General features: G+C 50.8%; 3 protein-coding genes across 3 annotated transcripts; 2 read left to right on the top strand and 1 right to left on the bottom strand.

Moving 5' to 3' along the window:
- Positions 1-17,609: 17,609 nt before the first annotated feature.
- CHMP7 (charged multivesicular body protein 7) lies at positions 17,610-28,491 on the top strand (the record flags this gene model as incomplete). Its single annotated transcript, XM_080710489.1, has 10 exons — positions 17,610-17,908; positions 19,875-20,046; positions 24,672-24,857; positions 25,373-25,506; positions 26,232-26,280; positions 26,483-26,602; positions 26,870-26,968; positions 27,175-27,235; positions 27,666-27,845; positions 28,439-28,491. The coding sequence occupies 10 exons, from the start codon at positions 17,610-17,612 to the stop codon at positions 28,489-28,491; spliced, it is 1,353 nt and encodes a 450-aa protein (XP_080566615.1).
- Positions 28,492-28,655: 164 nt separating this feature from the next.
- R3HCC1 (R3H domain and coiled-coil containing 1) lies at positions 28,656-43,275 on the top strand (the record flags this gene model as incomplete). The annotated part of the gene is made up of 11 exons (XM_080710212.1): positions 28,656-28,734; positions 30,735-30,890; positions 36,642-36,750; positions 36,806-36,926; positions 37,090-37,217; positions 37,811-37,948; positions 38,598-39,222; positions 40,021-40,193; positions 41,283-41,353; positions 42,539-42,634; positions 43,145-43,275. 11 exons carry the CDS (start codon positions 28,656-28,658, stop codon positions 43,273-43,275), a joined length of 1,827 nt encoding a protein of 608 aa, XP_080566338.1.
- Positions 43,276-46,284: 3,009 nt separating this feature from the next.
- Positions 46,285-104,931, bottom strand: LOXL2 (lysyl oxidase like 2; the record flags this gene model as incomplete). The annotated part of the gene is made up of 13 exons (XM_080710486.1): positions 46,285-46,364; positions 47,701-47,812; positions 50,273-50,409; positions 51,165-51,280; positions 58,676-58,919; positions 60,178-60,340; positions 62,623-62,790; positions 64,662-64,813; positions 71,783-71,966; positions 75,033-75,255; positions 79,010-79,221; positions 97,324-97,499; positions 104,568-104,931. The coding sequence occupies 13 exons, from the start codon at positions 104,929-104,931 to the stop codon at positions 46,285-46,287; spliced, it is 2,331 nt and encodes a 776-aa protein (XP_080566612.1).
- Between the last annotated feature and the right edge of the window lie 28,535 nt (positions 104,932-133,466).

Genomic DNA, 133,466 nt, shown 5'->3' with positions numbered 1-133,466 from the left:
GGGGCTTGGCCTGAGCATCTTGGGTGCCTGGCAGGCGCTCAGTGAACTGGTGCTGGGCCGCCAGAAGAACTCAAGAGGCCAAGATTGGCAGGACTGAACCCAGGGCCACCGGAGGGCTTCCACACAACCTGGGCAAAATGTCATCTCCACCCCACTCAGGCGCCTAAACGTAAAACCTCACCCGGAAGTTCCCTTCTTAATCGTGTCCATCTTGCAAAGACAGATTGCTCAAAATGGTAAAAAGCAAAGAATACAGTTTGAGCTGAGCGTGGCGGTGCACCCCTGTCATCCCGGCACTTGGGAGGCCTCAGCAATTTGGCAAGGTGCTGTTTCAAAAATACAAAATAAAAAGGGCTAGGGGTGTAGCTTGGAGGTAGAATGTCCCTGAGCTCAGTCCCCAGTGCCAAACAAACGGAAGATCAAGTTTGAGGAGACAAAGCCACACCAACGCCAGCATCAGCATATCAGCATCGGATGCAGATTTGGCATCTGATTACTGCGCCTGGAATAAAAAAACACCTATGATTACTGTGATGAGGGCCTAATGGGACCGTGGAGACACACCAGGTGAGTAGAGGAAATGAAAGCAGGTTTACGGAAACTTGGAGACAAAAGCAAAAGAAAAATATTAGAAATCAAAAACACTAACAGAAATTACAAGTGCCTTTGAGAAATCAATAGCCTGGGCACAGCTGAAAAAGGACCTGTGAGGCCGGATGGACCTAGTGGTTCACACCTGTAATCCTGGTGCGTGGGGGGCTGACCCAGGAGGATGGCAGGTAGGAGGCCAGCCTCAACAACTAAGAGACCCTTGGACATTGGCCAGACCCCGTTTAAAAAATCAAAAGGGCTGGCGGTGCTGATCGGAGGTGGAAGGCTCCTAGTTCCAACTCCAATACCACAACAAAAAACAAAGAAAAGTACTATCAGAATGGATAAAAAACAACTATATAGTGTCTCAAAAAAAAAACCAACCAATTTAGACATTTATTAAAAGTAAATGAAGCCGGGTGTGATGGTGCATGCCCCTAATCCCAGTATTCAGGAGACTGAGACAGGAGTATGGCAAGTTTGTGCCAGCCTCAGCTAAGTACTGAGGCTCTCTGCAACTTAGTGAGACTTTGTTTCAAAATAAAGAATAAAAAATAGGGTTGGGGATGTAGCTCTGGAGTAGAATGCCCCTGGGTTCAATCCGGGTAACACAAAAAAAAAAAAAAAAGAAAAGAAAAAGTAAATGGATAGAGAAAGATACACTGTGTTAACATTAACATTATACACACGTGTGTGTGTGTGTGTGTGTGTGTGTGTTTGTGTGTGTGACATAATGTCTATATTTGCCATTATAAAAAGGTAGAATGGCTGTATTAATTACAGAAGTCAGATATTATTTTATTTTATTTTTCGCAGGTCTGGGGATGGAACCCAGGGGCATTTGACCTCCAAGCTACACCCCCTGCCCTATTTTATAGTCTTTGTTTTGAAACAGGGTCTCACTGTGTTGCAAAGGGCCTCACTAAGTAGCTGATGCTGTCTGCGAATCGCGATCCTCCGGTCTCAGCCTCCCAAATGCTGGGATGACAAGCATGCGCCACCACGCCCGGCTTCAGAAGTCATATTTTAGATTAAAGATGTTTATCAAGGCCAAAGAGGGGCATTATGTAATGATTAGATGGTCAATTCTTCAAAAAGGCATCACCTACCTAATGTGTATGCACCTAGCAGTGGAGTCACAAAGTATGTGGAGTGAAATCAAAAGTGCTAGGACTGCAAAGGAAAGGAGAAGAATCTAGAACCAGGCCTGGAGACCTCAGCATCCACCCTTCAATAGTGAACAGATCCAGCTGGCAGCGAATCGGGAAGACACCTCTGAACTTGGCACCATCAGTCAACTGCACGTAACTGAAACCCGTTGAATATTCCATTCAACCACAGAATACACATTACTCCCAAGCTCACGTCGAACATTCACTAAGCAGACCATATATTCTGGGCCATAAAACATATGTTAACAAAATTTAAAGAATAAAAATCATGTAAAGTAGATTTTCAGACCACAACGAAATGAAACTATAAATCTATAAAAAAAGAAAAATAGAGACAGGTGTGGTGGCACATGATTGTTATTCCAGTACTTGGGAGGCTGAGACAGGAGGGTCACAGGGCTGCAGCCAGCCTCAGCGACTTAGTGAGGCCCTCTGCAACTCAGTGAGACCCTGTTTCAAACTTAAAAGATAAAATCAGGCTTGGGTTGTAGCTAAGAGGCAGAATGCCCCTCGCTTCAATCCCCAGTACCACAAAAAAAGGAACACCCCCAAATACCTGGAGATTAAACAATATACTTCTTTTTTTTTTTTTTCCTTTGGTGGTACTGGGGTTCCTGGAAGCCCTTCTACCTCCGGGCTACACTCCCAGACCTATTTCATATTTTTGTAACAGGGTCTCTTAAGCCAGCGCACCTGGCTTCGAACCTGAGCAATCCTCCTGTCTCCGCCTCCCAAGCCCGGGGATTACAAGTGTGCGTGACCACGCCCGGCGAAACAATACACTTCTAAATAGCACATGAATCAGTGAAGAACGCTCAACAATTAAGAGAAAAACCTTAGAATCTATAGCTAATAAGAATATATGGTGAGAAATGAGATACTTTCCCACTAAAGTCAGGAACAATGTAAGGATGTATGCTCACAGCATTCCTGGTCAACATAATATTGGAATTCCTAACTAATGCAGTAAGACAAAGGAAGAAAATAAAAAGTATACAGACTGGGTAAGAAAAAAATTATAATTTTTTTCGAATTGTAAAATCTGTAAAGGTGTCAGTTTACAGATGACAAGATTTCCTTTCTAGAAAACACCAAAGAATCATCATCATCAACAACAAAATCCTAGAACTAATTATCCGTTATAACAAGGTTTCAGGATACGATGTTAATATATAAAATCATATTCACGCAGGGTGTGGGGGGGTACTCTTGTAATGCATGGGAGGCTGAGACAGGATTGCAGGTTCAAGGACAGCCTCAGCAATTTAGTGAGGCTCTCAACAACCTAGTGAGATCCTATTTCCAAATAAATAAAATTGGCCTGGAGGTATAGCTCAGAGGTAGAATGCCTCTTAGTGCCACAATAAATAAATAAATAAACAAATAAATAAATAAATAAAATTATATTCTTATATACCAATAACAAACAAGTAAGGCTCAAAATATAATGCAATTTGTATTTGTGCCAAAACAGAAAATAAAAAATGAACGCTTAGGTATATATTAAAAATAGGCGAGTGGGGGGGTAGTGGCGCACGCTTGGGAGGCTGAGACAGGAGGATCTGGGTTCGCCGCCAGCCTCAGCTACTTAGTGAGGCCCTTTGCAACTCAGTGAGGCCCTTTTTCAAAATAATGAATAAAAAAATGGGGCTGGGGTTTGTAGGGATGGGAATTCCCATCCCCAGAACCAAAAAAAAAAAAAAAAAAAAAAAGACTAGGAAGGAGGAGATGGCCGGAAGGGCCTGTGAGTGGGGTGCGGGGTGCGACGGAATCCACCCCAGCTCCCCTGCCAGGAGCCAGGTGGGGCGATCCCTTAAGAATTCACTACTTGGGGGGCGTGGGGTGGGGTGCGGGGTGCGACGGAATCTCCCTGTGGCTCCCCTGGCAGAACCCGGGTGAGGCGATCCCTTTAGCAGTACTGGGGATGGAACCCAGGTGTATTCTACCTCCGAGCTACACCCCAGCCCTATTTTTAACTCTTTATTTTGAAATAGGGTCTCACTAAGTTGCAGAGGGTCTCACTAAGTAGCTGAGGCTGGCCGCGAACCCGGATCCTCCTGTCACAGCCTCCCAAGTGCCGGGATTAAAGCGTGGGCCACCACGCCGGGCTTGGGCCCTTCATTTTGAAGGGCCCTGGCTGTGCGTTGCCCGGGGCAGGGGGCCGGGACCGAGGGGCGCATCCTTCTTCCCGCCGCCGAGGTCTGTCCGTCCGGCTCGGGGACCCCCCCACTCCTCCCCACATCCCGACCCCACGCGGGGGGCTCGTCCTGCTTGGGAATGCCCGGGGCAGGCTGGCACGCTGCCCGCCCGTGGCTGCCGCCGCAGGTGGCCCTGCCCAAGCGGGCCCGCGGGACTCACCGGCATCAGGGCGAGGACAGACAGAAGGACGCCCATCACGGCGTGGACCCCGAGCCCAGGCCCAGCAGCCGGGGCGCGCCCTGGCATGGCTCTCGGTCTGCTCCGCGGCGTTAGTGCACCGTCCTGGTCGTTGATCCGGTGGACTGAACCCGCACCGGGGACTGGCAATGGGTTCTGTACTTCCGAAAAGCCCGGGCTCTTGGCGGGAATGTGGGCGGAGTTCTTGCCTTCCGCCCCACTAGACTCCAGGTATGGGCAGAGATTGCCCGCCCCTGGGCTGGGCCCCCTCGGAAAAGCAGGTGAGGCACCGCGAAAGGGAGACAGCCCTGCTAAACCACGGCCTGGATTAACCTGGAAACTGGGTTCAAGGCCACTCTGATGCCCCCTCCTCCCCTCTGGCCAGGGCTCCTGCCCTCCCCTTTCAGGACACTTCTCTCAACTCAACTTTATTTCCTCTCCCTCTTCAATGGCCGGAGCTGGAATGTTGAGTTTCTCTCGGCAAGAAAATCCTGCACTGTATACCAGCGCAGGAGCTTGGCCTGAGCATCCCTGGTGCCGGGCAGACAGCAGGCGCTCAGGGAACAGATGGGTGGTTAGAATGAAGGCCACAAGGCCGGGCTGGTGGCGCACACTTGTCATCCAAGCGCTTGGGAGGCTGAGACAGGAGGATCGCACGTGTTCAAGGCCAGCCTCGGCAACTTAGTGAGACCCTGTTTCCAAATAAAGTACAAAAATAGGTCTGGGAGTATAGCCCAGAGGTAGAAAAGCCCCTGGGTTCCACCCCCAGTACCACAAAAAATAAAAAATAAATAAATAAAAATAAAAAAAAGAATGAAGGACACAGAGGCCAAGACTGGCAGGACTGTACCCAAGGTCGGCAGAAGACTTCCACAGGATACACCCTGCCCTCCAGCCCCGCCCCGGCCTGTGAGTCATCTTAGGTCTTAGGTCGAGTTTAAAGACAAGAAACTATTAAAGACAAGAAACTGTTTCAACACTTCCACTTGGTTCTGTTCCCGGAATCCAGAGAATGCCTCCCGCTAGGTTTTCTTTGTGCTTCCAATTGGTGGAAACTGGGCATGGAGGTGCACAGAACTGTGATACTAGTACTTGGGAGGCTGAGGCAGAAGGATTGCAGGTTTGTTTATTTATTTATTTATTTATTTATTTATTTATTTATTTATTATTTTTCAGTACGAGGAATGGAACTCAAGGGCATTCTACCTTCAAGCTACACCCTCAGCCCTATTATTTTTTTCTTTATTTTGAAACCCCGGTCTCACTGATTTGCAGAGGGCCTCACTCAGTAGCTGAGGCTGTCCTTGAACTGTGATCCTCCAGTCTCAGCCTCCCAAATGCTGGTATTACAAGCGTGCCCCACCACACCCGGCTTTATTTTAATTTTAATTTATATATCGCTTTTATTGATGCATTATACTCTCACATAACGTAGATCATGTTGACAGTGGCATATATTCACATACTTGGTGCTCCCCTCCCCATTTCCCTCCCTCCATCCCTCCCAATACCAGTGTCCAGGTTGACAATGTCATATTCACATGTAGACACATAGTCTCAGGTAGCATTTCCATTAATGAACCTCAGCTTTCTTCCCCCCTACCCTTCATCCCTGGCTCCACTGAGGATCTTTTCCGTTATCTGGAGTGCCTCTGGTATCCCTAATGTTGGGGTTTGCTCAACCGCCAGATGACAGGTAGCGCCAAGCGCGTTGGCCGCCTGTCAAAACTTCCGATGAAGTGTAGCGAAAGCAAGTCTGCACAACCGCCAGAACTTCCGAATAGACCTGCAACAAATAGCTCTGAGCGGATACAAGGGGGCGTCTCCTTGCCCCGCTACCTTTAGTTTGATAGGTTAAATAGTTTCCTGACTGCAAAATCCCCCCTTGCCTTTTTTGCTTTAATTTATTCCCTGAAGGAATCAATTAATTAATTTTGCTTTAATTGGGTTGCCTGAAGGAAAATAAACAAGATCTCGCTTGACAAATCTCCCGGCTCCGTATGGTGATCGGGGCCGTCGGTACTCATCATCTCGCCAGCCCCGCTGCTGTCGGGCTGGACCCGTCACCCTAACTCGAGCATATTAGAGAAAACATATGCATGTCCCTTCTCTTTCTTTGCCTGGCTAATCTCACCTGACATAATGTTCTCCAGGTGTTTCCATCTTCAGTGTGGAGATTCCTTAGAAAATTGGGAATGAGCCAGGTGTAGTGGTGCACACTTGTTATCCCCACTCTTGGGAGGCTGAGACAGGAGGATCGCACAGGTTCGAAGCCAGCCTCAGCTACTTAGTGAGGCTCTCAGCAACTTAGTGAGACCCTGTTTCCAAATAAAATATTAAAAAAAATAGGTCTAGGAGTATAGCCTGGAGGTAGAAAGCCCCTGAGTTCCACCCCCAGTACCACCAAAAAGAAAAAAGAAAAAAGAAAATTGGGAATGAATTCACCATATGATCTGGCTATACCACTCCTGGATATCTTTCCAAAGGGGTTGAAACCAGAGAACTACAGTAAGGTATGCATACCCATGTTCATAGCAGCACAATTCACAATAGCAAAACTATGGAACCAACCTAGGTGTCGATCAACAGATGAATGGATTGCAAAATTATGGAAAATATACACAATGGAATTCTACTCAGCAATTAAGAAGAACAAAATTAAGGATTGCAGTTTTAAAACCAGCCTCAGCAACTTACTGAGATTCTCAGCAACCAAGGGATCTTCTTTCCTAAACAAAAACAAACATAAACCTGTCTTGGTGGCATATGCTTGTAAACAAACCCCAACACTCGGGAGGCTGAGGCCTGAGGATCACAGGTTTGCAGCCAGACTCAGCAATACAGTGAGGCCCTCCACAACTTAGTGAGACTGTTTCAAAATAAAAATAAATAAATAAATAAAAGGGGCTGGAGGTGTAGCTCAGAGGTAGAATGCCCTGGGTTCAATCCCCAGCACTAAAAATTAATTAATTAACTAATATAAAAAATAGGGTTTGAAGGTTTAGCTTGGAAGTAGAGTGTCCCTGTGTTCAATCCTCAGTGCCACACACACAAAATAAAATTAAAAATATAAGCTGGGCGTGGAAATCCCAGTATTTGGGAGGCTGAGACAGGAGGATAGCAGGTTCAAGGACAGTCTCAGCTAATTGGTGAGGCCTTGTTTCAAAATAAGGAATAAAAAATAGGGATGAGGATATGAATGCCCCTGGGTCTCATTCCCAGTACCAAAGGGCAAAGGGAATATATATATATATATATATATATATATATATATATATATATATATATATATATATATATGGGGTATAGCTTGAAGGTAGAATGCCCCTAGGTTCATTTTCCCTTAATTCAAAAGATAAAATAGGGCTGCAGGTATAGCTCAGATGTAAAATGCCTTGGGGTTCAACTTCTGGTAACACACACACACACACACACACACGAGTAAATGGATAGAGAAAGGTATATTATGCTAACATTAACACTATATATAGATATGGCATGCTCTCTGGAATAGCCATTATAAAAAGGTGGAATAGTTGCATTAATTTCAGTAAAATCAGATTTTTTTTGTGTGGGTCTGGGGATGGAACCCAGGGGCATTCGGTTTCTGAGCTATATCCCCAGCCCTATGTTTATTCTGAAACAGGTTCTCACAGAGTTGCAAAGGGCCTCACTAAGTAGCTGAGGCTGTCCTCGAACCACGATTCTCCTGTCTCAGCCTCCCAAATGCTGGGATTACAAGCGTGTGTAATCCACACCCAGTTTAAAATCAGATTTTTAAAGGAACTTTATCAGGGCCAAAGAGGGACATTATATAATGATCAATTATTATTAAATGATCGATTCTTCTGAAAGACGTCACTTATCTAATGTGGAATGGCAAAATATGTAAGGCCAAATCTCACATACTGATAACCGCAGAGGGAAGGAGAAGAATCTAGAACCGGGGCTGGAGACCTCAGCATCCACCCACAGACAGTGAACAGATCCAGCTGGCGGTGAATCAGAAAGACACGGCTGAAACCGACACTATCAGTCAACTGCACCTAACTGAAACATGAGAACATTTCATTCGACCACAGAACATACACTACTGTCAAGCTCACCTGGGGAGACCAAGCTAGTCCATATTCTGAGGATAAAATACAAGTTAAGCAGGGCGTGGTGGCACAAGCCTGTAATACCAACACTTGGGAGGCTGAGAAAGAAGGATCACAGGTTCAAGAGTGGCCTCAGCAACTTAGCAAGCCTCATGGCAATCTAGAGTGATTCTGTTTCAAAACAAAAATAATGGCCGGGCGTGGTGGCACACGCTTGTAATCCCAGCATTCGGGAGGCTGAGACCTGGAGGATCGCGGTTCGCGGACAGCCTCAGCTACTTAGTGAGGCCCTCTGCAACTCAGTGAGACCTGGTTTCAAAATAAAGAATAAAAAAAGGGCAGGGAGTGTAGCTCAGAGGTCGAATGCCCCTGGATTCCATCCTCAAACCCGCTAAATAAATAAATAAATAAATAAATAAATAAATAATGAAAGGGCTGGGGATTTTGTTTGAACATTAAAATTCCCAAATCAATCCTCAGTACTTCCCTCCTCCCCAAAAAATACATTAACAAATGTGTGTGTGTGTGTGGTACTGGGGATGGAACCAAGAGGCATTCTACCTTCGAGCTACACCCTCAGCCCTACTTTTTATTTTTTAATTTGAAACAGGTTCTCACTGAGTTGCAAAGGGCCTCACTAAGTAGCTGAGGCTGTCCATGAACCACTATCCTCTGGTCTCAGTCTCCCAAGTGTGCACCACCACACCCGTCACATTAACAAAATTTAAGGAATAAAAACCATAAGAAGTATACACAGACCAAAATGGAATTAAACTATAAATCTACAAAAAGAAAAATAGAAGGAAATCCCTCAAATGCTTGGAGATTAAACAACACACATCTAAACAGCATATAGATCAATGAAGAACACTCAACAATTAAAGGAAAACTTTAGCCAGGCGTGGTGGCACACGCTTGTAATCCCTGCTCTTAGGAGGCGGAGACAGGAGGATCGTACAGGTTCGAAGCCAGCCTGGCTGGCTTAAGAGATCGTGCTTCCAAATAAAAATATAAAATAGGTCTGGGAGTGTAACCTGTAGGTAGAAGGGTTTTCAGGAACACCAGTACCACCAGAATAAATTAATTAATTAATTAATTAATTAAAGAAAAACTTTAGAGTCTACAGCTAACAAGAATATATGGTGAGAAATGAGATACTTTCCTACTAAATCAGGTACCATGTAAGAATGTGCTCTCACACCATTCCTAGCCAACATGATACTGGAATTTCTAGCTAAAGCAGTAAGACAAGGAAAGGTAATAAAAGGTATACAGAATGGGAAAGAAAAAAATAGTTTACAGATGACAGGATTAACTATCTAGAAAACACCAAAGAATCATCATCAACAATAACAAAGTCCTAGAACTAATACTCAGTTATAACAAGGTTTCAGGACACAATGTTAATGTAAAAATCATTTTCTCATATACCAATAACAAATAAGTGGGACTTGAACTAAAATACAAAGCCATTTATATTTGTGCCGAAAATAGGAAATAAAAAACGAATGCTTGAGTATATATTAAAAATAGGACCAGGCGTGGTGGCGCACACTTGTAATCCCAGTACTTGGGAGACTGAGACAGGAGGATCACAGGTTCACAGCCAGCCTTAGTTACTTAGTGAGGCCGTCTGAAACTTAGTGGGACCCTGTTTCAAAATAAAGAATAAAATATAGGACTGGGGGTATAGCTCAGAGGTAAAATGCCCCTGGGTTTGATTCCCAGCATCAAAAAACAAAACAAACAAACAAACAAACAAACAAAAAACAAAACATCACGTCTATTAAGATGGCTAAAATCTAAAATACTGCCAACACCAAACGCTAGTGGGGATGCTGGTCAAATTTAGTTTTTCTTCATTGCCGATGAAAATGCAAAAATAATGCAATGACCTTGGAAGCAGTTTGTCAATTTTAGGCAAAGTTAAATGTGCATCTGTGAGTGTGTGTGTGTGTGTGTGTGTGTGTGTGTGTGTGTGAGAGAGAGAGAGAGAGAGAGAGAGAGAGAGAGAGAGAGAGGGAGAGAGAGAGAGAGAGAGATAGACTGATGATAAAACCCAGGAGCAATGTACCTCTCATCTATACCTCCAGCTATATATATATATATATATATATATATATATATGTGTGTGTGTATGTGTATGTGTATGTGTATATGTATATATGTGTATATATATGTGTATGTATATATATGTGTGTATACATACATATACATATACATATACATATACATATACATATACATATACATATACATATACATATATATATTGCAGTACTGGAAATGGAACCCAGGGGCATTCAAACTCTGAGCTACAGCCCCTGCCCATTTTTTTTTATTCTTTATTTTGAAACAGGGTCTCATTGAGTTGCAAAGGGCCTAAGTAGTAGCTGAAGCTGTCTGCGAACTGTGATCCTCCTGTCTCAGCCTCCCAAATGCTGGGATTACAAGCATGTGCCAACATCCACCATGCCTGGTTGAAAGGTATGTTTTTTTTTTTGTTTTTTGTTTGTTTGTTTGTTATTGGTGGTACTGGGGATGGAAGCCCTTCTACCTCTGGGCAACACTCCCAGACCTATTTTATATTTTCATTTGGAAACGGGGTCTCTTAAGCCAGCGCGGCTGGCTTTGAAACTGCGCGATCCTCCTGTTTCCGCCTCCCAAGCCTGGGGATTACACCACACCCGGCGAAAGGTATGTTTTGACTCACAGTGTTGGAGGTTTCGGTCCATTTCAGGTGTGTGGCAGAGGAAGTCTGTTCACCTCGTGACCCAGAATTAAAGAAAATAAGAGCAGAGGGGACAGAGGTCCTGCAGTCCCCCTGGAGGGTATGACACTGGTGGTTTAACTTACTTCCTAAAAGCCCTACAGCTTAAAGGTTTCACCACCTCTTACGAGTGCCAGGGGTTGGGTGCCAGGCCTTTCAACACATTGACTCTGGGGGAAACTCATGCGAACCACAGCGCAGCCCAAGATGACTCATATAGCCACATTTACTTCACAAACGGCTGCGCTGCGCATTAAGCAAGTTGTGACATTGGACTGCGGGTGGGTTCTTCTGCCCACAATCCTGATAGATTGCTAGAAATAATAATCATCATCATCATTATCATAACAATAATAATAGACGTGTGTGCATGTGTATATGTATACATCGTGTAAAGGTAAATCAGAAATTAAGTATGAGGAAGAACTTCAGGTTTATAAGCAGCCATACCAGAGTGTGTTCCTTAAAAAGACTATGCACAAATCTTTAGAGATTAAAAAAAAATTTTTTTTTGCAGGTCTGGGGATGGAACCCAGGAGCATTCAACCTCTGAGCTACAGCCCCTGCCCTATTTTTTATTCTTTATTTTGAAACTGGGTCTCACTGAGTTGCAGAGGGTCTCACTAAGTAGCTGAGGCTGTCCGCGAACCGCGATCCTCGGGTCTCAGCCTCCCGAATGCTGGGATTACAAGCGTGCGCCACCACGCCTGGTTTCATTAGAGATTTAACTGAGAAACGAGTATGCAGTAATTCAAATTATGGACAAATATTCCCACAGTCATAAAATATGTGATAATACTAGGAGTTATATATACATATATGCATACATATGTATATGTTTATATTTATTTGTACTATATGTATTTTATATAGTTATATATTTTAATATATTATATGTATTTGGTACTGGGGACTAAACCCAAGGGTATTCTATTTGTAGGCTACACCCCCAGCCATTTTTTTTTTTAATGTTTAAACAGGGTCTCACTAAGTGTATGAGGCTGTTCTCAAACCTGTGATCCTCCTGTCTCAGTCTCCTAAGTACTGGGATTACAGGCATGCTCAGCCACCACTGGTTGAGGGTGTGTGTGTGGGGGGGGGCCTAAACCCAGGGGCATTCTACCTCTGAGCTACATCCACAGCCCTTTTAATTCTATTATTTGGAAACTCACTAAATTGCTGACCGCCTCACTAAGTTGCTGACCTCCTCACTAAGTTGCCGACCACCTCACCAAATTGCCGACAGCCTCACTAAGTTGCTGACCGCCTCACTAAATTGCCGAGGCTGGCTGCGAACCTGCGATTCTTTTGTCTCAGCTTTTCAAGTACTGGGATTACAGGCGTGTGCCACCATGCCTGGCTTAGGATTCATTTTCTGTTGACAAACACTGCTATACAACTCGAGGTCGTCCATGCAGATAGATCGGAAGCCGTTATGTTGACATTAGGTAAAACTCTCGGATGTAATCTGCTATAGGAGAAAGATGAGCGTCGGTTTCTTTCTAGCCACTGATATCTGTGTGGTGTTGGGTAAGTTCCTTTACCTCTCTCAGTCTGTTCCCTTCTCTGTACATCTTTTTATAGATAGAGCTAGATTAAAAAAAAATACCTGCTTCAGATGCTGATGTCCTGTCTCTGAGCACCCAGCTTAGTACCAGCACGTAGGAATGTGCCGTAAAGGCAGTGTTCCTTCTCATTTCTCATGCACACACTGTCTCCCATCTCTAAGGATTAACTTGGTCCAACTGGAGAGAGTTCATTGGCAATTTTAGGCTTGAGGCATAAAAGTCCATAGAGATAAGTTTGTGGGATCGCTCTCTCTCTTGCTGGGTGATTGTTTCTGGTAATGTGAGCATAAGGATGTGTGTGTGTGTGTGTGTGTGTGTGTGTGTGTGTGTGTGCGCACGTGCGTGCTACTGGGGACTGAACCAAGGGGCACTCCACCTCTGAGCTACACTCCCAGCCCTGTTTTATTTTTTCCATTTGGAAACAAGGGTCTCACTAAGTTGTGGAGGAACTCACTAAATTGCCGAGGCTGGCTGTGAATCTGTGAGCCTCCTGTTTCAGCCTCCCAAGTACTGAGATTATAAGAGTGGACCACCACGAAGACTGGATTCCTTTCTGTATCACTGCAGATATATCCGTTTTTTATTTTTTTTATTTTACTTTATTTTTTTTATTGGTGCACTGTATTCATACATCATAGTGGGATACAAACTTTTGTAGACATACATGCACACATCGCCCAGTCAGCCCCCACCCGATCCCCACCCCATTCCCTCCCCATCCCTCCCTCCCATGCTTGGCTTAGTGGTTGACATCTAGTATTATAGCAATTTATCCAAAATTAAAAATGATAATCTCACATAACAGTTTCATTTGTCTGATACCAAGCTTTTGATGACTTAAAGATAACATTTCAATATTTCTTTTTACTTTCTTTCTTACCAGAGAATTTTTTTCTATTTTTTTTAGGTGAAACTATCATATATTTATATATTTATTTTTCAGAAAAAAATCTATCCTAATATGGAATATGGACTCTAGATACTCAAAATGATCTTGAAAAAGAACAAAGCTAGAAGATATATATTTTCTGATTTCAAACCATATAAGGCTACAATAATTGAAACAGTGTAGTACTATTCTAAAGGCAGATATATAAACCATTGGAGTTAAATAAAAGCCTAGAGCTAAATTCTTCCCTATATTGTCAAGTTATTTTTGACAAGGTTTCCACGAACATTTGGTGGTGGAAATAATAATCTTTTAACTAAATATTGTTGAAAAATAATAATTACATGGAAAAGAATAAAATTGGACCCTTACCTAATCCCATATACAAATATTAACTCAAAATAGATAAAAGACCTACATATAAATCTTAAGACTATAAACTTTTAGGAGAAAATCTGGGTCATAAAACCTCACAACATTGAAATTGGCAGTGATTTCTTAGATATGATTTCAATGGCACAGGCAACAGAAGAGTATACAAACTCCCTAAAAAATAAAAAAAATATTGTATATCCAAAGACAATGTAAACAGAGTTAAAAGTTACTAATAGAATGGGATAAAATATTTCCAAATGCTATATCTGAAGGTATATTAATATTCCAACTAGAAATCCTAAAAATTAACAACAATAAAGGCAAACAATACCATTTAGAGATAGGTAAAAGACTAACATAAGTAATGAATCTCCACAGATAACCAATCTTAGTTGACTGTTGGACGGAAACTCTTGTTTCTCTGGTTCTGGTGTGTGTTACCTATTTCTTCTTTGTAGTTAATCTCTTTGAGTATTTTCTCTAGTGCTGGTTTTGAAGACATAAATTCCTTCAGTTTCTGTTTGTCATGGAAGCTTCTTATTTCTCCATCTAATTTGATAGAAAGTTTTGCTGGGTAGGAAATTTTTGGCTGGAAGTTGTTTTCTTTCAGAGCTTGGAATATGTTACTCCAAGCCCTTCTGGCTCTCATGACTTGGTTTGGGAAGTCTGGAGTGATTCTAATTGGTTTGCCTCTGAATGTCACTTGGCCCTTTGTTTTTGTTGCCTTTAAGATTCTCTGCTTGGCTTCCACATTGGTCATTTTGACAATTATGTGGCGTGGGGATCCTCTTCTCTGATCCTGTCTAAAGGGAGTTCTATAAGTTTCCTGGACCTGTGTATCAACCTCTTGCTCTATGTTTGGAAAATTTTCTGCTATTACTTCCTTGAAGAGATTGTTGATCCCTTTGGTTTCACTTTCTTTTCCCTCCTCTATTCCAATTATTCTTAGGTTAGCTCTCTTAAAGTGGACCCATATTTCTTCAATATCAGATTCCTGCTGTCGGATATTTTTTTCTAGATTAGAAACTATGCATTCATTTTTGAAATGATCATCTCCTAAGAGCGAGATTCTGTTCTCCATGTGGTCTAATCGGTTGTTCATGCTTTGAATTGAGGCCTTTACTTCATTAATTGCATCCTTTATCTCTTTTTGGCTCTCTCTGAATTCGTTTCGAAGCACTTCTATTATTTCTACAGTTATTTTCCTGATTTGATCTTCTAGAAATCTCTGATTTTCTGTTTTATCGGGTTCTGATGTTGTGGGGTTGTGGGCATTCATTGCTCCAGTGTTATTCCTCTTTCCCATGATTTTGGAAGTTTGTTCCTTCTCTGGGTTCTTCCCTTGAGTCACTACAACTTCACTTAAGGTGCTCTGGATCTCGAGTCTGTAGCATCTCTGACCCCACTACTCCTTTACTGGGTTGTATCACAGAGTCTCCGACCCAGAAAGTCGATAGAGGCTGCTTTAGACTGTGGGGGGTGCCAGGTTGCACGTTCTCCTATGGTGTGATATCTCTGCCACCGCCACTCCCCCACTGGGTCAAGTCCCAGGGAGTACAGTACTGGGATTTCTCCTCTGTGGCCTGCAATTTGACTCACTGTTCTTGAGTACGCAGATGTAGCTGTACTGGACTTGGTGAATTCACTGCTGCTGCCGCCGGTGGCAATATGGCGCCGCTGCCACGCCCTTGGCCGTGAGAATGGCGTATTTTTTCTTCTCTGGTTTTGAGATCCACTCTGAATCCCTGCAGCGTGTGCTGAGCTCAGCCACTGGGAGCTTTAGATGCTCCCTGCGCCGAAAGATCCCACCTAGCTGTTCCGCAGCGGCTCACCTTGGCTTGCTGTAGCCGTCCGGTGAAATCGCCGCTGCCACCGGCAGTATGGCGCTGCTGCCGCGTCCTCGGGCGTGAGGCTGGTGTATCTCCTCTGTGGCTCTGAGCTCTGTTCTCAGTCCGGTTTCTCTCTGGAGCCTGGTGATTTTTTTGTTTCTCTGGTGATGGTGTTTTCTGGCTATGAAAGGCGCTGATTTTGTGGTAATGGAGATTGGTTGTTAGCAGGGCTCTTAAGCCCCGCTTTTCTCGGTCGCCATCTTCCCGGAAGTCCCTTTGATTGAATCTTGAACCTTTGATTCTTCTGTCTCAGCCTCCCAAGTACTGCGACTGCAGGTTATGGACTATCGCGCCTGGCTACTCCCTCGTTCTTTTTTAAATTTATTTTTATTTTTATTTTTTTGCGGGTCTGGGGATGGAACCCAGAGGCGTTTGACCTCCAAGCTACACCCCCTGCCCTATACTTTTTATTCTTTATTTTGAAACAGGTTCTAAGTTGCAGAGGACATCACTAAGTAGCTGAGGCTGTCCGCGAACCGCAATCCTTCTATCTCAGCCTCCAGAATGCTGGGATTATAAGCGTGCGCCACCATGCCCAGCTACCTCCCTCATTCTTATATGGAGTTTCAACTACTATAAAACCCGAAACTATGATGCTATTATACTACATACTACACAATAATATTTCCTTAAAAAAAAAAAAAACTCTACTGGGGAATACTATTTTACATAAGAGTAAATGTTCGAGACCAGCCGCAGCAAGTCAGTGAGGACTGCATCAACTTAGCAAGACCCTGTTTCCAAATAAAAAATAAAATAAGTCTGGAGGTGTGGCTCAGAGGTAGAATGTCCCTGGATTCAATCCCCAGCTAAATAAATAAATAAGTAACATTGTGCTGTACCTTAAAACCATGAAAGGAGGATATGGCTTCTCAGAAAGAAACAAGAGAACAGAGGGGCACTCCAGGACAGACGTGGTAGTAGCTTAAAGATCTCTAAAATTAAGTGTAAGCACTGTCACAGCAACCACCAGTTGTTTATCAGCTAATATTACCGTGAAAGGAAGGTATTGTGGTAGTTTTTTTGAGTGTTATGTGGGTCTGGGATGGAACCCAGGGGCATTGGACCTCCGAGCTACACCCCCTGCCCTATTTTTTATTCTTTATTTTGCAACAGGGTCTCACTAAGTTGCAGAGGGCATCACTAAGTAGCTGAGGCTGTCTGCGAACCGCGATCCTCCGGTCTCAGCCTCCCGAATGCTGGGATGACAAGCGTGCTCTACCACGCCCGGCCCTGTATTGTGGTAGTTTAAAGGTCTAGCGTTTGGGGGAGGCTGAGACAGAATCGTACAGGTTCAAAACCAGCTTCAGCTACTTTAGTGAGGCTCTCAGCAACTTGGTGAGTTTCCAAATAAAGTAATAAATAGGTCTGGAAGTATAGCCCGGAGGTAGAAAAACCCTGGGTTCCACCCCCCAAACCAAAAAAAATTAAAATGGTCTAGCTTTAAGAACTCAGAGCGGTAAAGCGAGATCCAGGGCTTAAGATCCATCAAGGCTATCCCTGCGCCACCTTGCCCACAGCCAGCCTCACTATGCGAAGCCATCATCACTTCAAAAAGGCGTCTAACGTTTGCCTAGGATTGTTCGCCCAACTCTGTCGCCTGAGCAAAACCCTCTTTCCGCACAAAGACCGTGGAGGAGGGGTCGGCGCATGCGCTCTGCGCTTCGAGGGCGATTACGTCACCGCCCCGCCCTCCGGCGCTGGGCGGACAGCGCGACGCCTGCGCCGTGAAGCCCTCCAGGACTTATTTCACGCCGGGGGCGGCAGTGACGTAGGGACAGAGGAGGAGGTAGTCCAGGAACGGAAGCCGGGAGGGAACGGGGCGGAAGGGGACCTGGGCCACGGTTGTGTTCGGATCCTTGGCGGGGCTGGGGTTCCGATGTGGTCCCCGGAGCGGGAGGCCGAGGCCCTGGCCGGGAGAGACCCCGCGGGCCTCCTGCCCCCCGAGTGGGAGGAGGATGAGGAGCGCATGTCCTTCCTGTTCTCCGCCTTCAAGAGGAGTCGCGAGGTGAACAGCACCGACTGGGACAGCAAGATGGGCTTCTGGGCGCCGTTGGTGCTGAGCCACAGCCGCCGCCAGGGGGTGGTGCGCCTGCGTCTGCGGGACTTGCAGGAGGCCTTCCAGCGCAAGGGCAGCGTCCCTCTGGGGCTGGCCACCGTGCTGCAGGACCTGCTGCGGTGAGGGCCGCCGGGGGCCGGGGGCGGGCGGGCGGGGTCCCTGCGCTGCACCGCGCCCAGCTCGGGCTCTGCCGGGGCAGGCGCCCGGGGTGTGCTCAGGGGTGAAGGAGGAGAACGACCAGAGAAGAGGCAGGGCTATGTGTTGGGCAGGCGAGGAAGAGGGGTCTGTGGGGGTGGGAGGATCTTGGGGGGCCTGGGTCAATGAGAAGCCAGCCTGGCAGAGGGGACAGTGACTTGTAGGGACGACTAGAATCCCGTCATGTAGTTATAAGGGCTTCCAAATTAGAGTTACCCCTGGTATAGGAGGTCTGGAGACAGGGTTCATTGAACTTAGAAAGATGACAGCTCAGAAGAATTCTTAGAGCCAAGAAGTATTGGTGGGAAGAGGTGTCGGGATCTTGCCAGCAAACCCTGGCACAGGTTTGGACTTCCCTGGCCTGTCCTTGGCACAGACTGTTTGGAGCAGAGAGCATCTGAAGGAGAATGAGGGCTTCGCCGAGTATCTGGGGGTCCTGAAGAGGTCTGGCCGTGATAGGTGGGCAATAGGCGCAATGTTTTGGAGGCTGTGATGTTGATACCTAATAGATGGATGGACAGCACTTGATAGTATGCACAGACTTTATATATTCAGTTTTTTCTGGCCCTCTCAACAGCCTTATGACCAGATAATGCAATTATTATCCTCAGAAACAGGAGGAAAGTGAGTCTCAGGGGAGATAGTGGGACTTAGAATTGCACAGCTAATTAGAGGTAACCTCAGGACAGAACCCCTGATTCTAAATCACTTCCACCTCGCACTGTGTTTATCATACTGAGACCTGCCCAGCATGGAGCCTCCCTCAGTGAATGGAAACTCTGATACCTGTTTTTTTTTTGTTTGTTTTTTCTTTCTGATTAAACAGTCTCCCTTTTCTACTTCTGTTCTTAGTACCTTGCCAGTAGCTGACCAAGTGTACTATAGAAAACGTACTTCATGCCAAAATGGAAGGCAGGGGAGAGGGTATCTGAAGAAGTCAGTCAGGGGTGAGGCCAGAGTGGTCCTTGTTGCAGAAGGGCAGTCATGTACCACTTCCAACCCAGAGACGTTTAACACCTTGATCCCTCCTCTCCTGGCCGTGGGTTCTCTGTTGGAGCTGCCTGCTGACTGGGTTTGACACCTGAAGAATTTCAGAGAGGGAGAGGGAGGGAGGGAGGGAGGGAGGGAGAGAGAGAGAGCGCGCAGACACTTCTCAATGGAAGAAGCAGAGAATAGTAGTTAACAACTTTGCTTGAGGGCCAGATGGCTGGGCTTACTGCTATTTGCTAAATTATATGGCCCTGGACAAATTATATGCCATCTTTAAACTTTAGTTTGACCAAGTATAAAATGGTGGTGATTAATTGTACCCAGGCTTATTGTGAGAATTGGAAGATCATCTTTATACGGCTTTAACATGATGACTGACCCCAGTAAGCTCTCAGTGCAGTTAGCTGCTATTATGTTACCGGTACCTGGAAATACATCTCTCTACCCTTGCTCAGGGATAGCCGAAAGCCCTCTCTGTACAGCCTCATATTCTTCCTTCTGTCTTGCACCTGACAGTGATGATTATTGTTATTTTCCTTTGATTGTTTTGAGTTTTGTTTGTCAAAGGAACTCTCAACGCAGGTCCAGTAGCCTCCTGTGTCTGCAGAGTCTCAGTGGGGCATTTGTGTTCTGGAGCCAGACCGTCAGGGCTTGCATTTGGCTTCCCTCTGTATCTTCCCAAACCCACGGTGTTCTCATTAGATAAGATGCTGATGGCACCGTCCATCTTGCAGAATGCTGTGCGGCGTAGCCTGGAGGATAAGCAGCGTTGCTCCTGTAGCTGGGGCGAGTCGAGGGGCTGCAAGGATGCTAACATTCCTCCTTGGGGTGGAGAGGCAGGGAGGGCCTGGAACGAGAAGGTCCATCAAGTGCTACAACACCTTTCTTCTTTCCCTGCAGTCGAGGTGAGCTGCAGCGGGAGTCAGACTTCATGGCCAGTGTAGACAGCAGCTGGATCTCCTGGGGGGTCGGAGTCTTCCTGCTGAAGCCCCTCAAGTGGACTCTTTCTAACATGCTGGGGGATAATAAGGTTCCAGCCGAGGAGGTACTTGTGGCCTTGGAGCTGCTTAAGGTGGGTATGCGAGGGGGTGGTCTGGAGTTCTTTGCTGTGGAAACATACTTCTTAGGAAAACAGCATGTCTTTTTTAAGTGGTGACAGAGTTGATACTTGTGTTTCTCTGACCCTTCTGCTACTATACTTTGTAGCATTATGTATTTGTTAGGCTTTTACATTTCAAGGGTGATCTTTTGTTTAGCAATTGAATTGAACATGCCCTCAATTACTTTGTAGTATTTGTAGGCATTGATAAGGTATAGTTTAGAAAATGTTTTGTCTTCTGCAGTTTGTTTGTTTGTTTATTGTGGTACTGGCGATGAAACCCAGGGGCATTCTACCTCCAAGCTACACTCCCAGCCCTATTTTTTAGTGTTTTTATTTTTTTGAAACAGGGTCTCACTGAGTTTCGAAGGGCCTCACTAAGTAGCTGAGGCTGTCCATGATCCACGATCCTCTGGTCTCAGCCTCCCAAATGCTGGGATTACAAGCGTGCACCACCATGCCTGGCTTCTGCAGTTTATTGACAAGAAATTCTCAGAATTTCTGAGGACCCTGTGACTTTCAGCGTTGCCTACCCCTCATTTAGCAAACAGGGCTCTAATTTCCCTTTCAGCTACGGGTGGCCTGCCCTCCACCGTCCTGCTCCTCTGCCTCCTAGAGGCCACCAGAGCCTGGCCCCTCCTGCTCACTCACTTTCCTCCAGGGATGCTCTCTGATCGTCGGACTGATGCCCACTGTGTGCCTGCAGCAACCCTGGGAGAGTGCAGCAGACCCACAGCCTCACATCAGCCCGGCTCTGTGTCACCTAGACTGACGGCCCAGCCCTGTCTGCAGCTGTGGGCGCGGCCCCTGGCCCCTCCACAGCCCAGTTTTCCTGCCTACTCCCACCCCTCATGCTTCCTTCAGTTCTCTGCCCCCTTTCCTCCCTGCAGGCACGTCAAGCAGGTGGGGTCCCCTGCACCAGGCCTTCAGTTGTCTGTCCTTCCACCTCACGTTTAGCCTCCGCTGAGCCTCCGCCTCCCCAGGCTCAGAGGGGACTTACATCCCTCTCTCAGAACTGACTGATTTCTGAGAGCACACGGTCACTTCTTGTATTTTGGTAGAAGAGTAACCTTGAAGCTGTGCAGGGCACAGCACTATTAAATCTGTGCCCTGTCATCCCTAGCAGAGCACGTCACCTCTCACGCGGTGACACCTGCTTGCAGTAGGCGGCACATCCTGCGTTCTGGGGAGGTGGGGACTCGTGACCATCGGTGAAAACAGGGGAGAGAGAAGGGGTAGATTCAGACAGCCTGCAGCTGGGGCTGATCCCCTGCCAGACAGGGGAAAAAACAGTAAGGGGAGGGGCAGAAAATTACCCATGATTTCACTATTTTAACAAAAGTATACAAAGAAACTAAACTTTAGGTTTCTTTTATGGCCATTCTGTTTGTATCTCTTTGCATTCCTTTCCCTTCTATCCCGCTCTCTTTTTTTCTGAATGTGTTTAGAGACAACTTTTTTAATTGATTCTGCCATATGCTATATCATGTTACTTTTCGTTTTCTTGCTAGCATTTAATTCTAACTAAAAAATTTTACTTGTTTATTGTTTGATTCTCCTACCAGAAGGGAGAAGTTCTATTGAGTTTCAAGACTTTGGGTGCAGAGTAGACAGTCAATAAATATTTGTTGAGTGAATACTTATATACTTGTGTGTACATTTCTACTCCTTTTTTCCTGGATGGGAAATGGTCCTTAACCTGCTTTGTTACATTGTCTTTTAATTTATTTATAAGACTTTTAAATGTATTAGATACAGACACATTATTGCCTTGCCTTTTTAAAATTCATTTGTGGGATTTTTTTTTTTATTAGAGATAGATACATATTTGGTATTAGGGTGTAAGTACTGTTTCCCAGTTGGGTGTTTAATTTTTAATTACTTTTTTTGTGTGTATAGGGATTGAACTCAGGGGCAGGCTACCTCTGAGCTACTCCCCCAGCCCTATTTTGCTTTTTATTTTAAAATGGTCTTTCTGAGAGTCTTGCTAAGTTGGCTGAGGCTTGGTCTTCAACTCGTGATCTTCCTGTCTCAGCCTCCCAAGTACTGGGATTATAAGTGCCTGGCTCTCTTATTTACTTTTAATTTATGATGTGTTTTACCCTACAGAAGTGTTGATGTTTCTGTAGTCGGAGCGCCAAAGTCTTCCTTTATGACTGTCTTGGTTAGGAAGCCATCCTTTGCCTCAAGCTTAAGCAGATGTTCTCTTACACTTTCCTTGAAGTCCTTGATGCGTTTACATTTTCAATTTCGGTTGCGTGTTTAGTTTGTGTATTTGGTGAGGGGAAGCCCTGTGGTTTCCTCGTGGCAAGCCAGCTTTCTCAGCACTGTGCATTCGTGCTGTGTGCCAGTGATCTGACTGTGTGCACCACGCTCTCCTCACACAGCACACGGCAGGCGTGGTGCAGGACGGGCAGTCAGCCTGGTGAAGCCCAATGAACGCGGCAGCGGGCTCGGCTCACAGACCTCCCCGCGCCTGCGTTGCCCGTGGCCACTCACTCCTTAGAATTTGCTCCGTAAATCGCTTTGCGGGTCCCAGAAACCGACCTGCTGGACAGGTGGTGGGTCACTCTGCTCGCTACTTTCCTCCCTGGTTTCCTTGGGTGATCTCACACTGAGAGATTAATTACCATTGTGGTCTCGCTGAGGACTCAGAGTTCTCTCTGCTGTCACAGGCGCCCTGAGCGTCAGGTGTGGACGTGCGCCCGTCTGCTGTGCGCATCTTGGATACCCCTCAGGCCTCCCAGAGCAGCCTCTCCAGAACGGCGCGCGGCCTTTGAAACCGCGCTCTCTCCTGTGTCTTTGCCGGCAACAGCAGCACATGTCCCGCCACTCACTCAGGACCTCGGCGTCTCCTCCTTTGTCCTCTGCTCGTGCACTGGGGGCTGCCAGTCTTCTCAGATTCCTTTGAATCCGCCCCTTCTCTCTCCTTATGGCCCAGATATTCTCATTCCCAGCGCCTCCTCTTTCCTTGATTAAATGGCCTCTCTCCTCCAAGCCTAACTCTCCAGCCTGTCCTTCCCAGCTGTCAGCCAGCCCTGTGGGCGTGGCCTTGGCAGCCCTTCCGGACCGCCCACCATCCACACAGGTCCCTGTCAGGTACCTCTGTGTAGCCTAGAGCACGTCTCTGTTCCCCTCCAAGAACGTGCACGCCACATCGATAAACATGTCCCCGGCTCTTCCTGGGGACCCTCTACCCACTTCACCTAGGGATCATCCCCCTTCAGAAGTCTGTTCAACTACTCTGTGTGTGTGTGTGTGTGTGTGTGTGTGTGTGTGTGTGTGTGTGGTTCTGGGGATGGAACCCAGGAACATTACCTCCAAGCTAACTCCCATCCTGATTTTTTATTCTTTATTTTGTTTGTAGGTATGTATGTATGTATGTATGTATTTATTTTTGGTGGTACTGGGGTTCCTGGAAGCTCTTCTATCTCCGGGCTACACTCCCAGACTTACTTTATATTTTTTATTTGGAAACAGGGTCTCTTACGCCAGCAAGGCTGGCTCCGAACCAGCACGATCCTCCTGTCTCCCCCTTCCAAGCACAGGGATTACAAGCGTGCGCCACCATGCCCGGCTTTTATTCTTTATTTTGAAACAGAGTCTCACTAAGTTGCAGAGGGCCTCACTAAGTAGCTGAGGCTGGCTGTGAACCCAGATTCTTCTGTCTGAGCTTCCCAAGTACTGAGACTACAAGTGTGTGCCACCATGCCCGGCTCTCAACCACCTTTTTTATTTTTTTTTTTAAGAAACCTCCATGCTTGGCATGGTGGCACACACCTGTAATCCCAGTACTTAGGAGGCTGAGACAAGCAGGTAGCAGGTTCAAGGCCGGCCTCAGCAACTTAGCAAGACCCTCTTTCAAAAAAAATGGGGGTTTGGGGTATGGTTTGGGCTCTGGGTTCAATCCTTAATACCCCTTCCCCCCAAATAAAGCCAGGCATGGTAGTGCATACTTATAATCCCAATACTTGGGAGACTGAGATAGGAGGATCACAGGTTCAATGTCAGTCTCAGTAACTTAGGGAGATCCTTTCCATTCTGTTTGGTCTCACTAAGTTGGCATGGTGGCGCATGCTTGTAATCCCAGCATTCGGGATGCTGAGACCAAAGGATTGCAGTTCATGGACAGTCTCAGCTACTTAGTGAGGCCCTTCGTAACTTAGTGAGACTCTGTTTCAAAATAAAGAATAAAAAATAGGGCAGAGAGTGTACCTTGGAGGTCAAATGCCCCTGGTTTCCATCTCCAGAACCCCCCCCCCCAAATATCAACCTCATTGGGGAGGGGGCTTGGTGTTCCTGCCTTGCCTCAAACATACCTCTCGAAGTCAATCACTAAGCCAAGCAAGGAAGGGAGGGACGGGGAGGGAATGGGGTGGTATTTGGGTAGGGGTTAAATCAGCGATGAGTACATGTTTGTACACACAAGTTTTTTACCCCAATAAGTTGTATGAATATAATGCACCAATAAAAATAAAATAATTAAAATAAAAATAAAAAAAATAAAAAATAAAAAATAAATAAAAAATAAAAAAACATCATACCTCACCGCCTCTGGTGGGCGACCAGGGTCAGTGAGCCCCTTCACCTTCCTGCAGGAAAAGGCGGAGGAGGTGTACCGCCTCTACCAGAACTCGCCCCTCTCCTCCCACCCCGTGGTGGCCCTGTCGGAGCTGAGCACCCTCTGCGCTAACTCCTGCCCGGACGAGAGGACTTTCTACTTGGTGTTACTGCAGCTGCAGAAGGAGAAGAGAGTCACGGTCCTGGAGCAGAACGGGGAGAAGGTAGGGCAGCCCTTCTATTGTTCGTGGACTTGCAGTGATTTATTGATTCTGAGCTCACACACCCACCTCATGGCTGCCCTGTGTACTCAGCACTTGTGGTAAGGGCATTAGCAATCCCAGGACTTGGGAGGCTTAGACAGGAGGATTGCAAGCTGAAGGACAGCCTCCACAGCTTAGCCAGACTCTCAGCAACATAGTGAGATCCCGTTTCAAAATAAGAAATAAAATAGGGAACCGGGCGGGGTGGCACACACTTGTAATCCCAGCATTTGGGAGGCTGAGACAGGAGGATCCTGGTTCGTGGACAGCCTTAGCTACTTAGGCTTTTGCAACTCAATATAGGGCTGGGGGTGTAGCTCAGAGGTAGAACGCCCTGGGTTCTATCCCCAGTACCGCAAAAAAAACAACAACAAAAAAAAAAGAAGTAAAATAGGGCTGGGGGTGTAGCTTGGAGGTACACTGCCCTTGAGTTCAACCCCAGCACCACACACACACAAGTATTTGCCTTACTCCAGATTGTGAAGTTTGCCCGGGGGCCACACGCCAAGGTCTCTCCCGTCAACGACGTCGACGTCGGGGTCTACCAGCTGATGCAGAGCGAGCAGCTTCTCTCACGCAAGGTGGAGTCCTTATCCCAGGAAGCCGAGAGGTAACTTCCCCGTGCCCAGCCCGCGCAGCCCCAGGCATGGCTCTCTGGAGCTCTTCCAAAAGAAAAAGAAAGTTATTTCCTTACTAACTAATTACAAAAGTATTAACTGCTCAGGGCAGAAATCTTGGAAACACAGACCATTACAAAGGAGAAGGACAGGAGCGAACTCTTCCTGTACGCGCTACAGCTGCTAATGGCTTACTCTGTGCGTGTGTGTGCACGTCCATTCAGCCTGTAGTCACCGGCTCGGTGGGACGCAGCGGGGAGGGAGACGAGCCTGTGCCTTCGCAGGGGCCTTCCTGAAAGACTCCTGCTCTGTCCCTGGAAAGGCCAGATATTGTCGGAAAGGACAGACAGACGTTGAATTAGGACCTGTTCACTCGTCTCTCAGAGAGAAACACAGGCTTGTTAGAAGGCAGAGGGATGTGACTGAGGCCGTGGTCAATGTTGGGCATTGATCCGTCTCCCACCTTGGGAAGGTGCTTGCGGGCTCCGCCTCCCCAGCCTTCAGCTCGCCTTCCCAGGCGCACACGCACCAGCCTGGAGCTCGCCTTGTCAGAGCTGGGCAGTGGGCGCTGGCCGTCACTGTCCTGACCGTGCGGTGATGTGGTGGAGGGCTCCGGTCTTCGGATCTGAGGCTGCCTTCACTGGAGCCGCTCGTGGGGCTCTGCAGGAGCCGCCACCCCTCCGTGGCCCTTCCTCCTCACTTGTCCTTTGTCCCCCAGGTGTAAAGAGGAAGCCCGCCGAGCGTGCCGAGCAGGAAAGAAGCAGCTGGTGAGTTCTGTCTACGCCAGCAGCGTAGCAGCGCCCTGGCCTGGCGGGAGGTGCCCAGCAGCCTGCCTGGGCAGGGGGCAGTGTGCGAGCGGCCAGGCTCACAGTTCATCTTACAAACCAGAGGAGGAGGCGGCCTGGGATGGTCTTCTCCTCCTGCCCTTTGACCTGCCCTGTCAGCCCTGACCTAAGTCTCCACCCCCAGGCACTGAGATCGCTCAAGGCCAAGCAACGGACAGAGAAGCGCATCGAGGCCCTGCATGCCAAGCTGGACACTGTTCAAGGCATCCTGGACCGCATCTACGCCTCCCAGACAGATCAGATGGTAGCCGCGCCCCTCTGTGCCAGGCCGGCTGCCTCGAGCACACGGCTCCTCCCTCCCCTGTGGCGGGGCTGTTGGCCAGGGGCCTGGGCTTTCAGAGTGTGGCTGGGGTTGTCTCTGCCTTTCTTGTTGCTGTTTGGCCTCAGTGGGTGTGAGATGAATCGAATTTGGGCATAAAAAAATCCCCTGCTCTCACTAAGGGGCGGAGCAGTGTTGTCTGTGTCTGCCCGGTGTCTGTCACGTGCACTGACAACGTGGCCTTCTCTTTAGGTCTTCAATGCCTACCAAGCGGGGGTCGGAGCACTGAAGCTCTCCATGAGGGACGTCACGGTGGAGAAGGCAGAGAGCCTTGTGGACCAGATCCAGGAGGTACAGGAGGGGCCAGCAGAAAGGTGATGAGGGCAGGTCTGGCTTTGTCACCGTCCTTTCTCCCGAACTTGCCTCATGACCTTGTGACCTTGAAGAACTTGCCCTTGATTCCCAGATGTGTGGTGGCCGCGAGCATTGCGCCCTAACGACCCTGACACGCTCAGAGCTCCCGCTCCCAGTTTAAGCTTTATGCTTGTCTCTTACAGCTGTGTGACACCCAGGACGAAGTGTCTCAGACGCTGGCTGGTGGGGTAACCAATGGTCTAGGTGAGTGGACCAGCTGCCTCGCCTCCTTTGGACGTGGCGGGTTTAGTCAAGGACTTGCTCCTCCTGGCGCGGGCGGGCCTCTGGGGCTCGTGTGCAGGAGCAGTGAGTGGGAGTCGCTCCTCCCTCCTCCGTCTCTGTGCCTGCAGCAGCCTTAACCTTCTGACTGCCGGGTCCTTCACGGACAAGGGGAACAGGGCAGCCCAGGGGGCTGGCAGAGGGTGCCTCCTTCCTGGCCTGGCTCTCTGTGTGGAGAATGGCTCCCTGCTTGAAGGGGCCTTCTGCCTCCCCACTCTGGCTTCAATCTCTCCTGGAGAGGAGATTCAGGCATCTTTTGTAGAGGGAGCTAGGGTTTGGTAACTCCGATTCAGAACACACTTCCTGCATTTCCTGCCTGGAGTTACTTGCTCCTTACATCGGCTCTTCTTCCCAGATTTTGACAGTGAGGAACTGGAGAAGGAATTGGACATCCTCCTTCAGGACACCACCAAAGATCCTTTGGACCTGCCCGACAACCCCCACGAGACGCTTTATACCAACAGTGTGCCTAACCCTAGGATCTCGGATGCTGAACTTGAAGCGGAACTTGAGAAACTGTCCTTATCCGAGGGAGGTAGGGAGCTGTTCCAGAGTCACTGGTGGGCATGTTCCTCCCGCTGACAGAGGAGCCAGCCGCAAAGTACTTCAGCTCGAGTACTCAATTTGCCCTCTAAGGAGCTGAGCATGGTGGTGCACTCCTGTAATCCCAGAACTTGGGAGGCTGAGCAGGATTATGGGTTCGAGGACAGCCTCAGCAACCTAGCGAGATCCTGTTTCAAAAACAGAAAGGGCTGCCGGGCGTGGTGGCGCACGCTTGTAATCCCCGCGCTTGGGAGGCGGAGACAGGAGAATCGCGCAGGTTCGAAGCCAGCCGCACTGGCTTAAGAGACCCTGTTTCCAAATTTAAAAAAGAATAAAATAGGTCTGGGAGTGTAGCCCGGAGGTAGAAGGGCTTCCAGGAACCCCAGTACCACCAACCCCCCCCCCCAAAAAAACAGAAAGGGTTGGGGATGTATCTCAGAGGTAGAATGCCTGGGTTCAATCCCCACTGTACCCCAACACACACACACACACACACACACACACACACACACACACACACACCACTGGGACGTGTTAGTTGTGAAAACTCTTGTGCTCTAGAGTCCTCATTTCTTCTCTTTGCAGGTTTGGTCCCAAGCAGCAAATCTCCAAAAAGGCACCTGGAGCCGACTCTCTAAAGCCATGGCAGGGCCCTCAGTGAAGGGCCTCATGGAGACAGGCCCGCGCGTGTACATAGTTATTTAAACGAGAAACACTGACAGTTTGTTGGGAGAGGAGGCGGAGAAGCACCTGACCGTCTTGGATGCCACTCCCCGGGACAGGACACGCCGACCCGGAAGCGATGCCGCAGGCCTGCCCCCGCGGATCGGCCGCCTCGCCTCCCAGCGCCACGTTTGTGCAGTTGTGTCTGACCTGTGGTCGTCAGGGCTGCGGTCCTTGGCACGGCTCAGTTAGATTTGTCTTCACCCAGCAGCTTCATTCCAGCCAGTGAAGGCGGAGGAGTCCAGTTGCCAAACCACGCCCGGCCCCGCCCCGCCCAGTTTTTAGAGGGACTCTGTTCTGTCAGCTACACAGCTCATTCCTGTCCTCGCCTGCTGCCGTGGCTAAAGAGAAGAAGGAGAATCGAGCACGAGTTTTATTCAAGAGGACTTAACAGCTGCAGCCTTGTGGAGAAACAGACAGTGTTTACCAATTTTCTCTAGGTGGTCAGAGAAAGGTCAGCCCTGAGCCGCTCAGGCTCACGCGGTGGGTGGGGGCCCGTGTGGCTGGGGATGCAGCCATTTCCACTGTACACGGAGGATCTGCTTGCAGGGGAAAGGGTTTTCCTTGTTCTTTTGAACATGCGTGGGGAGAGGCCCAGGTGACTACAGGGCCCCAGGGTGTCCAAAACCCACAGGTTTTTTAAAGAGGTATAGTTTATGCTTTGGCCCCTTTATGGAATAATTTAAAAATATATGTACATATATATTCTCCATGCCTCCCCTTCTTGAGCCTGGCACCCACCACCAGGCTCCCCATTCACATGTGGAAAGTGGTTTACTTCGCAGCCCACTGCCCAGTGGGGGATCTGAGCCAGGATGTGCAATAGGAGGGGGCGGCGGTGGCTTCTGCCCCGGCTGCCATGCGCTCCCCAGGCCCTGCGTGCACCTGCCCCGCCTTGCGTGGGCCCCTCCTGCGGGGGCAGGTGGGAGAGGGGAGGAAAGCTGACCGCCGCACTGCCACTCTGCCCAGGTACAAGGGTTCTGCCTGGAGCCCTTTGCTCTGCCCCTCCTGCTGGAGGTGGCCCAGAGCAGAGCGGAGGAATTTGCTCCAGGCCAGGAGCACGAATCACCGAATCATCACCGTTCAATGGATTTCTCTCCCACTCGACCTTAGTAAATGGAAATGTTGGGGGTGAAGAGAAACAATCACTATTTTTTCTTTTTTATCTGGTAAATAATTAAAAAAGAAAACCCTAATGCCTGACCTGTGTCTTCTTTAGGTTGTATCAAGTTTCTTGTTCCTTCATGACACCCCTAACCCTCCACAAGGCCACATGTTGCCTTTTCCACCCAAGGCCCCGGGAGTTATGGAGTAGCTTGGTGTGATTCTTGAGCCATGGGGAATGCTGGTACAGCTGATCACACAGGGAAGCTGCCTCGGGTGGGAGTCTTTCTGTAAACAGCCCCCTTGGCTGTAGGAGTGTGCTGTTGGCCAGATTTGTCTTCCATTACCTGATCTCTTTATGATCTTGTGAGTGGCCTCATTTCTTCTGTCCACGTAAGGGTGTCATATTTTACCCTGACACCATTGTTTCTCAATGCTGCCTCAGTGCACGGGGTGTGTGTGCTGCGCTCTGAGGGAGTCTGTTATAACACTCAGAAGTGGGCTAGAAGGCCTGCCACAACATTGACCTACAGCTCCAGATGAGTCAGCTAGGAAAAGGTGTTGGGAGCAGCAGGCCCAAGACGCCTGGGGCAGATTTGAGACCTGGAATCAGACCTGAAAGAGATAGCAGCAGCCTATGCCAAGAATGAGTGGAACCTCTGAGGAAAGTTCAGGGAACTCCTGGAAGGAAGTGGCCTCGGCTTGATGGGCCGCATCTGCTTTCCTATTGCCCTTTTTCTTGCTGGCCTGAGCTGGAAGATCCTCGTTCAGCCCTTTGCACTAGAAGACCTGGATGCTGAAGATGCAGTCCACCCTCATGGGGGTCTTAGCTGCCTGGTCCTGCCCTGCTGCTGAGCCTGGGAGATCACCCAGCTTCTTCATGGACTACTCCGGGGCTCAGCCTCTAATACTGTAATCTGTACATTTAACAGGAAGTACTGCAGACTTTCACCCCATTCCTGGGCTGTGGTGGAGACAGCTCCAGCCATCCATGTCTCACTGCAGGGAAAGGAGGGCCTCTGCACCTCCATTGGTGGCCCCTTTCTGCCCCCAGCTTTCCTCGTCCCAGAGGAGGAGATGCCTTGGGGCCTTGGAGCAGGGGCTCTGGAAGAGGTGCCATGTCCCTGGAGAGCACCTGTCACCCCCGTGTGCGCCGTGTGGCTGAAGCTCCATGTCGGCGTATGGAGGCTGGGGGACCAGAAGCGGAGGGGTCAGACCGCGCACTGATGTCACCTCCGCAGTGGGGTCTACCTTGCGGGCCTGCAGGGCACTTGGATGCTCTGTTTCTGGACTCTAATTCTCAAGACCTGGGTTTTCCTTTTTGTTGCTGTAGCCAGTTCTTCCCACCTGGCATTAGGGTGGTCCTCATCCCAAAGCCAGGTAGGACAGGGCATCTAGCCCTTGACCAGAAATGTCATTCCTCACTCCTTTAATTCTTGAAGGGGGACGAGTATGCACAGCGGAGGCCTCAGCTTTATGTGCAGATATTCTTTGGAGAGGCAACAGACCGTCAAATTCACACTGCAGGAGTGAGGAAAGACAAAGGAGGAGGAAGTGGCAGGCTGACTGAAAGGGGAGAGCGGGGTGGGGGGGGGTAGGAAAGCAGCAGGGTGGAGCATTGGTAGCCGACTTTTGTCATCTAGCCGCCGCGAGCTGGCTCTGCGTAGCAGCCCCTTCAATGCTGCGGGAGGCTGGTATGTAAACCAAGCTTGCCACTGGGGACTGACGGGGATGGGGGATGGTGGCGGGGATGGGGGATGGTGGCGGTGATAGCAGTGATGGTGATGATTATGAGGGTGGGGGGATGGAGAGGATAGACGTAAGGTAGAATCACTTTGTGAAGTTGGAAAAATTAATTAAAATATGGATTCCTATGACCATATTCTGAACCCTTAACACTGAGAACACTCCTGGGATCAGACGAACCATAACTACCAATTCCCCAACACCAGCTGGCTACTCCACAACTCAGTTCAGTCCTGACACTAACCGGAGTTAGTGCAGACCCCATAGGTGAAGAGTTTAGTCCCAGAGCTGGGCGTGGTGACGCATGCCTGTAATCCCAGTACTTGGGAGGCTGAAACAGAAGTATCACCAGTCTGAAGCCAGCCTCAGCAACTTAAGCTCTCAGCAAATTAGTGAGACCCTGTTTCCAAATTAAAAACAAACATCAGTGTGGGGGTATAGCTCAGAGGTGGAATGCTCCTAGGTTCAATCCCCAGCTACACACACACACACACACACACACACACACACACACACACACGTTCAGTCCCGGAGACTGCCCCCACCTAACCTCAGGCACCATAGAAGCAGTAGCTTCCAAGGTTATCCACAACTTCCGTCTGACCTGGCCGCTGATCAGAGGGTCCCACACCCCCTTCCTTGGGTTCTATAGTTCGCTAGGGTGGCCCACAGCTCAGGGAAGCACTTCACTTATATTTACCCATTTATTAAAGGATATTACAAAGGACACAGATCAGCAGCTGGAAGGAGAGGTTCACACAGCAGGGCGGGGGGGAGGGGCGTGGTACTGCATGTCCCCTCTGGGTGCCCCCTGCCCCCCAGCATCTCCGTGGGTTGAACATCCTGGAAGCTCTGGATCCTGTGTTTATAGACACTTCAATACCATTTAACCACTATATTATACTGAGAATGGAATAAGGTAGATTTGTGCGATGGAATGCCTACATTTTTGATTATTTTAATAAATCACTCAGGACCTGCTTCCTTGTTTAATTAATTATGCAGGGATTTCCTTTTTGGTACAAAATACCAACATATGTGTCCCCAGCCTGGCTTTCCTGTTGTTTCATGGACAGGGGCGTATAGTCGCTGTCACTGGTGGGTGAGTGTTTGGACCTACCCGCATTCTTACTTGGGGATGAATATGGCCCTTCCTGTGTGCACGGGGTGGGGGGGTGGGGGTGGGGGGTGGGGGGGTGGGGGGGTGGGGGGGGTTAGCCCGGGTGACGCAGGGGGCAGGAGAGAGGCGAGCCGAATCCTGGCTCCATCAGTGCCGGGAGCTGAGGCCTTTGCCTTTGCAGAACCTGTTTCTGCAGACAGATCCAAGGCAATAATTGTATTTAGCCTACCTCAAAGGGACCCACTGATGTCGGCAAAGACCGGACTTCAACACGGGAGCTTTGGGGGAGAAAACTCCCGTGCAAACCTCAACAGTGACCTTAGCAAAGTTGTTTTTCTCTATACTTTAGCTTCTTCATCTATGAAATGGGATGACACATGATGTTGTTAGGATTTCAAGAGTTGAATTATTTACAGGTGCAGTGGCCTGGTATCAGAGGGTCAGGCCAATCGCTGTGCCCTTAGTTCACTAGCCCTGTTAGCACCAGGCCCACACAGCTTTGTTCACTGGGTGGACTCTGCTGTCCTTCTTTCTTTCTTTCTTTCTTTCTTTCTTTCTTTCTTTCTTCCTTACTTCCTTCCTTCCTTCCTTTCCTTCTTTCTTCCTTCTTTTTTTTTGTGGTACTGGGAATGGAACTTAGGGTCATTCTACCTCTGAGCTACACCCCCATCTTCTACCTAATAGAAGAGTGTGTTGGCTCCCATTATTCTGGCCCTTTAAGAAGGGCCTAGAACTCAGGCGAGGCCGGGCTATGGTCTCCTGGGAACTAAGGAACAACAGAAGCTTCTGAGATTTCGGGGGTGAAGTTGGGACCCCCCTCAGCTGGGAGGCACACGCAGGTACTGCGGGGCCTGGGAGTGGGCTTCTCTTCCCCTCGGGGCCTGTCTCTCCCCATGCACACCTTCCTCTCCCAGCTCTGCCCTTTCTCCACACTTTCTCATCTCTGCCGTTCTCTGCCCTGGTCTTTTTCACTCCTGTCATCTCTGGGAGTGATGCTTAGTTGATTTTCTTAAAGTTTTTTTTATGGTACTGGGGATGGAACCCAGGGTCATTCTACCTCTGAGCTATACCCCCGGCCCTATTTTTTATTCTTTATTTTAAAACAGGGTCTCACTGAGTTACAAAGGGCTTCACTAAGTAGCTGAGGCTGTTGGAAAACAGCGATCCTCCTGTCTCAGCCTCCCAAATGCTGGGATTACAAGCACGTGGCCCCACACCCAGATGATTTTCTTAAATTTTTTAGGTTAAACTCTCAAATATTTTGCAATAGGTGTGTGTGTGTGTGTGTGTGTGTGTGTGTGTGTGTGTGTGTGTGTGTTACTAGAGATTGAACCCAAGGGGATTCTACCTTGGAACTACATCCCCAGCCCTAATTAAAAAAAAAAAATTGAAATAGTCTTTCCCAGCAATTGGGAGGCTAAAACAGAAGAATTGCAGGTTTGCGTCCAGCCTCAGCTACATAGTGAGGCCCTCTGCAACTCAGGGAGACCCTGTTTCAAAATAAAGAATAAAAAATAGGGTAGGGGGTGTGCCTCGGAGGTCGAATGCCCCTGGGTTCCATCCGCAGACCCGCAAAAAAAATTTTTTTAGCTGGGCGTGGTGGCGCACGCTTGTAATCCCCACGCCTGGGAGGCTGAGACAGGAGGATCTCACGGGTTCGAAGCCAGCCTCAGCTACTTAGTGAGGCTCTCAGCAACTTAGTGAGACCCTGATTCCAAATAAAATATAAAAAAGGTCTGGGAGTATAGCCCGGAGGTAGAAAGCCTCTGGGTTCCACCCCCAGTATCACCAAAAAAAAATTGTTTTTAGAATTCAATGTATAAATATTCCAATTGCACAATTGTATATATCTGACATGTTTTATGTGAAATGAGAGTGACTTCACTCAGCAAGGCCCTGTTTCAAAACGTTGGACGCGGTGGTGCACGCCTGTAACCCCAGTGCTTGAGAGCAGAGACAGGAGGATATCAGATTTAAGGACAGCTTCAGCAAGTAGTGAGACGTTCATTGACCAAGGGAGACCCTGTTTCAAAATAGAAATAAAAAATTGGGCTAGGAGCCCGGCCTGGTGGCACATGCTTGTAATCCCAGCATTTGGGAGGCTGAGATGGGAGGATCGCGGTTCGCAGACAGCCTCAGCTACTTAGTGTGGCCCTCTGCAACTCAGTGAGACCCTGTTTCAAAATAAAGAATAAAAAATAGGGCAGGAGGTGTAGGTTGGAGGTCAAATGCCCCTGGGTTCCATCCCCAGACCCGCAAAAAATAAAAAAAAAAAAATTGGGCTAAGGGTGTAGAACATTCCTGAGCTCAACCCCTAGTACCATACATACATACACACACACCAAAAAAAAAAAAAAAAAAAGGAAAAAAAAGAAAAATTACTTGAGTTAATTGTCTTTTGAAAAGTTTATATAAGCCGGGTGTGGTGGCGCACGCTTGTAATCCTAGCATTCAGGAAGCTGAGACTGGAGGATCGCAGTTCGTGGACAGTCTCAGCTATATAGTGAGGCACTCCGTAACTCAGTGAGACCCTGTTTCAAAATAAAGAATAAAAATAGGGCAGGGGGTGTAGCTCAGAGATCGAATGCCCCTGGCTTCCATCCCCCAGACCCACAAAGAAAAGAAAAGAAAAGTTTATATAAATGGAGTAGACTAAATTTTAGGATGTGATTTTTTTCATGGAATTTTCAGGTGTATGTGTGTAAAGTTTATTGTATTTCATATATATATATATATATATATATATATATATATATATATAGTGTGTGTGTGTGTGTGTGTGTGTGTGTGTGTGTGTGTGTGTGTTACTGGGCATTGAATTCAGGGGCATTCAATTCAGGGACATTCTACTTATTTTTCTTAATTTTTAAACAGGATCTCACTAAGTTGCTAAGGGCCTTCCTAAACTGCTGAGGCTGCCCCAAAACTTGTGACCCTCGTTTCTCAGCCTCCCAAATACTGGGGTTACAGGTGTGTGCCACCACGCCTGGCTCCTACTGTATTTTTCATGTCTGTGAGGTTTGTAATGATAACCCAGCTTTATTCCTTATATTAGTAATTTGAGTCTGCCCTCTTTTTTATTTTGTTTATTTATTTAGTAGTACTGGGGGTGGAACCCAGGGGTTTTTCTACCTCCGGGCTATACTCCCAGACCTATTTTATACTTTATTTGGAAACAGGGTCTCACTGAGTTGCTGAGAGCCTCACTCAGTAGCTGAAGCTGGCTTCGAACCTGCGGGATCCTCCTGTCTCAGCCTCCCAAGGGCTGGGATTACAAGCGTGCGCCACCACGCCCGGCTGCCCTCTTTTTTTTAAACCATGTTAATTTCATTAGGGAGTTGTCAGTTTTATTGATCTTTTCAAAGAACCGGCGAATCTTTGTTTTGTTGACTCCCTCTGCGGAGGTCTGTTTTCAGTTCTGCGGTCTCCTTCCTGGCTTCCTGAGGTTCAAGTCTGCTCCCTAGACCTGCACACGCCCCCTGTGGGCGGGGAGAAGCCTCGCCCCTGCTGATCCTGTGGCTCTCACTGGCACCGTGAGGCTGGGGTGGCTCTAGGTCCATGCTGAAAGCCCTACTGTCTGCTGGGCCTCCTCCTACACGCTCCAGAGGGAAGGGAGAGGGTGCCTTGCCCCTGCCGTGTGGGCACGGGGGTCCAGGTTTCCTAGGAGTCTCTAGTGACGTTGCCCGGAGACGAAGACAGCCTCGGTTCCCATCTTGGCTTCTCTGCCACAGTGTTGGTGAGAAGGCGTGGTACTCTTTGCACCGTCAGGTTCCCGGGCTTCTTAGGCAGGGATGCTCTTTGGATGGCACAGAACAATTGTCTCAAACTTTTCGGTCTTGCAAGGCTACACCTTTTCTTGGCCATTTGCCTAAAGGGAAATGGCTTTCATTGGGGTTTTGGTTTTTCTTGTGGCTTTTGGTCTGTGTCTGTTGGTGTTTCTGCCCTTCTGGCTTCCCACTAAGCGCTAGGTCTGGTTATATAACACCGAGTCGCGCCTTTGTGGGAGAAGCGCGTCCTGTTGGTGAGTGGCAGGTGCGCCCCGCCCTCCTGGGTGATAAGACCACGCCCCCGACGCGCCTGCGATACCACCCCCAGGCCGCGCGGCGGCGCTGCGGGCCGGCGGGGGCCCGGGGCTTTGGCGGGCGAGCCGGGGGCACAGGCTCCTGCAGACCCTGAGAGCGGCGGCGACGCGCCAGCGGTCGCGGTGAGTGCAGCGCATCTGGGGGAGGCCGCCCCGGTGCCCTGGCTCCCGGGTGCAGCGGGCGATCGGGCGGCGCGGAGCGGGTCGGGGCGGCCCCCGCGGGCGGCGCCCGAGCGCCGGCGAGCCCGGGCCAGCGAGTGCCGCGCGGAATGCGAGGCCAGCCCTGGCCGCAGGCCCGCGTAGGGTCCAGCACACCCTGTCGGTCCACTGACGGCCTCCTCACCTGCCAGAGGAGAGACCTGGGCTGGAAAGCCACCGAGGCCCTTGGGCATCGACGTTCCGGGGCCCGGAGTGGGCTCAGGATCCGAACTCTGACCCAGGCCCTGCCCACCGCCCCTCCAGGCTCTCTCACCGGTCACCCTGGCCCTTCTCTGCTTGGACGGTGTCTTCCTCTCCTCGACCGAGAATGACTTTGTCCACCGGGTCCAGGAGGAGCTGGACCGCTTCCTGCTGCAAAAGCAGCTGTCCAAGTACGCGGGTGTGCGGGAGCCTCTGGGATGCTAGGAAGGGCAGGGTTGGACACCTCCCCTGGGGCTGCACCCAGGTAACTGGCTGGCAGCTGGCCCTGACCTTGGCCTTTGTGTACTGGCCGTGGGATCTTCCTGTTAGCAATTCTTTTGTAATTCTGAGCATGACCTCAAAATTGGGTGCCAGCCTAGGGATGGGGGTATGACTAGTAATTACCGCTGTTATGTCTTTTTTTTTTTTTTTTTTTTTTTTTTTTGCAGTACTTGGGATGGAACCCAGGGGCATTCTACCTCCAAGCTATACCCCCAGCCCTATTTTTGTATTCTTTATTTTGGTTCAGGGTCTCACTGAGTTGCAAAGGACCTAAGTAATTGAGGCTGTCCACAAACCACGATCCTCCTGTCTCAGCCTCCCAAATGCTGGGATTACAAGCATGGACCACCATGCCCAGTTTCTGTGATGTCTTAATGCTTGGGGCCTTTGTAGCTGGCCTGGGACCCACGGGGCAGAAGGAGAGGGGTGTTAAGTCACCGTTAACCTCCCGGGCGTGGGCCTGGCAGGTCCCTGCTCAGCACTCCTTCTGGTCCTTTCCCAGGGTTCTACTTTTCCCCCCACTCTCCAGTCGCCTGCGGTACCTGATCCACAGGACAGCAGAGAGCTTTGACCTCTTGAGCAGCTTCTCTGTTGGGGAAGGCTGGAGGAGGAGGACAGTGATCTGTCACTTGGACATCAGGTGTGTATCCTACTACCTTGGAGGCCCTCTGCAGGCTTTGTGGTCCAGCCAGCTGGCCTGCCCCAGGAGGGGAGAACTTGGCAGGAGCCAGAGCCGGGAGCCCCCCACTGCCACCTCCATCCCCTGCCCAGTTGTGCCAAGCCGGCAGAAGGCATGCATCGCAGATGGAATTTATCTGGCAAATTCAGCCAGAGGAGAGAAAGAACAATTTAAGTGGTGAGGGTAGGTCTGTCCCACATTCTTCTCTGGGAGTCCCAGAGAGAGTCCCTGGCTCCGGGAAGTACCTGCCAGGCTTAGTCCTCTCCGTTCCCAAGGGCACCTCACAGGATGAGCATCTTATCACTGTGGCTCTGATCCCAGGGTTTGAAGTTACAGGTTCTTCTAATAACATACTTCCTAAGAGCAAGTGTTTACCTTTGGTGGTGTGTCACCACGCTTTCAGCGATGTCTTGGTTTGATTATAGCGCCGGAGGGCAAGCTGGCTGCTTTGGGCTTGTTGGAGGTGGCATTCTGCCACCATGATGCCTTCGCAGGGATTTTTGAGGGTCATTTTTACCCAAAGCTATCTTGAGAGCTTCACACCTGAATGACATGAGGTGCCAGTCAGCCATTTCCCCTTTGACCACCCCAATCCCCGCTCCTGCTCCAGGGTACCAGCTTCAGATGGTCCCTCTGGTCCCTGCCGCCCTCCTGCCTCCCACCCTGGCAAGTACCGTGGTCCTCGGCCCACCTCAAACCGAGGAGCGGCTGCTGGTCCCCGAGGTGCGCGGGCCGGCCGGTGGCATCGAGGACGCAAGCCAGACCAGCCACTGTATGTGCCCCGGGTACTGCGCAAGCAAGAAGAATGGGCGGCGGCCTCTGCCCCGGGGCCCAGGGGAGAGGCCCCCACTGGTGAGGTCGCTGAAGATCCTGGAGATGGTGGTGCTGGGGACCCTGACACCCATCGGGGACTCCTAACACTGACAATTCAGGGAACAGAGGACCTGAAGGGCCCCGGCCAAAGTATAGAGAATGAGCCACTGCCGGAGCCGGCTGGCACCGAGCCCCCGCGGCCCAAGAGCCCCTCAGGGGAGGGCTACGGGGTGGAGGCTGCTGCACAGCTAGAGTCCACTCTGCAGCCAGCCCTGGACGAGGGGATTGGGAATCAGCAGGAGAAGAACCTGGTGAACCAAGAGGAGGAGCAGGAGCAGAAGGGAGAGGAGGAAGAGGAGGAGGAGGAGGATGAAGGCGCTGGCAGCTGCTCTGAGGACGATGGCATTGAACTGCTGCGGGAGGTGATGAGGCTCTTGAGCCCAGAAAAGGGAGGGCGGCAGTGAGGTGGGTGTGGCTGCAGGTGGATGGGGTCCAAGGGTCCTGGGGTGGAGGGAGGGGACGTGCTGGGGTGGGTGGCGCCAGCCTGGATGTTGTGACAGGGGTCTCTTAGATAACACCGGAGAGAAGATACAGATCTGGGTTCCTACTCAACCACTTAGGGGCTGGCAGCCCCCACACAAGTTATTTTGTTTTTCTGAGTCTTAGTTTTCTTATCTGAAAAAATATCAAATAATACTTGATGGAGACACAGGTTATAGAAAAGTCACCTCTCTGCCTTAAGCTTCATCATTAGAACTTTTGTGTCAGCCCCTGAGATGACCTTGGGTCTGATTGGAAAGGTGGGCGGCCGTCTGCGATTGCCATTTTAGACATGAGGAATGGAGACCAAAAAGATTGAGCGTAATATCACGTTGTTAATAAGCGAAGGAAAGATCCCGGAGTTGCCCAGCTCCATCTCTCACAGACTGTACAACTTTGGGCAGAACTCTGCCTCCCCATCTGTCAAATGGACATATAGAATATGCTTTTCAGGTGTATTGGAAATATAATGTGTATGGGTACCAGTCTCCCAGTGGAGACTCCTAAAACTAGGTGGGTCTCCCCTAAAACTCCCAAGTCCTGACTGGTCCACTCTGGGATGCTACTGCCATTCCCAGACCCTGCCTAGTGGGGTTCCCACCTCCCTGCAGAACTGTCACTGTGGTTTGGGGGCCCAGTGTGTCAGATCTCCCCTTGCCAAAAGGTCTGCCTGCTCCCAGATCACAGACAACCTGACCAAGAAGGAGGTCGAGATAGAGAAGGTCCAGCTGGACACGTCCTGCTTCGCAGAGGAGCTGCCTGGAGAGAAGGACCTGGCCCACGTGGTGGAGATCTATGACTTTAAACCAGAGCTCAAGACTGAGGACCTCATGGCCGTGTTTTCTGAGTTCCAGTGAGTACCTGCAGGTGGCAGTAGTGGCACAGCGCTTTGTCCTGAGTGGAGCTGGGATGCCCTTTGTTGTTGGCGTGACAGAGAGCCCCTCTCCTGATACCTCCCGCTCCCAAGGAAAGGCAGAAGGTGTTGCCCGGGCCCTCAGCATGGGAGCTGTTCCTAGGGTAGCTGGCTCGGGCAGCTCAGATGAAGGCCAGAGACAGAAGTCCTGTCCCCGGTATTCCTTCAGATCCAGCCACCTGCCTTTTTTTTTTTTTTTTGCCTTTCTTTTTGGTACTAGGGATTGAACACAAGGGCATTATACCTCCAAGCTCCACCCTCAGTCCTTTTTATTTTTGTTAAGAGATTCTGTAAGTAGCTGAGACTGGTCTTGAAGCTTCACTCCTGTTTCAGCCTCCCAAGTTCTGGGATTACAGGCATGGGTCCACACCCAGCTCTGCCTGGGCTTTTTAGGATCCCTCTCTTCCTGGTCCTCCTTTCTGACTCTGTTTCCCCTGCCATCTTCCCTTGTGCCCTCTGAGCCTGAGCTGGAGGAAGCTGAAGGGCGGCTGGGGGTACCACTTGCTCCCCTGCTCCATCCCTGTGATGTGTCCAGATGGGGCTGCCAGAGGAGCTGGGCTTGCTGCTGCTGGCCGCTCCCAGGCACAGCCAGTGTAGCCTTCATGGGCAGTAAATAGGAAGCGCGGTGTCCTGGACATGCGTATTTCACGCCCTGTCCCTGCTCCACCACAGAAGCCCCTCCGCCTCAGAGTCAAAGCCACAATCAGCCAGCTGTGACCGTGCCTGTGGAAACCTTGGTCACCCTCGGCCTTGGGCTCCACATGTTTCTCAATCCTGGCTCCTGTGGTTTAGACGCTGGGGACTCTGCTGGACCTATTTATAGGGTGACGTTTGTTTTCTGTGGCTGACCATTGAACATCGAGAGAAAGCTTTCCCCAAGCGGTACCGCCTTCCCAGGGAAGACAAGACCTCATCTTGGGGGTCCTGGTGTTGCAGGATTGGAGGAGGGAGGGAACTTGCCTCGGGGGTCCAGTGGCGCGGGGTGCTGGCCGCTGGCTTCCGTGACCCCCGTGTCTGTTCCCCACGCAGGGAGAAGGGCTTCAAGATCCTGTGGGTGGATGACACTCACGCGCTTGGCATCTTTCCCTGCCTGGCCTCAGGTAAGGCGCCCTCGAGGTGGGCTTGGCCTCCATCCCCAGACGGGGGCCGCCCTGAGCCATGGGCCCTGCTCGCGGCCCACCAGAGCCACAGTGCAGGGCGGCTCGGGCCCAGGAGCTCTCTGGAAGCCTCTAGTTCATGTTAGTGGTCTCAGTGCTGAGATTTCAGGTTTGGTGGCATTTGGTGACCACATGGTGTCGCCGGCCCCACCCTCTGCCCGGCCACACAAGGGCTGAATCCTTGAGTGAAATGCTGTCCTTGTGGGTCACAGGCGCCCCGCTACTGCGCCTCACAGGGTTCGAGCAGAGGGTCCTCCTTCCGCTTCACTTCCGCCTCAAGATGCGGTCGGGTCGGGTCGGGTCGCCGCTGTTCTCCAGATGGGAGGCCGAAGTGCCCGGAACACCAGGGTCGGTGCCTCTCGGGGTTGTGTGCCACCTCCTGGGCCTCCAGCGCTCCTGTTCCCTCGGCCACGTTCCTGCGCCGCCCCTGCCACCCCACTACTTACTCCGGGTGTATTTATAAATAGGGCCCCCAGCCCCAAACCAAGACTGGGGAGCCCCCTGTGGTGGGTGGGCTGCTCTGGGGGAGCCTGAGGTGGTGTTCAGGGAGTAGAGGGAATGGGGCGGGGCTCGGAGCCCTAGAGAGGGAGCCCCTGGGGGGGTACGGGGAGTGTAGGCCAAAAGCACCCGGTGTCTTGGGAAGGACGGGCTCTGGCTGGGGGCGGCCCAGGCTGTCTTCTGGGCTCTGTCACCCCCTGCATGCAGGAGCAGGTCATGTCCTGGCCTCAGCTTCCTCATTTCTGAAACAGTGGACACAAGGGTCTGCCGCCCTCTTAAACCCGGTGCTTTGTGGCCCAGCATGCAGGGGCGGGGGACATGGCTCCGTGGGGATCTGAGTGGGGAGAGGACAGTGTCTAGTCTGGGCTCTGGGCTTTCAGAGGCAGAGCCCACCTCTCCCGATGTGAGAGTCTGGGCCTTGCTGCCGTGGCTCCTGCTTGGTTGGCTGGGGAACTCTCAGAGAGCACAGGTGGGCACTCGCCGGCCATCTGCGGGGCTCTGGGGCAGGGCCTTCATCTCGCCTAGGCTGAGCGCTGGGTGGTGGCGCAGCCCTGCCTGAGCTGGGACTGGCCCCAGGGCCTGGGGCAGGCGCAGCGGGAGGGGATGGCTCCAGAGCTGCTCTTTTCCCAGCTGCCGACGCCCTGGCCAAGGAATTCCCTGTGCTCAAGATCCGGCCGCTCACGCAGGGAACCAAGCAGTCCAAGCTCAAAGCCTTGCAGAAGCCAAGTAAGGGCACGCTTGGCCCTCAATGGGGAAGCTGCGTATGTGCGTGGTAGGAAGTTTGGGTGGTGAGTGTGCGTGTGTGTGTTCATGCGTGCCTGTGTTCCCAGTTTCCCTCCTTCAGTTCCCCGCTCCTTAGGAGCCCTGGGCTACAGAAGCCAGTGTGGCTGTGTTTCCCCCCTAGATCTAAGACCCCAGGTATCTTGGTTTCCCTCTCTCCAAGGGCCCCATAAGGCAGGGAGGTGAGGAGGGTTAACCCCTCCCCGCCCCACTGTACAGAGAAGTAAGGTTGTCGAAGGTTGGGAGGTTTGGGGAGGATCCCGCGGGGAGTCGAGGATCGAGGCCTGGGCCCTTGACAGCCCCCTCTCTTGGGCACCTGGCTGCGGTGGGCGCAGCTGGGTCTCGGGCCCCCACCCGTGTGATGTGGGCTCCGTTGCTCCAGGGCTGTGCTGTGGCTGGGAGGAGAAGCAGCCACACCTGAGCCCAGGTCCACCCAGCGTGGGGCCTTCCTTTCAGAGCTCCTGCGTCTGGTAAAGGAGAGGCCACAGACAGATGCTGCCGTGGCTCGGAGGCTGGTGGCTCGGGCCCTGGGGCTCCAGCACAGGAGAAAAGAGCGGCCTGCTGTCCCCAATCCCGTGCCCCCTTGAGGCCCCAGGCCAGCTGCCTGGACTACGCGGGGACCCAACACCACAAGCCTTTACAGACATCGGGCCGGGCCCTGCACCACCTACGGAGATTCACGGGGGGAGGGGGGTGGTAGGCTTTAGTTTGCTCTAGTGTAGGCTTTAGTCCCAGAAATTTAGGAGGAAAAAAGACCAAATAAATAAAATCTTTTAAGTTGTTCTGATTGTTTTGAAATGTGATGGCTTGCATCAGGACACTAGGGGGCGCTGTCTCATCTCCCACCAGGAGCCTCTGGCTACAGGTCACCCTAGGGGCCTGCCCTCCAGGATCCTCTCTGGCCTTGGGGGCATTTGCACAGTCTGTCCCATTTGTAGGGTAAGTTGCTCCGCTCTGTGCCACCTGCTCAGTATCTGGCAGCGCAGGAATCCCAGCCCGCCATCCTCTTGTGGAGCTGGTCTCATAAAAATGGTGCTGAGGGCCCCAAAGCTCTGGGCCGGTCCCGGTGTTACTGTCAGTGTTACAAAAGTGCCCTTGCAGCCAGGCTCAGTGGTGCGTGCCTGTAATCCCTGTACTTGGGAGAGTGAGACAGGAAGATCGCAGGTTCAAGGCCAGCCTCAGCAACCCAGTGAGGCTCTCAATGACTTAGTGAGACCTTATTTCCAAAAAAAAAAAAAAAAAAAAACAGAGCTGGGGTATAGGTAAAAGGTAGAATGTGTCAGGGTTCAATGGCCAGTACCAAACAAAAACAAAGAGGCCCCTTGCAAAGATAAACACGAACAAACCAAGAGGTTAGGACTAAATGCACGCTGGGTTTGGTTCCCTTGCAGGAGCAGGTGCAGGGCATCCTTTTGGACAGGCCCAGTGCCCTCTCTTTTGGCTTGGATGGAGCATTGGTGCCACGGTGGTCTTGCTAGGAGCCTTGGTGTCATTGTGGACCTCAGGTTTGCTGGCCCCAGGTTTCCTTGACAGGAAGGAGCCCCGGGTCTGATGACTGGCTGTCTTGGGTTACCCACCCCGTCACCGCTGGTTTGGCCTGGGGTTCCTGTTCTGCCAGTGCCCTCCGCCCCCTTGCGAGGCTGACTTGGGACTCTTCAACTCGCTGGCCCATCTGGTCACAATTACTGCATTCCCCAAAAGTTTTAGCAAAAAGCAGCAGGAGATCTAAAAGGTCATGGCTGGATCTTTATGGCTTTTTGTGGCCTCCCTAGACAGCCTCTCAGAGAGCAGTGTTCTTTAGTGGTCTGTGCTGAGGCCGCCCTGGATGGTGAGGATTGTGGGAACTGTCTCTGCAAGTGTCGGGCTGTAAACCTATGTGAAGCTCCCTCCTTCTCTACAACTGGACACAGACATCTCCAGACCCAGGTGCAGTGGTTTAGGTGAGACCCAGGTGCACATCCTGAACCTTTTCAGTGTGCAGATCCAAGAAGTGTAAGCAGGTGATGAGACATGGGTTTGGTGGGCATTCCTGTCACCCAGGACCCAGGTTATCCTACCACTGAATCAACAACCCCAGAGTCGGAACAGCAGAGACGAGTCACTTACACAGGTGGCTGGTTTTTCTTTTCAGCTGTATTTTCAAAGGTCCAGATGCCTGATGTTAAAACACCACTAAATCACTTTGTGTTTCAAATGTTGTATACATATAATAATAGTATCGTGTGTGTGTGTGGGGGGGTATTGGGGATGGAACCTCTGAGCTATACCTCCAGCCCTATTTTTTTTATTCTTTATTTTGAAACGGTCTCACTGAGTTGCAAAGGGCCTCACTAGCTAGGCTGTCCATGAGCCCAGATCCTCCTTTCTCAGCCTCCCAAATGCTGGGATTACAAGGGTGTGCCACCACGCCTGGCTAATAATGGTATCTTGAAAATAAGAGGGCGGAGAGAGAAGCACCAACTCTGAGCTCACCTAACCAGAAAACATGACATCCATATGGTAGTCCTCCCTTACTATTTTTTCTTTCTGTGGTTTCAGTTACCTGGAGTCAACTGTGGTATTAGATGTAAAATTTAAAAATTAAACACTTAACGAGTTAAGTTGCACGCTATTCTGAGAAGCGCGATGAGATTTTGCTGAGTCTCACCTGGGACACACATCATCCCTTTGTCCAGTGTGTCCATGCTGTATATACTACCCACCCGTTAGTCACTATTTTAGTTGTCAGATCCACTGTTCAAATACTGCAGTGCCTGTGCTCAAGTGACCTTTATTTTACTTCATAATGCCTGCAATTCTCCACAGTATTGATGCTGGTGACTTGGTTCTGCTAAAGAGAACTCATAAAGTACTTTCTTGAAGTAAAAATATAATAAGGTATTTTGAGAGAGACCACAGTCACATTATTTTTATTACAGCATATTGTTACAATTATTTTATTTTTAGCTATTGCTAACCTCTTACTGTGCCTAAATAAAACTTTATCATAGATATGTATGTATAGGAAAAAAAAACAGTGTATACAGAGGGTTCATGACTATACATGGTTTCAGGCATCCATTGGGGGGTGTCTTGGAACATACCCCCTGCAGATAAGGGACAACTATCATACCTATAAATGTGCCTATAGTCGGCTAGAGTAGAGGCAGTTGGTTTAGTTGGAAGAGAGGCCTAGATATTCAAGTTTGCCGGAAATGACCTAAGAGGAGAAGAAATGGGACTTAGCCTGACCACCTTTGGGTGAAGGAGCTCACACAACCAGAGAAGGAAACAGCCCCATCGATCTGTGCGGAGCCTGGTAGCGTCAGACTCAGGACAGATGGTGGTTTGCTGGGACGAGCTGATTAGGGGCCTGGGGAAGGCTGGTTCCGTGCTGTTTCCCCAGCCCGGCAGACCAGCCTGGCCTGGAGGCCTTCCCAGGCCACAGGAGTCAGACAGCAGCACCTGGGGAGGGGGGGAGCACCTCCCCCTGAGCACCTGGGGGACAAGGGAGCACCTCCTCCTGGGCCGCTTCTGGACCAGGTGGGCCATAGCGTCCAGTGCGCCCCGGGAAGACATGGTGTGGCCCGAAAACAGGAGGTGACCACGAGACTCCTTCACTGTGTGGAGAGCTGGTTATTTAAGAGTCCACTGAACTGTTCGAACTTCTGTTCTGTCTCATCACTGAAGGAACCACCTGCGGAGTGGGAACCAGGGAGAGTGTTGAGCAACTGAACTGCGCAGCCCTCAGAGCTGGGAGCGGGCCTGGGGCTCTGCTGGGGCCGCCTGGAGCCCCCACGGCAGGCTTCTGGGGCCAGGCACAGCGGGTGGCCTGTCAGACTCAAGAGCGTGCGCGCATAAATGTGGTGCCTTTCAATTTTTTACTCTCACCACAACTGAGGTCTGCAGAAAATGCTAGTTTCCCCCCACCCCCCCAAGTCATATAAACCCTGGGAAAAGCCTCTTTAAGCTGGTTTTGGTGCCACGGCTTGTAATCCCAGCATTCAGGAGGCTGAAACAGGAGGATCGCAGTTCACAGACAGACTCGGCTTCTTAATGAGGATCTTTGCAACCCAGTGAGACCCTGTTTCAAAATAAAGAATAAGCTGGGCGTGGTGGCGCACGCTTGTAATCCCAGTGCTTGGGAGGCTGAGACAGGAGGATTGTGCAGGTTCGAAGCCAGCTTCGGCTACTTAGTGAGGCTCTCAGCAACTTAGTGAGACCCTGTTTCCAAATAAAATATAAAATAGGTCTGGGAGTATAGTCCGGAGGTAGAAAGCCTCTGGGTTCCACTCCCAGTACCACCAAAATAATAAATAATAATAATAATAATAATAATAATAATAAATAAATAAATAAATAAATAAAATAAAAAGAAAAAATAGGGCTGATGGGTGTAGCTCAGAGGTAGAATGCCCCTGGGTTCCATCCCCAGTACCATACACACACAAAGCCTCTTTATTTATTAGGTACTGGGGACTGAACCCAGGGGTATTCTACCTCTGAGCTACACCCCCAGCTTTATTTTATTTTTCTATTTGGAATCAGGGTCTCACTAAGTTGCTGAGGGCCTCACTGGGTTGCTGAGGCTGGCTTTGAATCTACAATTCGCCCGTTTCAGCTGCCCAAGAACTAGCATTTCAGACGTGTGCCACTGCACCCCGCTGAAAAGAAGCCTCTTGACTGAAGACTAGGAGTTACCAGCGGCTCACTTGCTTCTAATTCCTGAAAGAAGAAAACCTGATTCTCAGCCCACAAATTGCTGACGCCCACATTTTTGAGGTCCTACGCATAATGAGCTGGTGACCTCCTCCGCTCCAGCCCTTAAATGGCCATGGGACCTGCCCGCGCCAGGCTGGCCAGTTCATGCCACTCTCTCTCTGTGGCCAGAGCTGGCTGTGAAGCCAGGGCCCTGCTCAGGCCTCTGTGCCTGAGGCTTTCTTCCTGGGCTGGGGATGCGGTGCTGACTCTCTGCACAGATGTGGACGCCGCATCTGGGCTAGGGCCGGGTGGACGGGCAGCCGGGGCCTTACCTATGTGGCAGTTGTACATCCAGATGCGGTACCCATCATAGCGACACCTACACTTCATGATGTTGTTGGAGAAATCGGATTCCGGGACCTCGTAGTTGGGGTTAATGACGACCTAGGAGGAATGGGGTCAGAAGAAGCTGCTGAGTCCCTCCTTGGCGGACCTCCACCCTGGCCCTGGGCTCTGCTTCCAGAGCTGGGACCTCGGGACAGAGGCAGGTGCCAAAGAGCCTCTGAAGGCAGGGCTGGCCAGAGGGAAACCTGGGTCCTGCCAGTGTCCTTGAGGCAGAGAGGAGGGTGGCCCAGAGGACTGAGCCTCTGTGTCCGTCTATCTGGGTGTCACATGCAAGCCCTACGAAGGGTAGGCCTTCAGCCAGCCTCACCCTCTCCCAGGGACCTGGGGCAAGCTGCTGGGCTTTCCCTGGAAGGAGAGGGAGCAGCTGCTGAGATGGGCTGGGAAGAAGAGCTGGGTGGTGCAGGACACAGGAGAACGGAAACCACAGGGGCACTGGGGACCGGACGCAGTTCCCAGCCGGGTGACTTTGGCTACAGCGCTTTCCCTCTCTGGGCCTCGGGCTGTTCTGTAAGATCCTTGGGTGTCCTGAGTCCTTCCTCTGCTGGCGCAGGGCCTGGGCCTGGCTTGGGGCTGCTGGTGGAGACTGCAGCCCCTCTTCTGTGGGAAACCAAGGCCAGCCTGCCCTGGCCCTGTGTCCTGGCTGGGGATTAAGAGTGAAAACTTGAGCCGGGCGTGGTGGCATTTGGGAGGCTGAGACAGGAGGATCGCGGTTCATAGACAGCCTCAGCTACTTAGTGAGGCCCTCTGCGACTCAGTGAGACCCTGTTTCAAAATAAAGAATAAAAAATTGGGCTGGGGGTGTAGCTCGGAGATAGGGTGCCCCTGGGTTCCATCCCCAGTACCGCAAAAAAAAAAAAAAAAAAAAAAAAAGAGTGAAGACTCGTGGGCTCCACAATCCCATCCCTATCTCTAGGGTTCTAACTCCCTGAGCACCTGCCAACATGGACCTTAGTTTCCTGCATTTCTGTGCACCTAGGCAATGACAAGAAATAGGATAACGAAAGGCCACCAGAAACCTGGCAGCCCGGTGCCACCGGGTCCCCAGCCTGAAGCGCCCCCTCCCTGTCCTTGCAGCAGACAGTGGTGCCCACAGTGAAGATGGCACTGTGTCCAGAAACTGCCAGCCCAGGGCTGATGGGCAGCTACAGCTGTGTCCACACCAAGGGAAATATTTCTTCCAACTCATCAGAGGCATTAACATACCCTGAATAAGTCCGTCTGCTAAGTGCACAGGTTAGAGCTCACGCACACAAAGTAAAGAGCGCATGCGCCCCCGGCTGTGGACCGAGGCTGATCATAACCCCGCTTCACTGGAGAGTCGATGAGACAGTGTGATCATGGGGCTAAGGCAGGGCCCGCCCGGCCCGTCATACATCTTCAATAATCATAGTTATTGCATAGACAGTAACTTGTCAGAACACACGAGGACACGTGCTCCCCGGCACAGTGACAGTAGGCTGCCAGCGCCACCCTCCAGGATCTGTGTACGTGCACAGAGCCACCGATGTGCGGTTTTTAAAAGAAAGAGCACACTGCAATTTGCCGGGGTCTCTCCAAGTGTGTGGTTCTGGGCTCGTGGGTGGAAAAGGGCTTGACTGTCTGATGTCCAGCCTCCGATGCTGTCCAAGAGACCCCGCAAAGCCCCCTGTGGTCACTTCTCTGGGGGTGTTGGTTCTCCAGGGGAGCATGTGGAGGTGGGGGCCCTGGGCTGGCTGAATGTCCCCCCAGGGAAAGCTTTCTAGGCAGCATGACACATTTCTGGTCACCCACTTTGCCATCCAACAGAGCGAGCTGGAAAGCCAGATGGATGGGAATGTTTCTGGATGAAGTCCCTGCAGACAGGAGTACTGCCGTGTGCCAGAAGGGGAGCCAGGGGGACACGCGTTCCCGACCTTCCTGCCAAACGCCACTGTGTGCAGGAGGGTGGGAGGCCATGGCTCTTCCTTGGGGCTGGCCATTTCCCCAGGGTATGTGGAAGCCCAGAAACGTCCTCACAAAAGTTGCCCAGTGAGCTTGACATCGTACCATTAGAGATTCATTTCTTTGCACGGAAAATGACCCCTCTGCAGATGCTCTGAGAGAGGGAAGTCATGAATCCTGGGGAGTTTATGAGAGTGCTTTCAGCCTCAAACTCTCAGCAGGGGGAGGCCACTGGGGGAGTCAGGTGGAGGGGGGAGCAGCGCAAAATGAAGCCAGGGGTGCCTCAGAGGCCTTGGAGGGATTCCTGGCTCAAGGACTCAATTGCCTTGCAGATACATTTGCGTTTGCAAGTTTCAGGGTAACTGAAGTGCGTGCGAATGCCCCGGGCATCTTGGGTCCCTACAAGCCCCTGTTTCTCAGGCCCACCCGCCTCTCCTACCTAGGTCACCTGATAGACCAGGGTGGTCTCAGGTGTGGCGCCTGCGTTGGGACAGCTTGGCCTCCAGGCTGCGGTTTCTGGGTACCAACTGGAGGGAGGCTCCTCCCGTCCTCCCATCATCAGGGCCCTGGGACCCTCACCTGGAACAGGTAGTCTCCGGGGGGCACGTCGGTGATGTCCACCCACTGGCAGTCGATGTCGTGGCGGTACACGTCCCAGCAGCCCATGGTGATGCCCTGCTCCCCAAAATTGGCGCATTCGTAACTCTTCTGGATGTCTGCGGGCGGCAGAGGGGAGTCCATCACCACGTTCCCGTGGCCCCCAGCCTCACCCGGGCCTGGGTCCATCCTCACCGTGTGGGCTCTGACCTGCCCTCGTTTCAGTGGAGCCCCCATTCAGCTCCCTGCCACAGGCCACGGCTCCCCGCAGGCCCAACTCAAGGACCCCTTGTCCATGGGCCCTCTCTAACTGTCCAGCCACCATGGCCTCTCTGCGAAGTCCCTCTCCTGGGAATGAACCCCGTGTTTATCTGTGAAATCTCTGCTGTCTGCTCTTTAATGTGGAGGCTGCTGTGCCCCTCTCAGGACCAAGGGCAACGGGGGCATACTCACACCCGACACATCTCTCGGATCCTCCCAGGTTGCCTGCACACAGTAGGTGCTCAAAGCCAGTGTGCTGTGTGGCTTCATGGCACGTTGGGGAGTGGACTTCAGTGAATAAGGATTCAGCCGAGTAAGGCAGAGGCTGCCGGGTCTGACTCCTCTCTGGGCCGTGGGGACAGTGAGGGCAGCAGGCACCCTACTGGGGAGGGTATCACGGTGTGGGAGGCTGGGAACTCAGCAGGGCTGGGTCCTGAAAGGCCACAGCCTGGTGTGGGAGGGACACTGGGACTCCCAGGAGGAAAGCTAGGGGCAGACAGAAGGGACGCGCGAGTCAGCCCGAGGGGACCTGGGGCCCTACCAGTGCCCGTCAGCACAGCTCTGGGAACAGGTGCCCTAGAACCAGGTCTCGGCCACAACTCCCCAAAGATACCTCCTTCGCACTCCGTGTCCTCCAGGCAGAAGCTGGCCTTGTGGCCCTCCGCCACCTTGGTGCCGTTGAGGTTCAGCAGGTCGTAGTGGGTGAATACCTCCATGCTGTGGTAGTGCCTGGGGCCAGGAGAGGCCGGGGGTCAGTGTCTGGGGCAGCAGGGAGGGCAGGAGCAAAGCTGGTGACCAGGAGTGGACAAGCCCTCCCCTCGCCCTGCCTCAGTCCTCTGCTACGTAAAGATAACCAGGTGGGTAATGCTCGCAGCATTAAGCGGATTAGTGAAGCAAGCCGATTCGCCCAGCACCTCTAAAAAAATTTTTTTTGGATACCTGTTGCCCTCACTGTAATCCCTGCGCTTGGGAGGCTGAGACAGGAGGATCGCATAGGTTCGAAGCCAGCCTCAGCTACTTAATGAGGCTCTCAGCAACTTAGTGAGACCCTGTTTCCAAATAAAGTATAAAATGGGCCTGGGAGTATAGCCCAGAGGTAGAAAAGCCCCTGGGTTCCACCCTCAGTACCAAAAAAAAAAAAAAAAAATCATATTCTAGCCAAGGGTGGCGTTGCACGCCTGTAATCCCAGGACTTGGGAGGCTAAAACATTTGAAGGGCCACTGAAGAAAGCCACCAAGGCACAGGGGAGACTCACTTATTTATGCTTAACCTGAGTTTCCTCCTCAGTAAACAGGGAATAAATAATGACATCACCCACCACAGGTCGGGTCGAACAAGACACACGGCACGCAATGTCTCTAGGAGCACTGGGTACTTGGTACCTGGATCTTCTCATTATTCACTCCTGCTCTTAGCAATAACAGCAGCATTACTCTGTGTGTGCGTGTGTGTGTTTTACTAGGAACTTAATTCAGGGATATTCTACCGCCAAGCTACAGCCTTGCCCCGTTTTATTTTTCATTTTGAAGTAGAGTCTCACTAGGTTTCTGAGGAGGATCACAGGTTCAAGGTTGGCCTCAGCTCTGTAGCAAGACCCTCAGCGGACCCTGTTTAAAAATAAAATAAAAACAGAGCCAGGCGTGGTGGCGCACGCTTGTAATCCCAGTACTTGGGAGGCTGAGACAGGAGGATCACGGGTCGTGGACAGTCTCAGCTACTTAATGAGGCCCTTTGCAACTTAGTGAGACCCTGTTTCAAAATAAAGAATAAAAAAATAGGGCTGGGGGTATATAGCTCAGAGGTAGAATGCTCCTGAGTTCAACCACCAGTACCACTCCCCCCCCCCAAAAAAAAAAACCCCACATTCTGATGTTGTTGTTTTTTTAATATTCAAGGTAGAAATGTGGTGGGGAGGGAAAGAGAATGTAAAGGCAGAGCAGGAGTAAGAGGGAGGCGGAGAAGAGGAGGGCGGCGGAGAAGAGGAGGGCGGCAGACGCCTGTAATCCCAGCACTCGGGAGGCTAAGCAGAGAGACCGCAGGTTGGAGGACAGCCTCAGCGATTTAGCAAGCCCCTCAGCAACTTAGTGAGACCTGTTAAATGAATTTTAAAAAATTTAAAAAGCTGGGGGTATAGCTCAGAGGTAGAATGTCACTGGGTTTAATTTCCAGCAGGAAAGGAAGGAATGAAGAGGGATGGAGGGAGGGAAAGAAAGAGAGAGAGAAAGGGGCCTTGTGGGAGCAGCAAATGTCAGACCAGGAGAGGGAGCCTCAACTTAGCTTCCACACCCTGGAAATAGAGACAGCAAGTCTGCACCTCTTTTATCGACAAACAAGGAGAGGAAGCCAGGGAGCTGGGGCCTGCGGAGCACCGAGCCACTCCAGGGGACACCCGGCAAGTGTACCCCAGGATCTGGGGGAGCCGTGGCAGGCCCTGCGAGCTGGCTGCAGCTGCCCGGGCTGATGGCGTACACCTTCCATCTGTCCACCTGGGAGGAACTGAGAACAGATGCGTCTTGCAAAGTGATGCATTCGGTTCAGCATAAACAAGGCAAACATGGCGGCTGCATGGAGCCTCCTGGAATCAGTCTGTGCCAGGCCCGGGCTGCAGGCACCAGCCAGGCTTTGGCCCCGTCCCGCCCGCCGCATGCGCCACACGCGTCTGCCTTTTCCAACACTCTGGTCTTCACCAGTACAGGGACATTTGAAGGGCCACTGAAGAAAGCCACCAAGGCACAGGGGAGACTCACTTATTTATGCTTAACCTGCGTTTCCTCCTCAGTAAACAGGGAATAAATAATGACATCACCCATCACAGGTCGGGTGGAACAAGACACATGGCACGCAATGTCTCTAGGAGCACTGGGTACCTGGATATTCTCATTATTCACTCCTGCTCTTAGCAGTAACAGAAGTATTACTCTGTGTGTGTGTGTGTGTGTGTGTGTGTGTGTGTGTGTGTGTGTGTGTTTTACTAGGAATTTAATTCAGGAATATTCTACCCCCAAGCTACAGCCTTGCCCCGTTTTATTTTTTATTTTGAAGTAGAGTCTCACTAGGTTGCTGAGGGCCTCGCTAAGTTGCTGAGGCTGGTTGCGAACCTGTGATCCTTCAGCCTCAGCCTCCCAAGTTCGGGGATCACAAGCGTGCACCCCGTGCCCGGTTTACAGCAGTAGTATTTAATGCTACCGGAAGGCAGTATTGCTCCCAGGCTGACCATGGTCTCCACTTCCCGTGCCTCACATAGAGGCCTCCAGCTCCCTCTGTCCGGGCACTGCGCAAGTCTGCATGTACGCGTGCGCAGAGGGAAGAGGGGACGGGAAAGGATGAGATTTCTGAGGAAACTGGAGGCTCTTTTCTCCTCCTGTGTTTGCTTGTGCTAAAAATAACCCCAGAGCTTGCTAAGCCGGGTTTCCCCCAGGTCACTCATGTTTCTGGGTAAAATGGTGAGGAGCCGGGGGCCCGCGGAGAACACGTACAAGGCGTGTTTTGTGGCAGTCAAAGGAATGACTTTGAAAGAGTCTGTTTGGGCTTCCTGTAGGAACCCAATGAGACATGAGGTCTGACTCATGGCCTAAAAAATGTCTGCCTCTTCCAGAGGGGGGCTTCTGTGACCCGCTGGTTGCTGGAAAGACTGAAGAAGCCTCGTTTATGTTCTGTTGTCTAAACAGAGCTCAGACGGAGCCCACAGACGGCTGTTGGGAGCCGGCCCCCTCCGAGCCCCGCTTCCTGCAAGCTGACGTAAGACTCCCCTAGCTTCAGATTTTCCTCTGCAAATACCAGGAGGGAGCAGCTGCTTTCATGGCCTCCCCGTTGGGCTGGCTTCTGACCTAGAACGGCTTTGCTTCACCTCCGGGGAAAGCGTGCAACCCCTCCGCCCTGGGTCACATCTGCCGCCCAGCTGGCCCGACATAGAGCCGGCATCCCCGTCACCTACCTGCCCCCAGGAAAAACAGAAGGAGCCCCGGGGATGGGAAAGCGAGCCCCTGCTACCAAGGTGGGCTTCCTCTTTCCAGGCTGGAGGTGGAGGAAGGGGCCTGGCTCCGGGGGGGAATGTGAACTCTGGAAGAAATTCCAGAACACTAAAGAGGGGCCAAGCCTTGGTGGAAGTCCTTGTAATCTGGACAATAGAAAGGATGGGCAGCCTTCAAGCGGACTCCAGAGTCCTACGTGGGAGACTCGACACTCACGGAGGGAGGGAAGTGTAATGTTGGGTAAAAACAATAGACAGAGCTGATTCAGACAAAGACAGGAGGTTCGGGTATATTCTTTGCTATGCTAGGTTTTGGTGGCCCCAACTGAATTCTCACATGGACCTCAGCACTCTTAGCAGAAGCCTCCTGGCAGGATCATGACGATACGAGGGCCTCTCGCTGGCCTGGAGGTCACGGCACATCTGTGGGCTTTGACCCTCCCACCCCATGGGGCTGGCTGCTCTGCCCAAGGGGGAGGCAGGGAGAAGAAGCCTGCCCTTTGCAGCAGCGCCATACCTGACCCCAGTGGACCCCAACTACCTCTGCTGGGATCCACTTCCCTGCCCACTAAGCTCCCAGCCAGTCCCATAGGCTTCCGGAGGTGGGAGAGCCGACCCCCCAAGTCCCTGGGATGCGGCGGGGCAGATGCTGTCGACCCTGCTGTGCACTGTGCCCAGCTCTGTGACGTGAGGTGGCCGGTGAGCAGGTGTGGCCCCACTCCCTGGGGCGCAGGAGACAGCAGAGGCAGGGGACAGGACCGTATCAAGGTCATCGGGCAAGGGCACCCTGCGTTTGAGAAGGAATGACTCCGAGAGCATTTTCCTCCATGCACGGTGGGGGAGACGCTTCCAAGGGCCTTGCCTTGGTGTTTCAGCTCAGAGCCTTCCGAGGGCAGGGCTCTGTTCCTCAGTGTAGCATCAATTAAATTGGGAATGGCATCCGCTCCCCCATTCGTGTTAATTTGAGCCAGGGTTCTCCTTCTTGGCTTCACAGATGGGCTTCAGAGCGTCTGTAAATCCGCTGAAATGGGATGTTAAATCTTCCAGAAATAATGTTTTTAAGTTGAAGAAGGGCCAGCTTTCATCAGCTTCCCAAAGGACCCGACAGAGATTTGAGCCAGATGCCCTGTAGAAAGTTTCTCCGAAAGAGTCCAGAGAAGTCGCCTGGAGCTCGGAGGCCAGGGGTCCCCTCAATGGTCTCCAAGATCTTAGGGTCTTAGTTTCTCAGTTTTAGATGAGGAGAGTGAGGCCTGGCTAGGCATGTTCTGCCCCACCCTTCCCTTTAAGCAAGAAATAAAGCAGGGCCAGGTGTGGTGGCGCACACCTAGAATCCCAGTTCTTGGGAGGCTGAAACAGGAGGATTGCAGCTTAGAGGCCAACATCACCCTCCACAGCTTAGTGGAACCTTGTTTCAAAATAAAAAAATAAAATAGGGCTGGGGGAATGTAACTCAGAGGTAGAATGCCCCAAGTTCAATCCCCAGTACCAAAGAGAAGGAAGGAAAGGAAGGAAGGAAAGGAAGAAAAGAAGAAGGAAGGAAGGAAAGAAAGAAGGAAGGAAGGAAAGAAAGAAGGAAGGAAGAAAGGAAGGAGGAAGGAAGGAAGGAAGGAAGGAAGGAAGGAAGGAAGGAAGGGAGATAGACCATGGGAAAGGTGGGGGAAGTCCGAGTGTTTGGGGCTTCAGATCAGAGGGACCCGTCCTGGTGTCACCGGTGACTCTTCTTGGAGGGTGGACTGACTCCTCAGAGGGTGAGCATATGGTGCTTGGATTCTCCCACCGTGTACTCTCTGGGTGGGCCGCCTTTCTCAGGGCTGGGATGCAATTATCTCCCGCTTATAGACCCATAGGCAGCGTCAGCCCCACTGGTCCCAGCCACAAGCTCTCTGAAGAAAACCAGGCACCAATATGGCCATGACGTTCACGCTACTCTTTAACTTACACGCTGTAGAAGACCCACAGGCTTCTATATAAAGACCAGACAACCTTTGGCTCATCAGGGCTCTCCCATTGTTTAGATAATCATTTTAGAAGAAAATCAAAATGTTCTCACAGTCCTTTCTTTTAAAACAGGCTGCACAACTCTATCCCAAGACTGCTCTGAAAGTAACCAGGCCATAGGCCAAGACGCTGAAGAAGGGTTTCTGCTGGGCTGAGGTCATTGGAAGGGCGTGCGCTCTGGAGCCAGAGGGGGTGCAGTGCGGACCCTGCTCTGCACCTCCCTGAGTTGTCTTGGGCAGGTTACAGGACACCAGTTCCTTACCTTTCTAGGGAGATGAGGATTGGATGACCTGGCCCTCCCAAAGGGCCAATGACTGCGAGTGCTCTGCCTCTCACCGCAGCAGCGGCCAGAGCCCGGGATGGCCCAGCCCAGGGCTCCTCAGACTCTGACCAGCACAGCCACCTGGAGCCCTGCTAAAACACAGATTCCGATTCCTAGGCCTGCCCCCGCCCTGACATTGATAGCCTCAGGCTCGCAGGGGCCTCACTTTGAGAAGCGGGGCTCCAGAGCTTGGTTTCTAGATTGGCTATCTGAACACAAGGAAGGGGAATTACTGAGGAAGTCTGTAGGCCCCTGGGGGACTGACTCCTGCGGTGCTGAATGGCCAAGGCCTCCCCTCCCTTTCTGACTATGAGCTTGCTTCTGTCTTCTCCCTCTGAGTAGCACGATGTGACCAAGCAGGGGTGGCTTAGATTCAGAGTTGAAGCCTAAGCCGGGCATGGTTGCACACACTTGTAATCTCAGCATTTGGGAGGCTGAGACAGGAGGATCCTGGTTCAAGGACAGCCTCAGCTAGTTAGTGAGGCCCTTTGCGACTCAGTGAAATCCTGTTTCACAATAAAGAATAAAAAGTAGGACTGAAGGTGGAGCTTGGAGGTAACATTCCCCTGGGTTCCATCCAATACCGGGGGAGGGGAGGGGGAGTTGAAGCCTAAAAAAAAAAAAAAAAAGAGTCAGAGCCAGGTGTGGTGCTGTATGCCTGTAATGCCAGCACCTGGAGGCTGAGGAAAGGAAGATCACAGGTTCCTGGATAGCCTCAGCAACTTAGCACAACTCTCAGTAATCCAGCAAGACCTCATTTGAAATACAAAAAATTAAAAATCAGGTTGAGTGTATCACTTGGAAGTAGAACACCCTGAGTTCAATTCCCAGTAAAACACACACACACACACACACACACACACACACACACACACACACACACACAAGAAATAGGAGAGAGAGCCGGGTGTGGTGGCGCACGCTTGTAATTCCAGCACTTGGGAGGCTGAGACAGGAGGATCGCACAGGTTCTAAGCCAGCCTCAGCTACTTAGTGAGGCTCTCAGCAAGTTAGTAAGACTCTGTTTCCAAATAAAATATAAAAAATAGGTCTGGGAGTGTAGCTCAGAGGTAGAAAGCTCCTGGGTTCCACCCTCAATACCACAAAAAAAAAAAAAGAAAAGAAAAAAGAAATATATATATATATATATGTATATATATATATATATATATATATATATAGAGAGAGAGAGAGAGAGAGAGAGAGAGAGAAGAAATGAGAAAAGGGAAAGGGGGAGGAGAGAGGAGAAAGGGTAAATGGCAGTTTCTGTTGGCCCCACTAGGGCTGCTGTAGGCTTTCCCTGTTCTTTGGTTCAGCCTGGCATTCACAGCCCCGGGATTGTGTCTACAAACTGATGAGCTGGAAGGGACCCTGGAGGTCTCCGGCGATGTGGCCTAGCCAGCCCAACAGCTGGCCAGAGGCCCAGCCGGGCTTGGAGACCGGGACTCATGATCCCAGATCTTATCTCCACACCCACTGCCTTTGAAGAGATATTTAAAACATATCCCGACGAGTAAAATACATTTGTCTGTGATCTCTCTAACAGCTGCAGACCCCTAAAGTACCCTGCGGAGTATAAACCTGCCACGCATGTCCTTGAAAACCGCTGGTGATGGCCCAGGAAGGGGCATGGCACTTAACAGTCCATGCCTAACAGGAGAAGCAGAGCTCGGGGCGGGCAGGAGGCTGGCTGGGATCAGAGGATGGCTTCCTTCCTTACCGTGGCAGGCCAGTGTGGCTGGCCCTTCCGGATCGCGTGACCCTGGCCATGCTGGGTCCCCCACCCGAGCTCCGCAGGAGTCGGGCTCCTGGGCGATGAGGGAGGGGGCCTACCTGTGGCAGTCGTGCCAGATCCAGGCGTGGCGCCCATTCTTGGGGCGGAAGTCCGACTGGCCGTTGTTGTGGATTTGGGAGGAGAAGCGCAGGAGGCGGCGGTAGCCCGTGGTGGGGTTGGTCTGGGCGGCCGAGGCTGAGAGGCAGTTCTCCTCCATGGCGCACTGCAGCATGAACATGGGCCGGTCCTCCAGGTAGGCGCTCTGCTGCACCATCTCCGCATTGAGGACCAGGTCGGGGGCGGCTGGGGAGCAACAGGGCGAGGAACGTGGTCTGCGCTCAGCTGCGCGCCCAGCACCCGCCGTGGTCGGGGACTGAACATCTCCAGCATCTAAACCAGCCACCCACGCTCATCTGAGGCTTTAAGCACCCACCCCTGTCTTGGGTATTCCTATGGACGCCATGCTAGGCGCTCTGGACAGAGCTAAGCAAGGCGGATGTGGAGCCATGCAATATTCTAGCAAGAGAAACAAGCATGCACCCATATCCATTACTGAAGCACAATGGAGCTCGCAGGAGAAATATGGGATCCAATGGGAATTGAAAGAGGGAGGTGCTGCCCAGTGGGTGGCAGGGAACAGGTTCTTTGGGGGAAGCTGGTTTTAGTTGCTCTCTGGGGGATGAGCAGGGCCTGGAGGGTAGGAAGGGCCGAGCGAGTCAAGAGGGCTGGTGGGAGTAGAGCTCTGGCCCCTCGGCCCCGGTGATGGACGATGACAGCGTGTCACTGTTTACTAAGCACTTGGACATACTCATGGTCACATTCAATTTTCAATTTCCAGAAACATCAGCAGGTGCAGATCTGGAGGTCAGGGAGCTTTACCAAGGTCAGCTAACGGAGCCGTCTGCTCCTGATTTCCCTGGCCGGGGCCTCACGGCAGAGCTGGCTCAGTGGGGCTTACAAGGCTACGTGGGGAAAGCAGGGCTTGGGCTCAAGAGAACCACCACCCACAAGGCTGTGCGGCTGGTCCTCTCAGCGTGGAGGCCCTTCCTGAGCTGGGCCATTCTGAGTCCTGGCCAGGCCTCCCTTCCGAACGTCCTATCTGTCTACGACTCCCTGGAATCACCAGGTGACTCAGCTGCCTCTGGGATCTGAAAACAGAAGTCTAGGGAGCAGGGTGGAAGGAGGGATGCTGACCTGTGCCACGCAGGTGCGCCCCACCCACTCTCCCAGGAAGGTGTCACCTTCCTCATTTTACTATCACACAAAAGCAGCCCCGGCCATAGCATTCTCCCTGAACGATAACTATACCATTTAAATAGTCAAGATGGGCCCATGATTTGAACCGAAGGCTCCTGGACTCCTAAGCCTTCCCACCAGCCTCATCAACCGAGGTCCTGGGGTTGGGGAGTGGGGGCACTCATTCCTCCTGCCCCAGCCCTTCTCTGTTCCCCAGAATTCATCTGCCTTCTTCCTTTGCTCCGCTCAGAACCATGTGGGGACAGCTGGTGGTCCCAGAGCCTGGCGGGGTGGAGGGCTGGGAGGCACCCCCCAGAGCGCTCACTTTCTGAGCAGGCGACTCCAGCCCCATACTGCACCCCGCCCTGGGGGCAGGCCACGTCCTCGTCGTGACGGCAGTGTGCCAGGGACAGCTCCGTGCCCGAGCACTTCACTCCACTCATGACCACCGTGTTGGCGAAGATGTTTCCATGCCAGTACCAGGTCTCCTGAAGGAATCAAAACAAAACAGCCGGCATGTTACACTGAATGGTCACTTCCTTATAGTCCATCAATTGAAAGGCTTCAGGAAAATCCCATGGTTTTATGAGCCCATTTTGCAGAGGGAGACGGCTGAGGCAGAGTCACCTGCCCCAGCCATGCGGTTAGTTGGCAGCAGAGAGTGAGAGCCAGGTCTCCCGACCTGAGCACTTGGATTCTGCCACTCTCCCCCTTGGGAAAGTACAGCGGAGTGTACCATCAAATGGCCGCTCAGAGATGCTTCAGGAAAGGCAGGCATCTGACGGTCAGGCCTCCTTTCCCTATCCTGAACAGGGCAGACATTGCTAATCAATGAGGGCACACCCTCCCCTACACTTGAATCTGATCTCAGAATCCTAACACAGTGTTCCAGGAAGACCCTACCAATCTCTCCTCTTTCTGAGTACACACACACACACACACACACACACACACACAGTCGAGTACACACACACACACACACACACACACACACACACACACGCACACACACACACACAGAGTCAGCCCTCTGTATCCATGGGTTCTGGAACATGGATTCATCCCACCAAATTGGAGTTGTTTTATTTTTTTTTAAACTGCATCTGTACTGAACGTGTACAAACTTTTTTCTTGTCCTTATATCCTAAACAATACAGCTATTATGTGCATAGCCTTTACATGGCCTTAGGTAGGATAAATCTAGAGATGATTTCGTGTCTGGGAGGATATGCATAGTTCTGCACGAACACTACACCATTTCATATCAGGGAGCGAGCATCCTGGAAGTTTGGTACCTAGAGTGGAGCTAATCCTCAAGGACGCTGAGGGATGGGACGATGGTACATTCATACATTCCACTGGTTCTGTTTCTCTATAGAACTTGACCCATACCCTCCTCATTCTCCAGAAGAGGAATCTGGGGCCTGGAGCAGGGACAGGGCTTGTAATCAGTGGCAGGTCTGGGACTGACGTCCGGCCCAGGCCCTCTTCATGACCCCAGCTGAAGCCCAGGTGTCTCAGGCCTGAGCTGACGGGAACAAAACCAGCCAGCCAGCAGCTGTTGGAATGGGATACTGTTTTCCCACTGTCTTTGGAGAATTAGAGCGAGTCCCAGCTTATAAACACTATTCGCGGAAATGCCACGTTGCCTTGGGAAGCTGAGCTCCCAGAGGCTGTGGGCTCTGTGTCATGAGCCTGTCTCTCCTGGATGCTGGTAGGAGAAGCCTTAGGGCAGGGAACCTGAGGAGGTTCCCACTGCACTCAGCTCCTTCCCTTGGGAGCCACCTGGGCCCAGCCAGCCTGTGGGGACAGACAGGCTTAGCAGGGAAGCCACGTCTCCTCTCCTCTCCTCTCCTCTCCTCTCCTCTCCTCTCCTCTCCTCTCCTCTCCTCTCCTCTCTTCTTCCCCCTCTCCCCTTCCTTCTCCAAAACCTTTCTTAGGCCCAAAGAAGGGCTACTTGGGACCAAAACCAGGGCAAATTTGTGAGCAAGATCGATTTTCAGACATTTTCCCACATGTTTAGAGCCAAGATACCGAGGGCCTGGGCTTATTCTTCAAATGTCAGAGAGGATGCTGGGCCCTGGGGAAGGGTGGCTGCTTTGCCCCAGACTGACATGCAGCCGGCTGGTGAGACACTGTTGGGAACAGACCTGGAGCCTCCTGGTCCTGTGCTGCCTTATGACAGGACAGGAGCATGGAGATGCAGGACCAGGGCTCGGGGCGCTCAGCTGAGCCTCCCAGTCCTTGGGGAAGGGGCCCCTGGAAGAAGGGGCGGCCGATGCTGTGATGGCTCTGGATGCAGCATGGAGATTCACCAGCGCTATCGGTGGGTGAATGTGTGAGGCGCGGGCGCCAGCTGGGAAATGCCATGGCCAGAGAGGGCTTCCACAGCAGAGCTAAGGCATTTGGGGTGTTGGGCGTGGGTCACTACTGTCCCAAAGGACTGGGTTGCTTCCTCTATGGATGCCCGAGGCCTGGCCCTCAGCCCACGGAGAATCCCAGCATGCGGAAATGGAGTCGAGCCAGGCGGCAGAGTCCAGCCCTAGTTCTAAAGCTGGAAACAGAAGCCAAGGTTTGGGGAGACAGCTGCCCCAGGGCTCGAGGGTGGAGGGGGCAGAGCTGTGTCTGGAACAGGCCTCTTGGCTGTGGGTGCAGGGCCTGGCCCTGTAGCTGACTCGCCCCGGGGAGGTTCCTGGAAGAGGGGCCGCTGGCGATGGGGAAGGTCAGGCTGAACAGGAATGGGGCGGGGTCTGGGGCCAGGGCTTCTCACCTGGAAGGCATTGCTGGCGAACCCCAGGCCCAGCTGCCGGCAGACCACCATGGCCTCCACGATGCCCCAGTTCTCGCCGCACACTGTCCCCCACACGAGGGACCCGTTTCTCTCCGTCAGCACCTCCACACGGCCCTCGTAGGGATTGCGGCCCCCGTTGAGGCGCAGCTGTGGGGAGCAAGGGAGGCCTGGTCACCAGGAGGACAGAGGGGACACACCCGTGTGGTGCCATCTGCCCCAGCTTCCCCAGCCCGGAGCCGGGGTCCTGCCGAGTCACACAGATTCACCTGAGCTGAGCATGTGGTCAGTGGTAGAGTGCTCGCCCAGGGCGCACGAGGCCCGGGCTCCATCCCTACTTTATGCACTTTTTAGTTGTGTGTGTGTGTGTGTGTGTGTGTGTGTGTGTGTGTGTGGTACTGGGGATGGAACCCAAGGGCATTCTACCTCCAACCTATACTCCCAGCCCTAGTTTTTATTCTTTATTTTGAAACAGGGCCTTGCTGAGTTGCAAAGGGCCTTACTAAGTAGCTGAGGCTGTCCACGAACTGTCCTGTCTCAGCCTCCCAAATGCTGGAATTATAAGTGTACGCCACCATGCTTGGCTAGCTCAATTTTTTTTATTCTTTAGTTTTGAAACAGGGTCTAAGCTATAGAGGGCCTCACAAGTTGCTGAGGTTGGCCGTGAACCTGCAATCCTCTTGTCTCAGCCTCCCAAGTACTGGGATTCCCAGTGTGGACCACCATGCTCCATCCCCTGGCACTACAACCCTCCCCCCAAACCAGCAGCCTCCTCCGGGGCTTCCTGTGGTGGTGTCTTGCCCTGCATGGCTTTACAGGGAGGTCCTGGGGCCCCCGCACACCTCCTTTACGTGCTTACTGAACTCTGCCGGTGATGCCAGCCCCTTCCAAGAGGTGGGGTGAGTTGTGTGTGTGCAGTCTGGGTTTTACCTGGTCCAGTCATTCACCCAGTAGGTACTTAGCTTGCCTGGCGGGCACTGGGCTCAGAAGGGATGCCTCCAGCCAGACATTTGGAGGACTGACTATATCCTCACTCAGGGCAAGCCCTCTAAGGACACCGGCCTTCAGCCCACTCACGATCCCATTTTACAGATGGGAAAGTGGAGTCCAAACATCTTTGGGCGGCTATGACAGCATCTCCAATCCGCTGCTGACCAGGATCCTTTCCCAAGGGTGATTCTTTCCCAAGGCTGCAGTGCTGACCCAGGACTGGGGCCCAGGCAGGCTCTGGATCCTGGCCTGAGCCTTCTGAAGCACTCACTGTCCACTGAGGCCTGGACTGACTCCAGGGGCTCAGGGATACTCATGAAAGCACCTAATTTTGTCTCTTGTGCAAACCATCTCTGGGGGCCTCTCACAGCTGCTGTCCTGGCCTCTGAGCCTCCTGCCCCCTGGCCTGGCCATCTGTGTCCCAGAGAGCGAGCACGGGGACCTGTGCTAGAGATGCAGCCTCGCTCACGCCTACGCCTGGGGACAAGCCCTCTGTGCACCTGAGGCCTGGCCTGCAGCAGCTGCAGCGGAGCTTGGAGGGCCTCCCCTCCCTCTGGGCCTGGTTGCTGGCCTCCTCCTCAGGTGGTGGAGAAGCCAAGGGCACTCATGGACCCATCCAGTAGGCAGAGTTTAGTCTTCATGTTTAGAATGTGTCTTATCATTCCCGAGGATGATAAGAAATGATTTTCCATAGAGTTTGTTGCTATTTTAAATTTCCATGCAGTCTATTCTGCCTTTTGACTGTGTTCAGGGGTCACGTGGGGTGACCAGGACACGGGCCCAGGTGCATTAGCTCACCTGGAAAGCCTGCCCGACACCTGCACAGCCTCCCGGGCTTTGCTGTGGCTGGAAGAACAAAACCTTCCAGCGCCAAGTCTCTGCCGGTAACGCTGACATTCATATCAAGAGTGGCGGAGCCTGGGCCCCTTCTGAGTTCACCTCTGGGTGCCCTCAGACATCCCCGAGGAGCCTTTGGAGCAAGGCCACCTGGCCTGTGCTTTCTGGGGCCTCGGCAGCACCCAGCTCCTCACCTTTTTCTGGAAGCCCATGGTCGGGATGTTGCATCTCACGCCAGCATCTTCCTCGTGGCTGCAGCCCTCAGCCTCAGTGTTGAGTTTGCACTCTATGATGGACTTCTCGGTGCCGTTGCACTGGACCTCGTTGAGGTGGATAGGCCCCATCCCTGGCGAGGGAGCAAACAGGTGCCGTGAGGCTTCTGAGGGAGCGCTTCCGGGACCCGCCAGAAATCCTCCGACACAAGGACCGCCTTTCCCATCCTCAAAACTCCCAACTGCCTCTTGTAGTCAGCGCAAGACCGGGGCGCCTCTCCCTGGAAAGGGCGCTGTAATGATCCCAGGATTCTCTTCTGCCATAAAAGCAAAGAGCTCATTACTAGCCTGCTGTGCGACTGTGGCCATGATCCCAGAGTTTCCCTGAATACGGAGCTTCTCACTTTGGTAAAGGAGTTGGGCTGGAAGAGTTCTAAGTTCCCCCTCTCTCTTCCTTTCTCCTTCGTAGTACTGGGATTAAATCCAGCTATACCTCCAGCCTTATGTATCTATGTATGCATGTAAGTATGCATGTATGTAGGCATGTATGTATGTAATTTATTTACATATGTCATTGGGATTGAACCCAAGGGCATTCCACCTCTGCGCTACACTCCTATTTTATTTTTATTTGGAAACAGGATCTCACTAGGTTGATGAAAGTCTCACTCCCTGCTGAGGCTGTCCTTGAACCTGCGACCCTCCTGTCTCAGCCTGCGCTCTCAAGTACTGGGATTAGAAGCGTGTGCCACCGCACCCAGCTGTATTTTTTATTTTGAAACAGGGTCTTGCTAAGTTAGTGTGCACTGGCCTTGAACCTGCAACCCTCCTGTCTCAGCCTCTCAAGTAGTGGGATTACAAGTGTGCGCCTGCCCCCATACCCAGCCGAGGCTTTTCTGACCCTGCGGGTCCCCTTTGAGTGCTCTGCTTTGTTATTCCCGGTTGTTGACTTTGTCTTCCTTGCTGGGCTAGAGCCCTGTGTGGCAGGGACCCTGTGCTTTTCCTCTGTATATTCTCAGCCAGAGCCTAGCAGAGGAGAAATGCTCTATATAGGTGCTCTGACTTCGCTGAGCACCTGTCACCCAGCGGCCTCTGCAAGGCTTCTGGAAGCTCAAAGCTGGCTAAGGCAGGCCCCTGCCCTGAGTGCTCCAGGTTCCTGGAGGATGCAGGAGTTACAGAGACTTGTGACATCACAAGGTCAGTAATAAAGATGGCGACGACGACCACAGAGCTTTGGCCATGTTGGGGGTTCTGGAGACAGCCAGTGTCCGGACATACTGAGGCCAAAAGCAGACTTTTAGTTTCTACTCATACAGGAGGTAAGAGCCAAGTTTCCATTTCCTTGGAAATTCATGAAAGATGAAGCTTCCAATTTCACTGAAGTGTATAAACTTATAAAAACATTTCGGTGACGGTGGATGGATGCCTTCAAGGGCTCAGAGCGCAAAGGCTAGGCCAAAATACAGAACCTAAACAGAGCCCCAGAAGCAAACAAGGGCCCCAGCTCATGGCAGAGCTGGGCGTAGGCCCGGGCAGCACCCTGGAGCCCGGGCACCGGTGGACCAGGCGCTGCTTGTGGGGATAACGATGGGGAATGCCGGCGATGGCTGGTATTTATCAAGCACTTCTTCTGTGTTGGGTTCTATCCTAAACACGCTGCTTACCTTAACTCATTTAATTATTACAGCAATCCCATAAAATCAGCAATCAGAGGACTAAATTCTTTTGGCCCAATGGGGAAGCCAGGATTCAAACCAGGCCCTGGACACCATCCTACTAACTCGCTGGCGCTCTTTCAGGAAAGCCAGGGTGGAAGCTCTATGCTCGAGAGGAGCAGGCTGTGTCTGGGAAAGAGCTGAGCTCAGGCTGGGCGTGATGGGTCCTAGGGAAGCCACAAACCTTGCTGAGCTCTGCTCTCCTGTCTGGAGAAGGGCGAGGGCAATACCCATTTCGCAGGGTGGAGATGGCAAGAAATGGCTGAAAGTAAGTATGTCAGGTTCCCGGGGACTCAGTAAAACAGTAGGGTGTACTATAATCGGTTTTGTTTCTTAGATATCACCAAATATTTACTAGTATGTGTTATCTTTTATTTTCATGGCAGCGGGGATTGAACCCAGGGGCATTCTACCTCTAAGGTACACCCCCAGCCCTATTTTATTTTTATTTGGAAACAAGGCCTCGCTAAGTTGACGAGGGTCTCACTACTTGCTGAGAAACTGTCCTGGAACTTGTAATCCTCCTGTCTCAGGCTCCCAAGTAGTGGGATTATAGGTGTGTGTCACCATACCCGACTTAGTTATCTTTGATTGGGATTCTTTTTTTTTTGGTGGTACTGGGGTTCCTGGAAGCCCTCCTACCTCCGGGCTACACTCCCAGACCTATTTTTTATACTTTTTTATTTGGAAACAGGGTCTCCTAAGCCAGCGCGTGCGGCTGGCTTCGAACCTGCGCGATCCTCCTGTCTCTGCCTCCCAAGCGCGGGGATTGCAAGCGTGCGCCACCACGCCCGGCAATTGGGATTATTTCTTATTTTTCTCAACTTGACATCAGCTCCTAGAGATCATTAACTATTAGTGTCTGTGACATCAGTGAATTGTCCACCCCAGGATCTAGCCCAAACTGCACTCATTTGATGTTGATGTTTGGAGTTGTCAGACCATCACATGGGACTCGAAAGGAGAAGGGTTAACTGAGGGCCTAACAAGCTTTAGACGCCACAAACAATTGGTCCATCTGGCTTAATTTCTATGTAAACTTACGCGACTCTCCCAGACATCAGGGGATAAGGCCCTGGATGCAGAACCTGCCCTCTGGGCACCTCTGTCCATGGCACACCAGAGGCAGGGCCTGAAGATGGGAGACCCAGGCTGCTGCTCCACCCAGTTCCACGGAGGGCCAGGCAGGGTGGGAGATGGGGCTGGAAGACACCGCACTGGGCGCAGCCGAGCGTGCCTTGGCACCCTTTGGCTGAGTCAGGTTTTGATTCTGCACCCTTGACCTCTAGCTTTCACCTGCTCTTGGGATCTGGACCCTCTAAATCACGCCACTTCCCAGCGCCTTCCCACCGCCACCTGGGCTCGGCTCTCGGCTCTTCCTCCACATACAGACCTGGCTTGGGTGACTACGGGCTTGGAGGAGCCACAGCCCACCTCCTGGAGCAGTGTGAAGGCCCCATGGGTCCAGGCCGGGGGCTGGGGGCACAGAGTCAACTCTGCAGCCTAGATCAGACCACAGAAAGCACTTTGGGACAGAATAGGATGTATGGTGCTCTGCTTGTTGCCAAGGTAACGCCTATTTCACAAAAGTTTTGTTTTGGTTCTATAGGTGTGGCACTTGTATTTCTGATTGTTAGCAGAAGGGTTTTAAAGTCATTTCTCCAGCCAGGCGTGGTGGCGCACGCTTGTAATCCCTGCGCTTGGGAGGCTGAGACAGGAGGGTCGCACAGGTTCGAAGCCAGCCTCAGCTGGCTTAAGAGACCCTGTTTCCAAATAAAAATATAAAATAGGTCTGGGAGTGTAGCCCAGAGGTAGAAGGCCCCTGGGTTCCATCCCCAGTACCACCAAAAAAAAAAAAAAGTCATTTCTCCAGCACTGCCCTGCCCAGGACAGTAACCAGCAACCCTATATGGCTACTGAGTACTGAAAATGTAGCCAGTCCACCCACACTCAGATGTGCTATGAATATAAATTACATCCTGGGTTTCCAAGACTTAGTATAGAAAAGGCAAGCAATCTCATTAGCAGTATATATATATATATATATATATATATATATATATATATATATATGGTGTGTGTGTGTGTGTGTGTGTGTGTGTGTGTGTGTGTGTGTGTGTTTTACTAGGGATGGAACCTAGGGGCAATCTACCTCTGAGCTACACCCCCACCCTATTTTCTCTTCTTTATTTTGAAACAGGGTCTCACTGAGTTGCAAAGGGCCTCACTAAATAGCTGAGGCTGTCTGCAAACCGCGATCCTCCTGTCTCAGCCTCCCAAATTCTGGGATTACAAGCGTGCGCCAACATGCCTGGCTACTTTCAGATATATTGAGTTAAAGGAAATATATTATTAGTTTCACTGTGTGTGTGTGTGTGTGTGTGTGTGTTGTTGTTGTTGTTGTTGTTGTTGTTTTTGTAATATGATTTCTAGAAAATTCAAAATTAAGCCAGGCATGGTAGTGCATGCCTATAGTTCCAATACTTGGGAGGCTGAGGCAGGAGGATTGCTGCTTTGAGGATTGCAGCAACCTAGTGAAACCCTGTTTCAAATAAAAAATAAAACATCAGGTCTAGCTCAGAAGTAGAATGCCCCTGGGTTCAATCTCCAGTTCCCTTACCCCAGGCAGAAAAAGAAAAAAGAAAACTTAAAACTTACACATGTGGCTTGCATTATATTTGTTGGACAGCGTTGGTGTGGAGTTTGGAACTTTACCAAGTGTCTGTTCAGCTGACTCTATTTATTCAACATTCATTCATTCATTCGCTCATTCATTTGTTCACGCACTGGTTTTTCACTATATGAACTAGAGCTCTATGCGCTGGGCACAGGCTCTCAGGGACACAGAGCGAGAAGACACAGGTTCAGCTCTCACGTATTTTTCGGTCTTGGGGGGAGACAGATGTGTCCACAGAGAGCTGGGGTCTTGAAGTACTAAGGGCCCCTCGGGGACCGACGTCCACCCTGAGGCAGCCTCAGATGCTGTTCAGCCAGCCAGCCGCCTCGTCTCACAGTACAGAATCCCTGGCCCAGAGGTTGCCTGAGGTCACAGAACAAGTAGGTAGCTGGGCCAGGCGGAGGCCTCAGATTGCTCAAGCCCCAGCCACTGCCTCCCCTCGCCCTGGCATGTGTACGGTCCCCGGCTCGGCCAGCGGGAGCCAGGGCCGAGGGCTGACCCTGTCTACTTTATGACACCGAATGTGGTACTCTTCCCGCTGCCTCCTGGAGTTTCCCACCCAGCGCGGCAGGAGACGAGTCACCCATGGCTCTTTCAGGACCAGCATCCAAAATGCCCAGCGCCTCTTCTTCCTCGAGTTCTCCGGGCACTTGGGAACCTCTGGCTGCTCTGGGCAGTGAGAGAATTAGGTCACACAGCACCCGCCCATGGTGGATGGAATGTTCCTGTCACCGAGGGCTTGTTTATTCCTCAGGATGAGTAGGCCTTGTCCTGTGGGCCTTGGGAAGAATAAACCTACGTGTGGGTCAATCTGTAGAGTTGACTGTGGGACATTCAGGAGCCCAGGGCACCCTGAAGAGCTCTCTGGGACCCAGGAAGAAGGACTGATTGTCATGCGCCATAATAGAGGAGTCAAATGCTACCACCTGCCCCAGGTCCCAGCCTTCTGTGCTCACCCAGGCCATGTGTACAGATGGGAGAATAAAGGTGGAAAGGGCTTTCACATGTGAATGGGAGCCGGGCATGGTGGTGCACAACTGTAACCCCAGCATTTGGGAGGCTGAGACAGGAGGATCATGGTTCGCAGCCAGCCTCAGCTACTTAGTGAGGCCCTTTGCAACTCAGTGAGACTCTGCTTCAAAATAAAGAATAAAAAATAGGGATGGGGGTGTTGTTCAGAGGTAAAATGCCCCTGGGTTTCATCCCCATTACCACTAAATAAATAAATAAATAAATAAATAAATAAATAATGTGAATGGGAGCCAGGCATGATGGTGCACACCTGTAATCCCAGTATTCGGGAGGCCGAGACAAGAGGATTACAGGTTTGTGACCAACCTCAGCAGCTTAGGGAGACCCGTTTCAAAAAAGAAAAAGAAAAAGAAAAAGAAAGAAAGAGGACTAGGGGGTGTATTTTCTAGATAGAATGACCCTGGGTTCAATCCCCAGTACCATATTAGAAAAAAATGTGAATGGAACTGGGCCAAGGTGGGGATATTGGGAAAGAAGCCCAAATCTGAGAGCTAGAAGACTTGGGTTTCGGTCTTTGCTGCTGCTAACTCCTGGCATAACCTCAGACTTCTTCTCCGGATCCTTGAAATCCTCATATGATGGAATAGAGGGCCTAGGGACCTCTCTTCTCCAGCAATGCAATAACTCCAGAACTGTCCCCAGTCCAGACACCTCCTTCTATCCTCAGGGAACCATGCAAGAGCCCTCCCAGGGCAGCCCGAGACACAGCACGCTGCAGAGAGAACCATCGAAGGGCACTAGAGGGATGGATTCCACGGCCAGAGGTGTGAACGCTCTGTGTTCTTGACAAGCTGGAGGTCAAGTTCAACACAGGATTCTGATTCTCACATAGGGAAGCCAGAGACTCATTTCCTCCCAGCGGTGACCTGGTGACCTGACCACATCCCTTCTGTGGGGCGATGGTCCTGCACCTGACAGTGTGGGACCATCCTTCCTCTGTGGCACAGGGCGCTCCCCGGTGGCCCCTGGGCTGCGGTGGCCTCTGTCTGATCGGTGCTGGGACAGTTCCAGGACTGACCGATGATGACTGTCCCTGCTCAGCCACAGTTCCGGGGACTCAAGGAGGTGCTGACCCCCCACCCCCTGAAGGAGCAGGACTTGCAAGGAGGAGCTGTCTCCAGGGAGCAGGAGCATTGGAAAGGGAATGCAACCCTCGGTCCTCTCCAAGCGACAGCTCTGCTCTCAACCATCCTCCTGCCAAAAGCCTACTATAATGTGGTTTGCTGCTCACATGCATAATTTGTCCGGGACACTTAATAAAAGCCAGGCCCTTTCTCATTAGTGTCTCATGATGTCAGGGAAGGGCATCCTGTTCCCTGTCTCGGCTGTCAGAGGACACTGTTTACGGAGCCATAACAGGGTGGAAAGGTACGGTGGTGGTTGGTTCCTTGGTGTCCAGCATGGCACACAGCCTGAGGACTCCAAGGTCCTAGGATCCCGGCTCTCTCCGTGAGACAGTGGAGAATACGGGGTTAGGAATCGGGAGGCCTTAGGGCCTCAGCTTCCAGATCCGTAAAAGTTCTCTGAGGCCCTTTCCAGTCCTGGCCGTCAGGAGAAGCCTAGAATAGCAGTGGCTGCACGGAGGAGCGAAGCAAGATGCGCCAGATGAGGTCACAGCCAGCAGTGGGGGCCCGGCTCACAGGGCCACATTTTCCCCACCAAGCGGGCCCGATCCTTACCTTGCCCCAGCCGGGAGCCGGTGATGGCCTCTTTGGCAGTCCCGAAGCCCAGCTCTCTGCAGACCACGCTGGCTGACACCAGGTCCCACTTGTCATCGCAGACAGTCCCCCATTCTCCATTCTTGAGCACCTCCACGCGGCCCTCCCCGACCTGGGCACCGCCTCGCAGCCGCACCAGGGGCTGCTGAAGAGACACAGGGTCCTGCTGAGTGCAGAGGCCAAGGCCTTCTGTGGCCGGTCACCACCCGCTTCCTCCTGTCCTGCCCTCTGCCCCACCAGGGCCCATTTTAGCAGCTGAAACTGCAGGATTTGTTTGAGTGGGACTCACACTACAGTGTCAGCTCTGGCACACACTCCCAAGCAATCCCCGAATGGACCTTCTCTCCTGGGCCACTGGGGAGCCCACCAGGGACCCTTGGTTCATTACCCCAACCCACACTTGGCTCCAGGATTCCACTATTAGCACGTCCCTCTACACAGTGGCCCCAGATCCTCTTGCATTAGAGCCATAGAGGGAGGACCCTACCTCCCTGAATCTGCAGTTTGAGATGAATCATAATCCTCGTTGCCTATAACAGAGCACTAGATCTAGCCCTGCAGGGAGATGCTCCAGTATTAAGCTAGCTGTCCCACGGCGATTCCACTGTGCACATCAGTGAGAGACAAGGGAGGAACAGATGTGATGGGACGAAGGGGAGCTGGAGAGTGGGGCCTTACCAGGCCAGGACTCAGAGCATGGGGCCTCAGGGACGGGAGCCTCCCTAGTTTGGACCAACACCTGTCCAGCTGCTCCCTAATGCCCGTCCAAGTCCAGATCAGCCTGACTTCAGAAAATGCAGCCCCTCCGTTCACGTAGGGAGGATGAGACAGTGGAGACAGGTGACACAGTTCAAATGCCCCGCCGCTGCCAGGCATGGTGGAGCATGCCTGTAATCCAGTGCTTGGGAGGTCGAGACAGGAGAGTGGCACATTCAAAGCCAGCCTCAGCAACTTAGCAAGACCCTTAGCAACTTAGCGAGACCTTGTTTCAGATAAAACAAACAAACAAACAAACAAACAAGGCTAGAATTGTAGCTTGGAAGAAGAATGCTCCTGAGTTCAACCCCCAATACCACAAAAACCAAACAAAACAAACAAAAAAGCAAAAAAAAAAAAAAAATTCTAGGACATCATAAACCTCTGGCTCCAGCCCCTGCTTTGTGTAGAACTGTGACCTCCTTTCCCAAGCTGTGATGCTGGATGCTGGGGCCTCCTCCCCGGAGCCCACGGTCCTGACCCCAGCTGATGGAGGCGGAGTGTCAAATAACCTCACCCGCCCCAGCCCAGCAGTGGCCAGGCAGAGAGTCAGCTGGCGCTGGAGGGAAGATGGAAACCCAGGAAAATGTGATGTAAGCTCCGCTCTTGTTTTCTTTTTTCCATGAGTTTGGTATGAACTCGATTCCTTTGCTTTCAACTGCACAGCGGAGGGATTCCAAAACAGTAGGATGTGGTATTCTGGATGACACGGGGCTCAGAGGCCTGGGCTCCGGCTGGAGAGGACGGAGAGGACGTGGCCACCAGACCACAGGGCAGGGGAGGAGGGTGTGGCGTGCAGGCGCTGTCTGTGGAGGGCCCAGAAATAGGGCTGCCCAGGCGTGCCCCGTTCCCTGGCTGCAGGCGCGGCCAGTGATGTGGTCACATCTGTGCACTTTTATTTTTTAATTTTAATTTTTTTTTGCAGTACTAGGGATGGGACCCAAGGGGCATTTTACCTCCAGCCTTATTTTTTATTCTTTATTTTGAAACAGGGTCTCAATAAGTTTCAAAGGGCCTCACTAACTAGTTGAGGCTGGCCACGAACTGTGATCCTCCCGTCTCAGCCTCCCAAATGCAGGGATTACAAGTGTGTACCACCACGCCCGGCTCTATTCTTTATTTTGAAACCAAGGTCTCACTGAGTTGCAAAGGGCCTCACAAAATAGCTGAGGCTTTCCTTGAACCATGATCTCCCTGCCTCAGCCTCCCAAATGCTGGGATTAAAGGCGTGTGCCACCACACTGTGCGATTTTAGACCCTGGAGGGGACAGGGGAGCAGGGCCTTCTACCTCAGGAGCAAGCATAAATGAATACCGCCTGCACCCTGGGCCAGGCTGGGCTCACAGCAGGAGTTTCACTCCTCTCAGTTAAGGCTCCTCTTTTGTCTGATGACCTTCCCAGCCTGATTTAGGAGCCCTTCCCAGGAGCAGGTCTGCAGGTGTGATGGGAAGGGGAGGGATGGAGGGTCCAGGAGGCAGCAGTGGGGACAGGAGACAGGAGGGGGCACTGCACCCCCTGACACCGGCAGCCCCCAGGGGAGCCTGCCTCCTCCACGCCCTCCTGCCCTTGGCCGCAGATGACCTGAAGGTCAAAGGACCCTGGTCTTGTGTGGCTGGGGATTCAGCCCCTGCACTCTCTTCTCTTCCCACGTAGGTTTGCCGTCCACCCGCCCCATATCAGCAGCTTCCACAACTAATTGCAGGGACTATTTGGAGGCCATATAAAATAAGAAGAGCAGGAAAAAGAAGTATGAACAGTCTGCTGCTGGCGATGGAAGGGAGAGAGAACGAAGCAGCTTCTCTTCTGCAGAGAAGGGGCCCAGCCTGCCACAGTTGGGAAAGTCCACCTGTCCTGAGAAACCAATTGTTGGAAATGAGGGTGCTGCTTTACATGGGAAGATGGACATTATATGTGGAACACACCCCCCCACCCCGAGCCATACGCCCTCTCCCTGACACGCATACGTACACACCCCGCACACATCCAGGTCCTGATTCACGTGCCTGTGCTATGACTCATGGGCTGGAGACCTGGCTATGGTAAGGGGAGGCTTTCTAACTTACTGAAACCTTTATTCAATCCCTTACCTTCCAGATGCAAAATAAGCCAAAACATGTATGTTTACAAACACTCTAGCGGAAGGCACATCCTCCTGGGAGCTGAGCTGCGTTTCCAACAGTCCCGGCCACCGTGCTCCTTGGGGGACTGTGCAGGACACAAGGTCCCCATCCAGCCACCCTGTATCACTCGCTGGTGCACAGGAGGCTTTGGCGCCAACAGGGCACTGTCCCCCCCGGGGCTCACCACAGAGGGGACTCTGCTCTTGGGTGGGGCTGTGACTGACCCCCGCTGGGGCCGGGTCTCCTTGCTCTCTCCCGATGATGCCCCCGACTCGCTCCCTCCCCGCACTTTACCTGCCAGGTGCCAGGGTCCACGCCTCCCGCCCCATCCTCACCTCTGGTTTGTAGGCCTTCCGGAATCTGGAAGGCCCTTCAGGGTTGAAGACCTGGCCAGGCACACAACTGACCACGGCCGGCTGTCCGTTCTCACAGCTCAAGTTCTTCACGGGGTCCCGTGGCATGGGGGGGCCCAGCTTGCAGCTGGAGATGTGGGTCTCGGTGCCCGTGCAGTTCATGGAGTACCGCCAGTAACGTTGCTTCCTCCGAGAGGCGAACATCCTGCGGGGGTGGGAGGGGCAGGTGACCAGGCATCCTGGCGCCCACCCCAGATTCCGTCGGGAACGAGGCAGAACGAGACGGGCGCGTCCCTGCTCCTAGACCCAGGGGCATCCGCTCAGTGCATTCTGCGAGCAACAGCTAGGCACAGGTTTATGCTGGCCGCTGGGGGACAGGACGCAGAGGGTGCTTAATGCCTGGTGCCATTTTAGGAGAGAAAGGACCTGTCTCAAAATAAAAGGCAGGACTGATGACGTAGATGAAAGGTAGAAGCCCCTGGGTTCAATCCCCAGTACCATACATTCTGGGGAGAGTGGTTCTAGAACCAGGGACCTCACTTCTTTTCGAAACCTTTTCTTTTTGTGTCTGCTTGGGATCAAACCGAGGGGCATTCTATCTCTGAGATACATCCCCAGCCCTTGTTATTTTTTTTATTTTGAGACATGGTCTTGCTAAGGAGCTGAAGTTCTCACTAAATTGATGAGGCTAACCTATAGCCTATAATTCTCCTGTCTCAGCCTCCCAAGTACTAGAGTGACAGGTGGGGCTGCCATGTCCAGCTTTTAAAAAACCTTTTTGTGTTTTGTATTTACAGGCTTTATTATTCTTATTAGCTCACTACAATGAGCAGGAGGAGAGCAGGTGGACACCTGTCTTCCCATCCATCCAGTTCTCCAGGATGCGGCAGATGCCAAGGAAAGACAGATCATGCCCAGCTGAGCCTGGAAGGACCAGAAGTGGGGGCCGGTCCCCGTTGGTCCAGCCAGCCCAAAAGCCTCAGTGTTGTCTCCTAGGGAATGGGACGAAAACAGAGAGGAAGGGCAAATCCTACAGGCGCCGCTATCACCTCTCCCTCATCAATATTTGAGACTCGTAACAACTCTAGTATACCTGTGGGTGCCGTAACATGAACTCTGAAATACAGGCTAGTCTGGAAAATTCAACATATGCGCTCACCACCGTGACATCGTAGAGAGAACTCCCCTGTTAGACTATTAATAATTTCCAGAGCCATTGCCCACCCCTCCCCACTTCCTGCATGGCCCCTGCAGTGGGAAGCCTACAGCCTGTTCCCCTCGACACCCCCACATGGGCCAGGAGGACACACTCAAGAGAACATGAGCTGCGCGGGGATTGGTCAGACCGCACTGGTCTGGCTTGGCTCAGGAAATTCCCTTCGCTTCCAGCTGTCAATGAACACCACCCTCACCAGCACAGATGTGCTGAGCTCTTAATGGGGAGTGAAGCGCCCACAACAACCCCAGAGCTGCCCCAGACCTGCTCCTGCTTCCCTGGGCAGCCTCCCCCCTTGTTCCCTCTTACATCAGCTCCTAGGAATGTGCAGCCCACGGTGACCCTCCAAGGGTCTCCAGCAGCCACGGCCGCCTCCTCCCCCATTCCAGCATGATTCACTGGACAGACCAGACCCAGGGATGCAGACATGAGGCACTGGGGGGATTGGAGGGATAAATGAAGTTGGGGCCGCCTTCGGCCAAGCTGGAAGCTGCTTAGGAAAGAAGTGTCTAGGCCTGTGGCCCGGTGGTAGTGGGACACTGAGCTGGACCAATTCCACTACACATGCAAAGTCCTAGCAGCTCCCGGGCCAAGGGGAAGCCAGCTTCTGTGGGATCCTGCCAGCTCTCTAGTATTTCTACCGCAATTGTGCTTTCTAGAACCGGGGAACTCACAGCAAGAGGAGAGGCACGCAGGTCCATTAGATCTTTTGTGAGACAAACCTGGGCTGGCACTCCACACACCCCCTGACTAGTGGGTCACGGTGACGTTTTAGGTCTTCTGGAGTTAATGGCATCGTAAAGCCAATCGCCAGTATTCCCCCAAATCCTGCATCTACTTTCCCCTGAGCTCAGTCATATTGGTAAAGGGCTCTCTGGGGAAGGCTGGGAGAAACAGTGACTATGTTTGGCAGAGTCCTGAGGTCTTCTTCACAGGGGACTTGGCTTCTTGTTTACTTTGGGGTTTTGGGTCCAAAAACTGGCTCAAGCCTAGGAATTGATGGAGGGGCTGTGCTCTCTGTTGTTGATTGAGGTTAGGCGTGTTCACCTGAGTGGGGACTTGTCTGCTTATGAAGATCACAGGAGAATTTAGCAGGCTTCAGTGTCCCTTTGACAAGCACCAGAGTATCCCAAGAATGGGGACCCATCGTGCCAACAAGGTGTGGACCCTTTCTGGGACCTCAGGAGGTGGGATTCACCACCATGAGCACCCCCAGAGTGGTGCCAAACTCATCCATGTGGTGAGCTGGGGGTTTGGACCAAAGCACCCCCTCCTCTGGCCTTGTCCAGGCTGCGGCCAGGTAGGACTGGGCCAGACCCACAGAGGGACTGGCCTGCCCTGCCCCCCAGCCTCCTGGAGGTAGAGCGGTGCCTGACTCCAAAGCCAGGGAAGAGGTGGTGTCATAAGCGGACACTCCCGGGGAGATTACACCCTGCATTTGAGGACTGTGAGAAAGACTACATCTAGCTGGGCAGGGTGGCACACGCTTGTCATCCCAGCATTCGGGAGGGTTTGCGGACACCCTCAGCTACTTAGTGAGGCCCTCTGCGACTCAGTACGACCCTGTTTCAAAATAAATAATAAAAAATAGGGCTGGGGGTGGAGCTAAGAGGTAGAATGCCCCTGGGTTCCATCCCCAGTACTGCAAAAAAAAAAAAAAAAAAAAAAAAAAAAAAAAGAAAAGAAAAGAAAAGAAAAGAAAACAGAAGGCAAGCCTATGTTTTCCACTTCCTGGTTCCACTGGTTCCATCCCTCTTCTCCCATCTCCTCAACTCTACAACAGACCTCTAGAATTAAATGATGAACAGTAGTGCCAGGCACATAGCACATCACTCGGGAAGCAGAAGCCCGTGTTAGTGTAAACACGTGGAGGAGGCAGGACAACCCCACGGCCGACCGAGCGCACTCCTCCGATCAACTCTGATCAAAAACACTTGAAGAAACAAATGTGTGCAGATGTCTCCCCTGTCATCCTTCCCTAAATGGTACATTATGATAACTATTTACACACGTCCTCGTCGTATGGGGTGTTATAAGGCCTCTAGAGGCAATTTAAAGCATACAGGAGGACATGTGTAGATTATATGCAAACGATACATCATTTTACAGATGGGACTTGGGCATCTGTGAATTTTGGTTTCGGGGATGGTCCTGGAATGCAGAGGAACAGCTGTCTGCCCAAGCCACAGCCTATCAGAGTGCTGAAATCCTTTCTCTAGATGCTCCTCAGCTCAAAGGACTCTAAGTCCCAGTACAATGTATCTCTTCTCCCTGGAAGATACTAACCTTGGGAACCGTAACAGCGCCCCCCCCAGCCCATTCTCACGCGCAGGCTGAACTGGATTGGTGGAAATGAACTGAGTTGATCAGTTTCTTAATTATCCAACAACTGCTGCAAGCTCTAGATTTCTCTGATTATTGTAAACATTTCCTCTAAAGTCAGTGCTGTCCCTGCCCTGCCCAGCCCGTGTAATGCCCTTGGCCGCCCACACAGTCCCCTACTGGCTGTCAGCGCCCACAGGGGGGATTTCCTTGGGGGAGGACCACCTTGCCCTGGGCCTCGCTTTAAGCCCCTCTGTCTCCCACAGGGCCGCGAGTGCCTCAAAGGTAACCACGCAGGCTCGCTGGAGGGACGCCAGGCTGCTCAGCGGTGACAGGAAGCAGACAGCTGATCCCCAGCACTGATTGGGCCGACCAGACAGGGAGGGCGAGAGCCCAGGGAGCCCCCTGGGCGGCCGCTTACTTGTACGCTTTGGTGTTGTACGCCTTCTCTCCGGGGAAGCCGAACATGCCGCAGACCACGTGGGAGTTCTTGGCCGTCCAGTGCTTGTCACAGATCTGCTTCCAGGCCCGGCCATCCTTCACTTCCACGTACCCCTCCGTCACAGGGCTGCGGTGGCGGAAGGCTGAGAGGATGGGGCGGATCCGGATGTCCTCCACCTGGATGTTAAGGTTCTGGGAAGAAGAAGGCCAGGGAAAGAGAGGGGTTATGTCCCTGGTGTATCCTCAGAGGGGCCAGGCCATGACCACAGGCCGGTGTGTGGCTGGCCTGCCCCTCTCCTGGGCTCTGCAGAGGGCTGCGGAGCTCCCGATCAGCACACGCCCGGCCACAGTTCTGAAGTGCTATGCCTGGATGGCAGGGCCACTGCAGGGGCCAGGGGCAGTCATGGTGACCTGGAGTAATGAGGGAAGGCTTGGGGGACCTCAAGAACTCCCCCACATCCTACTGAGGAACCCAGAGAGCCCCAGGCAATAGTCTTTTTCTGCACAAAATAATCTAAATTTTCCATTTTACTTTGACTTTTGTAAAAGCACCTGCCTACCTGAATGTGGGTGTGCACGAACGTGTGTGTGTGTGTGTGTGTGTGTGTGTGTGTGTGTGTGTGTGTGTCCTGCCAACCTCAGGGAAACTGGACTTGCCGGCAGATGAGCCCAGGTCTCCTGAAGCCAGCAGCGTTACCTGACAGGTAGCCACATCAGGGGCAGCATTCCTCCCTGCAACCCCTCAGAGGCCCTGGGGAAGGTGCAGGGTGTGGAGGCAAAGGAGGCGGCACCCAGTGTCGAGCGCGTCCTGGGCAAGGCCCCAACTGGGGACCAGGGAGGAAGGTAGGCTAAGGGCAATTATTTGGCTGTGATGAAGCGAGATTCAGAATGCCCCGATCTCTTTGGAAAGCCTTCCCTCACCCCTACCCCATTCCTCTTGCTGTAGGGTGGAGGCTGGGGCCGGGGGTGGGCACGACTCATTGGCAAGACCCTCAGGAAATGGAAGAAGGCCCCTCTCCTGCGGCTCAGGCTCTCCTCCTCCTGGACACTGCGCTGTAGTGCTCCTGGGCCACATCTACACTGGGAGGGGGGTCTCCAGAGGCCAGTCTGGACAAGAGAAATGAGGTGGGGAGGGGGCTATCTGGAGCTATAGACACTTTCATGTTTCTTTAAGGCACACCGCACCAGGCTCCAAGTCCTAGGGAAGGTCTATCCGGGATCTCTGGTTTCCAACTCCCTCCTCTCCCCCACCCCCACCCCCACCTCTCTCCTCTGTCCCACCCTAGTGGTGGGTGCCCTTTGCCAGCTCTTCTAACAGTCCCCAACTGAGTCCCTGCCTCCGTCCATCTGCCAGTCACCAGAGCCAGAGAGCTTCTTCTAAAACACAGGTCCAATTTGTCCCCCCCGACTGGCTCCTCCCTCTCGATGCAATGCACAGAAGACTTCATGAGATGCCCACGGCCCTTCACAATCGATTCCACCTCCGCCACCAGCTGCCACGACATCCCCAGCTCCGGCTCAACCCACAAATACCTTGAACTGCAATATGTAACAGAAGCAGCCACCAAGAGTGCTCACCAGTGCCAGATGTCAAGTGCTCCGTGGGCATCCGCCTGCTTAAACCTCAAGTGGGGTAAACCGGTGGTTTATAGCTATGGTCGCTCCCATTTTACAGATGAGAAAACTGGCTGACTTCAATTTCTCCCCAGACCACCTTGAGCTGCGGCGTGAGACATACCCTAAGCCGCCAGGGAGCAAGAGGTGGGGCTGCTGAGAGCCAGGCTGGGAGGCAGAAACCAGTGACCCCAGTGCCCTGGGCCTGTCCAGCCGGAATGCAAATGAGCCCCGAGGTTGAAGAGAACCATTCTTTGGGTGCCCAGGGATTCAGGCCTCCTTCCCGCGGCTTCAGGGCCCAAAGCCAGGCCCCACTCCACAAGTTCTGCCAGGTGGTGGAAAGTATGTGGCCCAGAGTGATGGCCTTTGGCCCTGGTTCCCTTCCACGCAGAGCGGAAGGGAAGCCGCCAGAGGCCGGGTTGTGTCTTCCAGCCTGGGTCCTGGCTCCTTTACAGCCCTCATTCAGCCACAGGACCCGTGCCACCAAGACACGTGGACAGGGGTGAGCCAGAAACAAGCCTGAGGTCTAATCCCAGCCACGGGCCAGCCCCCCCTCCTGCTTCTCCCCGCCTCGGGAGGCTGGCTGGCATTCCAGCGTGGAATGCGTCATGCCCAGGAGGAAAGTTACAGGCTGACCTCATTCCATTCACAGATCTTCCCTGGGGTGCAGGGCAGCAGACGTGAGGCTCAGCACTGGTGTAATGGGGAGAGGACCGGTTAGGCACTCAGCAGCCCCTGCGAAGGGCCAGCACACGGCCCAATCTGTTGGAGTCCGGCCCTGCTCTTGCCTGGATGCAGGACAAGTCCCCACAGCAGGCCATGGGTTCAGGATGCTGATGATGAGCCCGGGGAAGAGAAAGGGCCAGACAGCTACTGTGGACCTCGTTTTCTACCAACTCACTGTGTGTGTGTGTGTGTGTGTGTGTGTGTGTGTGTGTGTGTATGATCGTGTGCACACAGAAGCTTGTGGGTGTGTGCCTGAGTGTAACATGGGTCTCAGTGTGGAGTGTGTGACTGGGGGTCTACTGGTGGGGGGAAGATGGAAAGAGACTCGTTCCACAAACACCTTAGGGAGGCAGTCAGGTCAGGCACTGCACGCATTCTTCCAAAATAGAAAACTAGTGCCTCTTCTTTCTCCATGGAACCCAGTCTGTCCTGTTCTGGAAGGCTCAAACCTACATCATTCATTCATTCACTTGACCAAATACAGACTGTCCTCCCTGGACCTTGCCAACTTACCCCTCCACGGCAACCACAGTGCTTCATCGCGTCTTTGAACAGTGGCTGCGATGCCACCACCAATCAAAACCAGTCCACTGTGCCTTGGGCTCTGCACAGGGCGCCACATCCCCTGCCTCCCTCGATTCCCGTGACAACCTCCGAGGGAGCTGATGGTACACCCATTTACGGGTGAAAACATGAGGGGCCTTGCGAGGTTTTGCAGCTCATCCCTATTCACACAGCCAGTAAGCAATAAATGAGGATGGAAACGGAGTCCTGACTCCAAGCCCGTGCTCCAGGCTCAGAGTGACCACTGCAATGCCCAGAAGGCCTTGCTATCTGTGTGTCAGAGTCCTGTATCCTGCCTGGTACTGAGGGTGACCCAGGGGGCAGGCCTGGGGCTAGACTTCTGGGGGGTCCCTTCAGGACCTGCGGGGTACAATGAACATTCAAAGTCTGGGAACACACGAGAGGCTGTGAGTCAGGGTGGACTTGTATGTGAGGGGCCCCAGCCGGCCTTGAGCTCAGGCTGGGGCAACCTTCCGGGGCCCCCACTCTGTGCACTTCTCAGCAAACAGTTCCTCCAAGCTGCTGGGAGACCTCTGGCTGGGAAGCCACATGCACGCATGCACGGCCTCTCCTACTTCATTGCTGTGGAATCCCTTCTCTAACCACAAGGGCTAGATTTTCATTTTCCCAGAAGTTCAGCCCCGAAAGAGAAGAGGGTTTGAAACATTAAAATAGACACATTTTTTTTAAACAAAGATTTCCCTAAACTTGCTAGTTTAAAATTAAGGTCAATAGCCCACAAGCTGGTGGAGCATCAGGCTCATTTTAAAGTTCAAACTAGAAGCCGAATGTGGTGGCGCGCGCCTGTGATCCAGTACTTGGGAGACTGAGACAGGAAGATTATAGGTTCAAGACTGGCTCAGCAATTTAGCCAGACCCCTCAGTGACTTAGCAAGACTCTGGTTGAAAATTAAAAATAAAATAGGGCCAAGGGTATTGCTCACAGGTAGAATGCTCCTGGATTCAATCTCTAACACCAAAACATAAATAAACAAATAATAAATATATTTATTTATTTATATAAAAATATATATGTAATAAATATAAATGGAATAAATGTAAATGGAATATATATTACATATATATATATATATATATATATATATATATATATGTAAAATCCAAACTAGAATGCCAAGCATGGCAATGATCCCAGCTATTTGACTGGCTAAAGATTATGAGTTTAAGGCCAGCCTGGGTAACTTAGCAAGACCTGTCTCAAAAGAAAAAAAGAAAAAAAATTCAAATGACAACTTGGATGTTGTCCCTCTTGCCAGAGACATAGTGACCCAGGCCTCCACAAGGCTGGGACTTCCAAAACCCTGGACCTGTCCTGCACAGGACCATCACATCCTATGGCTCAGGGCGGCCCTAGGAGTGAGTAAGCACCGACTTCCTGAAGGGAAAGCCAAGGCCTCGTGAGGTCAAGGACTCATCCCACTTCAGCATCTGGGTGGACGAAAGGAAGAGCTGGGGTGGGGTAGGGGGGGCACTGGGACACCAGGCTCAGTCCTGAATGCCACCAAACACTCGCAGCTCTGTCTATGACGTTCAAATTCCAGAATGTGACAGTCTGGGGCTGTGGCCAAGGAGCCAGAATCACCCGTTTTGAAAGTCTCGCTGGGGATTGCATCAGGGCGCGATGCAGAGAGCAGCAGCGGCCCGGGCATCGCCTGGCGGGGACCTGAATGCGCAGCACAGGCACAGCCTCTTGGGGGCACACGCACAAGACCAGAGTGTGGCCAATTAGCTTATTTCTTTCCTCTGTTTTTTTTTTTTTTTTTTTTTTTTTTGTACTGGGGATGGAACCCAGGGGCACTCTACTTCCGAGCTACACCCCTGCCCTATTTTTCACTCTTTATTTTGAAACAGAGTCTCACTGAGTTGCAAAGGCCCTCACTAAGTAGCTGAGGCTGTCCATGAACCTCAATCCTCCTGTCTCAGCCTCCCAAATGCTGGGATTACAAGTGTGTGCCACCACGCCTGGCTTTTCCTATTTTATTTTATTTTATTTTATTTTATTTTATTTTATTTATTTTTTTGGTGGTACTGGGGTTCCTGGAAGCCCTTCTACCTCTGGGCTACACTCCCAGACCTATTTTTACATTTTTTTATTTGGAAACAGGGTCTCCTAAGCCAGCGCGTGCAGCTGGCTTCGAACCCGCGTGATCCTCCTGTCTCTGCTTCCCAAGCGTGGGGATTACAAGCGTGCGCCACCACGCCCGGCTTTCCTCTCTATTTTAACATCAGGCCCAGCCCTCCCACTGAGAGGTCCTCCTGGGGGTGGTGCTGAAGCAGGAGACAGAGCATCCAACGTCCCAACTGGATTGTAAGACTGGTTAGTCTCCTGTCCTTCACTGGTAACTTCCTCCTGCGTCTTCCTCTAAAAGTCTGCAGCTTCCTTTGACAATTGTTTTTTAAAAATGACCTGACAGATATAGGTCTGTGGAATTCCTTCCGAAACCACAAGTGCTAGATTTTCTAGTCTCCATCGCCAGCCTGCCACCTTCCTCAGCACCTCAGATAAACACCCGCCCTAGGACCTGGGAGGATTGCAGGTTCAAAGCCAGTCTCAGCAACTTAATGAGGCCCTCCGCAATTTAGTGAGACCCTGTTTCAAAATTAAAAAAAAAAAAAAAATTAACAATAGGGCTGGGGATGTAACTCAGAGGTAGACTATCCCTGAGTTAAGTCCCTCATACCACAAAACAACAACAAAATAAATACCCAAGATGCCCTCAATTCCTTCTTCCCCAGACACTCCTGTGCCAGCTGTGCGGATGGCAGCCTGGCATCCCTTTCACCCACTCTCATCCCCTCCCGGTAGGCTCCAGGAATGCCTTTTCCATCGCCATCATCTTTCTATCCCCACTTCTGTTGCCCAGGCAGGTGCTCCAGGAGAATTTTGGAAGGCACAGAAGGGCCCTGTAATTCCATCATCTCCCTTGGGCCCCGAGCCGTCTCCTCGGCTCTGATTTAAATAACCTCCCGTCCAGCCCACAGGCACATTCATCCCCTGCCCTATTCACTCGTGTTGTGAGTCCTGCCTGGGGCTTCCACACACCTCAGGCTCAAGCCATTTTCTGCCACTCTCTCTTCCCTTCTCTCCATCTACACAATCCCACCAACCCTCCTGGCCAATGCTAATCATTCATAAAGGTTTGTAGGGTACAGTGACTATGTCGGGTCATCGCACAAGACCTTGGGGCGCACAGATCAACCGGAGAGGCAAGGTCCTGGCTTCCACGCGGTTCCTAACCCAAAGGGGAGGAGACCACACCATCTTTTCCAGGAGGCTTCCTCTCCTGCCCCACACAGTTCATCCCCATAGATTCAGTTTCTTTTTTAATCCTCTGGCAGCTGCTTTCTGAGTCCCTCATTCATTCACCCCTTGGCTTATACTAACTGCCTTGACCTCCTATTACCTCTCAATGTGTTTCTGCCACCCAACTGGGCTATGAACCCCCAAAGGGCAGAACCGTGCCTATTCATTTTTGCATTAACCACAGCTCCTAATGCCAGACACACATTGGGTCCTACAACATTTTTGGAATGAGCCAATGGTAATTTTTTTAAAAAAATCCAACAATAGGAGTTTAGCTTAGTTGGGAAAAGTTGGGCACACGAGCCAAAAATTTTCATAAAGACTGCCTTTATTCTTTGTTTAAAACAAAATAAACAGCTAGGCGGCCCTTGACTCTTGTTCTGACATAATCGCGCCTTGTGGGACTTATGGACGGACATGAAGAACATCTGCACTTTGTCCGCGCATCTTGTTGTCACCTGAGTTATTTATTCAACACACCGCCTCCTCTTCCCTTAAGAGCTGACACACGTAAGTAGTTACTGAGCCGAACTAGAGGCGGATCTGATCCTCAGCACAGGTTTAGATGGTTTCTTAGCAAAGTATTATTTGCAAACAGTATGAGGCATGCTGTATCAGAAGAATCTGCCTACACCATAATGATCCTGTTCTGCTGAGTGAATCAGGAGCTCCCAGTTTAAGAAGCTGTGTGCATAACATTCTCTAGCCCCAGACCGACTTCCCTGCTGAGTCAGACAGAAGCCAGGGAAACAGAGAAGGCATCCCAGTGATCCCTATTCTTGGCTCAACAGGGTGGAGAGCGGTGGGGGTTTGGGAGGAATGGCGTCAAGCGCTGAGGTTAAGCTGAAGAGTCCCAGCCGCTCCCTCTAAACCAAGAGCTGTGCGGTGCTGCTGAAAAACGGAATGCTCTTGTATTTAGTTTCCAACCCGGAAGCACTCGCAGGTAACAGAAGCCGCGTCTTTGGCAAACGGGCAAGCTCCACCGTGTGCAGGAAGCCGGCACAACACCTGCTCCACCAGCCCCCCGGACCTAGAAGCTCCTCCGGCCCTGGTCAGGGCTGAGGTTGAAGGCCAGGCAAGTCCTGAACCAGGCCATGCTGTTCACCATACATTCTGGATCCTCATAGCAACCATCTCCATGGTTACACAGTAATAAGTCCTGACATAGTCTTTCTCCATTGCTAGATAACAAGCTCAGAGAGGGCAAGACTGGCCATTTTTATCAATCTCTTCATCATCATGCCCAGCACAGGGTCAGGTGCTCAGTTAAAAGTGCACAGGGCCAATGAATGAACATACCCTCAGCAGCAGCCTCACGCGCTGAAGACCCAGGATGGCTGGGGTGCCTTAAATGAGAACGTGCACCCATCGAATTGTTTTGTTTTTGTTTTTGTGGAGACTAAATCCAGGGGCATTTCTACCAACGAGTGACACCCCCAGCCCTGTTTTATTTTTTATTTTGAAACAGGGTCTTGCAAGGTTGCTGAGAGTATCACTAAGTTGCTGAGGCTGGACTCGAACCTGCGGTCCTCTTGTCTCAGCCTCCCAAGTACGGGCATTAAAGGTATGCGCCACCATGCCTGGCTGGGACCCATTGTAGATCCAGGGGGGAAGGGCAGCCCTGCCGGGGTGTGTCACCAGACCATCCTACAGATCGGGGCTGCACACGCAGCTCAGCCCTGCTTCCACAGAACAGCCTTCTCACTGAGTTCCCTTTCAGTCTCTCTTCTCCAAGCTGCCACGATGTACCATCCAATGCACACTTCAAAATTTGAGGTCATATTGCTCATTCTTTTATTTCATCTAAAGCAAATGATGGTTCAGCCGGGTGTGGCAGCACACGCTTGTAATCCCAGTATTTGGGAGGCTGAGACAGGAGGATTGTGGTTCGTGGCCAGAGACCCTATTTCAAAATAAAGAATAAAAAATAGGGCTGGTAGATGTCGCTTGGAGGTAGTTTTTTTGATTTTTTTTTTCTTTTGGTACTGAAATGAAAACCTGGAGCTTTCTAACCCCAGGCTATACTCACAGACCCATTTTATATTTTTTTGTTTGGAAAGAGGTCTCACTAAGTTGCCGAGAGTCTCACTAAGTAGCCGAGGCTGGCTTTGAACCTGTGCGATCCTCCTGTCTCAGCCTCCTAAGCGCTGGGATTACAAGCGTGTGCCACCACACCTGGCTTGCTTGAAGGTAGAATGACCCTGGGCTCTATCCTTAGTAACACACACACACACACACACACACACACACACACACACAGAAAGAAAGAAATAAAACAAATGATAATGGTCCTGGTTCATTTACGTGATCCCCAAGCAAGTATGATGTTGTTCATTCGCTTCCTCTCACATGATTCTGATGGCATTTTTTACTTTGCTAAGGGTTGCATGAGCCCCGCCCTGGCCAGAACCCAGCTTTGCAGATCTGCTAAGATATGCACAATTTCAACTATTCTGTTGTTATCCACATAAACAGGCTTTTGCTTTTCAGACGATGTGACCTATTTTTGGTTGGGAAAATAGGTCACCTTAGAGATCCTTCCCATGTCCCTGGTGATGGCTGGCAAGTTTGGGCCACGTGTGGGTTCTCGGTGAAGAGAATCATGGAATTGTGAGCCCCGGTAGCATCCTAGACTCTTGCCCAAGCTCTCTGAGAGGTGGGAGAGACGACAGTCACGGAGTCACATCTGACTGCTGGCTGGACAGCTCAGCCAGGCTGAGGATGCGGGCTGTGGGCCTCCACCTGCGTTTCCCACCCCTTTGCTGAGAGTCCAACACGAACCACCTATTGCTACCATTTCTCCTCCAATCAGATGACAGCCCCATCTGGGGGAAAGAGACCACCACCTGTTAAACTGCACAGGGATAAAAAGAGACCCCCTTTCTTTCTTAAATCACCTGCTGCAACCTGTCCTATCTACTTTCTAGTGTCAGGTGTGGGGACAATAAAACTCCTGGCTGAAAAGTGCCGGCTCTTCTGGAATTTTCCCTGGGAGACCCTTCCCTTGGGGCCTCCACCCCCAGGAGCCTCCACTGCAGACAGATAAGGCCGTTGCTGGGAGGGCAATGTTGGAACATTTGGCAGCTGACTGTGACTAATAAAAACAGGGACTCCTGGAATTTAAAAAATTTGCAGCAGCCCAGTCCCTGTGGTTAAGAGGAGAAGAAAGGGCTGTTTCAGGTCTCTGGGTCCTCCCAGAAGAACGCGAGAGAGCAGAGGGGAGGATGCTGAAGTCTCCCCTCTGGTGGGAATACAGGGGTTTCTCCCGACTCTGTCCTGTCTCTCTCTCTGTTGGCCCCTCAAGCTTCCCCGGGCTTCTGATTGTCACAAAGGAGAAACTGAGGCTCAAAAATCACCCAGGGGGTCGGCGACGTCTAAATGTCACAGCCTGGGAATTTCCAGTAACCTAACTGCTTTTGGTAAAAGAATCTTAAAAAAGGAAAAAGAAGAAGAAAAAAAGTAGAGAAGAAGGGATGGGCATGAGGCACGAGGAGCTCGGAAGATCGCTCATGTTTCCGGAACTAAGGACACGTGGCCCGGGCCGGGATCCTTCCGGGAGCTCACGGCCTAGCAGCAGCACGGGCCAGCCAGCAGCAGGGCTTGGCACAGAAGGGCATCTGGAATTGTCATCCCTCCTTATCTAATGAGTTTTCCAACTTGTCCACCCGCCACAGACAGGAAACAGAACCTCTGGACTTAAGAGTCTCCGAAATCCTGGGAGACTTGCTTGGGGCTCGTTTTATGGGCTTAAAAAAGATCTAGTTACTTGGAACCAACAGGATTGTATACTGTATTTGTTCCCGCCTGCCTCCTTTTAAGAAACTTTTGGCAATTGACCCAGAACTCATTTCTCCATATATTCAACCATGTTTCTGATTTACAGTGTGGGGTCCAGAGACCCAAAAGGGGTCAGTTGTTGTGGACATACATCTGCCCATCTCAGTCTCCATGGGACCGGAACCCAGACCTCCAACTCTGGGATCTGAAACTGAGAATGAGGCAGTGCAGTCTGTCAAAATGGGGAGAATCAAGACACCGCCCCATTAGTGCCTGGGTAAAATGGTCATATGGCTTCTGAAGTGTCAAGGAGGCCCCAAGCTCTGAGTTCAGAGAAGCGAGGTTAGCTCAGCCAGTGAAATCCTATTTGACAGGCTCATGACTCATTCCTCTGGCATCCGGGAGCGGATGGACTTGGTTCTTGAATCAGTAGTAGGACTGAAAATCTATTGCCACACTTTACAGCCTGCAAAGCACTTTTATAGAAGTCATCTGACCTTTTCTTCTGCAGAGTAGTTAAAACTGCTTTGCATATGAGGAGAGCATGCTGTGTCGTTCTGACAGAGACCACTGTCATTGAAGACGGACGACAGAACACGGGTGTCCAGTACAAAGCAGAGAGCTTGGGGTCAGACCTGTGAAGTTGACCTTGTGGGATCATTACAGGAGGAGGAAATTTCCCTCCCCTGGAGAAGGCATTCACAGGAGGAAGAGGCAATTTTCTCTCCCCTAGAGGAGAATTTAGAGTGTCAAGGAGCTCTGGGGGGACCATGGCAGCTGATCCAGTGAAGCCCCGTGAGCAGGATCCAGGGCTTCCTGACTCCTGCCTTGGGCAGCCCCCGGGCATGAAGGAGGTCTAGGCTGATGTGGTTTCTTCCTCTCTCTGCCTGTGGAATCCTAGTGCGCTGTGGAGAAGGCACCAGCCTGTGGGCATCCTCTGGAAGGCTGCACTCCCTGCCCGTCTCCAGGCAACAGTAGTCCAGACCCATTTCTGTCCTGCTGGCGCCTCTTCTGAATGACCTGGTCAAGAGATTGACCCAGAACGGAAATGACACGTTCGGGGTGGCACTTTACCTTCATTATTTTATTATTGTTTGCAGTGTTAAGAATTGAACCTAAGGGTGCTCTACCACTAAGCTATACTCCCAGCCCTTTTTATTTATTTATTTATTTTTATTTTGAGAAAGGATCTTGCTAAATTGCCCAGCCTGGCCTTGAACTCGTTATTCTCCCCGTCAGCTTTCTGAGTCGGTGGGATGACAGTTGCGTACCACTACACTTGGCTACATTCACATTTTAAACAGTCAGATCAGCCGGGCGTGGTGGCGCACGCTTGTAATCCCCGCGCTTGGGAGGCGGAGACAGGAGGATCGCGCTGGTTTGGAGCCAGCCGCGCGCGCTGGCTTAGGAGACCCTGTTTCCACATAAAAAAGTTAAAAAATAGGTTTGGGAGTGTAGCCTGTGGGAGTGTATCCCAGAGGTAGAAGGGCTTCCAGGAACCCCAGTACCATAAAAAAAAAAAAAAAGTCAGATCATATTCTTGGTTTATACTATGCTTTTAGTCAATCAATTGCCCCAGAGGTTTTTTTTCTTTTAAATAATCAGTGCTTTTTGGTCACTTTCCCTGTTGTCTGTACTATTGTGGCTGATTTTTTGGTCTCTATTAACCTTGCTATAGGACCATATATTCCTTGAATGTAACATATATAAAATGTAACATATATCCCAAATACGTTCCATTTTTGGCCTATTATTGGGTGCCTATTTTGTTTAACCTACTACAATTTTCCCGAGTCTTTACTCCACAATTTTATTTTATTTTCCTTTGGCACTGAAGATTGAACCCAGAGGCATCTACCTCTGAGTTATACCCCCAGTCCTTCTTATTTTTTATTTTGAAACAGGTTTTCAATTAGTTGCTGAGGCTTTCGCTAAGTTGCTGAGGTTGGCCCTGAACCTGAGATCCGCCTGTCTCAGCCTCTCAAGTACAGGAATGACGGATATACCACCACACTCGGTCCTAGTTTTGTATTTCTTAGGCATTTTATCTGTCCACATTCCTCATTTCCTTGCGGAGTCCTGATACTTGATGGGTAGGCAGGAGCAGAGCCTGAGGCACACCATAAGAGATGATCTACTGTGCTCATACTAAATTAGTCACCCGTTCTCCCTGGGTATCATTAGTCAGTATTCTATGACTCCACCTAACTGTGTGTGTACCAAGGCTACATCTCTTCTTCTTCTTCTTGTCCACAAATATGTAATAGGGGCCATTTCTTTGGCCAGGAGGAATGATTCCATGACTTCAGCCATGGACACAGGTCATCCATGAGATGTTTTGGAGAAATTACTCAGCATCCCACAAACATCCCCAGTAGGTGGCCGGGGCGGCCCCCTCCCTGCCAGTCAGCACGAGCTTTATGAGCCTGGGATGAAGATCCCTCTGCGACTCACAAAGGCTCTCCTTAGGCATCCGGAATCTAGGCCCTGCGTGACCTACTTTAGTGGCTACGAAGGGGAAGTCCAGGTGGCCGCTCTTCAGCCTACGGTTCCCTCAGTGTCTGTGGCTGGACAAGAGAGCCCCACCCTGGCTCCTGGTCACCAGTCTGGTCTGTGCAGCCGCAAGAGGGAGTCTTCTAGGAAAGTACAGTGTCATCGCCCTCCAGACAGACGTCTGGGAGGGCCGCCCTGTCTGGGGTCCTGAGCTCTGGGCCTGGGACGACCCCCACCATCCCCACGGCACACACTCTGTCTTCACAGATCGGTCCTGCGGTCGTGTCTTCTTTCTGACTGGTGTCCCAGACCGTGATGTGTGCGAAATAAAGGGGGGTTCCATGCTTTGCTATCACGGGAGCTCAGCTTTTCCAGGACAAGAAAGTTTTCTCTAACATTTTGCTTTTCAGACTACCTGTGCCCTTCCTGTACCATAATGTTTCTGCTTTTTATTTGACCCATCTTAATTCCCCTCCAAATGCCAAGCATTGGAACTGACACATAGTAGGTATTCAATAAACATTTATCTAATGAAGTGCCACTCACAAGTTCCAAGGCTTTTTATTTTTTTTATTTTTTTTATTTTTTGTGGGTCTGGGGATGGAACCCAGGGGCATTCGACCTCTGAGCTACACCTCCTTTATTTTGAAACCGGGTCTCACTGAGTTGCAGAGGGCCTCACTAAGTAGCTGAGGCTGTTCGAGAACCACGATCCTGCTGTCTCAGCCTCCTGAATGCTGGAATTACAAGCCTGCACCACCACACCCGGCTTTTATTCTTTATTTTGAAACAGGGTCTCACTGAGTTGCGAAGGGCCTCACTAAGTAGCTGAGGCTGTATACGAACCACCATCCTCTGTCTCAGCCTCCCAAATGCTGGGATTACAAGCGTGCACCACCATGCCTGGCTCCAAGGCTTTTAAGTACCGAGGATTGAGCCCAGGAGCGCTTTACCTCTGAGCTACACCCAAAGCCCTTTAATTTTTTTTTTACTTTGAAGCCAGGCCTGGTGGCGCACACTTGTAATTCCAGTACTTGGGAGGCTGAGATAGGAGGATCAGGGTTCTCAGAGAGCCTCAGCTATTTAGTGAGGCCCTCTGCAACTTAGTAAAACCTTGTTTCAAATAAAGAATAAAAAAAATAGGTCTAGGGGTATAAATTGGAGGTAGAATGTCCCTGGGTTCAATCCCTAGCACCACCAAAAAATTTTTTGTTTTTACTTTGAAATAGGATCTTGCTAAATTGCCCGGGCTGGTCTTGAATTTGAGATTGTCCTGCCTCAGCATCCAGGGTTGCTGGGATTACAGGTATATATACCATTTCCTGACTCAGGATGATTTTTCTAATGACAACTACACCTTCAACCCCAAACTCATAAATGTTTTGACCAAACTTCCCTTTTTTTCTTTTTTGTGGTACTAGGGACTGAATCTGGGGCATTCTATTTCTGAGCTACACCCCTAGACCTATTTTATTTTTATTTTTTGAAACAGGGTTTCACTAGGTTGACTAGGTTGATAGAAGTCTCATTACTTGCTGAGGCTGTCCTCAAACCTTTGATCCTCCTGTCTCAGCTCCCCCAAGTACTGGGATTACAGGCATGTACCACCACGCCCAGACAAATCTTCCTTTTATTTACACCATCAATGCCTTTCTTGTGCTAAGAAGCCTGGATTTTCACTTGGCACTCCAAGTAGATTATCCTGAGGCTCCTGGCTGAACAGAAGCCCCTTGTCAGCCTGGCATGGTGGTGCATGCTTATAATGCCAGTATGTGGAAGGCTGAGACAGGAGGATCACAGGTTCAAAGCCATCCTCAGCTACTTAGTGAGGCTCTCGGCAACTTAGTGAGACCCTGTTTCCAAAGAAAATACAAAATAGGTCTGGGAGTGTAGCCCAGAGGTAGAAAGCCCCTGGGTTCCATCCCAAGTACCACAAAAGAAAAAGAAAAAGAAACTCCTGTCCTAGCAGTTAGAGCCAGGTTGGGGAAACGATTTACCTCTTTGGGCTTCTCATCCCTGTTTAGTTTAGTATTTTTATCTTGGGAGATTCTCCACCTGAGGGAGTAATGATTTCTTGCTTGCTTTTCTAGGAAGAAGAAAATTTGGGAGTTGGAGATACTGTTTCCATGAGGTGCCTGGAACTACAACTGGAGGATGCAGTGATGACTCGGGCGTGGTCCCTTCCCTCCAGTCGCATCAGAGGGACAAGATTCAGACCAGCGGGCACTAACTGCTTCATGCAGGGTTATAAAGAACAGAGTCGTATGGCATCACACGCAGTAGTGACTGCTTTCTCGGAGCTGTTTGTAATGATGTTACTCTAGATTGTTTTCTTTCCAGATGACGATTGAGAGGCGAATAAAAAATGGTGCCAGGTATCAAAAGAGTAACAGAACTTGGCTGTTTTCTGGGGCTTTGTTTTTACCTTTTCTTTTCTTTTTTTAAATGGAGTGTGCTGGGTGTCTCTATAATTTTGTTCATATGACTGCAGAACCTGAAACAACCGTTGCTGCTCTTGATGCATACCGTACTGCTATTATTGGTCTTTTTATATAAATATAAATACACACAAACACATATATATAGTTTGAATTTCTGGAAACTTAAGCTGTGCTGTCAACTAAGGAAAAACTTCCCCAGTTTGCCGTGTTGAGTTGGCATTGTACAGAAATTAGCAGCCTTATTGATCTAGAACCATTAAACATATTTTTTTCCCATTTATGCAGGGGTAATGCACTGACAGCATTAAATATGCTAAGTCTTGAGCCGGGCGTGGTGGCGCATGCTCTTAATCCCAGCATATGGGAGGCTGAGACAGGAGGATCACGGTTTGGGGACAGCCTCAGCTACTTAGTGAGGCTCTTTGCAACTCACTGAGACACTGTTTCAAAATAAAGAATAAAAAATAGGGCTGGGGGTGTAGCTCGGAGGCAAAATGCCCCTGGGTTCCATCCCCAGTACAAAAACAAAACAAAACAAAAAAACCCCCCAAAACTAGGTCTTATCTACGCGGGTTTGATTACAGAAACTAATAAAGTATTCTCTAAAAATAAAAAAAAATAGAGATGGAAAGTTCTGTGAATCTGGGTTGCACAACCCCCACCTCGCCCCTCCTATCAGCTCTATGGTAAAGGGAATTCCTCATTAGGAAAGCTTAGTTGCTAAGGAAAGTACACAGACTCTGGAACACACCCTCTGGTTATCTCTTAGAAAGAAAGACAGTTGAAGAGTCAGCTGGAAGAGGTCTCGCCCTTCCAGCTAAGAAAAGGCTGGAAATCCCTCCCAGGCTAGCGCAGGCTGGATGCATTCCCGGGGTACGAGGCGCGCCCCCAGGGCCCCTGAGCAGCAGCGGCGCACTGTGAGTCACTGACTCACGAGAGGAAAACACCCCACAGGCTGGCTTTCTTCTCCTCCTCCCTCACTTGGTCCTGGGGATGGAAGCCAGTGCTTTACTACATCCCCAGCCTTCCTCCCCGCTCTCCTTCCCTTCCCTTCTCTTCCCCTTCCTTCTTTCCTTCCTCCCTCCCTCCCTCCTTTTAAATTTTGAGTCAGGGTCTTTCTAAGTTGCCCAGGTTGGCCTTGAACTTGCGCTTCTCCTGCCTCAGCCTCCCCAGTAGCTGGGGTTGCAGGCATGTGCCACGGTGCCCGGCTCAGATGAAGCCATTTCAGGCCCCGTTTTCCAGCATCGGTGCTGGGGTGGGCGGGAGGCCAAGGCACACTGAGGCTCCCTGGCCTGGGTTCGGGAACAGTCCCTCGGGGGTGATGTCCAGAGCCTATGGAGGACAGCTCCTGCCCGTCCTGCCCTAAGCCCCACGTGCCCTGGACGTAAAAGGAGAGCGAGAAGCATTTGTTAATTTAGTCGTTTGAGTGAAGAAGCTGTTGAAAAGCTCTATCTGAAACCGAGCCATAAATGTAGAAGGGTAAGGAGCCCTGTTGGCCACTCCCAAGTGCTGGCTTGGGCTGGCGTCATTTGTAACATCTGAGGGACCTTAAGAAAATTACAGCAGGCGTGGTGGCGCGCGCCTGTGATCCCAGTACTTGGAGGCTGAGAGAGGAGTGAGGTTAGACGAACCCTCAGCAACTCAGTGAAACTTTGTTTTTTTGTTTTGCTTTTTGTTTTTGTTTTTTTTTTGTGTGTGTGTATATGTGTGTGCCTGTGTCTGTGTCTGTGTGGTGCTGGGGAATGAACTCTGAGCTATACTCCCAGCTCTATTTTTTTTTGGTGGTACTGGGGATGGAACCTAGGGGCATTCTACCTCCGAGCTACACCTCCAGCCCTAGTTTTTATTCTTTATTTTGAAACAGAGTCTCACTGAGTTTTGAAGGGCCTCGCCAAGTAGCTGAGGCTGTTAGTGAACTGCAGTCCTCCAGTCTCCACCTCCCGAGTGCTGGGATCACAAGCCCGCGCCACCATGCCCAGCCTCTATTTTATTTTTACAGGTCTGTGTCACTACACCTGGCTTGAGGTATAGTGTTTTAAAACAAAAAATAAAATAGGTCAACCGGGCGTGGTGGTTCATGCTTGTAATCCCTGCGCTTGGGAGGCTGAGACAGGAGGATCACACAGGTTTGAAGCCAGCCTCGGCTACTTAGTGAGACCCTGTTTCCAAATAAAATATAAAATAGGTCTGGGAGTATAGCCCGGAGGTAGAAGGCCTCTGGGTTCCACCCCTAGTACCACCAAAAAATAAAAAATAAAATAAAATAGGTCTAGGGTTATAGCTTGGAGGTAGAATGCTCCTGGGTTTAATCCCTAGTACCAGATAAATAAATAAATAAATATTACATAAAATAAGTAAAATTAAAGTTAAAATCGAGTCCCAGAATGAGAAATTCTTATTTAAAGGTCTGGTCAAAGCTCCTATGCTTGCATTTGCATTTATTTATTTATTTTTTAAATTTATTCATCTTGGTACTAGGGTTGAATCCAGGGGTACTCTACCTCTGAGCTGTACCCTTCGCCCCTAGTCTGTACTTATAACGTGACTCTGGTCCCCAGCTAGATTTGGGAACAACTGTCTAGAGGTTTCCAGCCTGTAAGATCACCCAATGATCTCTGCCTTTTTAAATCCTCTGTGTTCAAGCCCTTTTAAACTTCTCCCATATGGTATCAGGACAGGTCTGTGTGACCAAGAGAACACCGCAGAAATCACGGTACATGGCTTCCAAGATTAGGTTACAGAGGACTGGGGCTGCCTCTGTTACTCTCCAATGGATTGCGCTCAGGGGGAGGGGGAGACAACAGCCATGTCTTGAGGACACTCTGCAGCCTGCGAAGTAGCCACACAGAGAGGAGTAGAGGGCTCCCACCAAGCCTCCTGACAGCCACAGGCGTGAGCTTGGGAGGGATTCTCTGCCCCAGCTGACACCTGACTGCGGCTTCATGAGAGAGAATGGGCAGAATCAACTAGCTAAGCTGCCCTGACTCTCAGAAATCATGGGAGATAATCCATGTTGGTTGACAGGCTGCAAAATTTGGGGGAAGTTGTTACGCAGCAGTGGTAACTGATACATTTTCTCAGCCCAAAGGTAAAGTTCCTGAGCATGGCTCAAAGATACATGCCCCCTCTTGAGCACCAACTGCTGCTTATCCCAGGCCACACTCCTCACCTCTCTGCCTTTGCCGCTGCTGGTCTGCCCTTTCCCCACTAATGACATCCCCTTCTCCTGTCCTCACACCAAATCCAGCTGGGGTAGGCCCTCATCCCGTGGTGATCACACAACAGGCAAGAAGCGAGTCACATGGAAGAAGGAGAGCGTTCAGGCAAATAATCCATCAAGACCGTGTGACTTGCCTCTATCTGGTTGATCAGAGAATTGTCAAATTTGAACCCAGGAATCCTTTTCTCACTGCACACCACGCCGACGTCCTCCGTGTGCTTGCAGTCGGTGACACCCCAGCCGTTGGAGGAGCAAGCTGCCAGGGTCGCCTCTTTGCCAGTGCAGTGGACGTTGTCCAACCAGATGGGCCCTAAAGGAAGCAAAGGAGAGACCAGGCGTGTGTCAGTGCAGGTTTGGGTGTTTGGGGCAGCGGTATCTTGCTGAGGAATCATGGCACATAAACACAAGGACACAGTCTGAAAGAGGAAAGGAAGGCTGATACAGACAACCACATGGATGGACCCCGAGGCCACGGGGCCCAGGGAACGGGCCAGGCCTGAAAGACAAATACTGAACAATTCCACTTTCACGAGGCGCCCAGAGTAGTCAATTCATAGAAACAGGCAGTGGCACGGGGGTTGCCGGGCCCAGAAGGCGGGGTGGGTAAGCGGGAGCTGGGGATTGTCTACATAGATATGAAAACCTACTTTAAACCCCTGTACTTAGAAGCAGTTAGAAGTAAATCTTACACTAGGTGTATTTCACCACAATTAAAGCTAAAATTTAGCTGGACATGGTGGCGCATGCTTGTAATCCCAGTGCTTGGGAGCCTCAGCTACTTAGTGAGGCCCTCTACAACTGAGTAAGACCCTGTTTCAAAATGAAGAATAAAAAAAAAGCCGGGTATGGTGGTGCACGCTTGTAATCCCAGCATTCGGGAGGCTGAGACAGGAGGATCGCGGTTTTGGAACAACCTCGGCTACTTAGTGAGGCCCTTTGCAACTCAGTGAGACCCTCTTTCAAAATGAAGAATAAAAATAATAGGGCTGTGGGTGTAGCTTAAAGGCAGAATGCCCCTGGTTTCACCCCCAGTACCACACACAAAAAAAAGAAGAAAAATAAAAATAGGGCTGGGGGTGTAGCTCAGAGGTAGAATGTTCCTGGGTTCAATTTCCAGTAACACACACACACACACACACACACACACACACACGCACGCACGCACACGCACGCATGCACACGCACAAAAGCTAAAATGTTAAAAAGGGCCGGGCGTGGTGGCGCACGCTTATAATCCCCGCGCTTGGGAGGCAGAGACAGGAGGATTGCGCAGGTTCGAAGCCAGCCGCGCACGCTGGCTTAGGAGACCCTGTTTCCAAATAAAAAGATGTAAAAATAGGTCTGGGAGTGTAGCCTGGAGGTAGAAGGGCTTCCAGGAACCCCAGTACCACAAAAAAAAAAAAAATGTTAAAAAGGTGCTAGAGAAGTTTTTTTGTTGTTGTTGTTGTTTTTGGTGGTATTGGGGTGGAACCCAGGGGCTTTCTACCTCCAGATATACTCCCAGACCTATTTTATATTTTATTTGGAAACAGGGTCTCACTAAGTTGCTGAGAGCCTCATTAAGTAGCTGAGGCTGGCCTCAAACCTGTGCGATCCTCCTGTCTCAGCCTCCCAAGCACAGGGATTACAAGTGTGCGCCACCACGCCCAGCAAAAGGTGCTAGAGAGTTTTCAGATAGTAATTTTTTTTTTTCCCGAATACCATCATGAAATGAAAGAAAACAAAACCAGGCCTCCCATTTTTCTCATGGTTCCTTTTAGAAGTCTATAGAAGAGCAGAGAGTCTCACTTGCCTGGGTTCAAGTCTCTTCTTCCACAGCCCTGGGCTCTAGTGACTCCGTCAACTGCTTACCCAAGCTTGGTTTCCTTTTACCTAGTGAAGCAGCTGATACGCCCCGGGACACAACCAACCTCGGCAGAAAAACAATGAGTTCTACTGCTTGCATGATGCAAGAGAAAAGCAGGTGAAAGTCCTCCCATTATCCAGATCAGAAAATTGAGGCAGGAGGCTGCGGTCCTTTAAGGCCAGGAAGGCCACTGGGGGCCTCATCTCCTGATTCCCAGGCCTGGCTGGAACGTGTCTGCTCTGATGGGTGGCTGATCCGGCTCAAAGGAGAGCGCCTCGGACACGTTGTGGGAACAAAGAGTTTATTGAAAACATCTGGCCTGAGGTTTTCCAACTGGTTTCTCAATCTGGCCTGGTTTCCAAGCCGTCAGGCTCCACTGGCTGAAACGTACGCTCCCTAATCGATTGCTGTTTCTACAACAAGCTGATGTTTGTCTTCTTAAGTACCAAGCAACGGAAAAGACCCTCCACCTTTCGGAGGGGGTGGGGGAAGCCCTCTCCCTTGGAATGTTCTGCAGCCACGCCGCTGAAGGGCAGATGGTGGAAAAAAAGTGGTGCCTTTATTCCATCCTCAAGGACAGAAACCACCATCGCTCTGGGCTGGAAGCAGGCCAGCCCACCTTGAAAGGAACTGTGCGAAGCTGCCTGTGACCGGGCCTGCTTCATTTCTGATAGGGAGCGTACACAGTCAGCACCCTGGGGCACTGAGGGGGCGAGGTTTACCCCAAAGAACTGCTTCCTTCTGAATCTTCAACGGACCCCAATAATCCTACCCTTTACACATGCGTGGTCAATTACTTGTTCTTAGACGGGTATGTAAATTGCTACTCAGCACATGCATGGAATACCATCTGGCCTGACTTCATAGTGATGTGTGTGTGCTTTTTATATGCTCAGCATGCATAAACTATACTGTCCTCATACAGTCGGCCCCCGGGTCTGCCTGCTGGAACACGGGCTAGTTTTATTTTTTTACTTTTTTGGTACTGGGGATGGAATCCCGTGGCCTTCTACCTCCGGGCTACATCCTCAGATCTATTTTATGTTTTATTTGGAAACAGGGTCTCACTAAGTTGCTGAACGCCTCACTAAGCTGCCGAGGCTGGCTTTGAACCTGCGCTCCTCCTATCTCAGCCTCCCAAGTACTGGGAATACAAGCGTGGGCCACCACGCCCAGCATGCGGGCTGGTTTTAGACGTGGCGAGGACCTCCAGCTGCTAGGAAATGGGTACCTGGGACACAAGATGAGGGACATCCTTTGGACACAAAGCAGCTATTCAATCAGAAGCAAACGTTTGCTTTACTCTATGCGTTTCCTCTAAGACATGCCTCTCTCAGTGAAAGAAGAGATGTGTGGACAGATTCCCAGGGCCTTTGGAGGAAGACGATCATAAATGAAGCTCTGTTTGGGTACCAGGTCCCTGGGCTCTGCCAGGCTGATGAAAAGTACTCACGTGAGGATCGGCAGGTCATGGTGTTCCTCTGATCAGGGATGGGCGCGGCTGGGTGGAGAGCCCCACCTTGGCTCCCGTGGCTGCGAGAGCCACCCAGAGGGTGGGAAAGAGGCCAGCTGGCCCTCTAGAACTGCCGAAAGGGCCCACGGTTTATCTGAGCTCAGGTAAGCTTTTGGAGCTAAGACCTGCTGATAGTGACAGTGAGAAAACCCAGAAGGTCCTTGGTACTCATCCTGGCTTCCTTAGTACTGCCTGGACTTCAGAGGAGTTGGGGGAGCCCCGTGAGCATCCTCTTACGGGGTCAAAGGCAAGGTTTCCAGCCCATCTGCAGAGCCTGAGTCACAGGTCAGACCCTACCAGGGCACACCCAGGGCACGGGCCACACTGTGTGGTCACTAGACCATGCGCTGTGTTCCAATTGGTTTTCCCTAGCTCAAAATGAATCAATTAGCTAATACTGGGCGCCCATCAGGTACCCAGTGCTACAAATGAGCAAAAGCTCAATGGATGGTGATAAAATACAAGTACATTTATTTATTATTATTATTTTGAGGTACTGGGGATGGAACCCAGGGGCATTCTACCTCCAAGCTACACCCCGGCCCTATTTTTTTATTCTTTATTTTGAAACAGGGTCTCACTGAGCTGCAGAGGGCCTCACTAAGTAGCTAAGGCTGGCCGCGAACCTGGATTCTCCTGTCTCAGCCTCCCAAATACTGGGATTACAAGCGTGCGCTACCACGCCTGGCTCTACATTTACATTTAGAAGGTCTCTCGTGATGTGAACCAAGCACCACTTTATGTGAACAACTTATCTATTTTTTGGGGGGTACTGGGGATTGAACACAGGACCTCTTAGTTATTATAACTCCTCTCCCCAGTGACCTTCCTACTGCAAGCTACATCCCCAACCCTTTTTATTTTGTTGATTTTGAAACAGGGTCTCTCTAAGTTGTTGAGGGTCTCATTAAGTTGTTGAAGCTGGCCTCAAACCTGAGATCCCCTCGTCGCCTTCCAAGTTCTGGGGTTATAGGCTGCACCACCACACCCAGCGTGAACAGTTTAACTCTCAAGCCCTGAACACAGGAAAGTGTTCATTTGTCTAGCATCAGTTCCTCCCAGTCCTACCGTGAACCACTCCTGTTATAACCCTTGACGGCCTCTGTGTCTATGCACCAGCCTTTCCAGTATTCCTGGCCTTGAGTTGGTATGGCTTCTCTCCTCGGTGACCTTCCTCCACCCGACTCCAGCTGCCCTTACACGGTCAGAGCGCAGACCCTGTCATTCCCAGTAATTGCACCCTCCTCCGTGCCGACATCCCTGCTTCTGCTCTGCACCTGTGCCCCCCACACCATCTTTCCATCTTTCCAGTATTGCAGTCTCAGTACAGATACCTGATTCCACTACTGCAGCAATTTTTTTTTTTTTTTGTACTAGGGATTGCCCAGGACCATTCTACCTCCAAATTCTAACCCTGGCCCTTTACATTTTTATTTTATGTTGAAACAGGGTCTTGCCAAGTTGCTAAGATTAGCCTGGAACCTTCGATCCTCCAGTCTCAGCCTCCCTGGTCCTGGGATTTCAGGCGTGCACCACCACACCCAGCTGATTACAGCTGCACAATCCTCCAACTGTTCCCGTGTTACTTTCCCCCTGACTCGCAGGCACTCCACAGACCTTGGCTGTTAGGGCTCCTTTCACATCCTCTCTGCTCTCTTGAACCCTTCACTCGCACCATCCTCAGATGGCAACATCCCACTCAGGGACCCACCTTCCCAGCCGCCCTGTGCCTGCTCCTCTTGAGAACCCCCCTGCCCCCAACTATCTTGTCTGATGACAGTTCTCTTAAGCTTGGATAGAAATAATATAAAGTCATTACTGGGTAAAAAAAAAAAAAAAAAAAAGAAAGAAAGAAAGAAAGCCCACCACCACTGGAGACTTCTTCCATGAGGACCAGAGAGCTGGAATAAAAGCTACGAACCTGACGTTATTCTTGGCTGCCCCGGCTAGCAGAATAAACAGCGCCGTGGATGTACGGAGGAGGGCTGGAGGGGTTGTTAGAGAAGACAGGAAGCGGGCTCTCGGGCCCGCGCCTGCTAACTCGCCCAGGCTGCGCCGGCTCCTGTCACCACCACAGAGCCCAGAGCACGTTTCCAAGAACATCAGCCTCACGGTGCGGGCTCCAGCGTCAGCTCTCCTGACAGGAAACTTTCCATTGCATGGACCTAAGGCATGCAGAAGTCCCGCACCTTTTTCCTGTAATTTCTAGAAGAGCCGGAAGCAGGACTGCAATGGAGCTTAGCTGTTGTCTATCTCACTGCCTCCCAGACCCAGTAGTAGATGCAGTCATGTCGCAGGCTTCTGGAAGCTGCAGATTCCCAGGCTCTAGTCCAGGTCTTTGAAACCAGGAGCTATGGGTTGAGGTCTAAGAGGCACTGTATGTTTAAACCCCCTCGGGAGAGTTTTATGTAGAGAGTGTGGCACTGATGCATTCGTCCAGGATGAGAGCATGGCCACCTCTATCTGGCAGCCCGCCCATGCTGAGCCCTGCAGGGCACGGGTACCTTTGCAATCCAGCAGTGGGGACTCAGCCCCTGGAGGAAACTATTTTAAATGAGGCTCTTCACCCCCATCTGTACTTTCCTATTTGGGAGCATAAAAAATTAGAGAGGTCAACATCCAGATAAGGAAACTGAGGCCAAAGAGGATACATGCCTTCCTAAAAAGCAAGTTACAATCACATGCCACGTAACGATGCTACGGTCTGTGTCTATGACAATGGTCTCCTAACATTCTAGACTATGACTCAGTGGCCTCATAACTATCTTGGCTTGTCTAAGGATACCCAATGATGTCACACAACAAAATCACCCAGTGACCCACGTCCAGACTGTGTCACTGTGGTTAAGCAACTCATGCGAGTTATCAGATAAGCACCGGCGCTGAGCACCGGCTCCGGGTTCCAAGACCTGCCCTCCCTCAAAGATCTTAAAAGTCTCTCTGTCTCTCTGTCTCTCTCTCTGTCTCTCTCTCTCTCTCCCTCCCTCCCTCCCTCCCTCCCTCTTCCCTTTCTCTCCCCCCCCCCTTTGGTGGTACTGGGGTTCCTGGAAACCCTTCTACCTCCGGGCTACACTCCCAGACCTATTTTTTATATTTTTATTTGGAAACAGGGTCTCTTCGAACCTGCGCGATCCTCCTGTCTCCGCCTCCCAAGCGCGGGGATTACAAGCGTGTGCCACTGCACCTGGCAAAAGTCTCTCTTTTTTTAAAGACAGGTGGAAGCTGCGCATGGTGATGCTCGCCTGTCATCCCAGTATCTGTGAGAGTGGGATCGCAGGTCTGGGGCCAGTCTCAACAATTTAGTGATACTCTCAGCAACTTAACAAGAGCCTGTTTCAAAGTTTAACATAAGCCATGTGTGGTGGTGCACGCCTGGGAGGCTGAGACAGGAGGATCACAAGTTTGGGGCCAGCCTTAGCCACCTAGCAGGACCCTCAGAAACTTACCAAGACCCTATGGCAAAAAAAAAAGACCCATAACATACATACAAACATCCATAAAAGGTGCTGGGGATGTAAATCAGAGGTAGAAAACCCTTGGGTTCAATCCCCAGTACCAAAAAAGGAAAAGAAAGATTGATTTGAATCTAGCAAAGGGGAGAAGGAATGGGAAGGACCGGAAGCGAGGCCACATTAGCGCACTGGTGTTAAAATCATAAACTCTGTGTTGGCAGAGCGCTGGTTCTGGGGAGCCCTTTAGAAAGGGCAAAAGGCCCTGCCTTGAGAAGCAGTGTGGGGGAAGGCTCAGCGTCCCCTGGGCTTCAGCCTGGAGAGATGTGCACGGGCTAATTTTGCCATCTACCTGAGACCACGAACTGCCTAGTTTGCCTGAGACCGCCCGTGCTCTACCCAGGAAAGACCCAGGCAAATGGAGGCAGCGGTCCCTCTACCGGCCTGAAGCCTTCCCGCCCACCTTCCTGCAGAGCCCAGCAGGAAGGCACAGGGAGCACTGTCCGGCATTTATACCCCATAGCAATGACAGCCTCCCTTGGCAGGCAACCTACAGACATAGTCTCTTACCCTCTCCCTTGCCGTAGGAGGAGCTGGCCGTCCAGGACTTGGCCTCCACGTACCCCAGCTCTCGGCAGACGACGTGGGCGGCGTGGATGGAGAAGTCGTCGTCGCACACGGTGCCCCACTGGCCGTCGTAGTAGACCTCCACCCGGCCTTCGCTGTGCTTCCTCTTCTGACCCGCCAGGCGCACCTGGATCTTGGCCACGTCGGAGGGCGCCTGGGGCTGGTGGTACTCGGGAGCCGGTTGCTGGAAGTACTCAGGGTACTGCAGCTGGTAGGGCCAACTCTCATACTGCGCCAGGCTCAGGGAGGGCAGGAGGGCGAGCACCAGCAAACAGCAGCAGAGGCAGGAGCCCAGAGGCCTCTCCATCCCTGACCTGTGGTGGAGGGTCCTCGGAAGGGGAGGCGGAGGCAGCGAGGGGCAGGCGGGAGGGGAGCAGCCGGAGCCTCCTGGAAGGAAAGGGAGACTTGTTAGAGATGTGGAGAGATGCATTAGGATATGACGCAAAACTGGTTTCAGACTCCTTGGAATAGTTTGTAGTGAGCATCCTTTTTTTTTTTTTTTTTTTTTTTTGCAGTACTGGGGATGAAACCCAGAGGCATTCCACCTCTGAGTCACACTCCCAGCCCTATTTTTTATTCTTTCTTTCTTTCTTTATTATTATTATTATTATTATTATTATTATTATTATTATTATTAGTGGTGGTACTGGGGTTCCTGGAAGCCCTTCTACATCTGGGCTACACTCCCAGACCTATTTTTACATTTTTATTTGGAAACAGGGTCTCCTAAGCCAGCGCGCGCGGCTGGCTTCGAACCTGTGCGATCCTCCTGTCTCTGCCTCCCAAGCGCGGGGATTACAAGCATGCGCCACCACGCCCAGCGTTATTCTTTATTTTTGAAACAGGGTCTCACTGAGTTGCAAAGGGCCTCACTAAGTAGCTAAGGCTGGCTGTGAACCGCGATCCTCCTGTCTCAGCCTCCCAAATGCTGGGATTACAAGTGTGTGCCACCACGCCCGGCTGAATGCCAGTCTCTCTCTACCTAATGTTTGGGCCACGCACACAGTGAGTTTCCACCTCTTTCGCCCACTTGCCTTCCCCAAACTAGGCAATGCTTTTCTTAGTAGGGCTCCCAGCACGAAATGTACTCAAACTCAATTTGAGAAGAGATTTTTATTTTTATTTTTTTATTTTTAATTTTAATTTTTATTTTTTTTGAGAAGAGATTTTTAAAAGTCTATCATCTCGGGAGCTGGGCATGGTGGTGCACACCTGTAATCCCAGTACTTAGGAGGCTGAGATAGGAGAATTTCAGGTTTAAGGGCACTCTCAACAACTTAGCGAGGCCCTGTTTCAAAATAAAAAATAAAACAGGCATCTAGGTGTGGAAGCACACACTTGTAATCCCAGTACTTGGGAGGCTGAGACAGGAGGATCACACAGGTTCAAAGCCAGCCTCAGCTACTTAGTGAGGCTCTCAGCAACTTAGTGAGACCCTGTTTCCAAATAAAATATAAAGTAGGTTTGAGAGTGCAGACCAGAGGTAGAAAGCTCCTGGGTTCCATCCCCAGTACCATAAAAATAAAATAAAATAAAATAAAATAAAATAAAATAAAATAAGGCTGAGTATATAGCTTGGAGGTAGAATGCCCCTGGGTTCACTCCCCAGTACCACAAATAAAATAAAATAAAATAATAAAATAAGTTAAAGTCCGTGTATGGAGATGTGGGCAGAGCTCAGGAGAACTAAGGAAGGCTGGCCAATCCCCTGGGGTTGGCACGAGAGACAGCCTTACCACCCGAGTGCCAAGGCCTCCCGGGAGGAGTGGGCTCCAGCACTGGAGTGTGGCTGCTGACAAGACCACCACCGAGAACTGGTCTCAGAGCCCCCCACCAAGAGATGGGGGAGGGTAAAACAGCCCCCTCGCCCTCCTGTTTGCAAACCAAACTCAACCCACAAACCACTCTGAAGCGGAAGGCGAGGGAACCCATTGGAGAAGCCGATGTGGGGCAGCCTCCTGGGCGAGCGCAGACTCCAGATGCACCCCTCCCGATGCACCCCGTCTAGCTCCCTCCTCTCCCATCCATCTTCTCTCTGCGGGGTCCAGCTCAAATCCTCGGTGCCTCTACCCTACTGAGCCAGCCTCCAAGCGCAGCACCTTCCCTCCCTCTCTCCCTCCCTCCCTCCTTCCTTTCCTTCCTTCCTTCCTTGCACTGGGGATCAAACCCAGGGGCATTCTACCTCTGAGCTATGCGCCTCCTACCCTGTTTTATTTTTTTTTTTTTTTTATGTTGAAACAGGATCTCACTAAACTGCTGAAGGCCTCACTAAGTAGCTGACTAGCCTCAAACTTGCAATCCGCCCACCTCAGCCTCCCAAGTACTAGGATTATCACCAGAGCCACCACGCCTGGCCTGGACAGGTACTTTTACACGCCCACTTCGGCCACCCACTTCCTAGGGATCTTGGGTCTCACATTCTTGGGCCCCTCCGTGGTAAGTTTCACAGGCTCCCTGGACACATTTACTGAAAGGGAACATGACCTGGCTCCAGGGACTAAGCCGTAAGGGGGTGTGGGTCTGAGTGCTGCCCCGAGTGCTTGCCTCCGCCATCCTGGGCCAGCGCTCTCGCCCTCAGAAAAGCCACAGAGGCGCTGGGTTAGCAGAGCAGGAAGGGCGTGTTCCGACCCGGGGCCTGTGTTCCAGTCTTTGTTCTGACACATGTTAGCTGTGCAGTCTTGGGTAGATACTTAACTTCTCTGCACTTCAATCTCCACATCCATCAAGTGGGATTAGAATCAGATCTAGCCCCGAGGGCTGAACTGCAAATTAACCAAACAGCACCTTGTAAGCACTTCAGGATCATTTGCTAAATGAATTTTTAAAATCTTCAAGGCTGTGGTTATTGCTCCCACCGAAGTCTACCTCTAACTCCAGAGTGAGGTCGTAGAGCAAGGGACCTTGTGTGCCGTGGCCCTTACATCATTCAGAGATGGGGTGGACCCTTTTAAAATCACTGCAGGTAGCCAGGTCAGGTGGTGCATGCCTGTAATCCCAGTACTTGAGAGGTGAAGACAGGAGACTCACCTACTTAGCAAGATGGTGTGTGTGTGTGTGTGTGTGTGTGTGTGTGTGTGTGTGTGTGTTTGTTTATGGGTCTGGGGATGGAACCCAGAGGCATTCAACCTCCGAGCTACACCCCCCTGTCGTATTTTTTATTCTTTTTTTTTGGTGGTACTGGCGTTCCTGGAAACCCTTCTACCTCCCAGACCTATTTTATATTTTTATTTGGAAACAGGGTCTCTTAAACCAGAGAGGCTGGCTTCGAACCTGTGCGATCCTTCTGTCTACGCCTCCCAAGAGCGGGGATTACAAGCGTGCGCCACCACACCCGGCTTATTCTTTATTTTGAAACAGGGTATCACTAAGTTGCAAAGGGCCTCACTAAGTAGCTGAGGCCGTCCGCAAACCATGATCGTACAGTCTCAGCCTCCCGAATGCTGGGATGACAAGCGTGCACCACCACACCCGGCTCGCAAGACTGTTTTTTAAACAAAAAAAACATAAAGGGCTGGGGAGTTTAGCTCGGAGGTAGAATGCCTCTGGGTTCAATCCCGAGTAACATACACACACACACACACACACACACACACACACACACACAGTAGGTAAAATACTTAAAACAGACTGTCACATACCCATATCAACATGTCAGCAATGGCTCCACATGGCAGCAGTCACTTAAGATTATAATGGAGCTGGAGATACCTGTCACCTGCAACCCAGAACCACCCTAACAACTGAGCACGGTCGTTACTCGCGCATTCACGGGGATACTGGTAGAAACAAACCTCCTGAGATGCCAACTGTATAAAAGTCAAGCACACGCAATTCTGCGCAGTATGTGACACTTGCTGATGACAAACGACTGTGGTGCTGGTTTATGTACTTACTGTACTTACTTCCGATGGTTATGTCAGAGTGCTCTCCTACTTATGAAACAGTCCACGTGAAGCAGAGCACGTGTCCCCGCAGGGGCCTCCGAGGCCCCGCGGAGGGACTGACCCGCACCACCAAGGTGAGCGCCCTCCATGGCGTTCCTCACGGAATCACCTCGCACTGCATTAATCAGAACACAGCCCCGTGTGACGTGGACCTTGACTGCATCTGAAGATACCAGAAAGCTGCCGGGGCAGCCCGGGAAAAACTAAGCAAAGCTCTCTGCAGCCTCCAAGGACCCACGAGACAACGTTGGGAGCACAGAGCCTGCCGAGGGGAAGGGCCCTTGTAGACCACCCCGGCTTCCAGGTGTTAGGAAGGTTTAAATCCCCAAGGGAGCGGGGGGGGGGGAGCTCACCATTGTTCTGGGCGTGTATGCCTCCATCACTCAGCTTCATTTTGATGTGAGACTACAATGCACTGATAAAAGTTCATATATAAGCCGGGCATGGTGGCGCACGCTTGTAATCACAGCATTTGGGAGGCTGAGACTGGAGGATCGCGGTTCACAGGCTGCCTCAGCTACTTAGTAAGGCCTTCTGCAACTCACTCAGTGAGACTCTGTTTCAAAATAAAGAATAAAAAATTGGGCAGGGGGTGTAGCTCGGAGGTCAAATGCCTCTGGGTTCCATCCCCAAACCCACAAAAAACCAACAACAAAAACAAAAAAAGTTCATATATATAAAGAAAGGTTTAAATCCACATATTTGGAATTCCAAAGAGGAGGACAGAAAGAATGCAGGTAAGAAATATTTGAAGAGATAGTGATCAAGAATTTCCAATACTGACAAATGTTATCATACCCGAACAGGATAGTTTTTGAAAAAACAAAACAAAACAAAAACCAACCTATAAAACCGGGTGTGGTAGCACACGCTTGTAATCACAGTACTTGGGAGGCTGAGACAGGAGGATCGCAGGTTTGCCTACAGTTTCAGCAACTTAGCAGGACATGTGCAACTTAGTGAGACCCTGTTTCAAAAGAAAGGAATAAATAAAATAGGGCTGAGGGTGTAGCTTGGAGGTAGAATGCCCCTGGCTTCAATCTCCAGTAACACAAAAAAGAGAAAGAAAGAAAGAAAGAAAGAAAGAAAGAAAGAAAGAAAGAAAGAAAGAAAGAAAGAAAGAAAGAAGAAGAGAGAGGAGGGAGGAAGGAAAGAAAGAAGAAAGAAGGAAAGAAAGAAGAAGGAAGGAAGGAAGGAAGGAAGGAAGGAAGGGAGAGGGAGAGAAAGAAGGAAGGAAGGAAGGAAGGAAGGAAAGAAAGAAAGAAAGAAAGAAAGAAAGAAAGAAAGAAAGAAAGAAAGAAAGAAAACCTCTGAGCACATGAAAGCCCAGCTATGGAAAAATCCAAGACAGAAACTGTTAAGGCAGAGGGTCAGAGGTGCACTGCACTCAGACAGCAAGAGCACTAACGCCAGCCTTGCTACAAAATAAGGAAAAAGAAGATAGCTGACCAAAGTGGGCAATCTGGATTTACTGAAGAGAAGACAGGGCGAGATCAGAGCACTTTGGACAGAAACACAGACCATTGGCTCCTAGAAGATCCGTGTCAGAAATGCTACAAGGACTTCTCCAAGCCAAAGGGGAGCTAACCCCAGATCATGGTGCAGACGTATAGACAGGAATGAGGATATGGGACAGAAAACTATGCAGGCGAGTCTAAGTGAAAAGTCCATCTAAGTGTAAAGCATCTCAACGCTGAATCTAAGTGTACCGCAATAATCGTGCTATATGGGATTAAAATATTTGCATTATGGGCTGGGGTGTAGCTCAGTGGTAGAGCACTAGCCTCTTATGAGTGCAGCCCTGGTTCTAGCTCCAGCAACAAAATTATATACATGTATATATTTGTATCTATAAATGAGATAATTTTTTGCAGTACTGGGGATGGAACCCAGGGCCATTCTGACTCCAAACTACACCCCCAGCCCTATTTTTTATTCTTTATTTTGAAACAGGGTCTCACTGAGTTGCAAAGGGCCTCACTAAGTAGCTGAAGCTGTCCTCAAACCCAGATCCTCCTGTCTCAGCCTCCCAGATGCTGGGATTACAAGCGTGCGCCACCACACCTGGCGGATAATATAATTTCTATACACACACATATGTATTACTAATTGTGAAGAAGGAAAAGGAAATTCATTCCACAAGAGGGGTGAGTACAGTACACTAAGAAGTTTTGAGGGATAGCACACAATTTGATTACAGCATATTCTATGACTGCTCTGTTTTATTATTTGCCATTGTTGTTAATCTCTTACTGTGCCTAATGTATAAATTAAACTGTATCATAGGTATGTATCTTTTGGGAAGGAAGTAAAGTGCATATAGGACTCTGCAGTTTCAGGTGCACAACGAGGGGCTTAGAAAGTCCCCTTTATAGATGAGGGGGCCCACCTCTCAAGGTTTACTTCAGCAGATGTATGGCAGCGTGGATATCCTCAGGAGGAAACTGGGGCACAGGGGGCTCTGTGAGTCACCTAAGGCTGCACAGGCCAGTATCTGAATGTGGGTGGCTGGCCGTGCCCCTCACCCCATGTTCTGCTGCCCAGCCCCCCACCTGGCTCCCTCTAACCCCCATGAGGCCTTCAGAGGCTCCCAGGTCCTCTTATCCTATTTTGGAAAGAAATGAAAATAAAAATGTGATCTCATATTTTTTTTTTTTAAAAACAACTCCTAATCTCTGGATTTGCATATCTTTAAGCCACTCTTTAAACCCTTTTTCCTGGATTCCCTCTGAGAATGTCCGGTGCTGTGCCTAAATCTTTTCTAGAACAGGGCTCCTGAATTTCTTGCTTCTGGGTGGGGCCTCCTCCTGCCCCCTTCTCTAGGGGATTGAGACATAGCTGACCCAGATGCATTGCTCTTCTTTTAAAAATAACTCTAATGCCTTCCCCTCCCCCTTATTGTGAAAGCGTATGCTTGTAATCCCAGTATTTTGGGAGAGGTTGAGACAGGAGGATCACGGTTCGGGGAACGCCTAAGCTACTTAGGCCTTCGCAACTCAGTGAGACCCTGTTTCAAAATAAAGAGTAGGGCAGGGGGTGTTATCTTGGAGGTTGGATGCCCCTGTGTTCCATCCCCAGACCCATAAATAAATAAATAAATAAATAAATAGGAAGGTCTCAATAAGTTGTTGAGTGCCTGAGTTGCTGAGGCTGGCCTCAAACCTGCAATCCTCCTGTTTCAGTATCCCAAGTACTGGGATTACAAGCATGCACCACCATGCCTCTAAATTTCTAAATTTTTAAAAATTTCTAAATTTTTAAAATACTACATTCATTGTTGAAATGAACATCCTTGTTGCTGAATAAATTTCTCAAAGCAAAAAGAAAAATTGGGGGAGGGAAGCGTATACAAAGAGTCAACACTTCTGCAAAACTGTATTGACAGCCTCCCAGCAAGACTCCTACTTTACAGCCCAGCTGGCAGTATACAGGTTCATCCCAAACCTCAAAACTTTGGCCATGACTATGTTTTTAAACTTTCCTCTATCTGATAAGCCAAAAAAAGAAAGAAAAAAAAAGAAAAAGAAAAAAAAGGAAAAAGAAAGAAAGGAAGGAAGGAAGAAAGAAAAAAAAAGAAAAACAGGTATTTTTGTTTTAACTAAGTCTGCTTTTGTTACCAGGGACTTGGAGCATGTCCCCAGTCTTACCCCACAACCACCTGTATTTCTTTCTTTGGATATTATGTGCCGTTTACTACAAAGGCTTTTCTTTATTGTATTGTTAATTTCACCTTACACAAGGACATCCATCCATCCATCCATCCATCCATCCATCCATCCATCCATCCCACAGAAGGAAAAACTGCCAGGCATTTCAGGTGTCCAGGGACCCCGAGTGGTGCCGAGCCCTTGGCCACAGCCACGCTGCCTTCTACTTCAAACAGAAGTGCCTTTCTAACTTTTCTGACGCCTTAAACATTTATACACAAACATGAAGCTCCCACCTGCCTGTCCAGGCGTTTGAAGACACGGGGATTGACGAAAGCTACTCTCTATTCTTCTTACCTATCAGTCCTCCATCAAAGATATTTTATTTCACAAAAGAACCGGAGAAGCCTGGATGGATACTTCTCTCTACCATGGTCAGGAGAGAGGCTAGACAGCCATTGCGGCCTCTGAGGCTGTCTCTTCCCTTGGACGGTCCAAGATGAGGCTAGCCAGCGACGTCGCGTCACCACCCATCATGGAAATAGCAGAATCCTTAACCCCAAGTGCGAGCAGAGAAGGTCTGCCAACTGGGTCAGCCCAACACAACAGAGTCAGCGCGGAAGGTTGGTGCAGCTCGGCTCACACAGGCCAAGCCAGGCTGGGGTCTCACAGGCCCACGGGCGCCTAAGAGGAAGGCCCACCAAGGAGACTATTCTGCTAAAGGCTAGGAGCTTTGTGACAGGGGCTTTTAATTATCCCCAGTGGGTCACCGGCCAAGCAAGGGCTCAGCACAGGCTGCCTGGGGACTAAAGTACTGGTCTGACGAAATGAAAGCCAGTGCTGCCAGGAGGAAGGCAGGACCGTGTCTGAGCAGAAAGTGGGGAGTCGGGTCCCTAGTATTTTCTCCTTGGGCTTGTGACTACGCAGATGAGGGCATTAACCCCGTGGATTCAATCCAGTGGATAATAGTCTAAGCCCTGTTGACAAGAGGCACTGTGCCCAGGGGATGTCAGAGAGGAAGGAAAGGAATTCCTTCACCCAGCTGGGACTCAGGTCCCAGGGACTCCTGACAAACATCAGCTGCAGCCAGCACCATCCTCAAGGCCTGCGCTCGGTCCCTGCAAGCAGGACCATCCAGACAACAAGCTGGCTCTCCCTCCATGGAGGACAGGGGCATGGCGGCTGCTTCACTGCTGACCGTGAACAGCGAGGGCTAGAGGTTCAGCTTCACGCGGAACTGGCTCCCCAACCATTTGTTGCTACCCCCGATCAGCTCTGTGAGCTCAGGCGCACCCAGGTTTTCCAAGTCCTAGTATCTCATCTATAAAATAGGAGCGATACAGACTTAAAATCAACTCTTCAAAAGGAAAGCAGAGAACAGTTGCTTAGGTTTTAGGACTGTTGTAAAGACAGTCAGAGACCACATTCCTTAAGTTCCAGGTCTGCAGTAGATGGTCAAAAATAGCAGCATGGTGGGGCGTGCCTGTGATGCCGTTCCTTGGGAGGTTGAGACAGGGGGATCACAGGTTTGAGGACCGTCTCGGTAACTTAGCGAGACTCAGCAAACTAGCACGACGCTGTTTCAAAATAAAAATGAAAGAGCTGGGGGTGTAACTCAAAGGCAGAATGCCCCTGGATTTAATTTTAATCCCCAGTCACACACACACACACACACAGTCAGCTGAGAGCCAGGCACGGCGGTGCACTCCTGTAATCCCAATACTTGGGAAGTTGAGACAGGAGGATCACAGGTTTGAGGACAGCCTCCGCAAAACAGTGAGGCTCTTAGCAACCCAGCAAGGCCCTATTTCAGAAACAAGAAATGTTTCTTCGTACACCTGGAGGTGTTGCACAGGTTAGTGTGCTCCCAGGTCCAATGCCAGGAAAGTGTGTGTGTGTGTGTGTGTGTGTGTGTGTGTGTGTGTGTGTGAGAGAGAGAAAGAGAGAGAGAGAAAAAGAGAGAGAGAAAGAGAGAGAGAAAAAGAGAGAGAGAGAGAGAGAGAGAGAGAGAGAGAGAGAGAGAGAGAGAGAGAGAGAGAGCGCTAATATTTCTTGGTACACACCGGTACCTGCTAGATTCCGCTCAGGCTAAAGTGTGTGTTGAAGTGTTAACGGCAGCATGGGTTGACGACTTAGCTGCATAATTCAGTGGGTTGTTTAATTCTGAGCTTCAGTTTCCCTCTGCTGTTACTGGAGGGACCTAGATAGTTCCTTTTGGATCCGGTCCTTGCTTGGAAACTAGAAACGCACACTTACAGAACACGGTATCGGGAGAGAAGCTTAACTAAATAAGCAAGACGGCACGCCCGCATACGCCGTATAAAGTAGACAGAGGCTCTGTTTTCCTCAAACTCCTGGGGGGGGGGGGACTCCAGGGAGTCTGCGTCCGCAAGTCCATCAACCAGCGCTCACTGGTCCTGCTGGAAGTTGGGGGTGAGGTGGGGTCGGAGGGAGAAAGAGGCTCCTGGCTGATCTTGCTTCAATTTATGAGCTTGCTATTTCTTTTTCTTTCCTTTCCCTTTTCTCTTTTCTTTTCTTTGTGTGTGTATATATGTGCCTGGTGCTAGGAATTGAACCCAGGGGATTCTACCACTGAGTTGCACCCCACCCTCTTATCTTTTATTATGCAACAGAGTCTCACTAGATTGTTAAGACTGGCCTCGAACTTGGGATCCTCCTGTCTCAGCCTCCCCAGCCCTGGGATGACAGGTGTGTACCACAGCACCCAACTGTCAACGTGCTGTTTCTTTTTTTTGGTGGTACTGGGGATGGAACCCTTCTACCTCCGGGCTACACTCCCAGACCTATTTTATATTTTTTATTTGGAAACAGGGTCTCTTAAGCCAGCAAGGCTGGCTTCGAACCTGCGCCATCCTCCTGTCTCAGCTTCCCAAGCGCGGGGATTACTAGCGTGCGCCACCACGCCCGGCTCAACGTGCTATTTCAGTGGTCTGACAAACATCTTTCATTAGAGGACATCTTTTATCCCTGGAACCTTCCAGAACATTCTAGAATCACTGGTTTCTGATTCTAGGAGTACCAGTGTGCTGTTAACACATGAGTATTTGCAGATCCTTTATGAAGCCTTATTAATTTTGACCCAACAGACTCCCCAGAAGAAAAGGGGGAAATGTAAAACTGGGACTGCCTCGGTCCTTTCCTTGGGCTATTCTCAAAGGCGGAGCCAGTTGGCCTGGGGCTGGGGGTTCTGCTCACATCTCTTTCTTCCTCCAAAAGCAATTCCTCTCAATCAGGTCATCATCTTCCAGAAAAAGGCATTCTGTGGCACAGAGCTCGCCTGTCTCACTTTACTTCCTGCAAACCCCGGGGCTTCCTGGCCTCCCCAATTAAGGAAAAGGACAAACCCACACGGTGGCTCTTAACACTGGCACCTGACTTTGTCAGTAGCAGCAATAATTTCCAGTCATGCACGAAGATAGAGGAAAACACCTCCTATTCTAAAACTGTGCTCTGTATTTGGACACCGTGTTTTTAGTTTTCCAGCTGCTCTCACCCACCCTGATCCAGGGGCAGGTAAATACAGAGCTCCCAGTCATGACTCCCATTCCCCGGTGTGAAGGGTGGCATGAATGGCCGTCACTCTCAGCAGGGACCGGTAGTCTCTCTGCTAGGGCACCGCCAGCGCCACGGAGTTCTCTCCCACAGACAAAATGCTCTGCTCGACGCCTCCACCGGGTGCCAGGAGGGAGGCTGTCTCTTCCGCAGAGATTCCTGCGGAGCCCAAAGGAGTGGGGAGAGGCCCTTGTCCTCAATTAACTGAGCCGCCAGGCCATCCCAGCTGTGGTCGGAGCTCGGGCTCTGGACCTTTGAGGACGGAGGCTGGTGTGGGTGGAAGGCGAGCTCGGGAGATGAGGGGAGCCGGCAGGGGATGCGGCAGCCCTTTTGAACCACCTTAGACAAGAAGGGAGACTCTGAGGCCGGGCTCAGCCAGGGCTGGTCCACTTGGCCCCTGGCCAAGGATTCCTCCTCAGTCCTGTCTGCTTTTGGCCACAGAGGGGGAAGGGCTCAGGGCTCGCAAGGCAGAGGGAAGTAGGCACACAAGGCGGAACATTTTTCAGCCTCCAAAAAGAGGCCTTTGTTGGTATAATTTGTTGTGACCAACTAGAATTCCCACAGTTGACACCTAGCTCATGGTGGAATCTTTTTGACCAAGCTGCTTCCTGAGGAGGCTAAAGATACAACTTCAAACACTTTAAAAATGCGAGCCAAGCATGGTGATTCATGCCTGTAATCCCAGCGCTTGGGAGGCTGAGGCAGGAGGACCTCAAGTTCAAAGCCAGCCTCAGCAACCTCTTGAGACCCTGTTTTAAAAAGGCCTGGGGGAAGCCGGGCGTGGTAGCACGCTTTTAATCCCAGCATTCGGGAGGCTGAGACCAGAGGATGGTGGTTCGCAGACAGCCTCAGCTACTTAGTGAGGCCCTCTGTAACTCAGTGAGACCCTGTTTCAAAATAAAGAACAAAAAATAGGGCAGGGGTGTAGCTCAGAGGTCCAGTACCCCTAGGTTCCATCCCCAAACCCACCAAAAAAAAAAAAAAAAAGGCCTGGAAGAGCCGGGCATGGTTGCGCATGTTTGTAATTCCAGTACTTGGGAGGCTGAGCCAAGAGGATCGTGGTTCACAGACAGCCTCAGATACTTAGTGAGACCTTCCACAAGTTAGTGAGACCTTGTTTCAAATATAAAGAATAAAAAAAAATAGTACTTGGAGGTAGAATGCCCCTGGGTTCAATCCCCAGTACTGCCAAAAAAAAAAAAAAAAAAAAAAGGCTTGGGGGTGTAACTTGAAAATATGTAATCTGAAGACTCTTGGATCGCACCAGAAGGCAAAAAGCCAAATATGTAGCATCTATAAGAAACATAAATCATCTCTCCAGCATGTAACCCATTGAGAAGGGACAGGGAAAACTCACAATTGGTGCTTAAAGGAAATACAGAAACTGATTAAGATAAAGGTACCCACCAGGTTCAAACTGTCCACCCCCCACACCCCCAAGAAAAATGGAGACATGGTTTAACTTCTAATCTGGCTTTTGCAAATGGAGCAGAGTCCTAAGGTCTTATGGACTACACAAGACAGAGACTACCTGGTACCGTGACTGGCTTCAACAAGTGCTCTGAGGTCACAACAAGGATAATTTAACAACCTAGATAAAACCCAGAAGAGGCAACACTCTGCCCATAAACCTTTTTTCCTTTTTTTCTTTTTCTTTTTGCTAGTACTGGGGATGGAACCCAGGGGCATTCTACCTCTGAGCTATACTCCCAGCCCAATTTTTTATTCTTTCTTTTTGAAACAGGGTCTCACTAAGTTGCAGAGGGCCTCACTAAGTAGCTGAGGCTGGCTGTGAACCTCTATTTTCTTGTTTCAGCCTCCCCACACCTGGCGCGCGCACGTGCACGCACACGCACACACACACACACACACACACACACACACACACACACACATTTCTCAGCCAAATTGGTCTGCATTTCTGTGCCAGTTGGAGGGAGATGTTAAAGTCCACAAGAGGCAAGCAGAGAAAGGAGAACAGAATCGAGGTCCCGCATGGTATGCTGATCATCAGGACGGAGCTCCCTGCAGGCCAGTTCCTGGGGGAGGACGGCGGAGGGTTGGTCCAGGCAGAAACTGAGGTAGGGAGTGTGAATGGCTGAGGCTTAGATAAGTGTGCTGGGTTCACATCTGGGGTCCCACTGTCTGCATCTGGCTCCTACACACTTTCTATACATCTCTACTTCTACACAAGTATATAGTGTACAGAAGTGTATAGAAGCTGGAGTCCTGGGCTGGAAGGAGTGCACAGCTCAGTGCCCAAGTGGCACCCTTCTAGGCTCTCCCCACCCCGTGTCTCTGACAAGGCCTGGCTGTCAGAAAGGACTCGCCCTGAGCTTTGGAGACTCATCTGCAGAGGCTGCGAGGCCAAGCGCTCATCTGAGCAATGCAACCTGGACCAATTCCTCAGACCTGAGCTCGCTCGCTGGCTGGGAGCCACACCCAGAGGGCCCAGGGACAGAGCAGTAGCTGGTACCAAGAGCACAGACGCATCTCCAGCTGGCCTGGAAACATCTGGATGCAGAGGGGAGCAGGGGAGCATGAGTGTGTGAAGACCATGCTTCTAATGCCCGTGGCGGCACTGGATCCCATCCAGAAGCCCAGTAAGCAATAGCAGCAGGCAGTGACCACATCAGCGGGTGGCCCAGCTCGGCTGCACGCCGCCGGCTGGTACTGGGTCACCACGGATTGTGGATCAAGATAATGGCACCCAATGTGTCGTGGCATACACTCGAAGACCAGAAGGTTCTTACTCTGAGGCTTTCTCAGCTACCTTTAAAGCTGATCGACACGGGTACTAATCATTATTTTCCTCTGGACCTCCTTCTAAGGTTGAGTCTAATATTCCTATGGCATCTCCAGTCATGGAAAGGCTCCTGCTGCCAGCTAGAGGATGCCTCCTCTTTCCTCAGCATGACAAGAACCTGCTGCCCGGGCTCCAGCCATGCTGACCTGTGCACATCTGGTCCCACCAGCTTTCACGCTCCTCTGCACGACATGCCTACCTAGGGAACATCTGCTCTCGAGTTGGGAATGTATTCACAGAGCGGGTGTGGTGCCCATGCCTGTAATCCCAGTGCTTGGGAGGCTGAGACAGGAGGAGTGCAGGTTGGAGACTAGCCTCAGCAATTTATGGAGACTCTTGGCAACTTAGCGAGACTATTTCAAAAATAAAACAGGGAGCCACACTTGTAATCCCAGCATTTGGGAGCTCGAGACCAGAGTATCGTGGTTCCCGGACAGCCTCAGATTAGGGCAGGGAGTATAGCTTGGAGGTCGAATGCCACTGGGTTCCATCCACAGACCCACAATAAATAAATAAATAAATATAAGTAAATAAATAAATAAATAAATAAAACAGGGTGGATTGTAGCTCAGGGGTAGAATGCCCCTAGTATTTATCCCCAGCACCAATAAAGAAAAAAGGGAAAAAAACCCATTTACAATAGTATCCAAAAGAATAAAATACTTAGGAATAAATTTAACAAAGGAAGTACAAAATTTACACTCTGAAACCACTGAAAAAAATAAAATAAAAATCTAAATAAATGGCAAAGTATTCCAGGTTCATGGACAGAAAGCCAATGTTTTCTGTTGTTGTTGTTGTTTTGGGTTTTTTAAAAATATGCCTTTATTGGAAGCCAATGTTTCTATTTTTATTTATTTTTTATTTTGTGGTACTGGGCATGGAACTCAAGGACATTCTACCTCTGAGCTACATCCCCAGCCCTATTTTTTGTTCTTTATTTTGAAACAGGGTCTGAGTTGCAAAGGGCCTCACTAAGTAGCTGAGGCTGTCCACAAAACGCGATCCTCCTGTCTCAGCCTCCCAAATGCTGGGATTACAAGCCTGAGCCACCACGCCCATCTGGAAGCCAATGTTTTTTAAAAAATGAGAATACTCCCAAAATTGATATACAGATTCAACACATTACCTATCCTAGCTGACCTCTTTGTGGAAATTAACAAGCTAATTGATCCTAAAATTCATAAGGAATTACAAACATTTCAGAACAGTCCAAACAAAGTGAGAGGACTCACTCACCTGGCTTCAGAACACACTAGAAACCAAAATGGTGTGGAATTGGCAGAAGAGACACATAGCTCAGTGGCACGGAGTTGAGAAGCCAAGAATAAATCTATACGTCTATGGTCAATTGATTTGTTTTTTTTGTTTGTTTGTTTTTTGTTTTTGCGGGGCTGGGGATGGAACCCAGGGGCATTTGACCTCCGAGCTACACCCCCCGCCCAATTTTTTATTCTTAATTTTGAAACCGGGTCTCACTGAGTTGCAGAGGGCCTCACTAAGTAGCTGCGGCTGTCCACGAACCGTGATCCTCTGGTCTCAGCCTCCCAAATGCTGGGATTACAAGCGTGCGTCACCACGCCTGGCTGGTCAATTGATTTGGATAAAGGTGCCAAGACCATTCGATGTGTAAAGAACAATCTTCAAAAAGGAGTATTGGAACACCTGACTAGCCACATGCAAAGAGTGACGCTGGAGCCACACACTGTGCCATTTCCAAAAGTTAATTCAAATGATCAACGACCTGCAGGTAAAAGCTACAAGTGTAGCCGGACGTAGTGACGCACGCTTGTAATCCCCGCGCTTGGGAGGCGGAGACAGGAGGATGGCACAGGTTCGAAGCCAGCCTCAGTGGCTTAAGAGACTCTATTTCCAAATTTAAAAAATATATAAAATAGGTCTGGGAGTGTAGCCCGGAGGTAGAAGGGTTTCCAGGAAACCCAGTATCACAATAAAATAAAATAAATTAAAAAAAGAGCTAAAACTGTAAAGCTCTTAGAAGAAACCATAGGATCAATACTCATGATCTTGGATTTGGCAAATTGTTTGTATATGATGCCAAAACCACAGAAAACTAAAGGACAGACATGTGAAATGGACTTTATCAAAATCAAAAAATGTATGTACATCAAAAGATACTATCAAGATGCATCACGAGCCAGAGTAGCAGTGGTGGGTGGCAGAAAAGGCAGCGGGCAAGTATTCATTTTGCATCCATCTTCCTCCTAAGACAGTGAAGAGCTGAGAAGGCAAGGTCTGTTTCTTTACATTTCTAGATGCCCCATACCCAGCGCATTCAAATGAGATTTGAACCGAAGGAGGAAGAAGAGGAGGAGGAAGAAGAGGAGGAGGAGGAGGAGGAGGAAGGAGGAGGAGAGGAAGAGGAAGAGGAAGAAGAAGAGGAGGAGGAGGAGGAGGAGAGGAAGAGGAAGAGGAAGAAGAAGAGGAGGAGGAGGAGGAGAGGAGGAGGAGGAGGAAGAGGAAGAGGAGGAGGAGGAGGAGGAGGAGGAGGAGGAGGAGGAGAAGAAGAAGAAGAAGAAGAAGAAGAAGAAGAAGAAGAAGAAGAAGAAGAAGAAGAAGAAGAAGAAGGGGAGGAAAAGGAAGAGGAAGAGGAAGAAGAAATCATCAAGAACAGGAAAGCACAAACCAGGCATGGTGGCATACACCTATAATCTTAGTATTTGGGAAGCTGAAACTGCTAAAAATAAAAAAGGTATTCAAAACAAAACTTGCAGAAGAACCCTCACAGCAGTTGTTTTAGTCAGCTTTTCCATCACTGTGACCAAGACACCTGACATGGACAACCTAGAGGAAGAAAGGTTATTTGGTTTGTGGTTTCCGAGGTTCAGTCCATGGTTGGACGCCTCCAAGACAGAAACGTCATAGGGCAGCATAGTGTGAAAAGATAAGTTTCTCAACTCATGGTTGCCAGAGAGAGAGAGGTGGAGGGGGAGGTGAGATGGAGAGAGAGAACAGGGACAAATAGAGACCACCAAACCCCAGAACCAAAAAAAGAAGAAAAAAAAGGAATTATCTTTGACTAGATTATAAGCATGCAAGAGCACAGTAACTGAGACTTGAGAGCCTGCAGAGAGTCACACACACACACACACACACACACACACACACACACACACACACATACACCCCTGCCATCACAAGCCCAGACTCTACCAATGCTTGGGCCACGCTCCCGAGGAGGCTGCTGTTGGCACTAGGCACTTAGCTGCAGGCATCAGAGTATTACTCTTGGCCGAAGACTTATTTTTAAGTGCACATGTCAAGTATCGCCTATTAATTATTTTGCTGTCTCCTGCGGTGATTGGCAGAGCGTCTGGCACTCGGGAGTCACCAATAAAACATTCTAGTTAAAAAGAGCAAGAGAAGCCGAGCGTAAGGGCGCATTCCATAATCCCAGTACTTGGAAGGCTGAGACAGGAGGATCGCAGGTTCAAACCTCAGCAAGTTAGTGAGGCCCTCAGCAACATAGTGAGGACTTGTTTCCAGATACAAATACAAAATAGGGCCAGGGGTGTAGCTTGGAAGTAGAATGATCCTGGGTTCCATCCCCAGCACCATAAAAAAATTTAAAGAGAGAGAGAGAGAGAGAGAGAGAGAGAGAGAGAGAGAGAGAGAGAGAGAGAAAGGAGAAGGAGAGGAGAAGAGGAGAAGAGAAGGAGGAGGACGAGAGGAGGAGGAGGAGGAGGAGAGGAGGAGGAGGAGGAGACAACGACCAGGTGGGAAGGGATGGAGCACGGCAGGAAAGTGAGACAGGAAGGCAGGATGTAACCAGAGAATGTCCACTTGGGGCTTAAGAGGCTGACAAAAGAGAAGGAGTTCTCTCTGGGTGGACTTGGAACCCTCTTCACCAAGGGGATCCTTACAGAACAAGACGTGGTGGAGACACATGAAGACAGCTACGGCCACAAGTCTCACACATGTCTTTCCCTAGATGTTTTAAGGTGTGCGGAAACATCATCCACTCTGCTGGCCTTTAGATTGCAAACTGTATTTTCAAGCATTTCTTCCTCCTCATGGTAAAGAGGATGAGCATGAATCCCAAGACCCTAAGATGTGGCTCACAATGTCCTGACCCCCTTCCTGCTTACACTTAGATCCACAAACTCTTGGTAATGTTTGATTCCAGAGCTAGGTGCTAATGACGATGGCATGTTCATTTTACAAAACTTGATCTATACCAAGAATCTGTACACCAATATCTGTACATCCCAGTATCTGCACATCCATGTCAAGTATCTGTTCACAGCAGTGTTATTTCTAACAATCAAAAGGTAGAAACAACCCCCATCACTGCCTATCAATGGGCAAATGGAGAAACTGCATGGGGTGTATATAGAATGGAATACCACTCAGCCTTTAAAAAATAAGAAAATGCCATGCTATACCATGGGAAAACCCCGAAGACATTATACTGGATGACATAAACCAGTCACAAGAGGATGAACATTGTGTGACTCCACCTATGCCAGGTACTGTAGAGTGGTCATATTTAGGGACAGAAAGCAGATTGGTGGTCTCCAGGGCTTGGTGGAATGGGGGAAATGGGAAGTTAGTGTTTAACAGTTAGGGTTTCTGTTTTGGGACAGAACGTTCAGAGATGGATGGTAGTGAAAAAGCGCATCCGTGTGAATGTGCCGAATGCTACTGAACAGAAATGGTGAGTTTTACATTATATATGTATTTACCATAATATAACAACGTTTGTCCAGCTATATACTTAGGTATGATTTTACCCATGTATGCTATTTTTGAAAGCCAAAGTTAACTTTAAAAATATCCTCTAGACGGGCGTGGTGGCTCATGCCTGGAATCCCAGTACTTGGGAGGCTGAGGTAAGAGGGTCACAGGTTCATGGTCAGCCTCAGCAACTTAGTGAGACCCTGTTTCCAAATAAGATAGGGCTGGGGGTGTAGCTCAGAGGCAGAATGCCCCTAGGTTCAATCCCCAGGGGTATGGCCCAAAGGCAGAATGCCCTTCAGTTCGATCCCCAGTACCAATATACACAAAAAAGTTTTAAAATTAATTTTATACTTGTATTTGGTTTAGGGAAGTTTTAGGAAGATATCTTTCTTCCTAGATCTCCAAGCTACACAGCCCTCTGAAAAGCTTTGCTATGCTTCTCCCAGCCCACCGGTGGGTTCTCAGGGCGAGGCTGGGGTGGGAGGAGTCCATGGATCCAAGCTCAAGGGTGTTATAAAGAAACTGACATTGGCCGGGGTGGGGGGTGGTGTGGCGCACCCTTGTAATCCCAGCATCTGGGAGGCTGAGACAGGAGGATCGCGATTTGTGGCCAGCCTCAGCTACTTAGTAGGCCTTTTGCAACTCAGACCCTGTTTCAAAATAAAGAGTAAAGCCGGGCGTGGTGGCGCACGCTTGTAATTCCCGCGCTTGGGAGGCAGAGACAGGAGGATCGCGCAGGTTCGAAGCCAGCCGCGCACGCTGGCTTAGGAGACCCTGTTTCCAAATGAAAATGTAAAAATAGGTCTGGGAGTGTAGCCCGGAGGTAGAAGGGCTTCCAGGAACCCCAGTACCACCAAAAAAATAAATAAATAAAATAAAGAGTAAAAAATGAGGCTGGGGTTGTAGCTCGGAGGTAGAATGCCCCTGGGTTCCATCCTCAATACCATAAAGAAAAAGAAAAAAAGAAGAACTGCCAATTAAGCTGTTCCGAGTCATCAACCTAAGTCCATTTCTCATAAAGTGCATATTTTATAGGCAAATGGCATATTTTTGCAGAAGACACACATCGTGTTGGCAGCATATCAGAGGGGACATTTGGGTTCTGCCACAGGCTGTCCATAGGAGCAGCTGTGTGTGCTTGTCTGACATGATTTCTGGCAATAAAAAAGCCAAACAGAAAACACACTGTCATCTGCACATAATTGATAAAGTAGCCCCTTAGCATCTGTGAGGAGATTGGTTCCAAGACCCCCTCAGATACCCAAATCTGAAGATGCTCCCATTCCTTGTGTAAAATGGCACTGGATTCACACAGAATCTATGCAGTGCTCTGGATGCTTTAAGTCATCTCCAGATTACATAGATACCGAATGCAATGCCTACACAGCATTTGTGTGTGTGTGTGTGTTACTGGGGGTGGTACCCAGGAGCCTTTCTATTCCTGGGCTACACTCCCAGACCTATTTTATACTTTATTTGGAAACAGGGTCTCACTGAGTTGCTGAGAGCCTCACTCAGTAGCTGAGGCTGGCTTCAAACCTGCGCGATCCTCCTGTCTCAGCCTCCCAAGCACGGGGATTACAAAAGTGTGCCACCACGCACGGCTACACATCATTTCATTCACATGAATTCAGCATAGGGCTCAGCCCCTGGAAAACTGAAGTTTTGCTTTCAGGGACTTTCCAGAATTAAAAAAAAGTGTGTGTGTGTGTGTGTGTGTGTGTGTGTGTGTGTAATGAAATATATATATATGTACATATATACAAATATATGTATACGTGTGTTATTTCATGTTTAGTTGAATCTGAACACACCTGTAATTGCAGTACTTGGGGGCTGAGACGGGAAGATCGCAGGCTCAGGACCAGCCTCAGCAACTTAGACTCTCAGCAACCTAACAAGACCCTGATTCAAAATAAAATAAAAACAGCTGGGGTACATGTAGCTCAGAGATGGTATGCCCCAGGCTCAATCTCCAGTATATAAAAAAAATATTAATGGCATGTCAAGTGAAGGGATCAAACACCTTGGATAAGAAGTACCCATTAAGCCGGGCGTGGTGGCGCACTCTTGTAATCCCAGCATTCGGGAGGCTGAGACAGGAGGATCACGGTTGGTGAACAGCCTCATCGACTAAGTGAGGCCCTTTGCAACTCAGTGAGACCCGGTTTCAAAATAAAGAAAAAAAAAAAAATAGCTCGGTAGAGTGCCCCTGGGTTCCATCCCCAGTACTGGAAAAAAAAAAAAAAAAAAAAAGAAGCACCGATTAATTGTGATCCAACCACATCCTCGCTGTCTGCTGTTAGTTCTTGCTCTAACATCCAATTCCCAGACACAATTCCCCTGGTAAAAACTGTTTCTGCCAAGGGAAATGTGAAATACTTTTTATTTTTATTTTTTTATTTTTTTCCTGGTTTTCTTTTTTTTATAATTTTTTATTGGTGCACTGTATTCATGTGAAAAACTTTTTAAAACTCTGGACAGATCTCTGAACTCTGTGCATCATGTCTATCATCCTCAATCAAGTGGCGCTTCTGAAAAGCGGCGCTGGGGCCTGGCGCCTTCCTGGACGCGGCAGTGGGGACGCCAGTGCGCCTGGCCAGGCTCCCTGCTGCGCATGCGCCATACTGGAGCGCAGGCGCACGGATAATGGGGCTGCAATGTCCCTGAAGACTTGCTTTAGTCCAGACAGGATGGAAAGCAGAGATTTGGTCGGACACCGCAGCTGCCGCTGCATCCCCATAGATACCTGCTTGGAACTTTCTTTTCTAGCCCACAACTGCCGGTGTTGCTGATGCTGTGGCCCGAGCGCAGGGCGGGCTCCGGTTACTGCATCTGGGGCCTCGTGGTCCAGCCGGGTGTGACTGCCATGCAGAGCAACCACAATGGCTTTTCTCCAGAAGGAAATGAACAGTGCTAATTATACGCTGCTCTTCTAAGGCCGGGCAGGCCCAGGTGCGGGGAACAGCAGCTCCCGAGGCTCCCCAAACCAGAAGACGAAGCTGCTCTTGCAAGGACAGCCGCTGATGGACAATATCTAGAAAGCTTAAGCTGGATGTGGTGGTACGCCCCTGCGATCCCAGTACCTGGGAGGCTGCGAGAGGGGGATCGCAGGTTAGAAACCAGCCTCAGCCATTTAGTGAGACTCTCAGCAACTTATTGAGACCCTATTTCCAAAATAAAAAATATATATAAAAAGGGATGGAGTGTAGCTCAGAGGTAGAATGCTCCTGTATTAAACCCCCAGTACAGGAAGGAAGGAAGGAAAGAAAGAAGGAAAGAAGAAAGGAATTGTTTAACACCATGAAGATAGCCTAGTAGCGAAGGAAGAAATAAATGTATGGCTGTCAGAAAACAATGTGGTTTAAGATTAATGTTTTGCCCTTTTAATTTTTTTTTCCTTTTTGGAGAACAGGATCGGATCCCGTTTCTCTGCTCAGACCCAGTTTCTCTGCTCCTAACTGGCCTTAATGGAAGTTCTCTCCATTCCCTGTGAATTTCAGTATAGTACACACAACAGCAGACAGTCTGACAGTTCAGCAAGGCGTGGTTCCTTTTCCCACACTGCCTGCCAAAGAAGGAAGATTCCGACTCACGAGTCTCATTAGTAAGATGTAAAAATTTCATCTTATCACCCCAACTCAAAAGCCAACAAACATAAGTAATAAAACGATGAACACAGAATGTTCCGGCGTTGCATATCCGCATCAGACAAAAGCAAAATAAACACAATTTCCCACAAACTTAGGGCTTCTGTGGGAAACTGATACCTCTGCCCCGCTTCCGGGTCCCAGGAGTGAAGGAGCCAGCGGCCAAAACACCCAGGCCATGCTCAAAGCGAGATGGCTGCGATCGAGTTCTTTCTGGGGCCTTGGCTTCTTCCAGGAATCCCAGCGGCAGTCACCGCACTCACCCTATTCTCAGACCCAGAAGCCAGAGAAGGAGCGAGGGTACTGCTACCTAGCACAGAGAAGGCAGCCTGGAGCCTTGGAGAGGAAAGTTGCTTTCTTTTGGTTTGGGGGAAAGAAAGCTGGGTTTCCTGACTTCACAGCTCATTTATCTCAAGCACCTGATGGTTGATCACTGAATGGTTCTTTTCCTGACTTCACAGTTTATTTATCTCAAGCACCTGATGGTTGATCGCTGAATGGTTCTGAAGACATTTCCGGCAGCAGGTGTACAGGAAGCGCCAGCTCAAGCCCAAGCCCAAGGCAGGGGGCTCTTTGGGAAGTCTGTGAGCAGCAGGAACTGTCCCCTGAGCACCGCCGCCCAGAGCGAGGAAGCGGGGCAGCCAGACACTGGTGCCACCAGCCACCAGCCACCAGCGGGGCCAGATGCAACTTACCTGATTTCAAGTTTGCTTGATGCAAAATGGATTTTTTTTTTTTCGGCACTGGGGATGGAACCCAGGGGCATTGTACCTCCAAGCTACACCCCCAGCCATATTTTGTGTGTGTGGGGGGGGTGGGGGTGGAGGGGTGGGATGGAACCCAGGGCCATTTGACCGCTGAGCTACAACCCCTGCCCTGTTTTGTATTTTTTATTTTGAAACAGGGTCTCACTGAGTTGCAGAGGGTCTCACTAAGTAGCTGAGGCTGTCCGCGAACCACAATCCTCACGTCTCAGCCTCCCGAATGCTGGGATTACAAGCGTGCGCCACCACGCCCGGCTCCCCAACCCTATTATTGTTTTTGTTTTTGGGGGATTGGGATGGAACCCAGAGGCATTCTACCTCTGAGATATATCTCCAGTCCTATTTTATTATTTTATTTTGAAACAGGGTCTCAGTTGCAGAAAGTCTCACTAAATTGCTGAGGCTGGTTGTGAACCTGTGACCCTCCTGTCTCAGCCTCCCAAATACTGGGATTATAAGTGTGCGCCACCACGCCCGGCTCCCCCAGCCCTATTTTTTATTTTTTGAAACAGGGTCTCACTGAGTTGCGAAGGGCCTTGCTAAATAGCTCAGGCTGTCCTGGAACTGTAATCCTCTGGTCTCCGCCTCCCGAATGCTGGGATTACAGACCTGTAAGGTAAATTGCATCTGGCCCCGCTGGTGGCTGGCGGCTGGTGGCACCAGCGTCTGGCTGCCTCGCTCTGGGCGGCGGCGCCCAGGGAACAGTTCCTGCTGCTCACAGACTCTCGGTGGCTTCCCAAAGAGCCCCCTGCCTTGCGCTTGGGCTTGAGCTTGAGCTGGCGCTTCCTGTCTACCTGCTGCCGGAAATGTCTTCAGAACCATTTTGGCCACCACACCCGGCCAAAATGGATTTTATAATACCCACCTCACTCTTCCATGGGAAGTTGTGTAAGGATCAAATGGCAGAGTGGATAGGAAAGCGGTTTGAAAGGAAAAACATACGATGGGAATGTAACAAATCTTAGGAATCCACAGAATCCAGAGATCAAGCACAACCTCTCGAGGGGGGTAAGCTGGAGCAATTTCTAATATAGATTTGGTCATAGGTGGTACCATAGGACTTTTTTTTTTTTTTTTTTTTTTTTTTGGTGGTACTAGGGATGGAAATCGGGCATTTTACCTCCGAGATGTACCCTAGACCTATTTTATTCTTTTATTTGGAAACAGGGTCTCACTAAGTTGCAGCGGGCCTCACTAAGTTGTTGAGGCTGGCTTTGAACCTGCGATCCTCCGGTCTCTGCCTCCTGAATGCTGGGATTATAAGCGTGTGTCACCACACCCGGCAGCAAAAGGCTCTTTAAGATCTCTTTCTTAGGTTATCCCACCCAAGAAATACTGGCAAGAATACTGGCATCACGGCTATTTAACTCTGTAGAGATCACACTGAATGAAGTAGGAATGGAATGTCATGATGCTGGGATCTGCTTTAAAATATCTGGATGAAAAATGAAAGAGGAAGGAACAGATGACGTACGCGTGGCAAATGTCAGTTGCTGCTGCACTGGGTGTCTGGCTTACCCTCCTCTCTCCCTTTAAGTGCATATTTGGAATTTTTCAGAATAATAAAACAAACAGTGCAGAATTTTCTGGGATATAAGTCAGCTTTCTGAGTGTCATGCCCAGAATACAGAAAATGTGTTTCTTTCACAAGGCCTTTTCAAATTGGTCGTGCTGGAGGTCAGAGGGCCCGGACTTGGGAAGAGGCCAGGCAAGTGGCCTTTCTGGGAAAAAAGATAAATGGACGCGTCCATCCACGGATCCTGCCCTCTGGGAAGTATCCGGGTGTCAGGCAGCACAGAGCGGCAGGTGTGTCTTTTGCCTATGGGCCTGAGGTTCCTGTTCAGCCTGGCTATTTAATGGCTGATGACCTTAGACCAAGGTGCACTTCTCTCTCTCTCTCTCTCTCTCTCTCTCTCTCTCTCTCCTTTGTGGTACTTAGGATTGAACCTGGGGACATTCTACCTTTTTCTTATTTTATTTATTTATTTATTTATTTATTTATTTATTTATTGCAGTACTGGGGATGGAACCCAGGGACATTCTACTTCCAAGCCCTATATTTTATTCTTTATTTTGTAATGCAGTCTCACTGAATTGCAAAGGGCCTCACAAAGTAGCTGAGGCTATCCGTGAACCCTCCTGTCTCAGCCTCCCTCCCGAATGCTGGGATTAATAGCGTGAGCCACCACTCCCAGCGACATTCTACTTTTGAGCTACACCTCCAGCCCTATTTTATTTTTCATTTGGAAACAGGATCTTACTAGGTTGCTGGGGGCTTTGTTAAGTTAGTGAACCTCGAACCTATGATCCTCCTGTCTCAGCCTCCCAAGTGTGAGGTCTACAAGTGTGTGCCACCAGGCCTGCCCTGGCTTCCAGAAGCTTTTTAATGTGAAGTCGCACATTCCCAAGAAAATGCATAAACACACACGGCACTGGGACCCGCTGCCCTGAAAACCACCTGAGACCCATGCGATGCACGCACCTCGTCGTAGGTTTGATGGACACCCCAGAGGGCAGGGGAGAGGAAGATGGGGAAGGAGATTAAAATATGACCCAAGGCAGCTAGGCATGGTGGCACATGCTTGTAATCCCAGCATTCGCGGACAGCCTCAGCTTCTTAGCGAGGGCCTTTGCAACTCAGTGAGACCCTCTTTCAAAACATAAAAAGATTAAAAAATAGGACTGGGGGTGTTGCTCAGAGATACAATGCCCCTGAGTTCCATCCCTAGGACTACAAAAATAAATAAATAAATAAATAGGGCTGGGCATGTAGCTCAGAGGTAGAATGTCCCTGGGTTTCATCCTCAGTACCGCAAAAGAAAAAAAAATTACCCCAAAATTTACTCAAGGCAGGGGCCCCAAGAATCATGCATTCATCCAGAGAAATGAACTCTTGTCTTCCATCCTAAGCCCCATCCCAGCTCATTAAGGACACAAAATCATGTAAAGAACTAAGGATTTCCCCCAAAGATGATAAGGGGCTTTGGGGGCTCCAGGCCACACCAGGTAGAGGTGGCATAAAGGAAGGCCTGGGGTAAGCGATCCGGTTGGAACCCCCACACTGACTAACCCGGTGGCCTTGGGATTCAGTGCTTTTCCTCAGGAAAAAAAAAAATTGAGTTGATTTTATGATCTCTGCAGTTCTAAGATTTGGGGGATAAAACTAACTAATTTGGGCCATATTTATTTACTTTATTTATTTTTGCAGTACTGGGGATTGTACCCGGGGCCATTCTACATCTGAGCTATACTCCCAGCCCTACTTGAATGTTTTATTTTGAAACAGGTCTCAAGAAGTTGCAGAGGGCCTCACGACGTTGCTGAGGCTGGCTTCGAACCTGTGATCTTCTTGTCTCAGCCTCTAGAGTAATGGAATTATAAGCCAGCACCACCAAGCCTGGCTTCTATTTTATTATTATTATTATTATTATTATTATTATTAATTTTTTTGCGGGTCTGGGGATGGAACCCAGGGGCATTTGACCTCCGAGCTACATCCCCTGCCCTATTTTTTTTTATTCTATATTTTGAAACCGGGTCTCACTGAGTTGCAAAGGGCATCACCAAGTAGCTGAGGCTGTCCGCGAACCACGATCCTCCAGTCTCAGCCTCCCAAATGCTGGGATTACAAGTGTGCGCCACCATGCACGGCTTCTATTTTACTTTTGAAACAGGGTCTAGCTAGGTTGATGAGAGCCTCACTCCTTGCTGAGGCTGACCCCAAACCTGTGAGCCTCCTGTCTTAGCCTCCCAAATACTAAGATTACAGGTATTCGCTGCCACCATGTCGGATTTGGGGTACACCTCCGACTGTCATGCATGCCTCCCCTCTCGTCAAGACTTAAGGTTTCCTAACTATATTGACAGTCTCCTGGCCCGGCCACGCTCTGCTGCGACCCTCAGCCCAGCACTCGAGGCGTTTTGCTAAAGAATGGAGAAGGAAGCTGGCGTGTTTCTTCCAAACACGTCCATTCCAGCCTTGGCCACAGCGACACCTCCGACAGGCGGCTACACCCGAGAGCTTCCAGAAGCAGGCGGAGAGGGGCGCGCTGGGCAAGGCGGCTGCCTGGAGGTTGCAGGCTCTGGGCACCCGGGGATTCTTTCCTACGCCTCAGCCTCTCCGTGCTAAACACAGGAGACGTTCCCGGGTCCCCTACCCGCCAGGGGGACTTCGAAATTCCCATGTTAGTTTTTTTTTTTTTTTTTTTGGGGGGGGGGGGGCTCTGCGCTCAGCCTTTCGCGCAGGCTGGGAAGAAAACCAGCTCCAGCTGCGCGCTCTAGAGCAGCTGGGCGCAGCCCCAGTCGATCCCCATCCCCGAGTCGTCTCCAGGGCCGCAGCCCGGGGCTCTCCATCGCGCCCTCTCCCTGCGCTCCACGTCTTAAAAGCCAGCTCTCCGGCCACAGGCACAGCCCCGAGGCCCCGCGCACCCAGGATGGGCAGGCTCCGTGCTGCGGGCCCACGGGCGCGGGGGTCCGGGGTGCCCGAGGGGACCCGCCAGGGCGAGGCGCCTGTGCCCGGCAGCCCTGCCCCGAGCTGCCCGAGACCCCCCATCCCACCCCGGCGCTCCCGCTTTCCCGCGATCGCGGCGGGGGCCAGTCGCGGGGCCCCCGCACTTACTTGGCGGCAGGGTCCGCTGTGGCCGGGCTGGGACTGGGCTCTCCACGGTGGCCCCTCTCCACGCCCGTCGCCGCCGCGCCCCTTCCCCGAGCAGAGGGGCAGAGCTCTCCGGCCGTCGGAGCAGGGAGCAGGGAGAGGAGCGCTGGGGTGGCCCCGGGCCTCCTCCCCGGGCTTTAAGGCGGCAAACCCCGCCCCTCCCTGGAGGCGGTCGCCGAGGCTCCGGCCCCCTTTGTTGTACTGAGGGCGGCCACTCCCAGGCCGAGGGGCGCCGCGGGGGGGAGGCCCTGCCCCGCTGCTCGCGCCCAGGTTTCCGGAGCCCAGAAGGGCGCGGGAGACTCCCTACCCCACGCCACGGGGCTCCCACTTGGGACTTTCGCTGCAGCTTTAGGGCCGTGCCCGCTCCAGCTCGGTGTCTGACGACCCTGCCCACCCCCACCCCGCACGTAGTGGGCGCTCAGTACAAACGAAGGCGTGAAAGAAGAGTTCAGAAACTTTTACCCAACTCGCTGAAGTTTGAACACGAAGCCAGACAGCCCCTTCTGGCTAGCAGATCTCATCAGTAGGGGTGGGGGCAAGTCTCAAGTCTCTCTCCTCTGAGAACCAGCTTTCTCCTTTGTGAATTAAAGACCTCGGGGCCCTATGACCTCTAAGGTCCCCTGCCCACTGCAATGTTAGGGCCAAGATGAACAAGCCCTGCGCTCAGGGACGCTGAGTCAGTCAGGGGGTGGACGGGGCACGCCTGGCTCTGAGGTTCACACCGGGAGGGTCACGAGGGCTGGGGACCCCTGGTGCACCATCGCAGGGCCCCTCAAGCAAGAGCCAGGCTTTGCCAGGCAGGAGAGGTCACTTGTAAAGCAAGGTCGCTGCCTGGGGGCCCCTCTGCAGGAAGGGACCCTCAGCTCCCCTGGGCAGACACAGGCTTTAAGGCTGGCAGTCCCCTTTCCAGCTCCTCCTCTTCTCCAGTCCATCCCGGACAAACCCTCCACCCACAGTGGCCCAGAGTGACCAAGGCTCCTCCAGCCCAGACTTCTCTCCTCAGCCAGGGACTGCAAGTCCAGTGGCAGCTGGGACATTCCTTCCTTGGCCTCTGGTCCCTCCTATGACCACGGCTAACCCCCAGACCTCCCAGAGATGGAAAG

The sequence above is a fragment of the Muscardinus avellanarius genome, assembly GCF_963383645.1.
Source record: "Muscardinus avellanarius genome assembly, chromosome: 14".
Classification (NCBI taxonomy): Eukaryota; Metazoa; Chordata; class Mammalia; order Rodentia; family Gliridae; genus Muscardinus; species Muscardinus avellanarius.
Note: the sequence above shows the minus strand (reverse complement) of the source record. Positions and strands in the feature narration are given on the sequence as shown.